The sequence below is a fragment of the Cydia pomonella genome, chromosome 4, assembly GCF_033807575.1.
Source record: "Cydia pomonella isolate Wapato2018A chromosome 4, ilCydPomo1, whole genome shotgun sequence".
Taxonomy (NCBI): domain Eukaryota; kingdom Metazoa; phylum Arthropoda; class Insecta; order Lepidoptera; family Tortricidae; genus Cydia; species Cydia pomonella.
Window position 1 is genome coordinate 12860104 of NC_084706.1, and position 144179 is coordinate 13004282.

At 35.9% G+C, this 144179-nt stretch overlaps 2 protein-coding genes across 2 annotated transcripts; one reads left to right on the plus strand and one right to left on the minus strand.

The window, feature by feature from the left end:
* The first annotated feature begins 35077 nt into the window (after positions 1-35077).
* On the plus strand, positions 35078-94674 carry LOC133517118 (uncharacterized). Its single transcript, XM_061850277.1, has 7 exons — positions 35078-35641; positions 78363-78568; positions 80193-80346; positions 84932-85049; positions 89322-89488; positions 89806-89865; positions 91341-94674. Exons 1-7 carry the CDS (start codon positions 35605-35607, stop codon positions 91415-91417), a joined length of 819 nt encoding a protein of 272 aa, XP_061706261.1. The 5' UTR covers positions 35078-35604; the 3' UTR covers positions 91418-94674.
* Positions 94675-103625: 8951 nt separating this feature from the next.
* Positions 103626-110107, minus strand: LOC133517119 (uncharacterized). Its single transcript, XM_061850279.1, has 2 exons — positions 109201-110107; positions 103626-109168 (listed from the first exon to the last, which is right to left on the minus strand). The coding sequence occupies exon 2, from the start codon at positions 108915-108917 to the stop codon at positions 103662-103664; it is 5256 nt and encodes a 1751-aa protein (XP_061706263.1). The 5' UTR covers positions 108918-109168; positions 109201-110107; the 3' UTR covers positions 103626-103661.
* Positions 110108-144179: the final 34072 nt, after the last annotated feature.

Sequence of the window (144179 nt, forward strand, 5' to 3'; positions counted from 1 at the left end):
CGAAAAAAGGCATAAAACACCCCAAAAGAACGCGCCCCGTCTTATTTAGATATAGGTATAATTTACGTGTGGACTGCCAAAATTGATATTTAACATGTTATGTTTTACGAAATGTACTCATTGTATGGCAGTGGTGTTATTGAAAAGTACCCTAAGTTTGAAGTGTATATGTATTAGCTGAACAGACTTGTCGGGGAACTAAATGCTGGTGATAAAATAATGTTCTAATAAAGTAGGTACCTACATATAAATACTCATATATGTAAAATCGATTTCATGGAGGGGAGTGGCCTAATCGATTAACAAAATCAGTGATCTCTCTTCAATTGTCTATTTATTACAAATCATAAGATAGGTACAGTCCTGTGACAGATTTAGACAGATGGACAAACAGACAAACATATGAACAACGAAGGCATAGTAATGGAGTTTGGTTTATCATCCTTTGGGTACGGAACCCTAAAAACAAATATGTGAAATGCGAGAAAATTTGCGCAAGCAACATCAGTAGTTCCAAACATCAATTTTGAAGCTGGCAACCGGTAATAGAACGGAAATGAGATCTTAGATCGCACAGATTGGTTATTTAAAAAGTAAATGTAAACTACCGGAGTACCTAGGTTCTATAATTATGCTACAAACGAAGATATGGAAACTGTGTCTGCATTTTTGGAGATCGGAATGTTTGTATACAGCCAAAACGTTCAAATTACACCCTAAAATGTGTGTATCATTTAAAGAAAATATACTATTCTAGTGTTACTTCCCGGGCTTCCTTTTTTACACGAGAGAGGTGAGGCTATAGAACCTCAAGCACCCCATAAATCTTAAAAGTGATTACATTATAATATCATAATTGGTACAGTAACTTTACACATAAGTGTTTGCGTCAAATCCAGTAGTTCTAATTTTTTGCATACTTGTTTATTATGTTAGCCCAATGAATAATATCAAAAACTAAACAGATTTGACGCAAACGAACCCTATTATAAAAGGCTACAAAGTTACTGGATTATCATACTATGGTCTTGTTTTTAGAGTAAATCCGATGCGAATGTAAAAAATTATATCAATTTGATCCTATTTTGATGCAACTCACCCATGACCTGAAGTCACGTAGAAGGCCATACATATGTCCAGCATATCGATAATGGTTTGTTGAAGCTAAATCACTAACTAATAGCCGCGAGCGAGTCGCCATCTTCGTTCAAATTTCAAATAAAGAAGAAGAATTAAAAGTGAGCACATCGACTGCGGCAAAAATTCGTGACTACAGTTTTTTCGCAAATTATTAGTGTATTCCTTATCTATTGAATCTTTATAGAAGTCAAAAACAAAATAATGTATTATTATTATTTATTAATCTAATCCCGCAAAGACGAACAAAGCGATGCGCAAGGGCACGACATACCTTTTCTCGAAGCGCTTCGTACGTTTTTTGGAACCCTCGTAACTTGTGTTTGGATAAACAACATTCTCGGGATATAATGTCAATGGTGGACTTATTAAGCACAAAAAAAAATTGCAAAGCTCTCATACTTTAGATTTTATTCATATCTAAAAAAACCCGATTTCATCACTGACTCATTCACTCACTCACTCACTGATCATCATCAAAACCATTAGGGTACTTACCTGAAGTCCGAGGAAACTGAAATTTGTTATGTAAGATAGTATTAGTACACAAACAACAACAAATTTAAAAACTTGATATTTGTAGCCCCTAAGGGTTGAAAAGGTGGGTGGAATTTTGTATGGGGAATCAATAACCACTGAACCGATTTTGTATGTAGATGTAGATGCTAAAATTTGGTATGTAGATAGTTTTTGTTCTGGGGAAAGATCTATTATTACATCTATTCTATCTATTATTTATATTATAAGTTTCAATCCCAAAATCACCCCGTAAGGGTAAAAAAAAGCAGATTGTATAAAAGATGCCACCAGATACGTATTTTATGATTTTTAATAGTAAATCTCCCCCAACCCTTTAAATAAGGAGATGGAAGATATAAGTAACTTACAAAAAGAAGTGAAATCCCATCAAAAACAGTTTCATGTATAATGTTGCCAAGACGAAACCATAAGGCTCGAACTGTCAAAAAGTTATAAGATCTCTTGTAGAGCCAAGTTTCTAACTCTACAAGCCCTAACTTCACAAACTCTTCACCTTAGACAAAATATATTTTAAAAGTTATGAGATCTCGTTTAGAACCAAGTTTCGAACTCTACAAGCACTAACTTCACAAACTCTTCGTTTAGTCAAAATCTATTAAAACGTTAATAAATAATAATATACTTCGTTCCAACCGAGTGTTTCACGACACCTGCACATTTTTTTTTTTCTAAAACACTAAGGTGATAATAACAAACTTTATATATGCCGAGAAAGTTGCTAAGCTTTATTCAAAGTTGTTGAAGTATCTCATTGGTTCTGATAGCTATGTCTAAGCTTCTCTTTTTAGTACGAGTAAAAGAGACACCAATAAAGTTATTATATATTATCCCAGACCCAATTGTAGGCGGGTCAAAGTAATTAAGAGTGCTGCTGCTTTATCCGAATTCATCCATTCAATTAACAAAATTATTCTAAAGCGATGATAAGATGAAACGATTTTATTATTAAAATTAAGATGAGTTTTAATCGTGTGCTTGAATCAGATCTCTATTCTTATTTATGGCAAAGAACTGTTTATTTTTATGCGCTTAGTTAATTGTACAAAAACATAAAAAAAGTTAAATGAGATATCTACACTACCGTCAAAAAGTTTAAGACCAAACACAGAATATGAAAATTTTAATGATTTTTTTACGAAAAATAAAGCGGTATAATAATAAAAAGGTTTTTTTCACAGTTTCTCATCGAAAAATCCTAGACGCTTTTCCACTACAGAGTAATCTTGACATTCTTTCTACAAGTTTGTGTAGTAGCGTTTCTTGGCTTATGGATTTCCACTCATATTGCAGTATCTCCCATAGAGTTTTTGCTGATGTCGGACATTGTTTTCGAACCCTACGGGTGAGTTCATCCCATGAAAGCTCGACCAGGTTAAGGTCTAGTGATTGTGGTGGACAAATCATGTTTTTTAGCACACCTTTCTGTTCTTTATTGGCTGTGTAGCCTCTACAGATCTTTACCGAATGTTTGAGATTATTGCCTTCTTGCAAAACAAATGGGTTACCGATCAAACGTGTTCTTGAAATGAAACTAAATATTGTGTTTGTTCTTAAACTTTTTGACAGTAGTATACTTACCTACATATATTTAAATACAAAAATAGCAATATAAACTCCATATAATGTCACTCGATATAACGATTCACGTCCTTTAACGATATTTGTTGGGTATATCTGGTTTACTTTAGTATTAATTTCTCTATATATAAACGCGGCAAAAAATGTCCGGTCCCTTGAGTGTCGCTATATAGATTTTACACTGTATTAAGAGTCTGACCAACGAAAAATTGCAGGAATTTCAGTACAACCCGCACCTGGCAATAAAATTACTATGAAATGAATGACAGCTTGAAACTGAGAGAAAAGTTGCCACATATAGTAAAGCAGTGCTATAACGCAGTGCACATATAGTGTCTGCAACGAGGGCTCGAGGGGGGGTAAGTGAAACTTTGGACACGAGGGTGATAATTCCCGACAGTCGCAGGCTGGAGGGAATTATAGATCCAAGTTTGAAATATTCTAACCCCGGAGTTATTCTTAAATACGGTGACATAAGTATAAAACATTTGTCCATTTTGTAATTTCTTGACAGGTTAGGCATCGAAGGCACAGGCCTATTCGACATTCAGCCACGATTGAAACAGTACATTGTGCAACGAGGGGAGTAAGTGAAATTTTGGATACGAGGGTGGTTAGTAAAGACAGAAAAGAAAGAATTAAAGACCCGAGTTTGCAATATTCTTAACCCCGGACTTACACACAATGTTTTTCATCACACTTCCGAAGAAATAACTAAATTTTAAACGAAATATTTCTTAAATACGGTGACATATCGAACATTCGTCCGCCATTTTGTAATTTCTTGACAGGTTAGCATCGAGGGCACGGACCTATTCGGCATTCAGCCACGATTGAAAATTATGTAAATATATTTTAAACTGCTCTTAAATTAATCAACTTATTTAATTTTAAACATAAACAAAAATATTAAATTATAAACGTCAGTATTTTAAAAGTAAAACTCATTTATGCTACTTGGTTTGTATGAATAAGTGACATAATAAAAAAAGTTATAACTCCCTATGGAGATATATCTTTTTTTTCACAATCCATAACTCCCGCGGGAATAATATAGGCCTTTGTCTTTCAGCACACCTGCATGAAATAAGATCTTTTTCGAGCAAGGGTGATGAAAAATAATTTAAAACAATAGCTTGTGACACGACTCGCTGGTCAGACTCTAAGAAATAGAGTAGCTTTTCACACTATTTTCATAATGCCCTATAAGTATTCATGGTACCATTTTCTAACAGACAATACTGGGATTCAAAACAGTATATTAAGGCTAAAATATACAGGATAAATTTAATTGTTTGAATGAAGTAACTACTCGGTCAAAAGAGTCTTCTTAATTAGGTACAATATATACTGCAGCCAGAGGTAGTTATTTTTCTTGGACGGTTCTTGGGTGTTTTATTTTTCTACAATGAAAGACCGGAGTGGGAGTTAAATATTTAACTAGTTATTTTATATTCAAGTTTTGACACAAGCTTTTCTATTTTAGATGTATAATCTTTTAAAAGGATTAAAGATATCTATTGGGAGCGTGCACGACTGTCACGCAACCTAGTGTCCGCAATTCAAGGGGAAAACGTCAATTCACTACATCTTATAAAACTACTCCAAAACTAAAAACTACTGAACGGATTTTCATACGACTTTCATCTATCAATAGAGTGATTCTTGAGGAAGGCTTAAGTATATAACTTGTTAAGGTTTTTTAGGTAAATTGTTTGAAATATAACGATGTTGTCGGAAAAAATCACGCTGGCTAGGAGCTTTAATCGAAAACGCTGCCTAATCCGTTTGAGCTATAACAACACAATGTATGGTGGGGTTGTTTCTCATTCATAGGTCTACAAAAAAGTCCGCGATGTGAAATGTCTATCTTTTAAGGATAACTTACTATATCCATTCTTAACTTCTAGAAAAAGATCACGTAATATGTGGCATTTGCAAAGCTATTTACATGGATACATTTTTTTTTTTTTTATAACGATAGGCAACCGTTTGACCACGATCTCACCTGATGGTAAGTGATGATGCGGTCTATGGTGGAGCACGCTTACCTATGAGATACCTATTTACCCTAGCCTTGAAGAGACCCAGATTGTACTCATGCGGAAACACAGACTCGGGCAGGGCATTCCACTCCAACAATTATCAAAATAAATACGTTAGTTATATTAAGCATTTCATACAGATTACAATGGTCCCTTACACCATACAATTTAAATGAATATTTCAGGAGTAATCGTAAATCAAAGTTTCATTTCGAGCCATATAATTGTACGAAATGTTAAAGACGCTATCCGCAGTTAGTTCAAATTTTTACCACCTTACGCGCTGGGATCGCTTTACTTACCCCCACCACGCACTTCGCACGGTCCCAGTTAGATATCAAAGATTGTTATAAAATGGTACTAAGAACAATCTTATTTTACTAGAAATCTACAGTTTTACCGAGAAATCAATCATGGCCATAGTTAATTAGTTGTCTGTATTGAAGTAGGCAATCAATCTGTAAAGGTATAATTTGCCATTTCAAAATAAAGGTGCAAAGCAAACAACACGACAAATTTAAACGTGTAACCAGATAAATCTTACGTCTTAGACTTAGGACTCGAATTCCTTTGTCTGAAGTGACTATTTTAATATGCAATTTATCAAGTAGGTAGTCGTCGCTGAAACGATGTGGTTTCAGCATTGAAAGCAAGAAAGTCGTTTCGCTTCCTTGTTTTTTTTTCAGTTTTGTTGGCGCCTTTAATTGAAAATGTAGGAGTTTGCGGTAGGTGCATATCTAGTTAAGTTAGATTGCACTCAATACACCTATTTATAACAATAATAGCGAATTAAAACGATACCAAAACAGTCATATCAGTGGCAGAGAATTAAAATATAAGTATATTAATATATATATATATTTTCTTTGGCAGAAAAAATATTTAGAACAATGAAACGTTCTTGTTAACTTTTTAAATAATTCCTAAGACGACAGTCAGGTCTAGTGGATAGTGGCCCTGCCTATGAAGCTGCTGGTCCTGGTTTCGAATTCCAGTAAAGACATTTATTTGTGTGAGGAACACAGATATTTGTTTCCAGGTCATAGGTTACATTTCGCCGCAATACTGCAGAAGTAACGCAGTTGCAGTCTGAATTTGGGTGTTATCTTTAAAGCTATAGAGTTTTATAAACTCCGGCTACAGGTCCGAGGTCGTATATTATTCGTTATTGTCCAATTAAAAGAAAAAAAATAAAATTACAATATTATGACCTAGAAAACCGCAAAAAAAAAAGGTTTTTTACATTATCAGGCGAAAACGATATCAGCCATATTAGTCTATCCTCGCGCCGCCCAATGTGCAATACATTGTATAAAGTGACACTTAGCATAACTGCCAAGACTTAAGAAATTAAATTCAGTGCTAAACGCCCAGTGTAAAATATGCTGTACATAGAAGTTTATCAGATGTCAGTTTTAAATTTTTTCGCGCTAAATTGAAATTCACCTAGAGGTCGTGAATGCTCGGTTCAGTGGCGACTATTTTGATAGCCGACGTTCAACAGATATTCATAGACAAGTGTTCTACTTCCGCAATTCGTTGTGAGAGTGACATAAAAATTATCTTAAAATTTAATATTTGTTTTATTGGAATATTTTATTATAGCCCTTTATTCTGAACATGATTATAATTTTTTTGATAGTAAGTTTGTTTTGAATTGTCATATGAAGTCTTTTAGTTCAGTGTGCCTGTCGGCAAAGGCCTCCTCCAACTCCTTCCAGTATCTCCTCTCTCTTGCCACCCTTGTCCAGTCCAGAGTGGTCCCACTGTTCGTATGATTTTATCTTCCCATCGTGTTAATTGAGGGCCTTGCGATCTTGATCCGTATGTAGGGTGCCACATGAGAATTCTTTGGCTCCACTTTTCTGTCTTACATCTTATAGTGTGACCTGCCCACCTCCATTTTTGCATATCTATGTGGGTGTGAATATCTGCTACTTTTGTTCTGGTTCTTATGTCAGAGCTGCGGTTTATATCCTGTAATTTTACACCAAGCTCCTCCATAGCTCTCTGGCACTTGCAAATTTATCTCTTTGTTTTTTAGTAAGAGACCAAGTTTCGCAGCCGTAAGTTAGACACAGACGAACACATGGGTTGAAAGTTTTGCTTTTTATCCGTATACCTAGGTTGTTTTTCATGATTTCTTTGAGTGACCAGTATTTGCTCCAGCCGGATGTTTGTATTTTTTGTATACAAACTAAATAACATCTACTCGACTTACTGACATTCAGTGGATTTTAAGGCCCTGCATCGAAAAATAACGGGATCTTTGAAGCGTGGCAGGGGCTAGCCCCGGAAACAAACAGACGTGATTTTCGGATATATGTATCTTGACTATATGATAAGAGATATGATACTAGTCGAAACAAAAAGGCTTAAAATTTTCTCGATAGAATATAAATCCAAAGTTACATCTACATTTTTAGTGTTTACCTCAGTGTAACTAGAAAACACATCTTCATCCAGCATAATCCACTTTAAAGTAAAGGTTTTCATCTCGTCTTAAACATCATTCAACTAAATATTAACTTATTATCTTATTCAAACGGATTTATTCTCGTTTTTGATTTTATGAATTCAACAGAAAATGCCCATTTTACGCAGTTCGGCTTCTCTTTCTGTCATGCGTCAAAGTCATAAATGCGTCCTTTATGCCAGTAATGTTAGATGGCCGTGGTGCCTCAAAGAGGTAAGACCTATGTCAAATCGCGCAGCGCTCCAAATTACGTAAAATCGACATATCCAATAAACGTTGAGTCGTAGCTCTATTAACTAGTAACGGAATCCGAGGTCTACTACGAATGGAGCTATCTTTACAGGCCTATACGTTACGAATGTGTGCGTGTTTGCTTGGCTACGTCAAATTCTAATACTCTTTGAACAATTACAACGGGTAAGGAAATTTCGACAGCTTCTGTAATGTATCGGTAGCTGTATGGTCGTGTAGACACCAAAGAAAAAATGCGAGACATCTATAGACCCATCGAATCTAATCGTAACTTTTTGTTTTCCTTTTTCGTTCCTATATAATATCTTTATTGCTTATTTTCTATTTTAATGTAAAAGTAAATCTTGTCTGTCTTATACAGAAATAAAGTTATTCTTTTAAATATGTGTATTAAAAACATATTTTAATGACACGAATAATTTTATTTTATTCATACCAATTTTTATATAGCCTAGGTAATCTTTATGTAAAACAAATATACTTATTACATAAAAAAACGAAAAAAATCAACACGTTTATTAGAAAAAAAAAACTCGTTTGCACGGGCCGGGGTTTGAACCAGCGACCTCTGATTTGTAATCCGCATGCCTTAAGAACAATTCACATAATTTATTTAACAGGATACTGTCAAAACGTCAATGACTATTATGACTTTTCAGCAAAGAGTAAAGTAAGTATGCTTTTCAGTTTGATTTTACTTGACAAGGACCAATAAGAAAAACGTACCGAATCGTCCCTTTCTTAAAATTGCCATTCAAAGAGAGAGATGGGCATTGTGATAAGAGAGGTATGAGCATTGTGAATTTCATCTCGCTTTGTGTGGTAGGGCACAGCCAGTGGATGTCATTCCAGATCTAGAGCAGAGCCCAACTGGGGAAGTACCTCCACCTTACAGAAAACCGCAGCCAAATAACACTAGACCCTACTCATAGTGTTGTGTTCCTGCCGGTGAGTAAGGTTGCCAGAGCTCAACGAGGGGGGGAGTTTAGCTTCGGCAACGCGCATGTAACTCCTCTAGGCGTACATAGGCTACGGAGACTGCTTACCATCAGGCGGGCCGTATGCTTATTTGCCACCGACGTAGTATTAAAAAAAAAGAAAATTCAGCTCGTGTGTGGTGCTATCTATAGTTTTTTTATATGGGTACGCTGACAGCTGTCGTTTCAATACGATTTTGCGAGATTTGGCGTTTTTAGGTTAAAAATTATATAGAGATAACACCTGTCACCCTACTCATCGAGTTTGAAAAATACTATAAATGTTAACATATACAGGATGGTTTTTGATAATGTACATCTTAGAACTTAAACTGTTTTTAATTTCTTTTTTTTTCAGATTTTAAAATTATACCGCTCTACTTTTATACCTTAATAATATATCTTAGTCTTGACAAAGACGATTAAAGTTTTATACTAAGCAAAATCGCTTACTAACAATGTCTTTACAAAATCGCTTTCCTGTAAGTTTAGGCAACTGCTATAGCAGATACCACCATTTAACAGCAGTATCAGTTCATTACACTTGGTTCCGTGCTTCAAGCTCTTATCTATCTGTCTGATAATTAAAGTAGTTCCTAATAGACGGCGTTGTGCAATTATGGATATCCCGATCAAACTTTTCATTTCAGAGGAACGCGATTCTGTGTTGATAATGTTAGCCTATACTTTATTTGTCCATGCTCTTGAAACCATTAGCCAACCAATTACCTTATGGCGGGCATTGAAGAGTCGTTCTTTGAAATCAGATTATTAAATATAATTTCAATATAAGCCCATCAATCGAATAGGCATACATTTTGGTCAATTTATTACCTATCAGGGGAATAATAAAATCGATAAAAAGAATGTAAAAGCGACGAGGGAATGAAAAAAACCAATAAGGGAATGACAAGGCATGACATAATGACAATGAATTTCGGAACAATTAGTTCCAAAATAATACACTGAATCATAGAACGCTCTTAGCAACTTAATGTTATTTTTAAGATCTATAGAACGAAGTACCAAACGTTGATTTAAGTTGAAACCCCAGTCCAAAGGCATGGAATGAGAACCAGGGGAAAATAAATAAGTATGTCTTTGATCAACTGTTATGATTACGATAATTTTTACTTAATTCATGAAAGTAAATAATCATTTGACTTGACATATGATTTAACATTGTGCATGCCCATGAAGAATACATTTTATATCAAAACACATGGGAATGAAAATCACAGTGAACCAAAGCCAGGGGAACGATATTATGAAATCGTTTATTTCAGGTGAAAGACCCATAATTACATCACAAACAAACGAAAATACAATACAAATTAACTTAAATTAAAAACGGTCAAAATAACAATCATGAATACATTACGTCAATTTTGTGTTACCTGTAAGAATAGCATATATTTTTAAGAAAATACGTAAACTAAATATCAATATACTTAGTAATTTACCTCTAGTTTTATGTCAACCTAATATCCTAAGAGCATTTATTAGAAACATATTAAGAAGTTCTAAATGTCACGGAACGTGTAGTGTGACTTCCTCGGATTTTATGATATTTTATTTTTCTTTGAAAGTGTTTTTGGAAGAATTTTATATCAAATGTTAACACTTACACCTATTCCACAATACGGTTTAAAAATTGTATGGATATATAACGACTTTATAACAATTTTAATAACATACATCTTATGATCAGTTTTCGTGTCACCGCCGCGCGTGGTAACATAAACATGCAGTACTCGGTAGAAAGTTACCTTTATACGTCTGGCAGCCTTTTTAACCCTTTTTTTTAGAACAGTAATACTGTGTTGGTGTCAGATTTGCAAATGGCTGAAGGGAGAAGTGTTGTCGAAAATTATTTTTTTGTGTTAATTAAAAAAAAAAGGTCAACCTTAACGCGTCACCGCCGTGTTTGAGTTTTAAAAGTCAGTACTCATTCCACGTTATTGTTTGTAACATAAGATATACCTAATACATTCGAGATCGAGCTAATTATTTAATATTTGCAAAGTCAAAGGAAATTTTTAGTAATACCGAACATGTTTCACATTGTCACGACTGTGGCCTCAAAGTTCTGTCCCCGCCACGGACTTTTGAGTCCACGTTCGTGACATATAGTCATGTGGTCGTGACATTCTCAATTCGTTTGATTAATTTAGAGGCATATTCACTCTTTAGAAATGGATTTTATTAGCTATAGATCATTTGTTATTATTACCCAACTGCCAAAGCAGAAAAATGGTTTCCGCGTGTATGTGGATGTATGATGTGTATCCGATTCTTTGTCACGCTCTACAGCGCTAGTTTGACGAATTTCAACGTATGAGCTGTCATTCGATGTGTCGTAGTCATGGGAGTAACTAAGGCTATATTAAAATTATTGTATAATTCAAAATAGTGGAGTTGGCCGCCAAAATGCCGAAACGTCACGACTGAGGGACACTTTGTGACAACCGTGATTATGTACTCATTTTATTTACCTTTCCTGAGGGTATTAAGCTTGACCATATGCATCAAAAAATGCTTTTTATACGTAACAGTATGTGAAAAATAAAAAGCTTTTATGAAAAAATATTTTTCTGGACACAATTTAAGAATCACGCTGATTGTTTGAGTAATTACTTAAAATTTATTAGTCGAATATTACATATTTCAGCGTAATAAAAATACTTACTTCACTTTTTTTTTGGTAGTTTTCGTTGTTACCATATTACTTACTTTTTTCTTTTTTATATGTAGGTAGTTACCACTGACAACTGTGACTCACTATCATCCGAAAAATTGGTCGTCGAAAAACGGCACCCTGTATTTCCTGCCTCAACAATATATTACTAAATAAAATATGATAACAACTAACAATGTAAGATACCGAATTTAAAAAGATAGGTACGTGTTATACTTACAATTAACTATACTATACTTACAATATACTATTAACATCTTCCAAAAACCAACAATAAAAATTGGCTATATTGTAGTCTCAGATTTATTACAATTTACAACAATATAATTTTTATTTTCGAGTAACAAGTAATAACGCCATCTTTTTTATTTTCTAAGAATTAAGTTTCTGGCCGACCGCGTATAATCGTAGTTAACTTTTGTAACGCTAGATGGAGCTTTCCCCTTCACGTGCGCCGCGGACTCCGCGGAGCGCTTCCATGTGTGCGTGCTAGCGGGGAGTGAGGAAGCTAGCGGGCGTGGCTTACGAACCGGTATTCACGGCTTTAGTAGGCCCTTAATGAATATTTTTAGTAAGGTAGGTGAGGCATATAAGGCCCGGCGAGTAACGAGGCCCAGAATTCAATAATAGCAGTTTCACTACTATGATTTGTTCAACACATCACGCACACATATGTAGAAGTAGCAGATATAATGAGCTGGCAACAACGATTGTCTTCGCACGGGCCGCTATTTTGTCAGTAGCATCCATACAGTCAGAAAGGGAGGTTGCGGCTTGCGGCTGCTGTGATGTATTTATTTTAAGAAAACAAAGTTTGTTTTTATCGAGTTTCTTGCTTTAATAATTTTTTTGCTTTAAAAAAGGGAAAATTAATAATTTTATATATATTCTTATATTAAATATTCCCTATTATTCTTGAACTTGTACTTGTTGCTAAGAAGGCCCACTGTCAGTGTGGGTAACAAGGCCCGGTCTGAGGCCTTATTGGACGGATAAGAAAAAAATAATAGATTTAAATATTATAAGATAATTTTGAGTTTTTTCGATCCCTTTGTAGCTTTTTGGAGTTTTGTTGGTTGATTTGCTACAATTGGGCATTTAAGAAAATTAACAAAAACATTAACTGTGCGATATACACGTTAGATACGATGCTTAAACCGAAGACTAACACTAACCTGAGAGCTGATGATGGAAGCTGGAGTCTTGGAGTCCACATGATCAAGGTTAACTGCAGCGTCTTCTTTCATGTTCCTCACACGGTTTATGAGAGTTTTGTATGCCGGCCGGCGAGAATAAACACTATGAAACACTAAATATCTCAATTTTAGACATTCTATTATAATTTACGTTTAGAGATACGCGATTTCGATGCGAACACGTTGAGATTTCAAAATGGAGTCGTCGAGAAGACTAAACTTCGGCGTGAGTTGTCTCGCTCGCGCACAGGTTGCGCGTTAATTTTGCATCTCTTTCTAAGTGGCCACAGACGCAGACCAACTATTTGCACTATCCTATCGGAAAGCATCTTGAATGTATTGATGGATCGAAAGTTTGAACATACTTATATTTAAAACGTGAACACCCTTAAAAAGGCAGATTTGATAAGTCATAAGTCATAAGTAAGTACTTACGGCATTGACATACATATATACTTCATATACTTCATGGGTGACAATAATTCTGGCGCAGGTCATGGCTCGGTGCATTATTGAATATGTACTTACAGGATTCAACTACTTTTTTCTTTTTTAATTTATTTTTGTAAAAATGGATCATATATATATATATATATATATATATATATCTGTTGTTATGCTGTAGGAACTTGTATGTGTAAATTAAGTTGGGAAAAACTTTTGATAATTTATTACAATTCTATAAGTGAGAACCTGTAATTGGCTCTGTAATTCTATTGTAAGTTTTAGATATATTTAGCGCTGTTGGTTTTCCATATACTAAAATAAAATAAAATATTTAAGGACGGGCCTTACGGGCAGTACAGCGGTGTCACGTACGCGCATTCGAGCCAATGAAATCATGAAATTTAACGCTACAACGCGATTGGTTGATGAGTTCGCATCTCGCGCGTGATTGTTCGCAACTAGTTGCGTTAGACTGCTTGTTTTTGAATGAAGGGTTAAATTCTCTTTAAAATGAACCTACACATTCATACTTTACCTTCAACAACATAAGGTTTATAACGGCATGAAACAAAAATCCGTGGGTGTGCGATTTCCGTGACGCCGTGTGTATGTCAATGACTTACGGACTTAAAAAGTATATTTTATACTCTTATAGAGTTTTTGAGACGTCTTGAGTTCAATAAAGACCAGAAAATTTACGTTAAGTAAAAATAATTAGCGATTTTTTTCGATAAAAGTTTATGTTAAAAGAACTGTAACGAATGAAGATTTAATTTTAGTTTTAGCCTACTATGTATTTTCGAGTAAACTAGACAATTTCTTATATCTTTAGGATAGTAAGGCCCAAAGCAAAATACTTCCCCTAATTCAAAATATCCCCCTGTTGCGCAGCGCAGATACCAAATATGGTTAAGTCTAAACTGAAAAATTAAAAAACAATTAAGATATGTTATTAATCTCAAAATGTTTTTTTTTTGCGAGTCTTAATACCCGCTAGTCTGAAATAGTACTTTTATAAAACGTCTATTTTCCAAGATTGGCGTAATAGTTTAATAACTATTTTGGTATATGGAGAAACTTAGGGTAAGTAAAGCGATCCCAACGCATAAGGTGGTAAAAATTAGAACTAACTGCGGAACGCGTCTTTAACATTTCGTACAAGTTATATGGCTCAAAATGAAACTTTAATTTACGATTACTTCTGAAATATTCATTTAAATTGTATGGTGTAACCATTGTAATCTGTATGAGATGCTTAATATAACTAACGCTCTAGGACGGCATGGCCTGCACTGCGAGTTGAGCGCTGGCCGTCTTTATAGGCATTCCTAGTCCGCCGCGCCTTCAGCACCGCACCGCCTCTCTTCCCGCGACTTTGGAGCCATCAGGCCTCTCCGCGGCTGACGGCAAAAGACCTGATGGCTGCACTCTCGTGCCATGGAGCCTGGGTCACCCCTTAGCGTGGGACGCCACCTGCGTCGATACGCTGGCCCCGTCCCACGTTGAGGGATCTGCTCGAAAGCCTGGGACGGCCGCGGACCAGGCACAGACACTCAAGCGCCGAAAGTATGCATTCTTAACGAACGAATACGAGTTTGCAGCGCTTGCATTGGAAACATTGGGTCCTTGGTCGACCGACACCAAAAAAATTTGTTAAGGAAGTGTCGGTTCGACTGGTAGGCGTCTCGGGTGACCCTAAGGCAGGCTCGTTCTTTGCCTAGAGGCTAGGCTTGGCTATTCAGAGGGGTAATGTCGCTAGCATTTTGGGAAGTTTTCCGGAGGCGGGTGATTTTGGGGAGGTTTTTTTATATTTAGTTTTTTTTTTTTTTTATTATTGAAATTGTATCTAGTTATTGCTTGTTTAATTTGATAGTTGGTTGTAGTTAGTTGTAAGTTTGATTTGTGTTTGTTCTTTTTAAAGTGTTCGTCTGTAAATTGTATTATGAAATAAAGATTGTGAATATAACTAACGTATTTAATTTCATAATTATTAATACTGTATCCGTGTAAATAGCTTTGCAAATGCCACATATTATATGACCTTTTTCTAGAAGTTAAGAATGGGTATAGTAAGTTATCCTTAAAAGATAGACATTCAACATCGCTTTTTTGTAAAGCATACATGGTGTTGTTAAAGCTGAAATGGATTAGACAGCGTTTTCGATTAAAACTCCTAGCCAGAGTCATTTTTTACGACAACATCGTTATATTTTAATCGATTGAGTTTTACATAATATCCAGATTATTTTTAAAAATATTTCATTTTAAATTAAGGTAGGCCTTATATGCCTCACTTACCTTATTCAATGATTTATATCAAACTATTTTTTATATCGATTCGTATATTTTTTTAGACTCTTCACGCAAATCTCTCTTCATGCGGCTCTTTACATATTAAAATTTAAAAGCACAGAATTACTCGAGAAAATTGGCGACTCAAGCGGAATAATTTATTCCCTACCTTTGCAACTTAAATCTGAAGACAACTCTCCGATTATTTCATATTTAACTCCTTTTCCTGGGCACGGAAGTCGCACGGCTTATAAATTATATTTGCTGTTGGTATGATTCAGAAAGCCAGATTAAACTTTAAAATTTTCAAATTGATTTGATATTGATCTGAATTTACGCAATACTTCTTGTCCATATCGATGTCAGAATATAAAAAAAAAACAAGCACGTTATATGATAAAGTCGATAAAGGAAATATGCATTTACTTCAAGAATGTTATCCTGAATTTTATTTGATCAATTAATCATTATATAAAATGATTAATTAACATATTAACTGTTGTTGTCATTAATTAATAATTCTGTCAAATGAGCGTTATTAAGACGACTGATATTATAAGAAAAATATTTATATCCATCGATACGCACCCCTTATATTATAATATTGTCTTTTACCGCTATATTAAATATAGTTTTCTAGAAATGTATGGAAACTAAGTTTGTACTACTTGGTTTGAAAAATAAGATGGATTGATAAGAAATCATCAAGTGAAATATTTTTAGAATAAGGCACTTTAGTGACTAAAGTCGCTGGATCGCTGAATTTTAAATTAATATACTGCCGTTGTCTGGCAATAAACTTGTCCGGCTTTTATGCAATTGTACGACTGCCTGTCAAGCTGTCTGACAGGTTATTGTTAAGTAAATGAGATTGCAGTCAGATTTCATTATACGTGGCGTGGTTCTTTAACCATGTTCTTCTGAATCGCCACAATTTTAATCTCAAAATTCTATAATGAATGAATCAAACAAAATACTTGTAAAAGTGTTTATAATTATTAGCTCTTGAAACCGGCTCTTACGATATCAATGAAATTTAATCGTGATAGGTTTCAGATCTAGTATTTAAAAAAAAAACTTTATTAAATTTAAGCCTATGTATAACTAGGGTTGCCATAATTATTTGGAACGGTTACGGGACAATTGGGTAGTAATGGCGTGCAAATACATATTCTCATAGTTTAAATACACCACATAGGTAAATGGTGGTGGTTAAACAAACATTGTGACCATTTATATACGTATTCTACGAGTACAAGGTTATTCATTTACGGGACAAAACCAGGACGAAAAATACGGGACGCGGTACTAAATACGGCGTATATACGTGTGTAGTGTACCTATATTTATGGGGATAAAACCATAGTGATCGTAATCTCATGAAAAGCGTACATATCGTGCCATTGACGAAAACGAAAAATAATGAAATTTAATATAAAGAGAGTTGGTTTTATAACACTACACATTATGGTACCTAATCTATTGACACGTGCACTGCTTGAAATGTAAAATAATGTAAAGGAATGTATTTAATAGTTTAAATATCAAAAATATGTGTTATCTATTATTTAGTTGAGTTATAATAAGATAACAGTTAGACGTTCGTTACTGATTGTCAAGTATCTGTATCATCGCCTAACTTGACAAATGATTGATTATACGCATGATGCCATTTTTCCGTCAACAGCATATCATGTACAGAAACGAGATAAATATTTAGCTCCCTATTCCATAAATAACGATACTTTTACCTAAGTTGTTAATGTACCCTCAAAAAATACTGTTAAAGTTTTTATTTAGTCATGTTTTTTTTTAATACACATGTATTTTACTTTCCTTGCATTTGAAATTAAAGGTAGACTGATTTACTTGGGTAAACAACACTACTAACTACCGTTGAGGTCCCTCACTGTTTTAATGCACTTACTCAAAAGTGCTTCTTTATGTTTTATGCGATTTTTAACCTATCTATAAAAATATACATCACAAGGCTGAACAATGGGAGTTTTTTTTATTAAAAAGTCCCATTATATTATTAAATAATGAGTTTATTTAATTGTAAAAATGATTAAATAAATGAATAAAAAAAGTAAGTCGCACGCATGATTCGAGCCCCGAGCGCTAGCGCGGCAAGCAGACGCGCAACCGACTAGGCTACTTCGCTGCAGCAGCGGCAAAAAACTTACTGGTATATAAGCTAAGTTTGAATTTTTGAACATAATTTTTTCCAAGTAGATTGAACGTTGCGCGTTACTGATGTAAGGGGTGAATACTCTAAAGGATTACAATTATTACACGGAGTCTCATCCCAAAATAAATTCCCAAGGTCGTGCCCTCTCCTTGTCAGTATCAGATTTAACATTGACATAGAGAATAAAGTGAAGTTTGTGAGGGGGCAGATGGATGGAGCCCCAATCAACGGTGTTTTAAATGAGAATACAGGTTGCAGGGAAGACGCAGTATTTATTTATTGGAAATAAAAAGTCACCATATGTGCCTTAAGATGCAGGTAATTTGGAAATGCTCTTGGTGACTCTCTCCTTCCTAGCGTTGTCCCGGGATATTGCCACGGGTCATGGGAGCCTGGAGTCCGCTTGACAACTAATCCCAAGATTTGGCGTAAGCACTAGTTTTTACGAAAGCGACTGCCATCTGACCTTCCAACCAAGAGGGTAAAACTAGGCCTTGTTGGGATTAGTCCGGTTTCCTCACGATGTTTTCCTTCACCGAAAAGCGACTGGTAAATATCAAATGATACCTATTTCGTACATAAGTTCCGAAAACTCATTGGTACAAGCCGAGGTTTGAACCCGCGACCTCCGGATTGCAAGTCGCACGCTCTTACCGCTAGGCCACCAGCGCTTCAAATGCTCTTGGTGACTATTATTTGTTATTACACTGCACTTTCAATCACAACACAACAATAAATATCAATTCCACAATGAGGTTCGAGGCGAGGATATAAATTACTTAAGTTTAGAAAACGATGTTGGAATAGAGACGTTTTTCGATCAAAGTGTAGGATCGAACTGAAAATTAAAACCAGTGAAAGAGATTCTAAGAAGGATTTGAATTCATAAAGGGAATTTAGAATTTTTATGTGATAGAAATAATAGAGAAGTTGAAAGTGTAACGTTTCCGTTACAAACTTAGAGTGCTGAGTCCATACATTGATAAAACCCCCCTCGTACTCGTATGTCTTAAGCGAGCTTTGCGAAAACTTATTTATAATGATTTAAACTCAATAAGTATGAAGTTTTAAGCGAGTTTCATCGTCACCTCCATGAACTATTTAACTACTAAAGTCCAAGTGAAATTTTCCTAGAAACAGCTAACTCTATCAAAGCTTTCAAAGTCAGTTCGAGTTCAGGTGGTGTCAACTATCCACCAAGCCATGCAATTTAGCTATAAGTTGCAAAAGCTCCGATACTCATCGAGGTAAACCTAGGTGTGCACTGACTAAATTTGAAATCTGGCCGGGCAGAGCAACCTAATCTTACTTAATCTACTTAAGCATTCATATGGGAATACTCAGAGGTATATTAGTAATAATTTGTAGTTATAGGATGTATTTTGATATTTAATATTATTTTGGACAAATTAAAAAACCGGCTTTGTGTCAGACCAGGCATAATGGAGGGTTCCGTACCCTTATACCTACATTATAAAAAAGCCATACAAGCGAAAGAGAGTATCTTCACGACGTTTGCGTCGTTTTAATAATCGGATATTTTGGAAAAAAAGGCATTAATGGCTCAATCGATCATAATCAAAAATAATTTTCGTAGAAGTTCTGTATTCTTTTCAAATAAGAAAAAAATCTGCAGCGGCAATGTTGGTGAAGTATGAATTCGAAGGGTGCCTTTAAAATAACCAGCTAAGTGCCCGGGTCGTAACCCGACTCGAAAAAATTAAAAAAATTCGAAAATTATTTGAAAGCATACCGTACCAATATTTCACCGATTTGTATTATTTGTTGTTATGCAATATATTTTTCTTTATTTACATATCGAGGTTGGGGTTGGTTCTTTTAAAATAGTATTTGTTTTATAGCGGCGATAGTAATAACATTATGTATAGTTTTCAGGTATCTATACATTAGTCCTTGAGATATAGCCCAGTGACAGACAAATGGACAACTGGAGGCTTAGGAATAAAAATCCGTTTGTCATCTTTCGTGTGTGTTAAATTTAGTGCAAAGTGCAATAGCAATTGTTTTTACAAAGTAGCCAATATGGACATGGTCGCTATAATAAATCACGATGCGTCGCCAATATAGCGAGTCCCCCCGAGTTAAAACCCTACAGTGATTCCTACAACAGATGTCGCGTCACCGATACGCGACAGATTTCCGATATCAGGTTCATACCTATAATCGGTACCGATTACACTGAAGCCTTATCTTTGATTAATATCCGAAATTACAAGCCCGATGATGCATTGCTTTTTTAACGAGTTTATGAACGGAAATGAAGGCAATCAGGGCGTCGGTTTGCGAAACTGAGTATTTTCAATCAGCTACACACAGAATACAGAACATTTTTTGGATAAGTATTTTATCTTACTCCCAATTTTTCGATCAACTTCTTTAAAATTTACACCTTTAGAGGTACTCAAAATGTTTTTAGTTAAACTTACCAGATCTAAAAGTATATAAATATAATGTTAGGCTATCAGTACTTATCAATCTTATGACACTAACTATGTAGGATTTGTTTTCCTTGGTTAATTTATCCACTTACCAGTATTAATAAATTAGGAGTAGTATTATTTAAACATGTGAGGGGGCGAAGCTTATACATACATTTATAAAAATTGTTATTCATAATGCTTATTGAAAATTGAAATAAATCGTAATGAGAAATACGTACGAATAGTTGCAGGATCATTTACGTACAGAGGCCATCAGATATGAAGGAGCAGTAACTCAAAAATATCTAAACATGTACTTAAACGTCTAGATAATAGAGGTTTTTTTCAGTCAGATATTTGTGAACACATTATCTAAATTAAAATGAAGTAAGCCTCCATTGGTTTACATTATTTACTCTTTTTTTTTCATCATTTCGTTCATCAAGTTTAGTAGCCGCACTCCACTCGGCCCTTTATGCTAATTCTTGGCCTTTACAGTTTACTTGATTCAAAACTTTCCATTTGGGTACAGTCAGCATCAATAGTAGCGGATGAAACAACGCGCCAAAAGTATCTGACATCCCAGATAACTTTTCTAAATAAAGATAAATTTCTAAAATTCACGTTCAATAATATATCTTTTACAGTCTTAGTTGTTATATATATTGAACACATCACTTTTTGTTAAACTGTTACAGAATGGTCGATACTTATGAAGCGTTGTTTGATGCGCTACTTTTGATGCTGACTATACAAATGCTTTTCCTATTAACACCAACGAGTCTGCGTGAGGTCTAAAACCTATTCAATTATACATTATGAGGAGCCTGAAGCCATACAGAGCAGCTCATGATGTATGATTACGGAGCATTCCATGAATTGTCTATCGTTGTTCCGTACAAACGTGAACTTTCTGAAGATTTGCAGGTATACGAGAGTTTCCTTTTCTATGACTAATGGTCAAAAATAATATATGCGCAGAAAAATAATCGCCTGCTTTAAATGCCGAAAAAAGTCGCAACACAGGAAATAAATGCATCCGTACGAAATAGCCCGTGGAATGCCAGTTAAGTGATTTAACAGTTACATGCCACTCTTTCTCAAAATAAACCTTCTCAACGTCGGGTACTGATTTCCGTACATTATCCTCGACTAGAGGACCGGCCACTGCCTAATGACTGACCGAGAAGCATTAGCAATTCCGGCAACGTGGGCTGCAAATAGACCAGTTTGGTAGCTACTCCAACTAACAGAGACATTGATGTTAACTAAAATTCAACAAGACCCGCATCTAGAGCCTTTACTTTAGATTTGCAGGTGAACTAATAAAATAAAGGAATAAGATAATTATTTTACATTTGCAAACCCTAATGAATCTTAGACTGCGTTAATATTTGCCTTCTTTTTGTAAAAATCTACTACCTCGTTGACTGGACTATAAGTAGGTCTCCGACAAATCTTCGATGCAGTTTGCGGTTCCGAAGTTCCGAACTGTAAATGTAAGCAAGTCAACAGAGTGCGACGGAATATTAAGCAGGCTATGTTATGAGACATTTTGAATTATAACTTAGCTATTGGAAATTGAATCTATAAAACACGTGGAAAGGATTCTGAATCACAGCTAGACAATTTCGAAAGTCTACCTACTTTGTTATGAATTATGCGACGGTTAATTATAACTATTAGACTTATTTGGTCAAAAAAAAATATATTTTTTATAATTCGGATAAATAAAATTCCACATAATGATTTAGTGTTCAATGTTGGCTTTTCTGTACCCAAAGATTAAAAATATAGATGATAGAAATTATTACATTTTTAATAGCCGCCTATTCCCAAAAACTACGTTGGAGCTGATTATGGGCGATCACAAGCAGGAATTGAGCACTTGTATCTTGGACTGTTAGGGACATTTTTAACTTTTCTATGTACTCTCCGATCAATGAACCCAATTAATACAAGGGATATTATTTTCCACTTCGTCTATGTGTATAATGTATTTTTTCAAATGGCAACAGTTAACGAAGCTAAATATACAATTTTAGAGTCTTGATAAATTTTAGATTTATTATACTGACAACATTTTTTGCTTAAACTTCATCTGTCAACAAGCATCAATGTGAAAGTCACAAGTAGAGAAAATATTGTAAAAAACGGTGTTTGTCGGTGTCCGAATGCATAACAAAAAACCAGGTAAGATAGTTTTGCTTACAGTTATGTAAAATTAAGTATATTTTTTATTGTTTAGCATACGAAATAATTTTTGAAACTATTGCTTTGTCGAATAACTGGTCAAAGTGGGAAACTAATTCTTTTTGTTCATTCCTGACGTCAAAAATATTACGTTTCAATTTCTTTCGTGAATGTTTCTAGTAAAATATACAACACAATTTCATATTTTCACGCTCATTTAAAAAAATATTACAGTTTTGTTGGAGTTTAGTTCTCACTTATTTTTTTTTTTACGCATGTACTGTTGTCTGTGAAATATTTTCACTACCTTTGACGTTAACACCATTGACGCATAAATGTTTCCGCACCTCAATGAAGTGCCGGCACTTCATTGCGTTTAGTACGTCTCCGACTACTGGCGAGATGCCACGCATGTAACTGTAACGAATAAAAAAAAAATGCCTTTGTGCGTAATGAAAATGTATTCTAATAATATCAAAAAACATAATAAAAGCTATATAATATAATAACAATTCACTGCGAAAAAAACTCTTCTTTTAAGCTCATTTAAGCTTCTTTTAAACACTCGCGGTGGTACGCCATTTTATTTGGCGCTTAGATTACATTTCGCACTCACAGATGTAACACGAAGGTATTAATGAATATCTACCTTATTGTTTGCAGAATATATATACACAATAATGATATATTATTCTTTATCTCGTAATTTTATGTAGTGTTTTTCTTATATTTAAAGAGTAGGTATATTATGTTATAAGCGCGATTTGATCAAATTTGCTAGTGATCAAGAGAGTCAAATAGAAAGAGTTGTATGCCTTTTTTTATAAATTTTAAGGTCTCCAGGGGTATATATGTAAAAAAATCAATACACTTATAAGGAAATAAATACATTTTACCTAGATTATTTTCAGTGTGTATGTAGGCAGAAAACTAACAGTTGTCATAACAGTTTCGCCTCTAGCTAGCTACACAGCTACGCTTATTCTTTAGCTTAGTGACAGTCGTTAAACGCTGAAGGACGCAATTTGTTCTCGATAGCCTGTGTCTAGTAGTGGTTAACACTGATGTTTGTTGACTGATGAAGAGTGTGTTGCCAGAAAATTAGATCCAATATTTACCAAAACTGTAATACTATATAGCAAGCTTTGTTAAGTGTTGTCATTAAAACAAATACTTTGATTTTATACAAATAGACGAAGTGGGAAATAATATCCCCTTGTACTAATAAGGGATAGGTACGTACTTTACAAAATGAATTGAAGATTCTACGAAAGTTAACGTTTTGTGTCTATATTACTATTATTATACTTTTTTCTTATTAATGTTCTTGTTTTATTTTTAACTCAATATAAAATACAATGAAAAATGAATCTAGATGCCAAACTTACCCCACCCCACCCCCACTTAGAATCGACCCCAGTGTTTCATTCGCAGAAAACTGATGCTCTCTGTCCTATTAAGGGTTAAACTAACTTAATTAAATCCATAAATAAACTTGTAATCATGGCGAAATCGCGTATAAGTACCTATGTTTACATATTTAACCGACAAAGACTCTTTGCAATCAAAACTCAGCTTTAAACTTCCCGCACGATGGTATAGAAGATAACATAATCCTCAATGAAAGTACAGGTGAATTATTGCAGCAGGGCTCTAAAACTGAAGAAAGCTTAAAAACAAACGCAAATGCCGAAGTAAATTAACACTCTAGAGAGCTACAGATGCCGACCAGTTCGATTGATACAAAAAATAATCGGACAGACAGACGGACATGACGAATCTATAAGGGTTCCCTTTTTTGCCATTTGGCTACGGAACCCTAATTAAGGAGCCTATGCACATAGTTCCAAATAAAAAGATTAATATAATTTCAAACGTGTTACTTTTCGATTACTTGAAGGCAAAAAAGTTACCAGAACTACCAAAACGACGAGGAAAGCGACAAGTAAGTACAAAAAATTCCGTTTGCTTTGACGTCCGATAGTTATGCGGAGTTAATAGAAGCAAAACAATTAAAAAAGAAAGAGGAAGAGGCTGCAAAGGAAGAAAGGAAGCAATTACGGTAAGAGAATAAAAAAACACAAAAAGAAAACATACCGAAGAAAATATTTAAAAAAGTTGTAAAGAACAAAAACGAAGCTTCTGCGTTTTCACCGCTAACGCAAAATGAAATGTCGGGACAAGCTACCAAAGTCAAAATATATAATGTTGCAATTCCTGTCTAAGTCCTATAACTAAGAAGGTTGAGTGCAGTCAGTTTGCTAAAACATACGATACCATATTCCATTAAAATATTTATTTATTCTATCATTGCCACGTTTGCTGTCGTTAACAGAAAAAATTAAAAATGACAAAAGTAAAACCGGCGCCCGCTATTTTCATTATATTTTCACTTAAAATTTAGTTGTAACGAAATAATCCAACTTTAAATTGCAACTGTGAGAATGTTTTTGTATGAAATGAGTTGTTGTGATTAATTTTTGTAATATCAAAAATCATCGCGGAACGTAGTGTATATTGCCGAAGAAACAATATCATTCAAGTTCAAGGGAAAATTCGTAACTGTAAGGCCTGTAAGTGTACTCCTGTAACCAATATTTATTATACATATAAAACAAGACACTAAGTACACCTACAACTCCAACGAGTGCCTGCACTCGTTTTGCGAGCAATGTATGCGCATGTAAGTTATTGAAACACTTCTATTGTAAGAATAAGGCGTTTAAAAAGACATGCGTTTATCAATTTTAAGAGTTCCGTAATTAAAATGGCAAATATGGAATCCTCAGTTTGTATTTTACAGCCATTTTTCTTAGTAAGACATATTAATGAAATTTGAACTTGAGTTATGCCGCTATTTATACTTTAGGCGCCGAGACAATTTTACAGTATGTAACGGTTTCACACGTGCTGTTTAGGGTCTGCAACTTGCATGTAACACCTCTGGAGTTGCAGGCGTCGATAGGCTACGGTGACTGCTAAACATCAGGCGGGCCGTATGCTTGTTTGCCACCGACGTGGTATTAAATAAAACATTACCGCTAGAGACCTAGTCCGAAAAACAACGCTGTCTGCTTCGGGCGTGGGGCTTGCAATAAGGCGTTTTATAATAATAATAAAAAAAAAATCGTTTATTTCAGACAGAATCCATAGAGTGAGTATTAATAATAATTACATAACACTTAAGCTACGACGAGCTTTATGCGTGTATTTTTTTTTCAATAAACGATCTCTATTTAATAGAGTCGAATAGCTGAGAAGTAGAATTTGCTCTTCGACTTTATTTTCAGACAAATTCAATCTAATATTAATAGGTATTTGTTTTGTATGGGCAGAACCGAGAAGCTCCGATTCCGATATAGTAAATGTATGGAAACCAAACATTCTAAGGTAAGCTGGAGTAAATAAAAACTACTGAACTACAAGCTGTACCTTAACTGCTTGTCACTTCCTGACAGGAAAAGACTGCTGGTCGGTTTGCACATAAAAAATAACTTTAAGTAGCTAAAATACGTAAATTACTTTACTCTAGTATAAAATTTCAAGTATTATTTAAAAGATTGCTACTCCAGCACTAGCCAACAGAACTGGTGTCAATAACATGCACCGAGCGACGTTCATGAAATCGATAGACAAACAAAATTACCGAGGAAAAACTGCTACCTAACTGAAAAATTTAAAAAGCAAACTTGCTTCGGCAACGATAAGGCCCGCATTCGATGCATCGAGTTGGCGAATGTCGTCAATCGAACGTTCACCTATCGATTGTTTCTGCTGGCCCTATTGATGCTTTTATTAAAAATGAAGTTGATTACATACGATGGTACGTGATGATATCGGATCGGTGGTTTTGTTATTGGGAAATTGTGAGAATGATAGACTTCGATATTAAAAGTATTAATTAACATTCAATGGTATCGAATATAATACGTATATAATTGTGTTAATGTTATTATAAGATATGTGTGTATAATGTCAGTTTAAGAAATAATAAGTATTTAAACTGTTAGTGCTCCGGACAAGACTTTGTTTACTGAACTTTGGTCTTACAATTGGTTAAAAAGGGTTTTTAGGGTTCTCAAAGGTTGGCAACGCATAAGTGGCTCCTCCGATGTTGCTTATGTCCATGGGCGGCGATGACTGCTTCCCATCAGGCGGCTCGTCTGCTCGTTTGCAACCTATTACATAAAAAAAAAAAAAAAAAAAAAAAAAAAAAAAAAAAAAAAAAAAAAAAAAAAAAAAAAAAAAAAAAAACTATCACCACTAACACTTTAAACAAGTCAAAACTGCTTATTTCTCATTCAAGACAGGTCGGCTGAACTTATTATTTCATTGTAAGAATCGTGTGGAGTGCTATTAAATTTTTTGTCAATATTAGACTTTAAGCTAATTTTACGTGCAGTAATTTTATTAAAAATGCATAATTTATATACAAGCATGTTCTCATCTGTCCCTGAGATTTTTACAAAAACTATAGCTATCAAACAGGAAGCTGAACAGACAATAAACAACTAACTGAACAGAGCATGGAGACGAAAGAAAAATTATGGGGTCGGAAGGGGGAAGGGAAGGCAACCTTATATCATTAATAATTTTACGTCTGCAGCCTGATTAGGGTTACTTAGGGACTCATACTCATAGCTTAGCTAATATTTTAAGTCTATAATGGTCAGCCTTTACTTTAAAATATAACCTTATTTAAATGATAATAAGTTTTAATTTTGAAAATGATGGGGACCGGAGGTGCCTGAGCCATGCCGGATCCAAAAGTTCCCATCACAGAAAGAATAACACTCACAGCTTTACCCCGCTGTATGGTGATGGAGACCTGTTGGAAAAGCCATGACTCAGAACGGGGGTCATTTCCTTTCTCCCTGAGTCGCTTGCCAAGCTCTCGGAAGCTTTCTAGTATTTTGAAAATTAAATGTTATTATTGCATAATTATTACACCAATATCGATTTCATAATTACATTCTTATTTAGTACAGCACTGAAAAACAAAGTAATTTACGTTATATATTTGTATATTTGACCTAGCTCTGTTCTAATATTAAATCGGCCGAGATGACGTTTTATTCTAGATCGTATATATTACTTGATATCGAACGATATGGCCTTCGAGCAACACCGGGATTCATACTATTTCCCCTCTGCCGAAGCATAGGTACAACAAAGAGATCGAGGTGTGCAAGATTTGTCTTTGACATGTGTCATTTTCTATGTATTTGTGTCGTCATTACAGATTGGATTTTGTATGTAGTGAGTGAGAAGTGCGACTGTGTGCACGTCCCTTGGTCCATGGGATCCGAGTGCCCTTAACCTGTTTAAGGAACTATCCAAAAGGATTACAGAGGTCACTGGTAACCGCAGAGCTGGCAGCTTCTTTGCTCAAAGAATTTGTCTTGCGATACAGCGAGGAAATGTTGCCAGCATCTACGGCACCATGCCGCAGGGGGGGTCGTTGTTAGTATTTTAAGATTACGAGTAGTATCATTTCTTATTAGATCTAGGTTTTAAGTTTTGTAGGTTAGTTATTGATAAAAAATGTGTAATGTTTTCTTTTAAAATTATAAGCAATATTTAATTTTAAACAAATATTTAATTTTGTAAATAAAATAAAAAAAATTGTTTTATTATTAACTTTTTATGGCATTTTCAAATGTCATGGTAATAACTTTCATAACTCTTTGTACCTATTTTTATTATGTTTTCTTAGATCACTATAGGTATATTTGCCTCAATAAAACAATAAAAATAAAGAGAATAACGTATATCAAATGGATTCCAAATTTCATCAATTAGAGAATGTAATCAAAAACCTTGTTTATTTTGCAGTTTCAGTGTAAATTTATTCGATAGCGTGACGCGACGTACGCGTTTGTGTTAATTTTATATGGGATTTACAAACAGCGCGCCAAGCGGAACGTTTTGGAAATTCAAAATCCCATACAAAATGAGATTTAACGCAAACGCGTACGTCACGTTTCGCTATCGAATAAATTTACACTAGGGGTACTGTACCCCTAGTGTAAATTTATTCGAACTGCTTTAATACTCTTTTGTTTTAGTTCATGCTAATCTCATCATCTTTTATGCTAAAAAAAATACTTAAATGCAACCGTTTAAGATAATGAAATACGCTCATAGGTCCAGTGGACCCAAATTTTTGACCCATACACACTTCAGACGTCCGTCACTCGTAAGTGTTTTTTTTTTGTTTATTCAGAAACCAAACAGTCATATAAATACATTCAAAGGTAATACAAAAGATGTACTGCAACAAAAGAACAAGGCCTGTGGCCAAAAGATGTACTGGAACAAAAAGACCTGGAGGTTCATAGTTATAAATAATGTTAACTGAAATAAGTGCTTAGGTACAAGTATATGTATTTAATGTATCAGATAGAAAATGAACTGCATACATGACTAATATAAGTACCTGGATACTAAAACAACTTACGTTTGAGTATATTTTTAAGACTAGCCAATGAACTTTGAAAGCAATCTACATCGTATAAATGTTTATTAGAGTAACTCTGAATTCGTCTGAAAAAAGTATGTCTGGAATAGTTCTTCACAGAGAAACTGACATGAAACAGCGACCGAGGGCATAAGGGGAGATGCAGACAACTGAAAGTAATTAAACCTTAGAGATTAGGACAATTAATAATACTTTTAAGCATTATAAACAAAAACATGACGTCTAAGTATATACTATGGTTATAAAAGGAAGGTACACCAAAATCGTAATCTCGTAATGGAATCTTGTAGGAGATTCAAACACGTACTGCTCGCCCTTTATAGCTTTTCAAAGGCGTAACCCAGCCTTGATTGCATATACTTTTAATAAGGCCTATTTCTGTATTTAGTATTAAACAGTTAAGTGGATTAGAAGAGAATTTCATTACGTGTATGTCGTTTTTCTGTCTTTTCTTTTGCTATGGAGCGATGTCAGAATGGCACAAAACTGAAATAGGCATAGGGATATCCGATCTAAAGGCAGCACTTTTCTGCGCCAACATATTGTAGCAGTAAAACCCTAAACCGTTTAACCGGGTTTGTTCCGCTTTCTTTAATCTGCACACGGCCGTTGCACCGAGATGTTTGTGCACATGCGGACAGTTTAACTAACTACAGTTGGAAGTTTTGCTGAACGTATTATACACACATTCTGTTTATTCTTTTTGTTTTTGGTAGTAGTGAGTTTGAAATTTATGAAAAGTGCTTTAAAATTATAATTTATCAAATTTTTTGAAGTAGGTAGGTAGATACATATCATCACTACTTTGAAAATATCTCGTATCTCACAATGCTACCTCAAAGTTGAAACGCTAACTCTATATTTTTTTATCCGATACATTACATAGTCACTACATTATATATTATATTATATTGTATATTTATTAGTGTATTAGATATTGTTTTAATACTTATATAAGTAGTAGTCTCCATATTTAGCTCCTTGCACTAGCTGTTGAATTTTGTATGAGTTCTAGATTTCCTGCTACCTAAAGGTTGTCTGGAACACAATTTATTTGTAGTTTTACATGTATGTAAAATGTATAATTGTTGGTGCAATAAAGAATATTTATTTACTTACTTACATTTTTATTTTCATTGACACAATAAGATACGAGTTTATTATGAAACCAATGGTCCCGGGTTCAAATCCTGGTAAGAGCATTTATTTGTGTGATGAGCACGGATATTTGTTCCTGAGTCTTGGGTGTTCTCTATGTATTTAAGTATTTATATATTATATATATCGTTGTCTGAGTACCCGCAACACACGCCTTCTTGAGCTTACTATGGGGCTTAGTCAATTTGTGTAATAATGTCCTATAATATTTATTATTTATTTATTTATTATATATGTCATGCTCAAACATGAAGGATACTCGAGCCCAATTACTATTTATGACTTATGTTATCTACAATCGGCCCCGACAGTTCTGGTATATTCTTAAGTTTTGGAAATAGAAAAGATAAATTAGAAAAACATGAAATCTATGTTTTATTAGGTATGGCCCTATATTAATACTGCAATTATTGGCATAACATTTGTATTTGTACATTTTTTAATACCTCTAAGTGTATCCCAACCAACATAGATGCTACAAAGAGCAGTGGTTGATGTCAAGTAGCGTGACTTGGACTGTTCCGCCCTGATTCACCACTTTTGTTGTTCTTTCTATATATGGTACGTTTGTAAGTACATATTTTCAAACAGAAACAAGAAATCGGTGTCAGAAAACACATCCTAGATTAAATATCAAATATTGGTAAAGGTAACATTCTAATTGCGACAGCATTACAGTGCAGTTTCCTATAGGAAATGTCCAAATTAATGTCCACGATAATCGACATATCCTGCAGCAATGAAGTTGGCAGCAATTTTGCACTGCCATGCTGTCGGAATGGGCTATTACACATTTTTCAAATAAAATTATAAATTTTCGTAGAGGTAGCTTCGATAGCCAATTGTACAATTATTTCATGAAAATAATATCGCTATATATGCAAAAGAAAATTGTTTAAAAATGAAACGATAAATTTTTGCGCTAAAAAAGGCAGCCGTCATAATAGCAGAAACAGAAAAGTTTTTACGACATTTTAGTATTTAAATATGATCACTATGATCAGATATACACGGTCAAAATCTTTCGAGTTCCTCGTCAGCATGTTGTATATATACACATACACGTGTAGAAGTATGTATATGTGAATTTTATTTTACGCCATTCAAATTCAAGCCGTAAGAATGTCATGCCAAATTGTCGTGCGTTTCATTATTTAAAGTTAAGCCAATTAAAGGGCACCTGTTTCTTTTTCACTCATATCGTTATATTATAAGTTTATCAGTCAATTCTGCTTCTAAAAAGCACAAAAGCTAAAGAGCCATATTCACTATCGGAATGCGTTTAATACGTGGTGTTCCGGCGGCGGACGTCCGGTTTCCGGGTGTCGCGGGACACCCCTACGCACTGGTCTGGAACGTGACCTGCTGGTTTTTGAATGGCCAGTGTTCACCGTGGATTCATTCTATGCTAATCGATATTCAAAAAAATATTGATCACAATAAAAAATTTTTTTCTCAAACTTGCTATGAAATGATGACATGACTTACGTCAAATTAGGTCCGGAAATACTACATATCTGGTGCGATGAGTGAAGATGAGATGTAAAGGAATTTCATACTGCCTTACACACCTAGGACTGTAAAGCAACCTTCTTTTATTTTTTAACGTCAAATTGTGACACAACGTCTTGGCATGCAATCATCAACTAGCTTCAGTTAGCTTGGTACGGTGATTTGTTGTGCATATTCGTTGCTAAGCAACAGCGGTCGCGCATCGCGCAGGCGCGCGGACTTACGCGCGTAAGGTTGTACACCGCTGGTGGAGTGGCGAGCCGAGTCGCCACGAAACAAATTGACTACAATTTTTTATTTTAATTGCAAGTTTGAGAAAAGCACTATACATATCTCGGCGAGAAACGGGGTTGCCGGCCGCGTATCTCTATCCGGCTTCGCTACGCTCAGCCGTATATATCTACTTGGCCTGCAACCCTACGTTTCCCGGCCTCTTTAGTAATATACTATTTTTTACTCGTCGACTGTAATGGTTGAATTAAGATTTCGTAATCATGTATGGACTCCCACCAAACTATAAGATTTTATTATGATACGCTGTAGTCAACTGTAAAAACATTTACCAATCACGTGCCGCCGCCGCGTTTACATAGAAAAGACTAAACCGGCGTGGGGCGTGGGACGTGGGGCATGGGACACGGGGCACGGGCCGGGAGTCGCGCGTTTATGTCTACATTTTTGTATACTGAGATACTTACCAATTTTCATTAATTATTTAGGTAGTATTATTTTAGATGACTCGTAGAAAAAGTATTGAATACAATAGTGATATGATCAAGCTTTTCAATCTCGTACCTTACTTAGGCAACTTAGTAAGCTTCGTTGCCTAAACACGATACTCGACTGAAAAGCTCTCTATTATATCACTATTGTATAAAATACTATATATGTATTTTCTGACTACACTATCGCTATTTGCTAAGGTAAGGTACCCTCATTATTGTATGACCAATAATAAAAACTCGCATTAAAGCTACTGCTGATGAAGTTTGTGGTAGAAAATAAATGTATGTTTGTTTAGTCAACGAAGGATATCATAAAGTTTTCAATACATTTTATATTATTTACTTTTTACACTTTAATGGGTTTCTGGTTCCTGGAATCTCGGGACTTTTGTACAAATTATTGTTTGTTATTATTTCTTTTGCTGTTGTCGAGCATACCCTATATTCTTTATATGTATGAGGTGTGGGAAAAAGCAGAGACAACGGTACCTAATGCTGAGGAAGAAGATTATGACATAGTTCAGTCAAAGAATTTAATTTCCTACCCATTTCGTACCTTGTCACAGTGACAATTGAATGAGGTCTCTAGCGAGTTTCATGTTGTTTGTCACTGTGACAAGGTACGAAATGGGTAGGAAATTAAATTCCTTGACCGTACAAAGAGTGGGGAAGTAGGTTATCTTCATACAAATGCACCGCGCGCGGGTTGTATGTGTGCGCCATAGTATCTATGCGTCGCCGCACGCACACTCAAACAAAAGCCCCGTCAGGCGCACTAAAAACGAGTCGAGATTTTGTTTGAGTGTGCGTGCGGAGACGCATAGATACTATGGCGCACACATACAAGCCGCGCGCGGTGCGTTTATATGAAGATAACCTACTTCCCTACTCTTTGAACTATGATTATGATATTAATGATGGTTATCAGAAAAAAATGCTGCATTAGTTATCAATAATTCTCAATGTATATCGTGCAGTTTCGACAATCTTAAAGATAGTGTCTATATCGCGCTCTAGGTGACGTTCAAATAGTAAATACAGCTGCATTACCTGTTGCGGCGTTATTGGTGCGGCCTTCACGCGGGCGCTGTATAGGTATTTTGTGTTGTTTTTGTATGTGTCATTCTATATTTTAATATAAGTAAACAAAGGAAACTACTCCTAAGTAAATCTAATTAAGGGATTCCGCTTTAAAACAAATAAAACCATTTTCTTAGGTATCATTATTAGTTACAATAGGCAACATTTATCTTTTGGCCTTTGGTATCTATTCATTTTTATAACACAATGTAATATTGTTTACTATGAATCTTAGTAGCATAAAGTGGACATTATCTACCCGTATGTTGTTTATTTAATAAAGGAATCAGTGCCGGACGCCGCAGCCATAAATATTAATTAAATGGAGAGCTATTCTTGCTCGCACGCGCCTTCATACTCGTATTCAACCTAGAGTTCCACAGAAAGCCGCATGTCTTAGCGTTTACATTTTTTATCAAAAGCAACATTTTATTTCTAAGCAATATGAGAACCGATTAACATATAGATGGGTCCATTTATTAAGCTATGTCCTACCTGTACCTTGATAATCAATGATAAAATAGGTGTGTAGGTGTTTAAGGAATAGGGTTTTATTTTGATTTATATTGTTGGTTCTTTTCTGTCTCTTAAATTAAATCACATTTTAATCTCAGTGTGAAATGATAAATAACATCGAATAATAAAAAGCAAACATGTGATAGATCAAACCATCTTGCCCTACCGTTGGAGTAAGACAAGGTAGCAGGGTACCTTCCTCTATAGACACAATGGGGCTCCATCCAAGGACTCACAGGAAGACTTTGTTCACAATGTGCACAAGTAAACGTTGTCACATGCGCGTTCGGATACTTTAAGTTTATCATGTTTTGTATTGTAGGTACGTGATGGAGCTCCTCCATTTTTTAGATCGGCTAAAAATGGGCACGTTTGTGCTTCTAAAGTTTTTGCTGTGACGTGTCAAAATACTTCTCTATTAATGTCCTTAGTCAAATATACAACATAGTCACAGTTAAAAGAAAAGAATCATAATGTATAGCAATCTCAAGATAGCAGTAAAACAACATATATAAATTACTTTTTATCCCTTTGTTTGTGTATCCATACGGCTTCCCCCCTCCCCACAACTCACAGTATATGCAAATTTGCGATGCGGCTCGCATATGGTATCGCGAATTATCCGGATACCTATCCCTGCTGCTTATTCTGCCAAGCTCGTATACTACTAAATATTCATTGTCAAATGAAACCTTAGTGTCCTTCGTATAAAGATCAAAGTTAAAATATATGCAATAATGATACGAGGAAGGAAAGTTATGAGCTAATTTGACAAAACACCGGATGGCGATACGAATTCCGGTATCGACTGAGTAATAGATATTGTAATACTGCCAGAATTTTGGTTTTAGATTGTTGTGGTGTGAATTTGAATTTATTTGATAAAGCATTTTCATGAGTGATTAATCATTGTTAGCTACCTACAAGGTACCTATATCTAAAATGGGAACACTGTTGTGTACTGTCAATTTTACCACAAGTTTTAACTAATTGATATTAATAAACTTGTCCTAGGTGCTTGTCTGTATTATTTAAAAATGAAAATCGCCTATATAACAACGCAAATATATTGCAGTGTTCTTAATAGTAAAACAGAACAACTTTATCCATATAATATGATATTAAAGTTCGTAGATAACACTGTATAAGCAAAATTTCTACAGTCTTCAATTCCTCAACATCAATTTTTGTCAATATCTCAACACCAATTTTTGACAAAAATTTAAATACTCTTTAAGTTATATTATCGATGGATTACTCAAACTATTGGAATAAATTAACCAATAAGTACACTATGCGGCGAGTCGCTTCCGATATGGTTGGCTAGCTACCGGACTCCGGACGCCAGTTGCTCGGCGGTTAGTCCCTGGCCCCGGTTCGACCCCCACACACGTCCAACTTACTTCAAACTTTAATTCAACGTGCATGTAAAATAACAACGTTCGAAAATTACTAAACGTTGGCGTAACCAGTTTTGGAATATTTGATAAAACATTTTCATTACAGTGTTGTTTCGAAATTTGAATTTAACGGTCAAGTTCGAAGTTAATAAACAGTTAAATTGTTGTGTTTATCGATAAAATAAGAATAATAAAAGTTAAGTGTAATTGTCATAATTATAGTGGATAGTAAAAACGTTTGGATCACGGTTTGGACTCGATTTTCAAGGATGTGGTGGTTGCTGAAGTTATCAATCGTTATGCAATGTAAGTAAAAAAATCGTGTTTGTTTTAGTTGTCTGTGTTATTTGATTTTAAGGTCGATTCAGTCTTTATAAATTTCACTTAATATCTTATTGTTACAGTAAAATAATTTAATTTTAGTACCATTTCGTACCCACTTTATGATTTATTACACTGATAATAGTGATAATCAATATGAAAGTCGATAGGGACCTCATACTATTGTCACTGTGACGAGGTACGAAATTGTGCTTAAAATAAATTCCTTAACCGTACCTATATGGCTATCTGTCTATCTGTTCCCCGTTTTTTGATATTTTGAATGTTGTTACTGTGTTAATACTGTACGGTGTCTTCATACAGTATTATGGTCATTAAACGTAACAGAACTGATTGCCGAGATAGAAAAATGTGAATATAATTTCACGTTTTCTCCATAGTAAATCTATGGAAAAGGTTTTATTTAATTTGTGGCTTTTTAGTACATTATCTTAAGTTGATCCCGATACGAATCGAATCGATTGGCATAAAAAATGCATGTGAAAAATAAGTTTTCATTTTCATACAAATTGTATGTGAAAAGAGTTCTTCCATTTGCGGCTTTTCTAGCCGTTTATTTCTTTAAGTCCGATACAAGCTTTTGATCCTGGATAGGAATGGGATAGATTGGCATAAAAAAAGGTTGTCAAAATTACCCTTTATTCGCAACCTGTATGTTCTTTCCAAAATCCGCGTAGCAGCACGGGATCTGGTAGCTGCCTCACTGAGTCACTGACCCATTATGAAATTGTATATCTTATACCTTTAAACGAGCAATTCTTGTATATATATATGTATATATATTTCCGGGATCTCGGAAACGGTTCTAACGATTTTGCTGAAATTTGGTATATGGGGGTTTTTGGGGCTAAACAATCGATCTAGATTAGTCTTATGTTTGGGAAAACGCGTGTTTACGAGTTTTCATGCGTTTTTCTTTCGACGCAGAATATAGTCGCTAATTTCGTATTGCCGGGCACTGTCCGTCTGGTCCAGCGGGTTAAGACGCGGACTGCTAAACGAGTGCTACGGGTTCGAATCTCGCCCGGTGACTAACTTTCTTTTTTAATATGTTCAAGTTTATATATAATTTTTTAATTTTTATTGTTTTAGACAAGTTTAATGTAGTAAAAAAATGTAGATAAGATTATCACCTATACACCACCATATTACAATAAATAGTTATAACCGAGCAATGCTCGGTCGCCCAGGTACTTGTTTCTAATACAACTTACTACCTACCTACTACCTATATCTACTTAACTGAAATATTTTCTTAATGTAACGTTATATATTCCTAGAAAAAATATTTCCAAACAAACTTCTTTTCGTGTTCCACTAGGGAATATTTGTTAGGACAGAAGTTGTAATTAAATGAAACTTATGTGAACTTACAGTTGTTGGCCACACATGAAAAGTTATTAGAATAGTTTTATTTCAACGACTATTCCTATGAGAATACAGCGAATCGTTTACCAACTTAAATTTGCAGGTAAGGTTGGCAACTTGGCACCACTGTATAAAAATATTTCGAAGCTCGTATGTTGGTTTAATAGTCGCGCTGTTTTATCACAAGGAAAATATAAATTTGTAGTTTTGTATGTACGGTCACACACTTTAATTGTTGATCCATCTAACTTTCAAGCTAATTTGGTTGTGAATACTAACGGTAGGATATGTCCAATATAAAGTAAACCCTAAATTTCCTTGACTGTACATATGAACATTTGTATTATCTATGTACTCACAATGAAGTAAAGTTTCTTGCTAATAATAACATACATCCCAAAGGTGGACGATTCAAAAATCGCTCCTAACGGAATGCGCAAACGTGGACTCACGGGACATGCTTAGCTTAGTGTGACCCACAAAATTTATGTAAATGTATCTGACTGATTTTAAAAATAATTACTTTACTTATAAGAGAACATTGTACGCGTAGGTAATGTTATTTAAAAAAAACATAAATGACGGTGTCAATCCTATTCGAGGTAAGTACTAAATTCATTGCGCTTACGAATGTCCATTCGTAATGTTATAATTGGGTACTTGATACATGTTGAATATTATAACAAACTATAGATGAATGGATAGAAAATTATAAAAAAAATTATAAAAAAAAATTTTTGTGTAAAAAAAGTTATAAAAAAAGTTTTTTTTTGTGTTTCAAAAACAGAAAAGAAAATGATACCATTCGATTCCTTACATTTTATTGAAAAATAAATTGTATAACAACTATACACATAAACGCAATATTTTAGGGTCAAAATGGCGATTCCCTTGATCTTCTATACATTTAGGACAAACTTATATAATGTGACGTCACATCATATTATCATTTTGTTAGAGGCGTTTTAATCGTCGAGTGCGAGCGTCAGACTTTAACTCTCATTTCTGACCTTTATGTTGCGTAAGTGCCATGAGTCCTATATAGACATTTGATCCTCAGGAAAATCAAGATCGATTGACATTATTTGCAAAAAACTGTCAAGTAGCCAATTGACTGTACGAGGTTATAAATACATAATGACCCAGAGGTATATCTGAAGTACTAATAAAATATCAATCCTAGTGCTTATCGCATCGAGTCTCGATAATTATGTTCTGCAACACATGTCACGTGCATCTACCTAGATGCTCTTATACTATGACATCCAAGTTGTTCGAGGTCGTATCATATAACAAATTATCATTTTCTAAATATTTAATAAGCTTCCCACACATTTTTGAATATGTAATGTCAAAATCAAAAGTAAAAAGTGTAAAATGCAACATTGACAAACCTACTTACAAATGTAACACATATTTTAATTAAAAAATAAAAGTAACCAATAAGAAAATAAAGCAAGTACTAACTTAGATATAAAATCAGCAGGAAATAAAATTCATATTACATTTTAATAGTATCGAATTGAGATTCATTAAGATTTTCCATTTCTGCCTTAGTATATGTTGAAATCATTTAATCTCATTTCATTACCATCATGATATTACCTGTGTGGGTAATTTCTTGATAAATAAATAAATATTATAGATCTCATTTAATATTCATATCACCATTGAAAACAGGATAGAAGATCAACGGTTTTTATAGTATTTTGTGCATCAGTTGTATAAGAAGGGTCAAAAAAGGCGAGTGGCGTGAGTTACAATGTGAGCCGGAGCCGAAGGCGTAGGCGAACATTGTAAAGGAATACGCCACGAAAATTTTTTGACCTGCTTATACAACGTTGCATACAATATTTTTCCTACGAGTCAACAAAAATAAATCTTAATTTAGGTAAACAAATTACAGCAAAAGTATATAGCCAAGATGCGCGAGCATACCTTGTTACGCGCCCGGCCCGCCCCGGGCCGCGGCCGGCCGGTCGGCGACACCTCCTCGTAATCGTAACTCATGAGGCCCTGGTACTTGCTACTTGCTAAATTAATTTTTTGGACAGTTTTTTTCTCAATTTTGGCCACCGTAGCCTACGGAGACTAACAAGCAACGCTAAGCGGTCTTCGTAGTCTATGGGTGTTGCTATATTACGGGTGTCACATGCGTGTTTCTGACTTATGAAGTAATTATTTTTACTATGCAACCAAATGAATATTTTGTAAGTTGGCAGCAATGCACTTAGTTTAAAACTGTATTCGTTTTGGTTTTGTTAGGTTGGTAGACATTAATCGCAGTAACGTTATAGCTTATAAAAGCACAAGAGCTTTTATGAGGAATAGACAATATAGACTTTTCTTGAAATCTTTTATGTATGTTCTTATATTCGTGTTAATGAATGCATAAATGACAGATAACAGTAGAGGAGTAGGAAAAAGCAATAAAGATACTGCTAAAAATATAACTTGTACAATCAGCATCAAAAATCATTCTGTAACAGCTTAACAAAAAGTGATGTCTTTAATATAGAACAACTAAGACTGTAAAATATATACTTTGGAACGAGAATTTTAGAAATGTATATATATTTGGAAAAGTTATCCGGATTGTCAGATACTTTTAGCGCGTTGTTTCATCCGCTACTATTGATCCTGACTGTACATACAACGCGAAAGAACTTTTCATTTTAATTCTCAGAGGTCACAAGTTCAATCGGGTTGCCTAAGTTGCGGGACATGATATAAACTCTATTTTTACATGTTCACGTGAATTTTAGTTGTTAGTTTATTTTTTAAATTAGAATTAGTTGGAGTGTTTTCTGTTTGGGTGTTTGGGGATAACTAGTTATTTAAAACCCTTGACAAAGTAGTTATTTCCATTCAGACTATTATAGACGAACAGTGAATTTAATTTGGCTTTGGCTAACTAATTATGGGCGATTGACTAGCAAATTAAGAGGCTGTCAATAGTCAATTAACGATATTTAACAAAAAAAAAAAAAACAGTTTTGAAATAGCAAGTAAAATACATAAGAATGATACTAATTGATCAATAAATTATCGAAACCGTGATTGTGTTGAATAAACAAATAGACAAAATTGAAATAAGAGACAATCATTCCAAAGTCAGGACTTCATTAGAAATTTTGAGTAATTTGTATCAATTTTTAGGGTTCCGTACCTCAAAAGGAAAAAAACGGAACCTTATAGCAACACTCGTGCGTCTATCTTTCCGTCTGTTACAGCCCATTTGCTCCGAATCTACCGGACATTAATGAGATAGACCATAGATGAGAGAACCGGGTAAATGAGAAAATTAAAAAACAAAGTTTTGCAAACTATAGCGTGTTATATGTCAAATGAAAGGGCATGTGAGAATTTCAAATACATTTTATCTGCCAAGATGAGTAAAGCGAGGCGAAAGGGCACTACCTACCTATTCTCGAAGCGCTTCATCGTTTTTTTGAACCCTCATAACTGGGGTTTGAATTATACCAGATAAACAAAACTCTCGGGATGTAATGTCAATAGTGGACTTATTAAGCATAAAACAATTCAATTACATAGCTATCATACCTTAGATTTTATTAATATCTAAAAAACCACGATTTCGTCACTGACTCACTCACTCACTGATGACCATCAAAACTCTTAGGGTACTTCCTGAAGTCCTAAGAAGCTGAAATTTGGTATGTATATTACTATATACACACCAAATAGTACACAATGAACAAAAAAAAACTTGATTTTTTTTACTCCTATGGGGGTGAAAAAGGGGGTGGAATTTTGTATGGGAAATCAATAACCGCTGAATCGATTTAGTTGAAATTTGGTATGTAGATAGTTTTTGTTATTGGGAAGGATATAGAATAGTTTTCAACCACAAAATCACCCCGGAAGGGGGAGAAAAAAGCCGTTAGGTAAAAAGGGGTTGAAGTTTCTATGGAGTCTCAGTAAAAAAAGGAGATTGTATAAAATTTGCCCCCAGATACGTATTTCAGTATTTTAATAGTAAATCACCCCTAACTCTTTAAATTAGGAGATGGCAGATTGTCATAAGCAACTACAGGGGGAGGGGACACATTTAATCACTTTGGAAGTGTCTCTCGCGCAAACTATTCAGTTTAGAAAAAAATTATATTAGAAACCTCAATATCATTTTTGAAGATCTATCCATAGATACCCCACACGTATGGGTTTGATGATATTTTTTTTTTTAGTTTTATGACGTATTAAAAAAAAATACTTACTAGATCTCGTTCAAACCAATTTTCGGTGGAAGTTTGCATGGTAATGTACATCATATATTTTTTAGGTTTATCATTCTCTTATTTTAGAAGTTACAGGGGGGGGGGGACACATATTTTACAACTTTGGAAGTATCTCTCGCGCAAACTATTTAGTTTAGAAAAAAATTATATTAGAAACCTCAATATCATTTTTGAAGACTATCCATAGATACCCCACACGTATGGGTTTGATGAAAAATGTTTTTTTGACTTTCAGTTCTAAGTATGGGGAACCCCCAAAATTTTATGTTTTTTTTTTCTATTTTTGTGTAAATATCTTAATGCGGTTCATAGAATACATCTACTTACCAAGTTTGAACAGTATAGTTCTTATATCTAGTTTCGGAAAAAAGTGGCTGTGACATAAACGGACAGACAGACGGACATGACGAATCTATAAGGGTTCCGTTTTTTGCCATTTGGCTACGGAACCCTAAAAAGGAAATAGGTACTAGTCTCATAAAACACTACTGGAAATCACAGGTTAAAAGCGGGAGAAGAATTTGTATACCTACTTTACACTTTTCTTTGACACGTAAATATACAAATATATCAGGATTGTTATTTAATTTTTTAGTGTGGTGTATTTGTAGTGTCCATTGTCTCAGTCGTGTTGACAAAATCTCCTAAATAAATCTACATAGATAAAAACAATAAGCTCCCTTTTTTTGCCAGTCGTGGAAAAAATAGCCGCATAAAAAATATCCTAAGCTTTTCATACTAGGATTATTCTGCAAACAGCGTCATTGAAGAATTGAATGAATATTCAAAATAAAAGTGTATTAAACTGGTCGTGGTAGTTTCATGGAAGAAAAATAAATAAATTAGAATAATGTTGATTACATCAATATAAATATAACTCTTATTTTGCGTCCGTTGTGCGACGATTTCACAATAATTAATATTTTAACACATGCTTAGCAACAACGACACTTAGTCAAACAATAAAAATCCGTCTGAATACGTATGTAAGTATGTTAGCATGAAACTATGCAAAAGTTGATTTTGAAACCGATTATGTAATCATGTTCTCATTACATACAATTTTTCACTTTAGAGTAATTATTCATTGTATCTTTACCTTGCAAAAGAAATTTGATTAGAACAATGGAAAAAAAAATGATTAATTGCGTACAAGGTTTTTAGTGAGCCGTTAGATTGAAAACTAGTGATTAGGTGATTCCCAAGGTCAGTTTTAATAGGTATCATGTACAAACTGAATAAATATCAAGCAAAACGCAGTACCGTCTCAGCATTAATTTGCACCTCTTTTTACTGAGAAGGGATAATTTTTTGCGAAAACTCTAAAACGGTTTAACCAAACATGCTCGCTATACTTTTTTATTTATTTAATGTCTAAATCTAATATTACTTTGCATTTCAGAGTTTTAAACATAATTTATAGATTTATTTAAATAATGACAAACTTAGAATAAAATGTAACCTAAAATTAAAACAACCTACAAAACTAAAATTAATACCCAAAAAAAAACAAAAACTAAACTAAACCTATGGGGCCTAAATTATATGTACAAATATCTCCTATGCCGCTGCCATTTGGTAGTGTGCCCACAAGACTGGCCGCGTTTCCTCGCTGGATTGCAATTCCAATGCACTGAGCGAGGAACGCACCAGCCCTGTGGTCACCAGTGGAGCGGATCAGAAGATATTTTATTTTTTGTAAAAGTTTTAAGGCCTCTGGCCCCCAAGGATCTAAGATTTCTACGGCAAACGCCGCAAATACGTAGCTGTCACCTAAAGACGCGTATTTGCGACGTTTTGCAGCTTCAGCAGTAGCGGCAGCACTGCCTGCTCTTAACGACGTCGTGCCGAGGTGGGATGGCGCGAGGGTGTCTACGCAAGTTGCGTCCCATATTAGAGGCCGTCCCTGTCCCCACGGCATGAGGGTCAACCCGTCGGGCCTTTTGCCGTCGTCACGAGCCGCTTAGCTGGCACGTTGACGCTGACTAAAGCCCGACGGATGATGTCGTTAAGGCAGGTATGGCGAGTCAGGCGATCGGCGCTTTTGGGGCATGCGAGTCCATGGTGACCCAGGCGATTGACTGTAGTTCCGCAGACGCACTGGTGAGGCTCGACGAGCTTGGCCCCGAGTCGTAGACCGACTGCTAAGCGAAAACTGTTCGGGTCTAGTAAATTTCCAATATACCTAGCAGGCGGGCATTCTCTAAACTTAACGGGCTGTTTTTCCCATCATGTACCATCCAGCAGATAGGTTCGTCCCAATGTTTTTGTATATTTGGGCTAGAGGGCAGATCTTTTCCGGGACATACCGTTCTCCAGGTGTCCCTGGCCTGGGACAAGCACGTTATCTCACAATCACAGAGTGAGGGTTGTAGAATGTTGCCTGTGAGGGCTAGCGTGCTATGTACGGAGGACAGGAACGCCGGTAGGGGGACACTCTCAATTGGCCTTATGGCTCCTCTTCACGATGGCCCAGCGCTGGCCCAGCGAGATGGCCATGCGATGGCTGACACGCCACTACACATTCAGTTGCGATCTATTCGTCTTCCAAGATGGACGTGGGAGCATTAGCCGCTGCAGCAATTTATTTATACGCCACGTACCAACCTTTTCTTAATCTGCACAATAATAAAGTAATTAAAAAGAAATGACGTAGAAGATTATGGTGGATGTTATCTATCCATCGCAATAAATAAATAAACTACTTATTATAGTTATTATGGGACAGTATTACACAAATTGACTAAGTCCCACGGAAAGCGCAATAAGGCTTGTGTTGTGGGTACTTAGACAACGATATACATATTATATACATTTTTATTTTTTATTTTATTTTTATACTACGTCGGTGGCAAACAAGCATACGGCCTGCCTGATGGTAAGCAGTCTCCGTAGCCTATATACACCTGCAACTCCAGAGGAGTTACATGCGCGTTGCCGACCCTAACCCCACCCCCCCCCTCGTTGAGCTCTAAACACATAGAACTAAAAAAAATACTTAAATACATATCTTATACCTTTAAACGAGCAATTTATATATATATATATATATATATATATATATATATATATATATATTTCTGTGATCTCGGAATCGGCTCTAACGATTTCGCTGAAATTTGGTATATGGGGGTTTTTGTGGGTATACAATCGATCTAGATTAGTCTTATGTTTGGGAAAACGCGTGTTTTCGAGTTTTCATGCGTTTTTCTTTCGTCACAGAATATGGTCGCTAATTTCGTGTTGCCGGCCACTGTCCGTCTGGTCTAGCGGGTTAAGACGCGGACTGCTAAACGAGTGTTACGGGTTCGAATCTCGCCCGATGGCTAACTTTTGTTTTTTTTTTATATGATCAAGTTTATAAATATTTTTTTAATTTTTATTGTTTTAGACAAGTTTAATTTAGCAAAAAAATGTAGTTAAGATTATCACCTATACACCACCATATTACAATAAATAGTTATAACCGAGCAAAGCTCGGTCGCCCAGGTACTAAATACTTAAATACATAGAAGACATCCATGACTCCGGAACGAATATCCATGCTCATCACACGAATAAATGTCCTTACCAGGATTTGAACCCGGGACCATCGGCTTCATTCATAGGCAGGGTCACTAACCACTAGGCCACACAGGTTGTCACCTAAGTCAATTTAAATTTGTGCAATAAACTCTTCAAAGCTTTGCAACCTTACTAAAAATCATTACTTGTCTCTTCCTTAATGTGCCGCTGTGTTGGTATATATTGCGCATATATATATATAATTTATGTATGTATATTTAGATATGTAGGTATCTAATATTAATTTCTTTTATTATTGGTATATTTATTTATTTAAATTGTGAATGTACTGTATATACAGATGTCTGCGTAATGTATAAGTAATTTTCCTAATCCTCTAACTAATTCGTGCACTATTTGTTATAAAAACTTGTTTTTTTAATATCCTGCTACCTTATTTCTATAGTTTTGGTCTTTATGTTTGGGGTTCCATGTTACGCTTTCTCCCCGATATAACTCTAAAAACTTTATTCTTTCGTGATGCGGCCACATACTCGTCATTTTTAATCAAAATAATACACAGCCTCCAGTCCTCACTCGACCGCGTTTGAGCACGCACTGAGGGATGGGCCACGTGTAGATGCGGACAGCCATCGCTGGTCCACTGCCTTTGATGTGCGGACGAAAAACCGACACCGCGGCCATCCCACCGCCATCCCGCGCGCCATAAGCCATCCGACACCACTACCCTCTCTACACGCTGGCCCAGCTTAGTGGACCACTATGATGGTCCATCGTGTAGAGGAGCCATTAGCCCTAGACCACCCAACCTAACTGGTAGAGATGCAATTAAAAACATCCTAGTGTCGATTTTGATATTGATAATTTTTTCAATCTGTATCCAAATTATACTGTCGATTTTTTCACAGAAATTTGGAAATTTACAGAAGGGGCACAACGTAGGTAAATTTTGGAACGAAGAGACAGTGTCGCAGAATAAATATGGCCATATGAGAATTAATTTTTAGCAGGCGATCCGAGAAAGTGTGGAAATGGTCAATATTTTTGATGATAAATTCTGGAATAGCGTCGTCGAAAACAGGTGCGCCTAGGAGGTAGAGAGAGTCTTTTTCTATGATTCGGATACCAGGGCAACAATTTTCGAACGTCCTTATTATTCCGTTTTTATTAGCGTCGTTTGGGTCTATATATAGTTCGTATTTATTAGGGTTGAGTTGTAGGCCGATGGAGTCGAATTTGGAGCTAACGGTGATGAAGTCTTTTAAGACTGAAGTAGACTCACCTCCCAATGTGCTATCGTCTCAATACCAGATATTGAAAGGCGAGGTGAGATCTGAGATGCTACGTTGTATGGCTAGGCTGAAGATGGCCGGTCCCAAGGGATCGCCGTGTTGGCAGCCAGTCAATGACAGTACGGTGTGGCTCCTGTACTTGAGGTGGGTGGGAGAACTGTAACACTGCCAAGGGTAAATATTGGGGGTATTTCTTAAAACTTCTGTTAAAATGGCCTGTCTATTTACTGAATTAAATGCGTTTTTAGGGTTCCGTACCTCAAAAAGGAAAAACGGAACCCTTATAGGATCACTCGTGCCTCCGTCTGTCCATATCCCCCCCCCCCCCTGTTTAATTGCAGATTTCTAGCCCTAAAACGGTCAGTATGCCGTGAATGGACAGACAGACTGACAGAAGGACATAGTGAAACTATAAGAGTTCCTAGGTACTACGGATTTATTTGTATGTTATATATATCGTTGTCTGAGTACCAGCCTTCTTATTTATTATTTATAATATTTATTTATTTTATTTAATATAAGCATAGTCGTTCGATTTGAAGCTGGCCCGCAGCGGCTAATCTTTTGTCTATTATTAACTAAAATCGCCTGCAAAAAAAGGGTCGTATAATTCTAATTGGCACCTGAGCGCGGGCTAGTCCAACGCTCAAAAAACCAGTGTAGGTGTGCTCTCCGATAACGCGCCTTTGTTACGCATATCGAGGACACATTTTAGACTGGATCGATAGCGTTCGACTCGCCGGCACTCAGTAACCGTATAGGGACCACACAAGAAATCGCAAATTATTTTTCCATTTGTTCATTTTGAATCTTATTTCAATGACTATAGGAGTTGTAATTAAATAACCGGTTAACGTGACCGGCCCCTTTTTTTGCAGGTAGTGGCACGCGCCGGTTTAGTTCACAATAGACAAAGGATAAGTCGTTGGGGGCCAGCTACAAATCTAACGACTATACCTACTTGTAAAAACATTACCCTCCTCCCTTTGGCAGTCGGGTAAAAACTTAGACTGTAAAAACACTACAAGTATACTGTTAACAAAATACGTATATAGTTACTGGAAATAAAATGAACATTGTATTCCACATTCTGAAACAGTTTCAACAACTGCAAATAAAAATGTAAAATATTTTGAAGCACACAACCCGCTCTTACTTTTCGAAGCTACTACATTGCAGTACAAATATATAACAAAGTATGGTTCATACAAGCATTTACGTGTTTCTTTGTCTCAAAGAATGTGCGTTGTACGTTTATTGTTCTTTCATCTGTTTAGTTTATAACTTATTATTTTCTATGACTTTCCCTTACATGAAACCGCCATGGTTTCTGGACATTTACAATGTATGAGTGAAGGCAAAGCCAACACGTAGAAGTCCTTTCGACAATTTAATGAAATTAAAGGCGTAAGTACACCGACCGCATGCTGCCACTGCCCGTGTCATGGTTTTTAACCTGTGTAAAGACTATTGAGGATTCAGGTTATATTCGGATTTCTACTGCAACAGCGTTACTGCTGCAATGTTGGGATGTGTATTGTTTACTATAATTTTGACGACCGGTTTGGCCTAATGGGTAGTGCCCTGCCTACGAAACTGATGATCCCGGGTTCAAATTCTAGTAAGGGCATTTATTCGTGTGATGAGCATGGATATTTGTTCCTGAGTCATGGGTGCTTTCTATGTATTTAAGTATTTATAAATGTTTATATATTATATATATAAGTACCCTCAACACAAGCCTTATTGAGCTTACTGTGGACTTAGTCAATTTGTGTAATAATGTCCTATAATATTTATTTATTTATAATTATAATAAAACTATCATAGTATGATGTGTATTATACTTGCTATAATGCCATTTCATATATTATCACTTGTTACAATGTTAGTATTATTATCAGTGATCAGCAAAGTCGGTGCCTCACCGCGGGATTTCAAGTAGAAATCTAAATAAGGACATGACTTAAATGCCGCGATCTCGGTTTAAAGACATTTATTCTCATAAGAACAGAACAGTTCACTTACATGAGATTACAATAAATTAACATTATGTAACATATTCCAACACATCTTAGTAAATATTATTATATATATATTCTTTCAGCTTAGTTTTAAACATTGTCTCTGAATGACTTTCTTTAACATCTTTTGGTAGGTTGTTATACATTTGTGCACCTTCAAATAAAATGGTTTTTTTTTCCATAATTAGTTCTATGTCTAAATAATTTAATTTTATTGGTATTTCTTAAATTATGTCTAAATTTTCGTTTTGTTAATAGTAACTGAGAGTGTATATTCTGTGTAAGTAACTTATCGATGAGTATGCAAGTACAGTATGTGTATAGTTGTTTTAGATTAAATAGTTTTGTTTTAGTATAAAGTGACTTTGATTTCGTGAGCTGAGGATATTGAAATAGAGTTCTTACTAGTTTATTTTGTGATCTCTGCAGAAATTGAAGATTTGTCTTAGCTGCGCATCCCCACACTTCAATTAGGTATTGTAAATGAGACTTTGCTAAAGAGTTATATATGAGTAGCCGAGCTTTATAAGGTATGCAGCCCGCACAATGTCTTAATGCTCCTGTCAGAGAAGATAGTTTGGATCTAATTTTATGTATATGACTTTTCCAGCTTAGTTTCTCATCCAGTATCAGGCCTAGATATTTTTCGCTAGTGGAGCGATGTATAGTATCGTTTTCTATCATTATAGTGGGAGGATGCTGAAGTTTTTTGTTTTTCGCAGCAAAGATCATGTAGGATGTTTTATTTGTATTTATTGTCAGCAAATTACTTTGACACCATTTGTTATACAGATGTAAGTCTGCGTGTGCTTTATCAACCAGCTCTGTTAGACTTCGGCCAAAGTAAAATAAACAAGTGTCGTCAGCATATAGAGTTACATGTGCTGACAGACCTATAGTACTAACGTTGTTGACATAAATGGAGAACAGCAGGGGACCTAGTATGGATCCCTGCGGTATTCCACATTGAACAAAAATTGGATCACTTCTGTAATCGCCTATTTTAACAATCTGAGTTCTGTTTGACAAGTATGATTTAAAAATATTGTATGCTGTACCTGTTATACCAAGATTTCCGAGCTTCTGCAATAGTATTGGGTGACTAACTGTATCGAAAGCCTTTTTTAGGTCGATAAAGATTCCGAGAGCTACATTTTTTTTATCTATATTCGTTTTTATTTTAGTCACAAGGTCCACGGTTGCTGATAATGTATTTGATTTTTTTCTAAATCCATATTGCTGTTCAATAAGAAAGTTTAGTTTAGTCAGGTGATTATCAAGTCTTCGATACAAAATTCTTTCAAAAACCTTCGATATAACAGGCAAAACAGATATTGGGCGATAGTTTCCAGGGTCAGTTCTAGACCCAGACTTGTAAATGGGTGTAACTCTGGCTACTTTTAGACTGTCGGGAAATATGCCAGAACTAAGACATTGATTAATACAATTTGTCAGACCAACCACTATTTGGTCTAATATACATTTAATTGATTTTGTGCTTATATTATCAACCCCGGTACTGGTGCTAGTGTCCAGTTTGCTAACGATTCTTACAACTTCATCTACAGTACAGGGTTTCATAATATCCATGGTTATTTCAGGGGTAGATTCTATGTAAGTTAATATGAACTTATTGCTATTAGATGATCTCGGAATTAAATTTGATAATTCAATGCCTACATCAGCGAAAAACTTGTTGAAAGTCTGACAAACTGCATATCCGTCGTTAATTACATTAGAGTCCATAACTAGTCTCGGTGGAGAAGACACATCCTTATATTTATTAGTAGCAAGTGAATTGATCAAATTCCACATTTTTTTTGAATTCTTATTGCAGTTTTTAAATTCTTTGAGATAATAGCTTTCTTTTGTAGATTTAATCAATGCACGTACTTTATTTCTTTCCATTTTAAATTCATTCCTTTTTTCTTCATTTTCCTTGTCTTTCTTTAGCTTCTTCCATAAAATGTTTCTTTTTGTTATTTCAGCTAAAATGTTTTTGTTTATCCAATCTTCCTTCGGTTTGTTTAGTATTTTTGTTTTCATAATTTGGTTTTTTTCTAAATGTAGCTTAATAAACGTTTCTAGTTCGTTATATGAACAGTTTTCGTTCCTAAAATTAGATTCACTTACACTTTTATATAATCCTGAGTAGTCTGTAGCATAATATTGTTGTTTTTCTTTAGATGTATGTTTTTCGTTGATTAATTCTACGTATATTTGTTTATGATCTGACAGCGGTGCGTCTATAATAGTCAGATTGTAGGTATTATCCATGACATTTGAGCACACATGATCTAGAAGCGTCTTGCTAGTAGAAGTTTCTCTGGTACAGTACTCGGGCTCTATTTTGTTCATAACGTAGTACCCAGTTTCTCGGAGGCACGTCATATATTTAATTACGTCACTATCCGTTGTTAACAAGTCGATGTTAAAATCTCCGAACACAATCGCTCTGTTCCATTTTTCTAATTGTTGTGTATATACTTTCAAAAAGGCGTCCGTGTTTTTTTTATCTGGTTTATAAATAGCTCCGACGTATAGTGCAAATTTATGTAACCGTATCCATAGGTAATGTATGCCATTGTCATACAGTTCTTCTACTATGTCATACTTTAAGCTATTATGGATGAAAATGGAAACGCCACCTCCCTTCTTGTCGGTCCTATAGTTATATATGTGTTTATAATTTTGTAGATAGAAAAAATTGGCTTCCGATTCATTTTTGATCCATGTTTCAGTAAGAACGATTACATGAGCTGTTTTAATTGATTTTAATATACATTTCAACTCATCAAACCTGCCTGCTTTTCGTAAACTTCGTACATTTGCATAAAATAATTTTAAGGAACAATCAGTAACAGGTATTTCATTGTAGTTATATTTAATTAAGTGGTAGTTGTTATCGGAGTCGCTTGGGTCGCCGCCTCGGAGTTTTTTGGCTGAATTCTAACGATTTTCGGTATGTTTTTAACGTATCGAATCGTAAGATCTTGTTCTCCGTTTTGTACGCGTCTTTTTAATTCGTCCCTGATATTTTGTAGGTATGTTTTTTGACTGGGTGTCTGGTCGGCAAAAGTTCAGATTTTATATTTGTTATTTCCTGACTAATTTCATTGTAATTTTGAGTTAATACATCTGTAGTACCTCTAAGAGTTCTGATTTCATTTTTGATTTCATTTAAATCTTGCCGAATTTGACTGATATCTTGTTTTTGAGCCTTGGCAAAATCCTTGAAAAAAGACATCATTTCTTTCCGAAATGCGTGAAGTTCAGTTGCCATATCAAATGAATCGGGAAGAGTTCTTTTTCTTTGCTGTGCAAACTTCTTACGACGACTTTCAGAGCTTGAGTCAGAATCTGACCCGGTCCCGCTACCGCTTGTGACGTGCGGCGAGTTCTGTCTACTCATATTGGTTGGCGGCCGCTGAGATCGGGATACGTACTATGCAGTGCGTGCAGCGCTCGGGAGTATTCGTGCAATGCTCGTGCGTGGCGAGCGAGTTAAAAATGCAAATGTACTGCTTACCGCGGGTTGAGGGGCGCCGCTGCTCAGAAGTCAAAAGTAACTTGTGCGTTTTTCTGTTAGATGTAATTAAGACTCTAGAAGATTACATGCAAGGTGCACGTTAGCTCGAGTAGTAATTTAAATTTTTCGTAAGTAATTAGTTTTAACCAAGTACACGTGTTAACGTATCGACGGTCGGGCGTATGACTCTCGGGCGTATCTTGATTATTTAAGTTTATTTGTTTATAGATAGACTATTAAACATTGCGTCAACGTGTAAATTGTATCATTATTCATTAAAACATTGACAGACTGAGCCAGATACCATCCTTTTCTAGTTAAATGATAAGAAGTTGGTTGAGAACCCATTTCTAGCAGAAAATATGTTTACTTATGTACCTCGAACCATTAAGTTCACACGTTGTGATGTAAAGTTAATTTGCGCAGTGTTTATTTCGACGACTTTGGCTTGGTTTTTGGAATTGGTTATTTTATTTAAATATGCTCATACAATTTTTTACTGTGTTGATAATAATGTTGTTATTTTACTATGTGTTGTTTTATGTTTAGATTATAATTATGTACCTATTTTAAATATGTTTTATTTAATTTATGGTAAAACCTTCACTCTTGCTCATTATTATTATTATTTTTTTTTTTTTTATACTACGTCGGTGGCAAACAAGCATACGGCCTGCCTGATGGCGGCCATGAGTTACATGCGCGTTGCCGACCCTAACCCCCTCCCACCCTCGTTGAGCTCTGGCAACCTTACTCACCGGCAGGAACACAACACTATGAGTAGGGTCTAGTGTTATTTGGCTGCGATTTTCTGTAAGGTGGAGGTACTTCCCCAGTTGGGCTCTGCTCTAAATCTGGAATGACATCCGCTGTGCTGTGCCCTACCACACAGAGCGAGATGACATTCACAATGCCCATACCTCTCTTGTGGACGTAGTTTAAGGACATACCCGGGTCCAAAATACGTTTATATTGTAATATACGTTTATATATATCATTGCCCTATTAAAATTAGAAAAAAAATTGACTTAGATTAAATTCTTATACAAAAAAAAAACCAAATTAATTAAAAATAAGTAACATAAATTAACCAAACATAAATCTATGTAACAAATAGTAGGAAATAATAGTCATTTTATTTTATTTATTTATTTATTATAATTGATATACCTAATTGCTATTTTTATATAATTTTTAACTAGTAAAAATACATATTTTATAATAGTTTTTGTTTTATTATATTTTAATATAACGTTATATTTTTTACAATCAAAAACATTATTTTTTAATTTATACGGGGTTGTGGTAATAACCCAATTTTCCTAGATATTCGTTTATGTGGAGTTACAGTTTTATTTAACCTAACCTAAGCCACTTTTCTGGGAGCCTTTTATTTCAAGTGAGGCCTACATGTAATTATATAGGTAATGTCACTAGTTATAAGATAGTACATTACGATACAAGTGCGAAAAATAGGAAATTCGAAACGAGTGGCGATAAATTAAAACACGACCGAAGGGAGTGTTTTAAATCGACACGAGTTGCGAATTACCTATTCGCACATGTATCGTACAACGTTTTACAGTACATATGGCCCTTTAAATGTTCGACACAGTAACGTAATATGCTACTTCTCGCACTAGTGCTATAAAGTAGCCCCATATGTACTGTAAAATATGTTTTAGAGTAAGTAATAATTACGGCAGTGTATATTAGAACGAAGTGTAAATATACCCTATAACCATTATATCAAGAATAACATTATGTATGTCGTTGATTAGGTAATATAGTATCATGCCTTTCGATGACGATATATCAAAGTATAATATAACACAAAAAAAAATTATAATAAAAAATGTAGTCCACCCGCAACGTTGCTATGCAGTATCGCTGCCGACTGCAACGCTGCAAAATATGTAAATTAAGTATCAACATTCATTTTGCACCCAATGCTACAGGCAGTGCTTTTTTTCAAATAACGAATAGAAACAGGAGCTTCTTTGCAGAAATTCATATTAATTAAAACACAAAATATTAATTTGCTAATCCACGTAAAGACAACGTGCTAGTCAATCAGTGCTAACCCGTTATAGTTACTTGCGTATTTTCACATGCAATTAATGTTCCCACCATAAATACGCAAATAAATATAACAAATTACCAACGAAAGTACAAAACTCGACATGTGTTTCGCCTCTTTACGAGGCATCCGCAGGAGATGTTGACGGTCCGAAGCCCGACGACTAAATGAGCTGTCTAGAATGGTCGGCCATATTTATACCTTGGCTTCTACTGTGCAAGCGCAAGTGAGATGAAAAAAATCGTATTAATGGCAACGACGCAACATTCAACTGTTCGTTAAGAATCATCCCCCTATAGTTATACTTAATGATTTCTAATTGGTCCAGAACACTTAAACGCAATCCTTTTTCCTTGGCGTCGCTTTTGTCGAGCCGGGCTCTTTTGCCTGCCGCGGTCTGGCCTTCCCCCTTTAGTGTTGCTGGCGCCGACTCTTCCACCGTGGGCTTGGCGATCGTATCGTTGGTTATGAAGCCCAGGCGAGACAGGACCGAGATGTATATTTTCCCAGCTTTCCATAGCCTATAGGCTTTCCTGTAGGCTGGGCAGTTGCGGTGATTTCCTGAGTGAGGCACCCTGCAATTTTTGCAGGTGGCCTTCATCGTGCGGGGTCTGGTGCATTGCTCTGCGCGGTGGAGTTCGGCGCAGCGGACGTAGGCTATTTGTCTATGGCAGCCGTGTGAGGAGTGATCGAAGCCCTGGCAGCGGTGACATTGCGCGGGCCCCTTCTTCCCGCGCCATGCCACCACCTTCACTCCTCTTATATGGAGAAGCTCTGACACTCTGTAGATGCTCGCGTGTTCCCGGGCGGTCCCCGCGAGCTGCACGAAGTAGATGGATCCTGGGCGTCCCACTCTCGTGAGATTTATTTTGCGTATTCCACGGGGTGTCCCAGCTTCTCCAAGGCGTTCATGATTTCGGTTGTCTGGAAGAGATCGCTTTTTAGCGATAAGACCGCCTGTTGTTTAGCTCTTCTTTATGTGTTGTATTATTTGTACTGTTTCTGTATTGAGGTGTGCAATAAAGAGTATTTGTATTGTATTGTATTGATTTCGTATAACGGCGTTTTCACAGGGAGGCCACTTCGCTTTTTTTTAAGCCGCTTCTCCATTTCCAGCCCGTAGATTTTGAAGAGCGGCTTAATGACGTCTATGGTCTCCCCTTTATTCTTTGCCCAGAGCATGCCCTTGTAGCCTGATATAGCCCGCCATCCACGCCTCCATGCCTGGAGACATGTTGCTAACTTGCCCCAGTCGAGCCACCAGGATGCGGTCACGATCCAGTTGCTCTAGAGAGGTAAGTCGGCACTGAGCTTCCCGCGGGATCGGCGAGAAGGTACGTTAGGGGACCGCGTCGGCCGAATGCCACGCCTTTAGGGAGCCGTCAGCGGGTGCAGTTATTACGGTGTCGATGAATTCGGCGATTTCGTCGTCGAATTCAGTGTCTGGCTGCGATGTAGCAGACATGGGTAGTTGCGAAAACCCACTTGCCGTACTATCTGCCATCCCCGCGAAGGCAGGGGGCTTCGGCTTTTCGTGCATCGTCGGTTTCAGTCGGGTGTGGAGGTCCTCTTGCGACGCATCACTGGCCGTGATCCAGGCTGCGGCTCCTCTCCCGGGGATTCCATTTTACTGGGGCCGGGGTCTGATTCCGCAGTTTGGGCGACCGATAATGGGCTTCTGTAGTCTGCAGGCTGTCTCTATCTGCAGGGCATTCCGATGAATTTTTCTCACAAGAAAATTGCCTGCGAAGTGCTGGTGCTGGTGCAGGTGTGGCAGGTGCGTCCGTACAAGTGGCTCCGGTGGCGATCCTCAAGCGAGAAAGGATTGCCTTTGAGTGTTCTGGAGTAGTTAGAAATAATTAGGTACAACAATAGGGGGATGATTCTTAACAAACCGTTGAATGTTGCGTCATCGCATTTTAAAGATCTTTCCATCTCACTCACGCTTGCGCAGGAGGGGGAGTAAATATGGCCAACGATTCTAGACAGCTCATTCAGTTGTCGGACTCCGGACCGTCAACATCTCTATTCTCCTGTGGGTGCCTCGTAGAAGGCAAAACACGTGTCGAGTTTTGTACTTTCCGTGGTGGGTTGTTATATTTATTTGCGTATTTATGTATGTAAAATTACGCTAGTAAATATGACGGGTTAACACTGATTGACTAGTACGTTATCTTTTCGCGGATTAGCAAAGCAATATTTTTTGTTTTAATTAATATGGATTTCCACAAAGTAACGCCTGATTTTATTCATCACCACCTGTTATTTTATTATTGTTTTTCAGCGGTGTAGTGGCAACATGCTATATGTCGTCATGTTAGTGAATAGCTAAATCCAACTGATCTATATACAACCAGTATAATTGGCGATTCTAGCATACTTATAACGAAATAGCAACGCCCAATATGCGGACATTGCGCTTGCAAGCATTTTCTCTATTAAATGTGCCTTATTGTGCCATGTGTATTTTTTATAATCAGATAACGCAGCGACGCTATATATTATAGCGAGTCTATTGATCACGCCAACCAATCTTTTCCAATACATTTCTCTAAGTTAATGAGAAAACAAACGACAAAAACAAAACCATCTAAGCATTATAAATCAATAAAGGCAACATTAATGCAGCTGAACATTAATATCAATGTCTCCCGCAGAACGCGCCACAAGTCGCGCCAGATGCCTCGACTTGCTGTTGCACGCCAAAACAGTTAATTCACTAGCTCAACAATCGCTCAAACTTGTTAAATGTCAAAAGTCTCAAGAATACGCAAAACATAACATGGTAAGTACGACGAAGATGAGAAAAATGTTTAGCAAACAATGAAAAACACACGCGAGTGCTACTCGGCGGTCGAGCTCCAATATAATAATATATAATCATTACTTGCAGGCAACAACCTTACGCCGTAAATGGACTGACCGATTTGGTAAGGGTCTTCAATAATCTATTAAAGATAATCAGTTCTACTGCAGGTACATACATACTAACTGGCAACCTCCTGTCCGTTTAACAGGGCACCGAAGAACACCGAAGATTAAGTTAAATTAAATTAAATTAAATATATTTATTTGCATTAAGTGTGGTAAACATTAATGGTCATCTTTACATATGTAAAATTAGATCACACACTTAGCTAATAATAAGCATGCAATTTTTTTTTATACACACTAACAACTATATTTAGTATACTTACAAACATGAAATGATTTAAAAATTAATACAACATTATACTACAAATTTCAATCATATTGTTCATGTTAAATAGCATAAGTAAATAAGGATTACATTTTATTTTTCATTACCAGATTCTAAAAATTCATTCATTGTATAAAAACATTTTTCTTTTAACTATGTAAATAGATGCCGCCTAAACTGGGTTATCGATGGTTGTTGTCTTATTACGAGAGGTAAATTGTTAAATATTTTTATTGACATAGAGTGACAATTTTTCCTCTGTAACGCGCTTCTACATCTCGGCATAACTAATTTTGTAGGATCTCTTGGTCGGAGCTTAGGGTGTGTACTAACCGTTGTATATATGTGAGAATTTGTGTATACAAATATTGCGATTTCAAAAATGTATAGTCCAGTGAGGGTCAAAAGGTTAAATTTTTTAAACAATGGCCTACATGGTTCCAGACGTCCTTTCCCACTTATGGCTCTCACACATTTCTTTTGAACTAAGAACACTTGCCCTATATAGCTCGCATTACCCCAAATTATTAGACCATACCGTTATTGAGATGCAACATAACCATGGTATGCTGTTAGGGCAACTTTTTCACCAGCAACCCGGTTTAGTTGTCTTAAGGCATATGTAAATTTTTCTAATTTGGTGCAAATGTTGTCTATATGGTACCTCCAATTACAATGACTGTCCACCAAAATACCTAAGAATTTGGTGACATTAACCTCTTCAATAATTTCATCTCTACATTTAATATTTAACTTCTTAGTTTGTGTTCGTATATTACAGAACTGAATGTATTTCGTGTTATTTATGTTTACTAACAAATTATTGTGTCCCAACCAATTACATATAGAATCAATAGCAAGATTTATATTATTCATAAAAGCAATGTCATTAATGTCATTAGAAATTACGATTGAAATGTCATCTGCAACTAAGACTGTCTTATGATTACATACTCTTGGAAGGTCATTTATATATAGTAAAAATAGCAGCGGGCCTAATACACTGCCTTGTGGCACACCTGACTCATTAATTTTTTGTGATGACCTGTTTTGAATTACTTCATTATTGTCGTCTATTCTGCTTAACTCTACACACTGTTCTCGTTGTGAAAGATAACTTTTAAGCCATTCTAAGGCATTTCCTCTTAGTCCATATTTTTCACACTTAGCCAACAAGATATGATGATTCACAAAATCAAACGCTTTGCTCATGTCGAAGAATAATTTTACAATAGATAGAACAATTTAATAAGATATAATTTTAGCTGAAATATTTACATATTGTACTAAATTTAAAGAATTTGACCAATTACCTGCCATTTGTTGCCTGCGTTTGCTTTATAAAAGCATTCTTATAATATGTTTTGTCTATAGAAACACTTTTTAAGAGCGTTAAAAAGCTCACAAAACGCACTGTTTCGTGTGATATGTGGCGTCAGTTAGCACAGTCGAATGAGCAGCGAACGCATTTTGTGCTTCGGTGGCTGACGCTGGAGGGGAACTCGCATGATCTATTGTAAACGGATCTTTGTCTCGCAAATAAATCTGCGCAACATAAATATACCAATAAAAATGAATTCTAGAGATGTCACTTTCTTCTTCGTTCAAATTCTCGTAGAGAGCCAAGTCGAGTCGAGAGGTACAAATTTTGGCCTGTTCATGAAATAACTGTGATGGTCACGAAATAAATAAATGTTGTCGCGTTATTTACAGTTAAGGTATTTACACTTATGAAATAACATTGGGGCTTATTTATTTGAGGGCTTAAATAATAGTAAATAATAGGTAAAAATATAAACCTTCGTAAATTAACGTACCGTTTATTTACAACAATACACTGACACTCAAACAACGAGATCTCGTCGCGTGACGCGGGATCCTTGAGCTGTTTACGCATGAACAACTTTAATATCCCGAATGCATATGCAACGGTATTTCAATGCAACGTTATGTCTTAGATCGACTTAAACAATAGAGTATGTATTCATAACGTTAAAGTACGAGTACGTAGTAAATTTGGTCTTAAGTATTTTTTATATTTACGAATTTATCGAATAGTTATGTAGGTATTGATTTGTCGCGGTTTAAATAAACATAGGTAATCACTAACAAACTAAGATATGTCTAGCTTTATTTACTTATATTTTATGCTTATTTTTTATTTATTGAATCTACAATATAGTGCATAAAATAATCTTTACAGTACATATGGGGCTACTTTATAGCACTAGTGCGAGAAGTAGCATATTATGTTACTGTGTCGAACATTTAAAGGGCCATATGTACTGTAAAACGTTGTACGATACATGTGCGAATAGGTAATTCGCAACTCGTGTCGATTTAAAACACTCCCTTCGGTCGTGTTTTAATTTATCGCCACTCGTTTCGAATTTACTATTTTTCGCACTTGTATCGTAATGTACTATTAAAATTTTGATAGTGATTACAGAGAACGTCTGAGGTACTTTCTAGTTTATTTTATACACGATTAAGCCAAGTTTTAGTAAATAAGGCAGAACGGTTTTAACTTTATCTTTTTTTTAGGGTTCCGTAGCCAAATGGCAAAAAACGGAACCCTTATAGATTCGTCATGTCCGTCTGTCTGTCCGATTCTGTCACAGCCACTTTTTTCCGAAACTATAAGAGCTATACTGTTCAAACTTAGTAAGTGGATGTATTCTATGAACCGCATTAAGATGTTCACACAAAAATAGAAAAAAAAACAATAAATTTTGGGGGTTCCCCATACTTAGAACTGAAACTCAAAAAATATTTTTTCATCAAACCCATACGTGTGGGGTATCTATGGATAGTTCTTCAAAAATGATATTGAGGTTTCTAATATCATTTTTTTCTAAAATGAATAGTTTGCGCGAGAGACACTTCCAAAGTGGTAAAATGTGTGTCCCCCCCCCCCCCCCCCCGTAACTTCTAAAATAACAGAATGAAAAAACTAAAAAAAATATATGATATACATTGTCATGCAAACTTCCACCGAAAATTGGTTTGAACGAGATCTAGTAAGTAGTTTTCTTTTAACACGTCATAAAATTAAAAAAAAAAATTCATCAAACCCATACGTGTGGGGTATCTATGGATAGGTCTTCAAAAATGATATTTAGGTTTCTAATATCATTTTTTTCTAAACTGAATAGTTTGCGCGAGAGACACTTCCAAAGTGAAAAAATGTGTGTCCAAAGTGGTAAAATGTTGAACAAGATCTAGCAAGTAGATTTTTTTTATACGTCTCAAATGGTACGGAACCCTTCATGTGCGAGTCCGACTCGCACTTGGCCGCTTTTATTTCTTTTACAACGTATGCCAAATAAATGGATAGATATATTAAAAGAGTCAAAATATTAAAATAATCGATGTGTATGCGCCAATTTTATTAAGCCCACCGTCGTCATTTTATTGCCTAGTTATATGTATTGTCACTCCTCTGATCGGCAATTCATTCGTTTCACAGCTTTATCTTTTGAAAAGTCATAGGATTCACGACTTCCTATTACACATAAGGCTTTTTAAGTTAAGCGTAAAGTTGTGAAAAATTCCTGGAAGAAATCGTCGGGTATTATGTTAATGTAAAGATAAGTTTTGAGATCTCGGCCCCAAATGCACAATGATCGAAAACCTTGTGTCGTAAGATTTTTACTAACATAACAATACACGGTGTTTGTTTTAAACACCGTTAACTTCGGGATATGGCTAAGTAACGGGATTGTTAATTTTATTAAATTTTATTTTTTTAACGAAACGGGTAAGCCACATATTTTGACTAAGGTGTAAAGTTTGTGAAATTAGGGTTTGTAACGTTAGAAGCTTGGCTCTACAAGAGATCTGATAACTTTTTGACAGTGCGAGCCTTATGGTTTCATCTTGGCAACCTTTTTTCATGAAAAAGTTTTTGATGGAATTTCACTTCTTTTTGTAAGTTGCTTATGATAATCTTCCATCCCTTCATTCAAAGGGAGGGGATGGGGGGTGATTTACTAAAAATTCTGAAATATGTATTTTATTATTTATAACAAGGACTTTACTAGCACTATACATCAATTTTTAGACCTTTAGCATCGAAATTTGCGGAAACTTCATACAGAATTTTTTTTGTTGGTTTTGAATTTCAGCTTTCTAGTATTTCAAGAATCACCCTAAGAGTGTTGATGATCATCAGTTAATGAGTGAGTCAGTGACGAAGTCGAGGTTTTTTTAGATATCAATAAAATTTTAAGTATAAAAGCTATGAAATTGAAACTTTTCATGTTTAATAGGTCCACTATTAACATCATATCTCGAAAATTTTGGTTATATGAGACACAGACCAATTCTTATCCTATGGGAGTTTGAGGTTTCAAGAAAACGTCGAAGCGCTTCGAGAAAAGGTAGATTGATTGGTAGGCTGTACGTAAATACCCTTTAAAACTTCGATAAGTGATAACCAAGCCAATAAATTATTAAGAAATATTCTTATTAAAGTCAGTTGGCTTTATCTGACCTTACTCACATTACGTCTATTACTGCCATCCAAAAAACAAATAAATAAATTGAATACGAAGCAAGGTTCGTATGTTTAATAATAAACGTACTATTTTTTTATAAACTGCTTCGTTAGATACATCCAACAAAATACCAATACATTTACAAGAAAGCAAGTGTTTAAAACAAAGCTTTTATACTGATTTAATTTAAAACAAAACAAACAAAGTCTGAAAAAGTACGCGTTCTTAAACTTCAAGAAATTCAGGATAACCCTAATGTAGAAAACTTTTAACTTACTCTAACACTCGCCTTAAAAATTCAGAAGCAAAAGTGACATGCGCCTGAACTGAACTTACTTATTAACATCCGTCGAGTCACTTTCAAGATCGCTCCCAACTTTGAATTATTCTTTGCAAGTTTGACATTGGAGATTCCTTTTAGGTATTCATTAGGAAGGAAAGAGTTCTGTACTAAGAGTGTAGGAGTGTGTAAAATATTTTGAGAAACGAATACTTCCAGGAGTTTGCGAAATGAATGTTATAAAATGAATTAATTCATATAAACTTTCGTGTTCACTTTTTTATTTAACACCAATGTATCAGCCTTTGTTATAAATGATATTCGTAGATGCCTATTTATTTTGCCAGATATCTAAACGAAACAATGTTTTAATAAGAACTAAATTACACACACACACACATACCTAGTCTAGCTATAAGTTATGTTACTGGCAATTGACAATGATTTAAAGAAAAATCATAGTTCGTATTTCGAATGTTGTGTTTTGACGTAAATGTTTGAATTTTTCTGTCGCCATTAATATACAATTAAACATTAAAATATATAAATTAATAATGGAGTGGGGTTTCAAAGAAAATAGAATTGCTGTGATTGCTCTGCATAAGTGTAAGGCCTGAGTGGACGCTCATGTTGGGCGTACAGCGGCGCGGGGCGTGCGGCGTGCATGGTAAACAAATGAAACTCATACTGGTGTCCTGAGTCGACGCTGCACAAAGCGAATGCCGAGCGGGCAATGCAGCGTCGAACGGGGCGTCGCGGAGAATTTCAAACCTGTTTGTGATTTGCAGCGGCGATAAGAGCGTGCAGTCAGATCTTGCGAACAAATAATTATTGAAATACAAAATAAACCAGCACTTTGCTATCATCTCACACTTTATACAAAAATAGACTGTATAAAAATAAAATATGGAAAGAATTAGCAAGAAAACTGGATATGGGCGGTATAATTAAGTATTTATGTTCACTTTTACTCCATTTTATTAGGTATACTTTCTTACAATTAAATTTTACAAATCCATCTTGTTGTTCCAAAAATAGTCAGAAAACCGTTCACGCACACGTCTTGATACTAGGGAAGAACTGTTATTTCTCCTATTTGGGCGATTTGACCGATTCACACGAGCCGTGAGCGTGCACTGAGGCCACTCGCTGGACGCTCTTTTTTCACGCTCGCCCGCCCCGCTACACGCCCCGCCGAACGCTCCGCTCAGAGCGTCCACTCAGACCTTACACTAAGGTAGGAATGGAGCCGTCTCACATTTTTGAGGCATTAAAAAAGTTAGAGATAAGTCGAATGTTTTTTATCGTACCATCCAATGGTAAACCAAAACGTCCTCTGTCGATGATAGTAAAAGATCTGGACGACCACGTTCTGTTCGAACAAAACAAGCCATTAATGCTGTAAGGACCAGAACTCGCCGAAACCCCATAAGAAAACAGAAGATCCTTTCTAGGGAAACGAAAATACCGCCTAGACCACTTTTAGGTATAATCAAAGAATACTTGAGTCTTGGAGCTTACCGAAGATATACAGGACATACTTTGAATCAGTCACTAAAATGCAGGAGAGTTTAGAGATCAAAACGCCTGTTATCTCGATACGCAGATGAAAAACGATAAAGTGTACGCACACGACTCTCCTGAAGCTAAAAAGATAGTAAGGAGGGTTCAGCGAGGTCATCGGATGATGACGATGATGATCGGATGGACGTAAGCTGGATAGCTTACGTTATGGTTTGGTGGGGCGTGTCGTACCAAGGGGTTTCTGAGATCCATTTTTGCGAGAAAGGAGTGAAAATTTCGGTAAAAGTATATCTAGATATAGTTTTAGAAACTGTAGTTAAACCACTCAACGACACTATGTTCAAAAATATACACTGGACCTTTCAGCAGGACTCGGTCCCGGGTCATATAGCTTGCACCACCCAGATTTGGCTGGAAAGGAATGTTCATCAGGTCAGATGACTGGCCTTCCTCAAGCCCCGACTTAAATCCCCTGGACTATAAATTGTGGTCAGTGTTAGAGGACGTGGCCTGCTCTAAACGCCATGCCAATATCGATTCCCTAAAAAAATCTTTGAAGGCAGCCGTAGCAAATTTCCTAATGGAGACAGTGCGTAAGTCTATAGACGAACGGCCAGGCCGTTTGAAGGCATGAATTAAAGCTAAAGGCGGTCATTTTGGATAAACTATATTAACTTACCTATAAGTTAACATTTAAATATTGTAATTAAATTACATAATTTTAAAAATATGTTTTATTTTCATTTGTAACAGAAATTATGGCTGGGCTAGGTATATATATATATATATAAATAATTTCCGAATTGGTGATTATGAAGCGCGAGTACGTACATACCTACTTACCTATTGTATTGTTAGTAAGTTAGTTGTTAACTTTTCAAAAGAGAGGTAGATCTTAAATTCCTATTCTCAAATAGGAAATTCAATTTTCACATGAAAAGTTAGTAAAGACATATTGTGCGTAAAATTATCTGAGGCAGTCACCATGACGTGGCATTAGATAGCTTGTTTGGAAAGTATGAGTAGTTAGTATTCCCACGAGACAGTTCTGCAATTCAAATAGTATTTTTTCTACTCGTCGACTGTAATGGTTGAATTAAGATTACGTATACCAAACTGTTATTGGGTTCTTTTTATGTATGGGATCCCAACTCAACTATAATATTCATTTCGAAACGGTTTAGTCAACTATAATGAAATTTACCAATCATAGCTCGCCGCGGTCAAGAGGACGAAACAAAACCATAGCTAAAATTATTTATTTATTTTGGGTTGTATAGTAGAAACAATTGCTTCATAAGTCATAAATGCACATGTGACACCCTTAATATAGCAACATTCATATACTATGAAAACCGCTTAGCGTTGCTTGTTAGTCTCCATAAGCTACAGTGGCCAAAATCAGGAAAAAACTGTCTTAAAATTTTATTTAGCAAGGAGCAAGTACCAGGGCCTCATGAGTTACGACAAAGGGTTGTTGACTAACCCGCCGGGCCCCGGCGACCGAGGTGCGTACGAGTATGAAGGTATCGCGGCTGCTCGTGTATCTTAAATAGTACTTTTGGTTTGTTTACCATTATGGTTCTATTAGTGTAAAGTATTATTTTTGTTGACTCGTGGAAAAAGTATTGCATACAATAGTGAAATAATCAAGCTTTTCAATCTTGTACCTTACTTAGGCAACTCAGTAAGCTTCGTTGCCTAGACTCGGTACTCGACTGAAAAGCTATCTATTATATCACGATTGTACAAAATACTATTGTGCAACAGGCAGGTACATAATAAGGGTTCTTGAAATTCAAGGGCCAAAGTTACAAAAGGAGGCGAAATGGAGTTATGTAAATATATGCCCAAAAATTTTGAGACCTAATTATGTACCGTTGCACACAATTTTTTGTCTTAGACAGCAGAAAACACCTATAATAAAAAAAATATAAGATTAGGAAATATTGGTTTGTACATCTTTGCCTAGAAGTCAGCATTTTTTTTACAACAGTTGCATAATATTGTAAATACGAGTACATTCCTAACAACACTGCTGTTAGGATCCTAAAGATAAGGGCGCGCGTCGCGCTTCTTTTGAAGTTAATTTAGATATTCAGTTATTTTATCGACAAATAAAAGTGCAGTAGGGCTAAGATGGTCGGCTCTTTATGATTTGTCACCATACCTGTCACGTTCTAACAAGTATGTAAGTGCGAAAGTGACGCGTGACATGACAGGTGACAAAAATGCTACCATGATACCGCTGCTGGAGTAGAAAAATTATCGTTTTTTACATACAGACGGGCTGATGGACGGACGGGCATGACGAAAGAATAAGGGTTCCGTTTTTGCCATATTGGCTACGGAACCTAAGAAAGAATATTATAGAGTTTCGTATATAGTTTCGTCCGTGAGTAAGTAAGTTAGTATAGTATCCAATTGCGATTAAAATGACACAATGCAATTAAATCATGTATGTTGCCTTCGCGAGAATTTAAAACCAGTTGTAGGGCAAAGGAATGTCAATACATGTGTCATGTGGTTTTGTGCCATACACAAAAAATGACGTTACGTTACTGCACACCTGCGCCTGCGCTTGAACGGCAACAGCAGGGGCGGTTCACGCTCCGATACGCTGCGCAGGAGACGCTCGGTGCGCTATCGCTACTGCAGGGGAAGGGATAACTGTGTTGTGGTATGAAAACAAATTTACTTTGACATAATTAGGCATGCTGTACCCAATCTAGCAATACATTCTATACATCGTTAATTGTATGAATTAAAACTTATTGGAATTTTACATATTAAATCATTAAAAAAGGACAAATCGCTGACTCCTTAAAATGCATGCATAACGGCAAGTGATGATAACATCATTATAATCATTAGGCATTTGTTATTAACTAGTATCTTTATTTAGTATATGAAACTCAGTTAAATTACTTCAAAATCATAGTCTGCAGGGAAAGGCATTCAATAAATTAGTCCTTCTGGAGATTTCATAATGAAAGATTTTATAGGTAAGTCCTTTACATTTTCGTAACCATTGAGGTTCAGATCAGATATCTAATAAATGTTTTTGTCAAATATTTTAATCGACATCACACGTTCTTGTCAAAATGGAAGAGGTTATAATTCAAATTAAATCATCTCTTCTTAGTCGGTAAAAGTTTATAATATTTATAGGAAATTTTACCTTTTAGTCGGAGTCGGTACTCCAAGTCACGTATTGATGGACGGGCTATTAAGGAACTTGCATGTGGCAGTTTTTGTTTTAGAAATAATACAGTTTGCAGACATATTTTTTGTCATATGGATCATACCTGTAAATAGGGGACAAAAAGCATTGCTGCATAGTAGTTATTCAGTTACATCATGCATTCTGCATTTCAATCATTAAATACCTATATGTATATCGATTCTAGAAAAATATAGAAGTGGTTCCACGTACACAATGAGCAGCCATTTAGCCTTTCTATTTATGAGAGCAACTTGCATTCACAAAGTTTACTCGTTAGTAAACTATTTTAACTAGCCAGATAACTTGAACAAAGTTTCACGATCATTACTAACTTAATAATCATATTACGCAAGTCGAAAGAAAAACAAAGGAAAACAAACGGAAGTCTTCAAACCAAACCTTATGAAAAAGAGTTGTGTACCTAATTTTTTTTTCAGGAATATAAACAGGTAAATAAAAGGCAATCCACCGGTCGCATTTGGTGTACTTTCACCCGGAAATATCATATTATCGTCGTAAAAATACCTTCGAACATTTTTTGATGAATTTAACTTTCTTTGAGCATGGCCAAACAGTCAATATGCTTTAAAATTTGTGTAGATTTGGGGACTCGTCACAAGGTTTGGAACTTTTAAAGTCGGTGTTTAGATTTGGGCCCATGAAAGCAGACACTAGAGCGGCAAATAAAAAAAAACAGCGTATTGCTAGATTTGCTACACCAACTATAAGGCTATAAAAGAATCCCACCAAAAACGATATAAAAAATATAATATAATATGTAAAATATTGCCTAGACGAAACGATAATGCTCGCACTGCCCAGCCGCATATTTTGACAAACGTTTAGAGTTAGAACCTTGGCTCTACAAGAGATCTGATAACTTTTTGACAGTGTGAGCCTTATGGTTTCGTCTTGGCAATATATTACATAAATATGTTTTTGGTGGGATTTCACTTCTTTTTGTAAATTGCTTATGACAATCTTCCATCCCCTAATTTAAAGAGTTCGGGTTGATTAACTAAAAATCTTTTAAAGGACAATCTCCTTTTTTACTGATTCCCATACAAACTTCAACCCCCTTTTTCACCTACCGGGTGATTTTGGGGTCGTTAACTGTTCTTTATCCTTCCCTATAACAAAAACTATCTACATGCCAAATTTCAACTAAATCGGTGCAACGGTTAATGATTCCTCATACAAAATTGCACCCCCCAATTGAGGTGCAATTTTACCCCCCCCCCTTTCTCACCCTCTTAGGGGCAAAAAATTTCAAGTAATAGATTTTTTTGTTGTTTATGTACTAATACCCTCTTACATACCAAATTTCAGCTTCTTAGGACTTCAGGAAGTACCCTAAGAGTTTTGATGATCATCGTCAGTGAGCAGTGAGTGAGTCAGTGACGAAGTCGGGGTTTTTATATGAGTAAAATCTAAAGTAAAAATGCAATTGAAAATGATATGCTTAGTAAGTCCGCTATTGACATCATGTCCAAATCTTTTTTATCAGGTATAATCCAAACCCAAGTTATGAGGGTTATAAAAACGTACGAAGCGCTTCTAGAAAAGGTAGGTAGTGCCCTTGCGCTTCGCTTTGCTCGAATTTGCCGTGCCCCCAGATAACGAAAAGTACTTGAACATTTTCTTGCGTTTATTTCGATACACAATAAATATGCGAATTTGACTCTTTTTTGTCTGCAATGTTTTCATGGCTAAGCCGATTTTGATGAAAAAATATATTCGAACAAAAATGTATTCAAGACTTTTACTGTATTCCCAAGGTTTATCATGTACTCTTTACGAGTGTCATGTGACATCGTACGTATACTCTCTACAAGTACAAACTCCATATTAGTTGCAAAAAAGGAACATTTCTCATAATTTTCATGCATTTCTGCCAAATGTGTACCTCTAGCAGCAAGCAATTTTCTCTCAAAGAACAAATCAAATGTTCTCAAATGTTTGTGTTGTTTAAAACATGTTGTTCGCTAGACTAATTTCGAGAAACAGTGACAGTGATTGGCACCCAAATTCCCCAAAATTTGCAGCTCCATTTCTGTAGAGCTATCTAAAATTACGTGTCTATGATAACAAGCTGATGAAAATTAAACAGTTAAAACCGACCATCCGATACAAGTTTACTAAGATCCGCCCTAAAATGTGCGAAAATATACTGAAAATTGCGATGATAAGAGCTCACATTTGCCTGCTGTTAGTGATGGACATATGTCAGACATTATATTCCGTATGTATTTGCCAACCCTGAATAATATATTTTAAAAAGTTTAAACTTAATATGGCTAAAATTAAAAAATATATGTATATTTCTTATGTGCCCAGCCAGTATAATGTACGTATGTTCATCTGTTTCCTCAAAAACTTCTGAAATAATCAAGCTGATCTAATAATGGAGACAGAGGAGGTGGCCATTAGATCTTTGTGATATAATAGGCCTACAACGCAACCTGTCTCGATAAGTATTTTACAAAAGTACGGTTAGCGATAAAAACTTGTAAAAAAAAATGTTTGATTAAAAAATATATTTTCAAGTAGACATTTGACAATGCTCATCAGAAGCTTAGAGCCGGCGTAGCTTTATTTGACGTTCAAAATAAAGCTACGCCGGCTCTAAGCTTCTCTCTCTCTTTTTCTCTCTAATATATGTACCGTGGATTGGGGTTACTTTGATTCCTGGGTTTACTTTGACAAAAACTTTACCTCAGGTTCAAACTCAAATATTACGCTTTCTGAACGCTTCCTTTGGATATTTTTTTTACGGTTGGCAAGATTGAACGTCACTGCCAGTTTGTGATTTATGCTAGAGGGATAAACCACGTTGATCAATGAGAAAAAAAATTAAAATATGTAAGTATTAGTTTTGTGTACTTTTAATAGCCTGTATAACTTCTAATGTACTGTTCTACACAACATGTTCTATGGTGTTGTCGATTACATATTGTTGGTAAAGTTTGATAACTTTTTATTGTTCAAAAATTATGCTTCTAAACATAAAATAACTAAAATACGAATATGACACTGTTTTGAAATAAAGTTTATTTTTCTTAAACTATCGTTGTTTTTCTTTGTCAAAGTAACCCCAAATATACAAAAATCCTTATAAATCCTAAACCTGTGAACGGATTTTTTTTAATGTTTTGAAGTTGTACTCTCTATAGGGGTTACTATTGCATTCCGTCGAAAAAAGGGAGGTATCAAAGTAACCCCAAGTTCAGTTTAAAGTTGATCACCACTTTTTTATTTTATTTCAAGCGATACATAAAAAATAAAAATTATATTATTAGTGAAATCGACAGAGAAGCAAAAACCTTTAAATTTTTTTTAGATTCCATATTCGGGGAGATAATTAAATATTAAATTTAAACTGATTATAATATGACTAATGAGGTGTCATTCGAAACGTCTTTATTGTAAGTAAGTATCTAATGCGTCATTGAATAATTTTTGCCCTCAAGATATCGTAAGTCTGCCTTGAATAAGAAAATTAAGTCTGACCAAGATAGCTCCAAGATAGTATGGAATTTATTAAAGAAAATATGATGTTTAAGTACCGTCAACACAAGCCTTATTGAGCTTACTGTGGAACTTAGTCAATTTGTGTAATAATGTCCTATAATATTTATTTTATTTTTATTTAATGACACTTCCACTCTTTTCCAACCACGGGCCGCTGGCATACAGCTACTTCTTGGCCCCATATGCTACAAAGTCGAACAGCCCGCTGCGAGCGCTCCTGTCCTGGGGCGCCCTCGTACTGGTAAGGGCGGGCGGGCTTCGTGAGGCCGCGCTGCGGGTTCTGTGGTACCAGGCTCCTTCAGTTCACTCATACAAAAAGAGTCGGGCAAACTATAATGAACAATGCACGGCGCCTTCGACGCCCTAACACAAGAAAAAAACAGAAATCGTAACGTGGTGCGCGCGCTTTAGTGCTTGAAGCGCCCTTGACCCTCGGACTGATAAGCCTGACGTACGAGGCGCGCTGCGTTCAGGCCAGTGTCGGGCGCCTACGGTGTTCTCATACTAAAAGAGGTGGGCGAAGGCCGACGTAAAGTCCTGGGCACCGAAGACGCCCTCATATTAACGGGGCAACTTACATCAGGGCGTACTGCTCGAGATCCAATCCAATGCCCTTGTAGTAGGTAACTAATATAGTCGGGCGACGCCTGATATACGTACATGGCGTAGATTTTTTTGTAGTCGGGTTTTAGTTAGGTATATTAAATATTTTGTGTGGTTTACAGTTTGCAGAGTCACCATTCAAAAATCGTGTGATGTGCAGAACCCTTGGAACGCGAGTTTAACTCGCACTTGGCCGGTTTTTTTAGCATTATTTTCGACTTTCTCAAAAGTATTCACTTTGGTAGTAGAGTTGTAAGCAGCCCTACGAAGCATTACAGTGTGAATTTTTAATGCATAATATGTGGCGTTTTCAATAATAAGAACAGTTTTCTAATAGTTGTTATTGTTAAACATGGTAGTAGTATAATGGTTTTGTTGAAAGAATGCTGATTTTATACATTAAATCCTTAGAGATTTTATTTAGAGACTTATTTGTAAATAATTGTTTATTTTCCTTATAACCCATTTGGTACATCCTGCGCGAGACTATTAACTATAAATAGATTTTAATTTTAAAAGCACCTTTTGGTATAACATACAAGGCCCTGAGTACCATATTCTCAAAAGCATAATTCATCTAATGTTTTAAGTAAAGCACCAAGTTGTGACGATATGCGAACCGGTCGGGGACCCGGCCATTTCACAATTACCCTATGCTTTTGGGAAAGTCATATCAGCGAAACTATTAATATACCACCGCCACGGCCCATGATCATGAGACATGTGAACGTGGGTAGGAGAGCGCAATTCCTGCCTGTTATACTCGTAAAAACACCTTTGTATGTAGCTATCTACGTCTTGGGCGCACTAGGGCGTAAAGCTAACCAGCTTATATTTGATATGTGCAGGCGATTATAAACATTATGTCAATGTGATAAAAAATTTGCGAAGGTGTTGATAAGTTTGTAAATTTGTTCGTTTAGTCACGTGCTTGATATGAAACTGGTTTGAAAGACTGGTAGAATAGTAGTTACATTAGGTTAATTACCCCGAAGGTAAGGTATTCTTAATGCCATATGACATCATGACGCGTGCCAACGACGAAATGCTATTTTTTTTCTTTTCAATATTTTTATTTTTATTTTCTTTACTGACCAAGATGATGATATGTTCCATTATTTCTCTGTTGGTTTTTTTTCCTTAGAAACCAAGAACGATCGCCTTACAGTATTTATTAAAGAATTAGCTGCTGTCACTCGCTTTGCTTGAGAGTTGTTAAGCTAAGCAGATTTCTGTAACTTGATCATATTTACCTACTTATTGTTGTATTGGACTACACACCTTATATAGTATTTTTTATACCTGTATCATTATTATATTTTTTGTTACTTAAATTTATGTAATTTTATTTCCTTGTTTTAATACTAACTTATATGTCCATCAACACCAATCACTACACCCAATAAAACAAAGTCCCTCGTCGCGCCGGTCTGTCCGTATGTCTGTATATTCGCGATAAACTCAAAAACTTCCGAGCGGATTTCCTTGCGGTTTTCATCTATCAATAGAGTGATTTTTAAGAAAGGTTCAGGTGTATAATTTGTTAAGGTTTTGTATAACCCGCGCGAAGCCAGGGCGGGTCGCTAATATACTCGTACTATATGATATTAAAATTGAAGTAATTTTAGTTCACCCTAAGATGCTTTGTTGAACGCCATACTATCGCACCACTTTATCGTTAGGTGCAGTCTGCAGAACGTGGACGGTGCGCACGCGTCGTTCCGCTACAACGCTCTGATACACATGCTAATTGCTTAGGTTTGGACTCATTGGAGGGGTTCCGTTTAAATATAAATTTAACCTCAAAGTATTGAGTACCTTCGAGTTTTCTTTTAGTTAGTTGACTAGGCTAGTAAATAGGCACTCAACTTATTATTTAGTGTCCAGGTTTAAAAATTAATTTAAATTGACGAGTATACAAAAAAGTAAATGAAGACTGTATCGTTTATTATCTAACTGTTGACTTGTTTATTTTTTTGTATTACTATGTTCTTAGGGTATGATCTGAGGGTATTTTTACGCCATATCTGATATAAGAAGGTTTTATATTTTATTTTTTAGGTATTTCATGATGCTTTCAAAATCGTCTAGCAAAAATATTTCGGACAAGCCTATATCGAGCTTAATTTGAGACTATTTACCGACTCCTTGGTACGATTTAAAGAAACAAAAGGTTAATATGCTGCCAAAACATGTTATCAAGTGTCCTCTTCATGATTGCTCAATTGAGCATCTGTAGAATAAATGTGGTGAATTTTTATTTTTACATGAGAACAGTTTTTCACGCAACATTTTTGATTCCCGACAATTTCTGATGCAAGCGAAATGAGGGAGACAGTTAAAAGAATCAGCTAAAAACCAAAGCCTATCGGACATTCATGGCGTTGAACCATCGCTAGAGCGGGTCGATAGAAATGCTCTATTATAGTTATATTGGATGTCAAAGTCGGAGTTGTCGTAAGTAACATGCCATTTTCTCTGAAAGGCCACATTGCACAAATCCAAAACTTTTTTTAAACTAAAACATATGATTTTGTATGGTATTTACAAAACAACAGCGCAGTTGTCCTTTCATCACTTCCTCCCTCGTCGTCGACCTTTGAGTAGTCGTCCTTTGAGTAGATTGCAACCCGTCATGCCGATGAAATATAACGGAATGTGTTGTTTAGAAATGTCCTTAAATAGCGGCCTACGACAAATAGCTCTGGAAAAAATATCAGATTAGTTGGAAACTAATTTCGACGTTCTCTCAACAATATCGCAAATATTTATTTATATACCCCCTTAGTCATAAACGTGTGCTAAAGTTGACAAGCCGGTAACAATCGTTTGTTCCTTTCCATCATACCAATACGTCGGAAAAGGACAAACGATTATTAGCGGCTTGTCAACTTTAGCACACGATTATGGATAAGGGGGTTAAACTTTATTGCATTAAAAGACTTAATCTTTTTTTTTTTTTCACCTCACAAAGGATTCATTTAACAATTACTATTATATAGAGCAAAGGAAAATTCGATTTATACCCTTTGTGAGAGACTGGAGCCTGAACTAGGCGTAAACCTGTAATACAGTACCCCTAGTGTAAATATTTTCGACAGCGAAACGTGACGTACGCGTTTGCGGTAAGTGTCATTTTGTATGAGATTTTGACTTTCCAAAACGTCCCGCTTGGTGCGCTGTTCAAAACCCATACAAAATGAGACTTAACGCAAACGCGTACGTCACGTTTCGCTGTCGAAAATATTTACACTAGGGGTACTGATCTCCAGGCCCTCACCCTGGAAACTAGTAGTAAGATTTAAGATAATGTACAAAAGGCGAACTTAATGCCATGAGACATTCTTACATTCTCAACCTTAGGGACAGCAGAAAAGACAGAAAAGCAGAAAAGATTGGACCAGTGCAAAAGGTATGAAAAAATGTTAGAATATGCTGTAAGTAATGGTTAGTTCCATAATGATTTATGGATTTCCAATTCCATATAAGTGAATTAAAGTAATACACAATTACAAATTCTGCTTTAAACGCCAACAATTTTTATTTTTTATTGTTATTGTGAATAAATCCGTGAGTACATTTTAATTTATCGACAAATTGGTTACCAGTTTAGTCAATAAATAAACTAGTTTTGTCAATAAATTAAAATGTACACACGGAACTCCAAAAACACGTTTCTTCCTTTAACCTGAATAATTCACAACTTAAACAGCTGTCTGCCTCACTTTACTCTATCAGAGGTGTTTAAGAATTTACGACACATGCCAGGAAGTGTGTCGAGCCTAAATTATCGTGCCTTCGGATGTAATTGATAAATGATATGATGATTATTTTATAATGTGCGCGTAAGTAGTTAGTTTCGGCTTAAAAGGGTAACAATTAAAAATATATCCTCGTATTTTATTCGACCATAAAAACAAATTTATTTGTAAAATAAGTAGAGGTTTGTATACACACGTTTTACGTTACGGCCAGCGTAGTTGTACAGCTTGTAGATTTTATACCTATATTTTGTTAAACCTAGGAATGAATTTCCACAGCCGTAACATTTGTTTAACGGAAAACAAAAAATATAAAACCACCCTAATATTACAACGTCATCTAGCTGAATCGAGTGTATACTGTATTTGCCAAAAATCGTTTTTTCTAAGTAGCGATTAATACCATTCGCAAATTTTCCCACTTTGTTTTTTCTCGTTAGCATCCTTTCCCGATATCATTTGTAACCATTCGCATAATTTCCCATTATATTTCTTTTTCAATAGCTTACTTTCCTGACAAGCGTTTTTTGTCGCATTTGCGGAGGGCACCTACAGAATGGAAAGAACATTTCTTGTTCTGTAAGGGTAATCTTTTTTTTTATGTAAAAAACGATTTTTTTTTATTTTTTTTTAACGTAATGCTATACTGTTTATTTTGTGGCATACACACTACACAGCACATCACTTCATTCGTGTTGTGGCTGAAACGCCAAAGATTACTATGAGATTCATAGGAATGATAAGTAAGTGCATATCGATCTCCTAATAGATTTTATTGTATTCGGTTCTATCTCTTAATATGCTTTAAAACAAAACTAACCAGGCAATAACGTATTTTCTATTTATTATAACTTAAATAAAATAAAACCACGCTTGTGCATAAACTTAATCATACTGACGACTTTGTCAAACAAACGATGAACACATGAACTTGAACGATTACTATAAACTTACTCGTAATTTAATTATTACGAAAATGTAGGTACAGTCAGCGTCATACGGCGTCGTATTCTGGATGTTTTCAACTATTTGGTAAACGTGACACTGAATGTACTTGGTTTGGTAAAAATATGGCTTTTATTTGTTAATTATACTTTAAGTATGACAAAAGCGAAATAGTTTTTTTTAGTATCGTATTTTCCTTCTAAATAATTATTAACAACTTTGTCTATTTTTGTATCCATATCAACATACTTCTTTGACCTTTTGCGAAATACATCGGTACGAACATCATTTTGAAGCACCCTGAAATCAACTGATTGTGCCTCGTCCTTTAGTTCAAACAGAACTAATAATATATTAGAATGTTTTCTAATAATATTGTAATTTTTTTTGTGCCAACTCTCAGTCACATTATTAGTGCGGTGCCTGTGCTGAAAGCACGATACAATATAATTTCAATCTGTATTTCAATCAATATAACGATATAATTTCAATCTGTATCCATTGCGATGACATATATGCATTAAAGTTTTCAATGCCTGGAATGTTTGGTGCCTCTGCAGAAATTTCGAACCAACCTTAGTATATTTTAAGGGCCTCCAAATGTGCAAGAGCAGCACATTTAGCAGCATAGCTGCGTCCATCGCGACTGCTTAGAATACCCCATGTTTCGGCATTATTGTACACCGCCTGGCTAAAATGAAAGTAACACCCTTTAATTTCAACCTGCGGGTACCTACGTTATGCGAAATGCGTTTATTGCCGCTTTCTCGAAGTCAACTTTTAATTGCTCTGGTTGGAAACTAGGAATGTTTTGCTTGAAAGATTGAAACATTTTTTTCATATGTGACTTGGCATTTATCGAGTTCCTAATAGGGCATAAATGCATGGCTGTACTCTTGTTTATTTGGCATCAGACCTGATATCCGCGTGAAAGGTGTACAAATGGTTTAGGAACCACTTTGAAAGTACCATCAGCAAAAAACTTTGTGCAGTTTGTGAGCCAATTTTTGGCCTGTGCAGTAACAAATACCAGAAAATCATGTTCCTTAACACAAAGCCAGTCCTGGGCTAAACCCTCTGGTAACAAAACATCGTCGCAGCATTCAATTCATTCTTCACCGTGGCGGGCTCCATATAGACAATCTTTTTTGTTGCGTAGAATCGGCAGTTTGTCTACGTACCTTTTTGTCTTATATTGTTTCATCTCTTCATCAAACAAGAAAGGAATTGCCTTATATGACGTAGTGACCTTTTTTTTTTATTGAATATTACTGCGCTCTATATCAATACTTTCATCGTCGGGTATACAGCGATGTTGGCGCTCTCGCTTTATCTGAGTTTCCTCAGGATTTAGCAGTAAGGAGCCATTGCATACACCGATCTTCTCGCAAATCCATACAGAAGTTCCCGACTTACGATTATCTCTTTTTAAATAATTCCGGCGAGCTCCCTTAATGAGAATTCTACCCTTGTGACTGCTTTCAATGAAACTAAACGCTAGATCATGTTCGTTTTTTTCTTCCGAATCCATTTAAAAGCGATGACCACAACTTTTATTAAAATAATTATATTTTAAGAAGACAATTATGTTGTCACTACGACTCGACTTTAAATTATGTCACGTATGACAAAGTCACGGACATTGAAGTGTATGCATGATGATTGTCTAGTATCTATGAGTACTGAAACCTTTATGCGATATCTTAAGACTAACGTCTTAGGCGGATGCTACACGCTCGATATTTATTGTGATATTTGGATCGTAATCCAGTTATCGAGTTTGTAGTATAGGCGTATCAATATTTTTCTTTATATTGTAATAGGAAACCTACGAGTGTACTCAATGAAATTTACAATGTTCTATATAGTAAATACATAAATTTGATGTAATTGATTGAATCCAGCATGTATCATCGTACATCAATACTTGTCGAAAATCATAATCATGGCGACCATTTGTATTTTTTCGGTTTTTATGGCATGTGGTGTTTATCCCCTATAAGGGTTTACTTTGGTCACTGATCAATGGCTCCTCGCGTTTTTTTTTTTATTTACTCAAACGGTACATACTTAAAGAAAAAATGTATAATATCGCCAAACTGTAACCAGTTTGTTGGCGAATGAAATATAGTTTTTTCTAGATTATTAAGATAATTCATGGTTTCTTAACTGATTTTTGATTTAGAATAATGCATCGAACATATAAAAATCGATTAGGTTTCCGAACATATCGGAACAACTCTGAAAAAGTTTTAAACCGGGCTGTGACAGAAGTGGTCGAAGGCAGCTGTTGATACACCAGGCACTTGAGCATTAGTTGTTGATTACATATTGTTGGTAAAGTTTGTTAGCTTTTTATTGTTCAATTACGCTTCTAAACATAAATAACTAAAATATGACACAGTTATGAAATGAATTTGTTTGTTCTCAAACTATCCATGTTTTTCTTTGTCAAAGTAACCCCAAATGAACAAAAATCCTTATAAATCCTAAACCTGCGAATGGTTTTTTTTAATGTTTTAAAGTTTTACTCTCTATAGGAGTTACTATAAAATTCCGTCGAATAAGAGGGGTATCAAAGTAATCCCAAGTTCAGTTTAAAGTTGATCACCACTTTAATATTATATTTCAAGAGATACATTAAAAATAAAATTAAAATATTATTAGTGAAATCAATAGAAGCGCAAAAATCGATAATGTAATTTTTTTTAGAATACATTATTTCTGAAAATGATCAAAGTCCCCAATCCAGGGTACATAATTTTCAATAGTGGCTGAATGACGAATGTGTCTGTGCATTCGATGCCTAACCTGTCAAGAAATAACAATATTTATATATATATATGTTTCACAAAATCGATGTTGATTCCCGATTTTTTGATCTTTGCGGCAGCACTGCAGTCGACAGCAAGATCGCACCACAATAATGTAGTAGTAATGCTAGTGTACCTAGTCTGAATCCGAACGGTACCTTTAAGGAGACTTTTGACTATGGTTTTTATTAATTTTATTTCATACTGAAAGAAGTATTTTTTCCTAGGTGTCAACTCCGTACGGATAACGCACATGCGTGTACCAGAAGTCATTCAGTACGGCACCAAGGACTCCATCACGCTGGACTGCGACTACGTGACCAGTAACGTGACGGGGCTGGTAGTTAAGTGGTTCTTCAATTACCGGGAGCAGCCCGTATACCAATGGATACCCCCGCAGAAGCCGCAAGCATTGGGGATATTAAAAGACAAAGTAAGGTTTTGATAATAATTATGGATAGATGAACGGCAACCATGGTAAATTGCTGCGTTCTAGTCGCTGAAAATAGCCGGTAGAAAATGGCAAATGATAGCTAACAGTTCGCCAGATTTAGATAACATAAATAATAAGATTTTGAAAGCTATCACCACAGTGATTGCGGAACCACTTGTTACAATATGGAATGACTTGGAAAGCAGCAGCAGTTGTACCGATACATAAAGGAAATGCGAAAAACACACCTTGTAACAATAGGCCGATATCTCTATTAGGATTTATTTTAATGATTTTAGAGCGTATCGTTGATTAAAGATTAGTGGCTTATATCGAAACAAATTCACTCCTAACAAGTAGACAATTAGGCTTTCGTAAAGGTTTATCGACAGAAGATGTGGTACCGACTCTTAAAAAACAATTTCAAAGCATTTGGATGAGGGGCGGGTCTGTGTCCGAGTCTTTCTTGATTTAGCAAAGGCTTTCGACACGGTTTCCATTCCCATCCTGCTGAAGAAACTGGAAGCATACGGTATTCGAGGTAAAATATTGCATTGGTTCAATAGCTACCTGACAAATAGAACTCAATGTAGCAAATACCTTAGTGACACTAAACCAACATAGTTCGGTGTACCACAGGGCAGCATTTTAGGACCTTCTCTATTTCTCTTTTATATAAACGATATCTCGCTTGTATCAACGACCGCCGACGACACTGTTATAGTTTTCCACGGGCCTTTTTGGGAGGCTGTCCAAGATACCGCTGAACCTCGCTACTTTCAAAGTGGCCGAAGCAGAATCTTTTCACCTTGAACACATCAAAAACTAAGTTTCTTTGTTTCCAGAAAACTTCTGCTTCATCCCCAAGACCTCTAAGTAATCTTAACATCCATAGCCCTAATTGTTCTACCCCTTAACTTACACCCACACAAGCATAACTTTTATTCTATCCTTATATTTTATTTTGTCAAGTTAATAAGACTCAACAACTTTATTTTACTTAGTCTTTATTTCTCTCTTCTTTCACTATGTTAAATATATAGCGTCTAGCTTTATAGTTTAGACTTCCTGTAATAACGAATGTACCCATTGTTCAATTCTCTACTAATACCTTATGTAATAATTTCATTTAAACTTGCTATTTAGGATTATCAATCTCTCCTCCAAGGGACAGGCATAGCATAGTGCTGTCAGTAAAAACGTGTATCGAAGTCAATATTTTTCGGAAATAAAAGAATTTTATTTATTTATTACTTAATTTGATATTATTCCTATATCCCTGAGGTTTCTCACCGCCTATCCCGCTGCCGATGGATCTATCAATCGCTAGGCAAGGACGCATTGAACTGAAAAAACCTAGATCACGCTTATATATGACGACATGGGGTTGCTGATTACTACAAAAAATGCAAAATTAATGTTAATTGATAAAATGACCTTCGTTACTGCAATGCAGCCTGCAGCCTGCAGCATTGCTGTCCATTGCATGCTAGTAAACCGAATGTAATTTTATGGTAAAAAAATGGAGGAAGATCAGGTAAAAATGATCCTCTGTGTCTAGTTAAGGGTTTGTTGGATAGTACAATAATTTTCGTAAATTAACAACAACTGTCTTGTGTTTCAGCTCGATCTCAACTACAGGGTATCCCACAATGCGTACACGCAGCATCGAGCGCTGCGGATCCTGTCTCCTAGCACAGATCTTACGGGGAACTACACATGTGTCGTCTCCACATTCTTGGCTGAAGACGACAAGACCAGACCGATGACCATATTTGGTATGGATTCCAATGAAATCATAGATTTACTTTATATTATCGACCAAGTATGACTCGTTATAAAGTATTAGTAATTTATTTTACGTTCTCATATAAGTATGTAACAGGAAATACTTAACTATACTATGGCAGGTTTGTCAGTGGAATAAGGCGGCAAAATTGGAAAATGTAGGTGCAAAGGAATTTTACTGAAAAAGTTTGTTTGCCTTGTGCTTAAGTCCGTTCTTGTAGTGAAACCAGCACTGACAGTCAACTATAGTAGTTTATGTGACTGCTACATAATAAAAGACATTAAAATACACGAGTGTGGGTTTACGAAACGAACGTAGTGAGTCTTAAAAAGATCACACGAGTGTTTTAATGCCTACACAGTACAGTTACATACACTATATTTTATCTACACACATAAACTTTCTATTAAATATTCACTAACCCAAATTACAGCCTCCGTTGGGGCATGCCGGAACTCGCGGATATATGGTGGCGTCACCGAATTATTTTTATCGCTTATTTTACACGAAACTTTTGATATACTTAGGTACCTTAAAAACAACAAAACATATTCATTTTATACTTAAAACTAATTAAAATATAAACTGTACGAATGATGCCCCAACGCCGGCCGTAACATGCGGTTCCGGAATATAGTATAGAGAGCTTATAATAATTATGTGTTTAAAATATTTTATAAGATAATCTGATTTATTCCCTAGTTGTATTAAGAGCTTGCTTGTATTCAATAATATTAATATTGTATTCAATAATTAGCATCCTGTTCGAAACAAAATGTCTTAATTCACGTCAATCACTAAATAATCTCTTGACGCCCCTAGTTCATTACTAATAAGGGTTATGTTCATGTGCAGCTGTTGCTTAAACCATATCGTTGCAGCTTTGTGAGCTGAGACGGTCCGGAAATTACGCCGAGTAACTTTATCCATTTGTGCGAGTGCACTATTCTGTGTTACGTTTACCACATAAGTATTAGGTACCTGCTTACGGAGGGATGTGGTCCTTGCTCTCATATGCTACATTACTATTTTATTGCTTTTCAGCAGCAAAATTAAGTCACTGGGAATATATTATGTTTCTGTCAATAACTTAATAACGCCTCCAAAGCATGAAGGCCCCCGTAAGCGTGAGCGAGACGGCTGTGCGTGACAACGATCGCGGATGTGTTCGTTTTTTTTAAAGAATTAATCCATTCAGCGCTAATCACGACACGTTGCCTCTAAGAAGTATTTTCGCTACGTACCGGGAAACCTATGTTATCCGGCTACGATACGACCGTAACTCAGCGGTGAATGTGTTAACAGAAAAAAGTAATCGATGAGTTCGATCAAAAATAAAATTGCACATTTACATATAGCAATAGCTTTTGTGCAAAAATTATTACATATTTTTAAAGTGTGTTTTAGACCTATGTGCGTGATTTTTTTTCTATCTAGCGAAAGCCAGGAAATCAGGTTTCGTATCCATGAAGAAATGCTTCAAGATTGCAAATATTTTTTTTGGCAGCCGTATTGTAATCTAAAAGAACGCTATGTTGTTGATGAATGTATGCACCTTGAGATCAAATTAGAATTGTGACTTGATGCAGTGTTCCAACTGCCGGAAACAGGCGAATGCCACCGTCAATCTCCCCGAAAAAACGATGACGGGGTTAAGAGGCTGTCAATACCTAAAGCGCGCACACTGTCTATTTCTATCGGAGTAAATGAGATAGCACTGTCGCATGTTACTGGGCCTGGGCAAGGGAATAATAAGAAAAATATTTAAATAAAAAAAAGTGGATTATTAGTGTAATATTTTACTCAACCACGGTTTAGATATAAATGTTTTGAAATTGTGATTTTAATTGCAGACCCATAAGTCAAAACAATAAAGACATAGAACCGTTTAATTGTGATTTTAAGACCAATCTTCGCAATTATTTTCTATCGAGCCGATTTCGTTCAATCATGTATCGAGTACAACCACGGGCTTTGAAATATAATTAATATGAACATATATTTTCCTTACTTGACTAAAACAAATAGTCTTTCTTAAAAAACTGTTTAAGTAACATCAATTTCAAGGACATTGGGTGTTGACAGCCTCTTAAACGTTTTCAGTGCCGTTCCGCCGCGCCATTCGCAGCAATGAGACGAAGACAATCCAAATTGACAACAACAGCCCCGATTCCTACTGCTGCAACGCTGCCGCAGTAACGATGTAGCAACAACAAGGATGCAATCACAATCCAAAGTCAAGCGAATCATTTGAGCCCAAATTCTAATCGTGTACATACTAGTATAGCTTCTGTAGCGTAGCATATTATTATAGGTATACACATTACAAAAATCCCCCTTTTGAATGATGAAATTCCTTTTGTGCAATAAAGATGAAATAATCTAATAAAACACTTGATAAGACAATGAGAAGATAATGTAGAGGTTATAGTTGACTTCAAAAATTGTATTTGGTACCGTCAACCGGGGTATATAGGGTTAAAACTGGGAACGACATAAGTGTCGTAAGTGTATGTATGTACCTATGTAGTTTTTAAGAAATTAAATAAGATAAGTCTTATAATTTCTTAAGAAACTACATACGTACATAAACGATATCATGTCAATTTTTTTGAGAAATTATCAGGCAAATGTAATTTCCGATTTTTATCCCTATTCACCCCGCAATCCTTATTCATCCCGGTTGACAGTACATTGTTCAGATTTGTTAGTCATTTAGTGAAGTTTAAAATTGGACTATACTCATATTTTTTAAATACTAACGTCTAATTTTTTCTGTGGTGCAATGAAAATACATGTTAAATTTAATGTCGAGCTCCAAACAAATTTCCATTAATAAAGACATAGTGACATTTTAGAAATGATAGCAGCAGTATTTATATACCTACTTGACTTGATATTCAGTACTATTAAATTTAAAAGCGTGTAATTCACGAGGCTGGGCATCGCCCTAATAATATACCAAACCGCCATTCAGGCGACAAACTAAACCAATTTTGGCTTAATGCTCCACTAATGCCCCATTAATAGAAAATGGAACAAACTTCAAACAAAATAACTGAACAAAATATTAAGGATCCTTTTTGGAACGCTAAGTAAACAAGTCGAAATTAATCTAGCTTATGATCAGAAAACCAGCAGCAGGCTAAACTAATGGAATACAAATTGCCATCTTGCATACGATAAAATCCATCAATATTTCAAACCATCGACATTAAGGTAAAGCGAAGTTTTCAAAAGCATAGTTAAAGTACTCATTATGTACTTGGTAGTAAATCTCAGAAAAAAAGTTATGGTACAGGTTATGTTGTGAGGGCTAGGGTTCAGAAAACCCATCAAAATTTTTTTTTTTGAGGCCTGATTTCTGGCTGTAATAATTTTTAAGAAAAAAAAACGAATTCAATTAGGGAGACCTGTGAAAGAAAGATTATTGTTGATTTTGGATTCCATGTAATGAAATTAAATAAAAACAGCGTCCTATTTTTTGTCACTGCACCCTCCTTGACACATTTCAGATTTGCCCTATGGTTGGCTGGTGAGATACCCACCTGCAATAGGATATTTGACTATATTTAAAAAAACGTAAATGCTTGATTTGTTATAGATAATAGTAAAATCACTACATGTATGCCTTTAACATTTGAGGAGTTTCCTCAATTCCTCATAAATTCTACCATCAGATCTCGAGCTTGACAAAAATTTGCCTAAAACGAAGACGACAAATCGCCAAGTGGGAACTATGCGTCGTTGAAGAGTTCCATTCTAATCAGCATCAGCAGTTCCTTATCATTCAATGTCACTTTTTAAAATTGTTAATGCTTGATTTGTTGATAACAATGCAAAAATCAATAGTTAAATAAAGATGTATGCCTTTCACATTTCAAAAGCTCTCTCGATTCCTCATGGATCCCATCATCAGCACTGAGTTTTGACAAAAACGAGACCAATCTGTATATATATAATAAATTCGATCAAAAACTTATTTTTAAAAATCTTGATAGAAAGAAGAAGAGAAGAATATTTTACTGAATAAAATATTCTTTTAGCTTTTCAGCCTTAGTAATGACGTCATACTACACTTACGACTGTTTGGAATTCGCCCATTATCGCGTGGTGTCAAAAATAACATACTTATGCTACCAGTAGGTATCATACGCAGATGCGTCTGCAGGAATGCGATAAAATACAACGCTCTTCTAGATACTTAATTCTTTACATATTCATCATGTTATCCAATACAGTTTGCGTGATCATAGACCGTTGGATGTAGGTACCTAAGGCATGCTTCGATCGAAATACTTCGAGTTAATGACATCCATATAAAAGGGCATGCAACATAAATTCAAATAAAAAATAAACTAGTAATGTTGGTATCGATATGTTAATTTCATGTGGGCGAGCTTTGTCTGTTCATTTCAGGATATTATTTAGAGAAAGCCACTTAAGTACCTACATACTTTGGTAAACGTTACCTAGTCCTAAAAGTAAATGTTATTATCAAATCTAAAAAAATTTAAATTGTCTTCTTGAAATACAATTTCAGACTTTTATAATATACTACCATTTTGTTTTAGTGCCAGAAACACGCTTCGACATGATACAAGATAGGCTGGACGACGGATACCTCAACATCATTTGTTCAGCAGAAGGAGTGTTTCCGAAGCCGGAGCTCATTATCTTAGCAGGAAATAGGTAAGTACGATTCGTAGCCAGGATCAATTTTAAAACTAGTTATTGCAATCAGAATACACCTCCAGTTGTATTACTTATACTCCTGGGCAGAAAGTGCACTGCGGGGAGTGGGTTCCTTGTGACCTATAGTTAAACCTTTTTTCCGCCTTGAACCAATGAAGTAATTTCTGTGCATTGCTCCCTATTTTTAAATAATTCTTTAACCAAGTATATGCATTGACTCTAAATTCACATTTTTCTAATTTGTATAGAAGGTTTTCATAAAAAACAAGGTCGAAAGCCTTAGTCATGTCTAAAAATAATACAGCAATGGGGATTTTGTCATTGAAAATCTAGGTTATTAATTTTATAATATAAGTGTGAATGAATCTAATGAAGTAGAGCTGTTCTTTCGAAAACCATACTGAGCAGTGCTTAATAAATGAATTCTTCAATGACTATAAAGTAATTGAAGAAAAATAAATAAATTAATTCTTCAATTACTATAAAGTAATTGAAGAATTCATTTATTTTTATCAGCATAACCTTTTCAAAAAGTTTTGATAAAACTGGTATTAGCGTGATAGGTCTATAATTATCTAAAACTGGAAACGTAAAACTGGTGGTGGAATATGGCGGTAGGTAGACAGTATTTTTCTGGTGAATTCTTCGGAGATGGGTGTCAAGTATATGACGTACTTGTGGTGACATTTTATTGAGCTTCCTATTGACAAGATTATTCCTATTATTGAGAAGAGCCCTTGAGCTCTTGTCGGTGCAGCTTGATGAAATTTTCTCCACCTTGGTCGATCCGATGCCAGCCCTTTAGTGTCCTGGTACGACACGGCTACTACCGACTTGAGTACTTTTTTTCCCTGCACCGTCCACGAATAAATCATTAAATATGGTGCAAATGTCACTTGGATTATCATAAATTATACCATTGACAATAATTGTGTCCATACAGCTTTTTTATTATTATTAAGAGCTCACTGTGTTCCACTGCTGCTGGGCAAAGGCCTCCCCCCTCTTTTTCCATTTGTCTCTGTTTAGTGCTTTATCTGGTCAGCCTCTCAAAAAGGAGTCCAAGTTATCCCGCCATCGCCAACGAGGTCTACCGACTCCTCGGTTAGACTTGTGGGACTCCTACTCAGTGGTTGTCTTGGCCCACAAGTCGTCCGGCATTCGGCAGACATGACCAGCCCATAGACCGCGAACGATGAACCCTCGTGGACGTCAGCTGCCGCTCCGTTGGTGGGTTGAGGAACGGCAGCCAACGAAACAAAAAAAAATATCATCGCCTGCCGTTTGATACTTTATCAAATGATAGTTCAAATGCTGTTATTAACTTAAAAAAAAACGTTCGCCGATTATATCGCGGTGGTAAGAACATCAGCTGGTCGCATGAACATGTAAAAAATAAGCGCTATGCTATACCTTTTATGATAGTAATAACAAATCATGAAACTTTGCATGTAGCATTTCATCTGAAAAGCATAAACGGATTACGCAATTTTCACAATACGCATACTTTTCCGCACATAAAGTGGTAAGATGACGATCATTCCACCGCGATAGAACCGGCTGACGGTTTTTTTTAGTTTAAAACAGCATCTAAACTATCATCTGACAAAGTATCAGCCGGGAGGCGATGACTGACGAAATATGCTCCTGGCCCGTGGTCTACCTGTCCCATTTCAGCTTAGCCGCTTTCCAAGCTACGTCTATTATTTGAGTCTTAGAGCGCAGCTAGTGTTTTGGACTCGATCTCTTAATTTAAACACCTAATATGCTGCACTCCATAGCTTTCTGGCAAACCCCGAGTTTGGACTTCTGATCTTCCGTCAAAGACCAGGTCTGAGCACTATCTAAAACTAATTAAATATTCACAATCACAATCAAAGTCAACTGTCAGCAGACACATTTGTTGTGAGATGAGACGCTTGAGCGAAACTGGCCTAGCGCGCAGGCGTAGTTTGGCGTTTCCCGTGGAAACGTAGCCGATCGGCCAATAGAACAATCAGAAATCTTGTTGCTACTGGATACTTAAATAAACATCAATGATGTGTTGTGACTTGTGGCGATGGCGATCTTTCAAATTATATATTTCAGCTGCTCGACGCTATCTTATGAGCCACCCACACTCACAGGGCTGCATTATTGATTTGTATGTATTTCGGGCTAATTATTTGTCTTTTAAATGGATATAAACTATTTGAAAATGTAAATTGCCGGGAGACATCAAATGTCAGTGATATTGAATGATGACGATACAAGTTAGTTAATCTATTACTGGTTTTACTAACCGTATTCATATTGCACCTCAAAAAATATGTAAGAAGTTTATACATATAGTATAATGAGTATTCCTTAATATGTATAACAGTGCCTCGGTCACTTCAACATGCATTGCCCCGCAACGTGAACAATTAAATGTCACAGGAGACCTCAATTTCATTATGCGAGCACCGAGATTTCCGTCACTCAATAAATATAGATTGATTCTAATAGTTGGTAGAAATCCGCTGGAATTCAATTTCTCTCGTGCTGCGTTTGACAAAAGGTTACTTACTAATTGCGTAACATTTAGAAGTTAATATGTAAATGGATATTTAAGAATATGTGGTAGTACTATTTACATCAATTCGATGTTAAAATCGTCAAATAATTAAAGCTGCTACGTGTTAAAAGGATATTTTTATTTATATTGTTACATGTCTATTAACCGATGTGGTGTATTCCCATTTGTTCCCGCCGGGCACAGATGGGATAGGTGTTTTCATGTAAATCATTCCCATTTGTTCCTGACTCATGTATGGCAGCGGTCACTTGGGATGGGGACAAATGGGAATACACCAATGATAGACATCGTAGTTAACCTAAACAATGTAACAAGAGATCAATGCGATTTGTTAGAACGGTTGACTATAGCTACTTGTTTTACTCGTAATAATTGTCTCTGTCTCTTTGTCGAATCGCATTGTCACATTTGCGTTCATAGTTAGGTACTATATTACTATAATTCCACAGTTTCCATATAAACGGAAGGACGGAACTTTCCAATGCAGTACAATGGGAATCTGATTCGCATAATCGATTCAAACAGTAGGTACGCGAGGGCAACAAACTTCCAAATCGCTGCCGAATAACGTAGAACACTCACTTGGACGTTGGTTATAGTGGAAACATAAGGGAAGGGATTCGAGCCGTTTATAATAATGACAAAAAGCATATTCAGGATAAGAAAATTATAATTATTAGCTAAGATGAAAACATACATGGTAGACGTTTATAATTTAAAAATATCATACCAACTGGATATTATTATTATAGAAACGATTAAATCTAAACTGTACTGTTATTTAAAAAGTCGGAAAGTAATTTTAATTACTTATTTTTAGTACAATAAATAATACGTTAGAATTACAATTACAACATACTAATTTTTTTAAATATACATATATATTACTTTCTTCGTATTCGAAATGAGAAATAGAGTGTTTAACTCGGAAGAAAGGCATGATTTCAGCCTCTGACTATTAACTAACTACCTCGGCAGAAATGGGTGCCTTTCATCCCTTGGTTAACAATCTACTACTTATTACGGTATAGCGGTTTCTGTCAAACTAAGAGTCCATAAATTCCAAACTCAGTTTAGGCTAAATAATTCGGATTCCTAATGAAAGTTAGTCGAACCTGCGTACCGCGAATGCCAGGCGTGCCGGATTTCCTACCATTGGCATTTTCCCGAACCCGGCCAAAGGGACCAAAAGGGATACAAATTTAATATCTTTGGGCTATCATAATATTACAAGGGGATTAACTTTTCTTGAAAGTGGCCATCTTACGTGACCGGGTATTTAGATATTGGCATATAACAACGGCTGCATCGGTTAGTGTAATTGATCTGGAATAACATTTCAAGAGATGTTCGAATGGGACTGTGACTTTAAAAGTGTTCTCATACATATCATATCATACTTCTTACAATGAAAAGGTACCTACGGAATGAGCCAGCGATAGCAGAAACAGAAGTATATAAATATTATATATAGTTTCTTTTTTCGTTTTTTTTTTCTGGCATCATCATATCATCTGAACTAATTATCAATTCTTTCTTAAATTATTGGTCATAAAATTTTTAAAACTATTTCATTTATTATTTTAGGATATTTAACTGTTGTAACGTAGTAAAGTAAGAAAAAATATAAACTTCGGCAAAAATATTGCATCGTACTCATCCCTGTAATAGTTGATCTTGAACACTTATTTTTTGAAAATGTAACTTCGCAGGCCTTTGAACGCGAAGACCACCATCAAACTGCTGGAAGGCCGGTATACTGCGCTCACCAGCGCCGTGGTCAGGGTCGACGCTTTGCCCCCGACTGTGGAGATTCTCTGCGACATGCAAGTGCCGCTCGCCAACTACTTTAGTAGGAAACGGGATATATTTTATAGAGGTGACATACATTTTCAACCTCCTCAAAAACTAATTTAAAAAAATTGATTTTTTTTTTCATGTGTAAAATACGTTGAACCAATGATTAAATTGTTTCAGTTACACACACACAGATCATAAACATAAATTCTCCATTTTATACCTTTAAAAACTGCAAATTATGGACAACATAAGGAGTGAAAATGTTATTATTCGGCAATAACAATGTCGATATCTATGAGCTCGTTTTATAAACCCAAATTCGTAATTGAATGCCTTTCATTGTGTAGCCAGCAGTCACATAAAACGACGGTAAATAATCTTTTATTGTTTTTATAGATCCACCTGTTACGCCTCCTGAATCATCAAATTCAATGCATACGTCTGCACCAGATAGTGGTAAGTTTATATTCGCGATATATTGTTTTTATAAAACATCCCCCGCAAACTTTGGTGTCGCTTAAATAGGCTGAGAACTGGGCATGGCCGTTGTAATTCCCTAACATATAAATGGGGTTGGAAAGATTCTCCTCTCTGCGAGTGCGGCGAGGAAGAGCAGACCACTGACCATATCTTCCAACACTGTCCCCTTCACTCGTATTCTGGATCAGCTGAAGATCTGGAGTCAGTCACGCCTGAGTTGGTAACCTGGCTTAGCGACCTCAAGGATACTCTGATTGCCTTCTTTATGCATGCCATACGATTAATAATAATATAAAACATCCGATTAGAACAATGCTTATACGAAGTCACAACTTTACGATACCGATCTATCAGAGTCAAAAGTGACGTTTTTGGTTGAAGAAATGTCACTTTTCATACTGAGAGATTGGTTTCTTACCGCTGTGACTTCTTATAGTCTTCCGGTTCGAGCGACGCCTCGTGATTAATTCCTTTGTTTTTTGCGCCTTAATATTGTTTAAAGTGTAATATCAATTGCTTTTTATTATGCAGTAAACTAAATGTGGAAGTGTGCAGTGAATGGATAATCAACCTTGAAACGCATTTAACCACCATTTTGGAGTCAACGGCCGGTAGTCCACGGGCTACTTGTAAAGTCCAGATATTCCTTTACAAAAGCTGATAAAATCACCGTACACTATCTTGTACTAACCATACAATTTTTTTCGTATTTAAAGCTCCTAATACCTTGATACTGGCGAAATAGTCCCACTGGACTGAAGCCATAATTTTAAAAGAATGAACGAATGAATGTGACTTCTTATAAGCAGGGATCGGAACCGGTTTTTTGGAAAAACTCTGAAATAAACATATATTTCGGTTTATTTTATACTCCAAATATAGGACTCGGGTGTGTTTTTAGATAACGACTTTGTATTATTAGATTGCCCAATTAGAAATGAAATAATTAACAAAGAACGAAAAACTACCGTTTTCGTTCCCATACAAAAAATACCGGTTTCCGATCCCTGCTTATAAGTATTGTACGAATAGGGTCGATTGCTTAGATATTAATACTTATTCAGTTATTGTAATACAAGTCAAGTGGACATTGTATAAATTCCTTACACGAACTACTAAGGAGGACAAACGATTTGATTACATAAGAGTAACATATGAAGGAGGCAAAAGGTTATTTATAGTTAGACTGGTAAAAGTCGTAGACTGTGTTTACATGTAGCAATGCCACTATTGGCATATGAATTTAGCGTGGTAAAATATAAATGTGGTAATGGAGAATGAAAGAGTGAGTGCAAAAGCGTGACAGGAGGCAAAACACGAAATGAAAAAGCGTTGTAGAGACGAGCACTTGCTTATTTTATACTTACAATCGTAGTAACTTCAGTCCTAATGCGAAGCAAATACTACACTTTACTCGATGACTACTAAAACTTTTTCTTTTATTGTTTCAGGTATTAATGTTGCTCCATATTGGATCGTCATGGTCTCATTAATATCTGTACATTTTATAACTATACCAAATTCATGATTTATTTGCTATTAATAATAAGGCCTAGCCTAGTAAACAAATCTGTAACATATTCGTTGTAGATAAGGAGCAAGCTGTAAGATAAATGACGATGTTATTAATTCTTATAAAGAATGTATATATATTTGTAGTTAGTTTTACTCAAGATAATTTCGTCAGAATATTTGTGAATAAGCCAAAGATTCTTGTATGTTAGGAGGCAAGACAGACATAATTTATCCAAAGAAATCAGAGTCATTTTGAAACCCTTTAATTTAAATAACTATATTACTACGTGATTTCTACGTCTACTCAATCAATATGAGTTTTACAGATAAAATAGGTTTCTAATGTCAGTCTCAGTTTGTAATGAGTTTCATGTCATTTATATTTCTGCCTAAGAAACTAACAATCGAATGGGGACTAATATGTTTGGTTGACTTTAAGAAAATGAGATGTGAATTTAGAAAATTAATGTTTCACTGTATTATTTTACCATGGAAGCTGATAAGTCTGATACGATATGTGGGGATTCGAATTGTCAATATTATAATAATATTAATATCATAAACTATTATTTACAATATTTGGATTTGCAATATACGCCGTGTTTTTATTGAATTCCGTTAACTTTGGGGTATCGGTAAGGACGTTTAAGGAAACTTAATGGAATAGTTAATAAAAAAAAGGAAATAAATGTTGCATATATAGCGTTGTTGTAACATGGGCATTACATTCAACTCAACCAAACAATTGAAAACGGTGACATATCATTGTCATTTCGAACATCGATCGTCCGAGATAGCACTTACGTTTAGTAGCACTCGTACTAAACATTAATCAATATGTAAACAGGCCCTAAGGCTAGTGTACACGCTCGTAAAGGCCTTATAAGATAAAAAATAATTATTGATTATCTCTGAAATGGAGTTAATTAGAATACCGGTGTTTTTAAGAAAGTAATTTAAGCTCAGGGATGCACCCTTGAAATTAACGGAAATAAAAAAAAACACGGTGTATATACGTAGTGCAGTTGAGACTACCTTTCTTTAAGAGCTTTCTAAAATTAGATATGTCTCTGCATACAATATGAAGGGGGAAAGTGGCACCGAGGAGCCAGGTTTTAAGAGATATTTGCATTATTTCGGTAGTTTCGGAGCGTATTCAAATGCGTTTAAAGTTTGTAGGAGACGGTAAAATAGTGTACTTAGTAAGAATAAAAAAAGCGGCCAAGTGCGAGTCGGACTCGCCCATGAAGGGTTCCGTACCATTTATGACGTATTTAAAAAACTACTTACTACTCGTAGATCTCGTTCAAACCAATTTTCGGTGGAAGTTTTCATGGTAATGTACATCATATATTTTTTTTAGTTCATTCTGTTATTTTAGAAGTTACAGGGGGGGGGGGGGCACACATTTTACCACTTTGGAAGTGTCTCTCACGCAAACTATTCAGTTTAGAAAAAATGATATTAGAAACCTCAATATCATTTTTGAAGACCTATCTATAGATACGAGTACCCCACACGTATGGGTTTGATGAAAAAAAAAATGTTTGAGTTTCAGTTCTAAGTATGGGGGACCCCCAAAATGTATTGTATTTTTTTTCTATTTTTGTGTGAAAATCTTAATGCGGTTCACATAATACATCTACTTACCAAGTTTCAATAGTATAGTTTTTATAGTTTCGGAAAAAAGTGGCTGTGACATAACGGGCGGACAGACAGACAGACATGACGAATCCATAAGGGTTCCGTTTTTTGCCATTTGGCTACGGAACCTTAAAAAATTAAAGTTACTACAAAGTTCGTTCTCAAACTACTGAAATAAATGCAAAAAGTGGCTCTTTCAAAACCGGGTTCCTTCTATCCTGGTTGTTATATTCACTATACTACACATATTGATACCGCGTGTATTTTTGATATAACCACAAACTTAAACGAGATGTAGGTTTTAGTAGTATGAAATGATTCTGAAGGAAATTTTTAATTTACTGTTAACCACAACCGCATAATTAATTTTGTTATTTTTTTTTCGAGCAACAATGTATTTCGTACATCGTGATTACTTGTGATTGTGACAGTTGTGACGTCGCGTCATTAATGCGACGATTTGAGTTAGCACAAAATAGTGATACATTGCTGGCTATATTATTAAAATAAAATAAATAAATAAATAAATATTATAGGACATTATTACACAAATTGACTAAGTCCCACAGTAAGCTCAATAAGGCTTGTGTTGAGGGTACTTAGACAACGATATATATAATATATAAATATTTATAAATACTTAAATACATAGAAAACACCCATGACTCGGGAACAAATATCCATGCTATTCACATGAATAAATGCCCTTACCAGGATTTGAACCCGGGACCATCGGCTTCATAGGCAGGGTCACTACCCACGAGGCCAGACCGGTCGTCAAAAAATAAAAGTAAAATAAAAGTCAAATATGAAAAAATAAAAGTCGTCCATTTTTTATAAAACCTAATGAAAGTGTGTTCATTAAAGGCTTAACTAACTACCATTTGATTATATGGTCGTATCAAAAATACACGCTGTATACATATACCGAGTGTGGCCTGTAACCCGAGCAAAAAATTTAAATGTAGGCTGTACTCCTCAAACTAACCAACATTAAATTTGTTCAGTGACTTTTAAAAATTATGAAGTGTTTTGTCTTCCTATTTTTCATACAAAATAAATATTACCTTCAATGTACACTGTCATCAGTGTAATTGACGTTTCTTGTCACCCTTTAAACATAACAAAATTCGCAATACATTGCGTCTTAGAATAAACTTTAAAACGTTCTAAAAATCAATATACAAGTTACTTAAAAAGTTGCTGAGCAAATGTTGTTTAATTTGAGGAGTACACCCGGTATTTATGATACATGTATTATACTGGTTGTAACTGTTTACTCGTATGGTATCTGGTGAAACGCCATAACTTACTCTATTTCTCTTCCCGAATGAATCAAGCTAATTAAAGATATTATTATAAGAATAAATCAAGATATGAATCAAGATAACTAAAGATCCTTTATCATTATCAATTTCGAACCTGCCAATCTGGTCCCTTTATTATTTCATCGCCCAATTTTACGGTACCTACTTCGACATTTTTCCATTAGTTTGAACACAATTATATAAGCTACTTATAAAAATAAATTTAACTTCAGTAAAAGGAACTATTTCAGAACATTCCGAATGAAATTTAATTACTTCGCTCTAGTCGGAATCGAGAATAAAACTATTTCTTTAAGAATTCGTTTCATTTCGCATCCATTCCTTTAAAAGCAGTATATTAAGCCAAGATTCGTAATAAATTAACAAACGGACTGTACTTATTCAAGTATGCAGTTGGTAGAATTTTCTTTATTTGGTTAAATAATATTGCAATACATCTGGTAATATTTATCCTTTTTTCAATTCAAACGAAATAACAGTTTTCAAGTTGTCTTACCCTTCATTATATCATAATTATTATTATGGACTAAAATGTTATGAAATGGAAATTATACTTGTTATCATTTCAGTTTCTATACCATACCAAGCCACTCTTAACCTGTTAAAAAATGTAACAAAATGCACCAAAGCTCATCCAGGTACACCGACTAATTCACCATCGCCGCTCAAAAAGATTGGATAGGACACAGGACGTTAGTTTAAAAAATGACCTACACCGTGGATAAAAGCGTTCATGCGGGCCTGCGTACTGATCGGGGCTTTTTATTTAGGGACGTTTTTTAAAGTGTCATCTACGGTAAACCGGTACCTACCAATAAACACAAACAGTTGCGGTATTGTGTATAGTAATTATGTTTTCGAGAAAGTGTGTCGCAGGTAAATTGTAAGATTCCGCATTTTACTAACGGTGCCGTCATTTTACAAACGTGAAACGTTATGAAAATTGACATAGGCCAATTGTAAAAAGTCTGCATCTTGTATTTGGCCGCGACATTTTAGTCGATCGCGTGGCCCTGCACATCAAAACAATGAATGAACTAAAATGAAAAACGCAGGCGTATCCATAAAATCTAAAGTTCGTCGGACTTATGTGGAGCGCGGGGGCGGGCGAGGCTTTTGGACCTGGGTGCATGGCTTTGGCTCCGACGCTGCGGAAGAACCGCCTTTCCGCCCTTGCGTGACGAATCACTGTCACTACACTGGGCTCCATAGCTTCGGCTTGATGGTCACCTACGCAATTGCTCTCTAGGGGTAGAACAGACAGGACCACGTGGATAGTAGGGTGCTCTGATTCGGTTTTGGGTAACCTTGATATTTTGATAGCCTTTAGGATGATGGTGTGGTAAAGTTAATATAAATTGATAAAACCCCAAACCATGGTCACCCTTAGACAACCATCACGTTTACGTTGACACTGTTGACGTTGTGTACACTAACAATTTGCTTTCGGCAATTTGCATAACGTTTCACGTTTGTAAAATGATGACGCCGTTTGTAAAAGGCCGAATCTTACAACTTTACAATTTGACTGCGACGTTTTCTTAATGGTATGTAAAAGTATAGAGAGGGGATAGTATATTTTTCAAAATTGCGGGTAACAATTTTGTTGTGTGCTTGTTTTCATCTTTTTATTTTGCCACGAATAAATGCTTTCTATTCTATTCTTAGCCGGCGTCTTTTCTGTGGACATTATAAGTTAAGATATTATTACTTTTAAAAGTAGAAGGTTTTAATATGCCTATTAGGATCGCTAAGAAAATTGGGCTTTAATAAAGTCGGTTTATTTTAGTCAAAAAATAAACTAACCGTCGGTTAGGTATCCAATAGTTATTATTTACCTATTGCTTATTGACGACCTGTCTGGCCCTGTGGGTATCACTACCCATGAAGCCGATGGTCCTGGGTTCAAATCCCGGTAAGGGCATTTATTTGTGTGATGAGTCATGGGTGTTTTCTATGGGTTAAAGCATTTATTTATTATATATATTGTTGTCTAAGTAGCCACAACACTTGAGCTTACAGTGGGACTTAGTCAATTTGTGTAATTATATCCTATAATATTTATTTATGCAGCACATCTCAAGCTTAAACGCTCTTAAAACAAAAATAGAAATAAGAAAATAAATCCAACCAGGGACTGGAAGTGCATTTCCTGCAGGAAAGAACTCCAGTGTGTTTCTTCTTATACATTCATTTAAAACAAATTAATGCTCTCGACAAAGCAGACATTTCCAACCGCAATGAGGAAACGTTCTAGATTTAAATTTTTATAATAGGAAGAATCCCTCTGGCGCTTGGAAATGAGCTATTTATAAAAAGTACATAAGTAGACTCACCACAGCTCGGTATATAAACTATCCGTGACATGGCGATAATCTACCATTAATTATAATTCACTTTCATTACTAACTCTATGGAACTAGATATCGACTTTGTAAATACTTAATAAAACTTACCTTATTATGTTTATTTCAGTCAGATCAAAGAAAAACATTTTACTAAGTAGGTATTTCTATAAAAAACAGAGAAAGCTCTAAAAACGGGTGGCGGTAGTCTGCTAATACGGTCTAATGGTCTGCCGTTTAACATTCGAATTCAATTGATCGAAATATTACCAACCTGCGTCAGATTATTAACCATACCTTTTACCATTGATAAATATAGGCACGACCACATGAAACTGAAAAGAGCGTATTTTTAAAATAATTCGGATCATCTAGCGTCCCGGTTGTCCCGGCCGAAGTAAAATACGCGTCTCTTGGGAAATTTATTTGCGGCCGTCGTCCTAAGCTGTTATAATGTGCCTTCGATGTCCCAGACTTAGTTATTGGGAAACGGCATATCTTTCCCAACTACTTGCGAATTTTTGTAGCGAATCGAGATAAAATTGAAAAATAAATTATAACATTTTCTTCGCCGCTAATAAACGATTTAGTACCTTTTTATGTTTCCATTGTTTTAGGCTCACATAGTAAATCAAAAAGTATTCGCCATCTTATATTTTTACTCCCTAAAATTGTGTAGGTAAGGTACCTATGTCAGGATAACAAAGTGTTTCTCTAATCGAGATACTATTAATTAATTTTAACCCTTCGCTAGCAGCTGGCGCCCGGAATGCGTTATTTCCACAAGTTTCTTTCCAAGTTACAAAACAACCCTTATTGACTAGGGGAAATTAAAAGGGAAAATTAATGACCAGTCTGTTAGTAGTCTTGTATTTTAATACTAAATTGGCTTTCTTAATTTATGGAGGTCTACACGACGTGTGAAAATCCAAGAAGACAAATAGAAACTCACGTTATTTATCACCGAATGTCGTTCTGGTTAAGTTAGCTATCGTTTGAAAAAGTAACCACAGATTTCAAATGGATATCTGTTCTTAATAAGAATGTTTTCACCTAAAATTTAACTGAGGAAGGTACGAGGTAAGTATGAGTAGTTAATCTGGACCGAAACACACGTATGATTCACTGCGTGCATTTCAGTGTTCTGCCGTCCTCTAAATCAGAACAAATTGAGATATACGGCTCTGTCACTGGAAACTAACTGCCTAACTTAGAATGACACGGATGATAACTCGCGCTTGTGATAGAATTTAATTTAATGCAACAAAGTTGTTTGCCATCTAGTGGTTGGCAAAAGTTAGGTACTTGAAAAGAAGTTGGTAGAAAGTCTCGGAAGTGTAAAAGAATAATTAAGCAAGTAATTAAATAAGTTAATAGTAAAGTTTGATATATGATTTTAATTTCTAGTAAAGTGAAAATGACAAATAACGTCACTAATAAAATATTGAAATCATCGGAGAAGTGTTTGCAGAGTGGATACGACATGAAGATAGTGTTCTGTTGTATTCTTTGAAATTTAAAATATGTTTATTCTTATAATACTCATGCCCATTCAGTGAAGGCGATGACTTTGTTCAAATATGTAAGAAGTAAAATTATATTATGTATGGTTTCCTATTTGGAGTTTTCATAGGAGGAACTAGGAAATGTGCTTTTTTCTACTTTTCGATTCGAAATTACAAAATAACCGTAAATGCCAAGTACATCATATGTTAGGCAGATTTGTAGAAAATTTCAAGGAGTACTGTTATATATTAACCATGTACCTCTCCCCTTGATCGACATCAACCTCTCCATTTTCTCCTAATATGCTACTATTGGGACAGTTTTGCTCCTAAGTGTATTGTCTTAAATAAACCTGTCCTTTCCAATTTTCCCCCAAGAAGCCCGATCAGCTGTTCTCTTTCTCCAGTGGGCATGCTAAAACAAACAGCTTAATTTTTTTTTAATGCAATTTTTTTAAAATATCGACTATCCTTCTAACTGGAGGTCTACGATACAGTTTTTTAGAACGACACCTACATGCTATGACACGCTTGCTCCACCTCCTATTATCTCCGTCACATACGTATTTGGCCCAGGTTCATTTCAGAATAGCAATCCGTCGACCGATGTCTACTACTTTAGTCGATTTTGTCGACTTTTGGATATGTATGTGAATTATGCCTACATGCTCCAAAATTTGATTTAAATTTTATATCATGATATTTGTTGATTGATCTTTCCGGCCGATTTCAACCATGGCGACCACTTTGACTCCTAGTTAGCTCGGCGCTCATGCGCCCGAAGATAGCTGACGTAGACGATCTTTGAGATGAACCCCCATGCACATTCGTATTTCATATGTATCTCTCTCACTTTCTTAAAGGTTAGCTGGAAGAGATCCCTTAAGGAGATGAGTTCACCTTCGTACACATCTACTGCATTCTTTCTGTGTTATGTACTTGTTTTGTGCAATAAAGTGTTTACTACTACTACTACTACTACATTGAAGGCACGTGTGACACCAGCTACGTAGTGGTAGTGAATTGACGCAGGCTGGCGTGTTTTTCAGCTCGTCCCGTTTAGCGTCGAGGTCAACTTTAAGTTGCTCCACGAAATCGCGGATATTGCCCTGCACCAGCCAGCGCCAATCAGGACGATGTGCTGCCAAACCTTCCCACTGAGAGGGCTCGATGTTGCATCATTTTATGTGTCGTTTCTGAACATCTTTGTATCGGAGGAGTTGTCCGCCAAGTTTTCGCTTACCCTCCTCTAGTTCAGAATAAAAGATGCGCTTCGCCACTCTCTCCTTCGCCATATGCGATACGTGACCGCACCGAACAGTCACCGAAGCTGTCGACACATAAGATAAGCCTCTATTCCACATTGGCTCGTCGCAGAACTTCGGTATTTCGTACTCGGCCAGACCATCTGATGTTCATGATCTTACGTAAGCGTATTAGGTGCAACCGGTCTAAGGGCGAATGTGATGACGGTACACGCACCACGTCTCGGAGGAGTATAAAAGGTTTGGCAGCACGATCGCCATGTATACAGAAATGTTGGTGGCCAGGTTTAGATCGTGCGAACAGAAGACCTTGGAACATAGTTTCCCAAACGCTGCAGCTGCAGCACCGATCCTGCTGCTGACCTCAGCGTCAAGGTCACAGTTAGATGTTATAGTGTTGCCCAGATAACGGAATTGGTCGACCTGCTTCAGCACGCTACCAAGCTGTACGGCTAGTGTCTCGGGACCATATGAGTCCAAAGACATCGCCTTCGGCTCGTAGGTTGCCTGTCCTGCTCGCTCCTAAATGCCGGCTCGCGAAGTCGCGAAAGTCGCTCAATATCATGGGACCAACAATTTATAACTCAGTACCGACTGACATATAGGAATCAAAAAGAACATGCTTATTATTCAATTGACGAATTTATATTATCTATGCAAAACAACTATTGAATCAACACAACTGAATGGGGTCCTAGTTCTAACTTATAATATAGCATTCGTGGTAGTAGATACTTTCCCCCAAACAGCACCAACATCATCCCTAACACTAATTCGCAGAAGTCTCTCGGACAAGGCTTTGTGATATTTTTCCACCACTTGGTGATCTTTTAGCCTGTCTACGTTCAAAGACGCAGGCTTTTTCACTATAGATCTACGCGGGTGACGTAGACGGACGGACGGATTTACTCAGTACCGCAATGCTGCAAGAGTACAGACTGCATTGCTGCAAGAAAAGTCAAATTACATACTACTAATAGTCTTGAACACATTACATTTTTTAAATTTCGTGCAGCAACAGTGAAAACCAGTTAGGTACTTTGATGGGTAACTTAATATTTCGGAGAAATTAAATGGATCATTGCGAGGGTGAGCCACTAATGACTCAACCGAATTGTTGATAATTGATAGGTAGTAATCGGCCCGTTTCGTCCACTTTTAATGTGTTTCGTGTGTTCAGATCAAAAAGCTTTCGCCCTTACTCTTTGCATTGTCTATTAGGTTGAAATTATTTAAGTGGATTGTTCTGTTTAATGTTTCAAAACACAACACGCTGAATTAATACGCACTAACAAGCGGACGGCATAATATATTTTTATAAAACAAAATGAAAGATTGATTTTATAAAAATTCGATCCAACGGAGCGATCTGATATTCCATTAATTAGCGTCATCTCACATCTTTGTTGCCACTTGTTTGATATTTTTCAATTTTGCTTTGGGATAACTCTTAAAGTGATAAGTAGGTGCTCTGATGGTTATGACATTTGAAGCATACTTTTATTTACAGGTCGCACCTATGCGGTGGAATATCCATTTATGATATCGTATACCTTTAAGCGGGGCTATAAAAGGTGACAAAATACAATAAAATAAAGTTGAATTGAAATTAGTAAGTATGTATTGTTGCCTAAAATTGAACTTCATTGATTAATTTATACACATATTTTGGGAGGTTCAGTTGTAAATCAAAACTAAATTTTCAGATAAGTTTAAACATGAGCACCCAATTACCTCATAAACTTTTTAAGAATCGATGAACAAAAGATGATTCGTATTCATCAAAACCACAGTTAATGTCAATATCGTGAAAATTTCTTTGGGATTCAATTTTTTCTTCATATTTTACAGCATGACCAAAAGTGATAAATTAGACTACACAAACAAAATAATATTGTAAAAAAATAAATTGATTATGACGACTTAGTAGTAATAATTATTGTGATAATAATTAAGTCATTCATGAAGTTAATGTTAAAAAGAAATGAATTAAATTTCATCATGTATGAGAGTGACTAATGAGTTATACGAGCACAGAGCCGCGGGCGTTGATATTGTTTAATTATTTTTATGCTATTGCATTAAATCTAACGCATTTACGGAGAACACGCCGCGCCGACATGCCACAAGATATCTATCTGTATTGAACATAAATTTCAAAATAGATATTATAGTAGGGAAACAACTCAATCAGGTCAATTCGAACGTGCACCTGACATCAAACCGATATTTTTATCATTTTGGAATCGTATCAGTAAGCTGTCATTGGCGCGTTCCGTACATCTATTAGAGCGAGCGAGGCGCCCACGCAAATAACACCTAGCTGGATATGATTCCAATACTCTTTTCAATATCGTTTTAATATCAGGTGCACGTTCGAATAGGCCTGACAGTCAGTGTAGAAAAGTTATATAATATTTGTAATACTGAATATTTGTTAAGCATTCATGAGTTTCAGAATAATTGTCCCTGGAGGCAATTTATTTAAATAGTGATATTTACAAAATGTATAGCCTGATTTTGAAAATAATTTTAAAGATAATTTTTGTAAAGTGCATTGTGGTTTCACCCACTATAGGTGTACCTAACCACACCTAAATAATAATAAAGAGATATCTCTTTATTCGTTTTCCATCTTAGATTAGGGTTTTTACAATATGCCTATAAAAGTAAAATATAAAAATACGTACAAAACAATACAAAATTTATAAACACATTATACATAAAAAACCTAACATAGAGTACAGTGCCGCCAGCAGCAGCGGGGCAGGGCCCAAGCTGCCGGTGGTCAGGTCAGGGCCGCAGAGTAAGGACCGGTAAAGGCGCCGTGTCCAAGATTACCGCCATTTATATTTTTTTTATTATAATTACTATAACTATAATATTATCTCTTGACGCTTAAATCGCTGAACTCATTACGATGAAATATGGTATGGACTGGAGATAGTTTAAGTCCCAAGGGTTTATATATGTAGGTATATGTTAATATATTGTATGCATTTTATGTATTTTATGTTTCAGCATGTATATGTTATATTTTTTTAAGCTTTTTGTTTTCTATTCGCTAGTAGTAATCGTTAGTAGCACTGCCCATAATCTCTTTGTTTTGCCTTAAGGTTGACTGGTAGAGAAATTTTGGCATTAAGTCCGCCTTGTATACGACAAGTTTAAATCAAATTAAATAAATTAATAAAGAAAGGACATAGAATAGTGTTTATCTCGGAATTTAATCCTTAACAGGGTGAAGGGAGATGAACAACTGTTTCGAGAACGACTGGGTACTTTTCTGAGCGAGGGATTTGAAACTTCATAGAAGGGTATTATGATAAACAAGAACGTCCATGATACACAAAAACTTCCATCCCATCATTAAAGTTCCATTCGTGATATTTCAGTAGGCTTTGTCGATCACTCTTTAATTATTCGACACAACTAACAGATACATATAAGTAAGACACATACGAACAGAGCCCTTTAATATACCTGTACAGTATTTAAACCGACAAAAAATATTTTCTATATCTTTCTTTTCAATTGATCAATTTTATTTATCAGGTTATTATATATGTAGATACCTTTTGTGCAGAGTTAGCTTAGACGGACTCTAAGTCTTTTGTTAGTACAAAGTACTAGGTTATCTATATCTATAATATTTGATTTTGAAGTAAGTGTGTGAATAACGCCGGGTGAACAATATCAACAACACGGACAAAACGCAACGACATTTAAATATGAAACATGTTTGCGTTCAGCGTACACAATGAAGATAATAAAACAACCTCAATCAATAAACATGAATGAGCTTTTTGGAAACTTTTCGACAAATCTCTGCAAAAATACGGGCATAAAATATTTCTGTACGGTCAGCAGCGCTGTCACCTGTGTAAGGTTATTAGTTACCGGTTATTGATGTGTTTTTCTTTCCACACTTTGCCAACACCCATAACTTTTGGCAAAGCTGTATCCACGTGTATTTCTACAATTATAGTTGTCCACGCATGTAGGGGTGGACGAGAAGATCACTAATTGTAAGCAGACGGGCACAACCGTCCGTCGCAAGAATGCTGAGAGAATAATGGCCGCTGCCGGCCCCACTTCTCCGCGCCTCGCACCATCCATATATATTGCGTCGGCGACGGCTCCCGAAGATGCCCGAACAAAGACGAGGCGTTAACATCCTCCGCGGCGTTGAAAGCATACTGCTTTCAAGGGATCAGATGCTGAAGACTGATTGTAGGGATCGATCTGATCATCCTGTGACATGTTGTCCTCGTCCTTGGGGTCAGGATCAGTTGGCAGAAGACACATCTTGTTTACGGCCCTTTTGATTGGACCTTTCTCCGTCAATATATGAGCGACCCGACAAACGCCGTCAGGGCCATTGTAGAGATGAATGACGCGCCCCATGCGCCATTGTAACGGCATCAGATTGTCTTCTTTGAGCAGAACGAGATCTCCAATTTGGATTCCTCTCTGATTGGTTTTCCATTTTACGCGCTGTTGAAGCTCAGCCATAAATTCACGACGCCATCTTTCCCAAAACTGCTGCCGGAGTAGCTCGATGCGCTTGTATCTGGTAGCTGGATTGCCCGTGACGGGTAGAGAGGGCACAGACGAAGTCAGTGGCCGAGTAATCAAAAAATGCCCTGGGGTAAGGGGACTCATGTCGTTGGGGTCTGATGAAAGAGGAGTAATTGGACGAGAATTTAGGATAGCTTCTATTTGCACAAAAAGAGTAGTCAGCTCCTCAAACGTCAGGTTTGCGTTACTAGCAATACGTTTTAAATGAAACTTGGCTGCTCGGACGCCAGCCTCCCATATGCCGCCAAAGTTAGGCGCGTACGCGGGAATGAATTTAAAGTCAATCGACTCGTTAGCTGCGTAATCCGAAACTGGATGACGGCTGGACCGTAAAATTCTACCTAGCTCATTGTGCGCGCCTACAAAGTTTTTCCCGTTATCACAGTAAATTACATCGGGCTTGCCACGACGCGATACGAACCTGCGCAGACACAGTATAAAAGCTTCAGTGGATAAATCGCTTACCACATCGAGGTGAACCGCCTTAGAGGCGAGGCAAACAAAGACACATAGGTAGGCTTTAGTATTACGGCTACCGCGTCCCTTCTTATTAGCTATCATGAAAGGACCGGCGAAGTCAATCCCAGTAGAATGGAAAGCGGAACTTGATTCTAGTCTTACGCTCGGTAAATCACCCATTATAGGCTGAACTGTTTTGCCTCGTTGCCTAACACAGTCAACACACCTTTGAGATATACTTCGAGCTAAATTCCTACCCCCTACTGGCCAGAACTCTTCACGTAGTGATGATAAAATCAACTGAGCACCTGCGTGATATAATCGTAAGTGCTCGTATCTCATAATAAGCTTTGTAAAGTAATGCTTAGCATCTAACAAAATTGGGTGTTTTTTATTAAAATGATAGTTAGAATTACTTATTCTCCCTCCTACACGTAAAATACCACTGGGATCTACGAAAGGGTTGAGAGATAAAAGTCTACTTCGGTTATGAAGTGGTTTACCCTGGCTTAAATTTTGGATGTCTTTCTGAAACGACTGCGCTTGACATTTTTTGACTAAAAACGCCAATGAGTCTTTAAGCTCCTGAACTGATAAAGGTCCCTTAAGTTTGGCATTTGATTTTTTACAATTATGTATAAACCGGAAGACGTAAGCATAAATCCTTTTCAAACGTACGTAACTCGAATACTTATCGAATATTACGACAGGATCACCAGAGCTTAAGGTATCGTCTTTAACATTTAATAACGCCTTAACCTCAGGTAAGTCTGATGGTGTTTGAGGCTGTGAGGGCCACTCTATAAAATTATTTTTTAGGAACGAAGGACCTTCCCACCAGAAAGATAAAGAAGGCAGATGCTGCGGATCGACGCCCCGCGACGCTAGGTCTGCCGGATTTAAGTCCGTAGGTACGTGTCTCCACTCGTGACCTTGAGTCAACTCATTAATTTTATTAACTCGATTGCGTACGAAAGTTTGCAAAGTTTTAGACTGCGTTTTAAGCCAACCGAGAACGACCATACTATCGGTCCACATTACATATTTGACAATTTTCGTTTTTATAGACTGAGCTACTTTCGTGCACAATTGAGCGCCCAACAAACTGGCACATAGTTCAAGCTTTGGGATACTTAAAAGCTTAATTGGGGCCACTCGGGCTTTAGCGCAAAGCAATCTAACTGTGACCTGATTATTGTTATCAATCGACCGCAAATAAACACATGCTCCATAAGCCTCTTGGGACGCATCAACAAAACAATGTATCTCTGTGCGCTCAGTATTAGGTAGATCACAAAGAACATATCTATTTAAATTAATTTTTGACAAGTGATTCAAATTGTGTACAAACTTCAACCACCTTTTTTCGAAATCGGAAGGTACTGGAGTGTCCCAGTCCAATTTAGCAGACCACAAATTCTGAAGAAGAATCTTAGGTTTAACAATACAGCAACATAGAAGCCCCAATGGGTCAAACAATTTGCAAGTTGTAGATATGATAGTTCGTTTTGTTATTTTGTTTGGCGGTGCAAAATCTATGGGAAAATGCAACGTATCCGCCTGAGGAGACCATTTCAGGCCTAAAACGGAAGTATCATTATTAAAGTCAAGGCAATTCGTAGACCCTGACTGGTCTTCTAAAATCTGTGGACAATTCGTGCGAAACTTGCGCAAGGGAAAGCATGCAGAATTTACAACTTTGACAACATTTTCGTAAATGTATTTCAATTCTTCTATTGTTGACGACCCTGTGTTAAGATCGTCAATGTAGAAATCATTTTTAATGACATTAGAAGTGACTTTATCTTGACATTCGAGAGCTAATTGCTTGAGACACCTTGTTGTAATAAAAGGTGCCGAAGCCATCCCATACGTAACAGTATTAAGCTGAAAAATCTTGACAGGCTGATCGGCCTGGTCTCTCCACAGAATGAGCTGCAGATGGCGCTGTTGTTCGCTGAGAGATACCTGCCTGTACATTTTTTCTATGTCAGCTGTCAGAACGAACCTATTAGTACGGAAACGCAAAAGTATTGAAAGTAGGTCACTTTGCACGACTGGACCTATCGCCTGAATGTCATTCAGAGACTTGCCTGAGCTCGTAGGCGCTGACGCATCATAAACGACTCTAAGCTTAGTAGTCTCTTTTTGCTCACGAATAACACAGTGGTGGGGCAAATAGCACCCGAAACTTGGCCGCTTAACTTCGGTCATGTGTCCTAAATCAGCATACTCCTGCAAGAAATCACGATACTGATCTTTAACGTTGGGATTTTTATCTAACTTCTTTTCCAAGTTAAGAAAACGTCTCATAGCTATAGGATATGAGTTTCCGAGAGTTTCTTCGGGGTTTTCCTTGAATGGCATCTGCACAGAGAATCGACCATCAGGTAGACGAGTAGTAGTCTCAACATAATGAGTTTCACAAAACTCTTCGTCAACAGACAAAGACTTACAATTAGAAGGCAAATCTTCCACCTCCCAAAAACGTTTTAGAGAATCATCGACATCTTGTAGTGACGTCTTGTGCCTTGAAGTGGCTAAATTACAATGAACATTAAATCGGTTGTAGCTTTCGCCTGTGCGACCAGCTACTAACCATCCTAACTTAGTATCTTGTAGGATAGGCTTTCCTTCTCCTAGATCTATCTGATCCGGCTTAAGAACTTGAAAAAATTTGTCTCCTGACAACAAAATATCAATCTGATCCGGTTTATAGAACAACGGATCAGCTAACTCAACATGCGGCAAATTCAATTTTTCGACATCGATTGCCACACTTGGCACATCATCAGAGATTGTGGGAATCACCCAACAATCAGCATCTAATTCATACGAACTAACGCGAGACTTGACCTTTAGTTGGATACGTTCGGTTATCTCCGTTTTCTGTTTATTGATCCCAGTAATATTAAACGGTTCAATTTTATTTATGGGTAGTTTTAACTTTTTCTTAAAATTTTCTGTAACGAAACACGATTGACTGCCATTGTCCAAGAGCGCACGAGCGAGATAAGTAGTGTTACTTTTAGGATAATATACTTCGACTTGTGCCGTGCACAACATAACCTGACCCGATGCGCCAGTCGACATGTGAACAGAAGAGTTTACATTTTTTACAGTGTCGGTAGTTGCAACATTATTACTGCTGACGCTGTCGCAGTGCAAGAGCGAATTGTGTTTTTTCTTGCAACTACGACAGGAACCCTTCAAAGTGCATTGAGAACCATCATGTCCCGCGCGGAGACAATTATTACAAAGTTTATGTTTTGAAACTTCAACAAGCCTGTCTTCCAGACCCATTGACTTAAAATTGGTGCACTGATAAACATGATGGTTCTGGCCGCATATCAGACACGTTTTAATTCGTGGTCCCTCGCCAGATGAAACAAAAGATTTATTATTTTTATTTTCCTTCAAAACAGGTTTATTTTCATTTGACCGACTGCAAAACATCGTTTCTAACACATTAGCCCGATTACGTAAAAACTCTTTAAAATGCTCTAAAGTGGGCACTTCAGAAATTTTATTTAAATCACTCGAGGGTAGGCATGAAAAACCTCCTTTATACTCCTCCCACTTTCCATTTGTTTTGGGATCTAACTTCGCCGAGACCAAAAAAATCACTAACGGGTCCCAACCCTGAGTTGAAATACCTAACGTATCCAATGAACTTAAATTTTTTGACACAGTATCAATTAAATACCTTAAAGCCTTAAAAGACTCCTTTTGTATAGGGTTAATATTTACGATCGCACTCAAATGGTTATTTATTAATATATTTTTATTATCGTATCTTTCACATAACGTCTTCCACGCAAGCTCGTATCCGCTGGCAGAAAAATCTATTGACCTTATTACTAAACTAGCACTTCCTTGTAATGAATTCCTTAAATAGTGGAATTTATTTACCGGCGCAATTGACTCGTTGTTGTTGATCAATGACTCAAATAAATCTTTAAACTCTAACCAACGCGTATAATTTCCATCAAACGTCGGCAAATTTATTACTGGTAGACGAACTGACAAATGTTTTTCATGACACGAACTTGATTTAGTTGAATCACTGTCCCCACTATTTTTGGCCGAAAACGAATCAATTATATCTTGCGCTAATGCAATTTGCGAATAGAAAAGACTTTCAGTTTGAGTTCTTTCTGCTATTTGTTCGTCGAAATTAGCGGAAATATCTTCAAGTTGAACTTGCACGGCGTCATAATCAACCATTAATTTACGAAGTCCATCTAATCGCAAACTCAACTCTTTTATTAATAATGACGTGTGCTCAGACCCTTGTACAGTTTTTACAAAGTCTTTAAAAACGGTCAACTGACTTTTAAGTCCACCGCGCCTTCTGGTTAATTTTTTAATTAATTCCTCAGCCATTTTAAACAATAAACAATGAGCTAAGTAAATAAAATGGTGCAATCAAACCGGTAACACGATCCAGCCGTCAAGTCCAGCACCGCTGCCGCCGAGCCCGCCAGCAGCATCGGCCGCGTCAGGCGAACCCTTCCCCACAGCGCCCGTACTCGCGAATAGCCCGGAAACCGCGTAGCAACAGGGTCCCGGTCACAGCGCGCAGCGATGATTATACTGGAATTTACCACAATGGACTTTGAACCATAGGAATGCACCTCAATGGACTTTAAACCCTATAGGAATTTACCTCAATGGACTTTAAACCCTGTATCGTAATTACCTATTAAATGCAAGTAAATACTTATAAACAACTAAAATGCACCTTTAACGAGTCAATGCAAATAGAATGTATTAATCTTTATGCATAAAAAAGAAGGCGAAAAGAAATTATCGCATAGAAGTAGCAAGCGTGGCATAGAACAAAACTGACGGTAGGTATTTATAACGGCAGGTACAATGTACACTTTTATAACATTAACTTACTGCGATTTATTTTAAAATAATAATTACTAGCGTATTGTTATTGCATACAACTTAAAAGACGGCCCACTTATTGAATTATACAGAAATCATTTATGACGAAGCGCTAATACTGAAATAACGGTGCATAAAAAAGCCGGCAAGCATTATTGAGCTAATTACCGAATATAAACAACTTCTCTTTGCAATTTTAAATGCATTGATCTATACGGAAATCAAGCAAATTATAACTTAGTGCTCAAAATAGTGCAAATTGGCTAGTACGCATAAAGCTAGATACATAACCTGACGTTTGCAAGTAGGCTAGCACAAATTATAGCAAATAGTAGTTTTAAAAAATTAGGGAACAAAAGGAACGGGCTTACTTCACATCGGCATTGACTTTCGTGTCTTTTTCAACTTGTAGTGTTGCAGAATCCAAAGCGCCACGGCAGCAGTTCCAATTTCTTTGTTCTTGCGTAGTCCGTTATTTCTCGACAGTCGCCATTACAGTTGCACGAACTTCAACGGTCGCCTCATGACCGTTTAACTTGAAGAAGTCACGGTCGCCAAATGTCCACGCATGTAGGGGTGGACGAGAAGATCACTAATTGTAAGCAGACGGGCACAACCGTCCGTCGCAAGAATGCTGAGAGAATAATGGCCGCTGCCGGCCCCACTTCTCCGCGCCTCGCACCATCCATATATATTGCGTCGGCGACGGCTCCCGAAGATGCCCGAACAAAGACGAGGCGTTAACAATAGTGATAAAGAAGCATATTGTTACCAGAAGGGAATGCCTTCATAGAGTGTCGTCTTCGTCAATAGCGAGTCGCTATTAGCGACTATTGAATCTTTTTGGCAATTATTAATTTTTAAAGGAAGTAATATGTAACTATTATGTATTGATTATTTTAAGCGAAAATATTTTTTATTTTAGGCAAATTTGAGTTTTAATTAGGATTTCTGAGAATTTGAGGGAAATTATTAAATCCACCTCGGGTGGCAGATAACTGGCTATCGGCTCATCAGCGAAAAGAAATAGTACATTGTGCAACGAGGGCAATGGGGTTAAGTGAAATTTTGGAAACGAGGCTGGTAATTAAAGACCCAAGTTTGCAATATTCTTACCTCCGGAGTTAGACACTATGTTTTTCATCACACTTGTGAAGAAAAAAACTAAATTTTAAGCGAAATAATTCTTAAATAGGGTGACGGTAGTTTTTTTTTATGCCAGATATTGTTAGTAATATTATGACCGTAACTATCCTTGTATGGTCACTGGTGTTTGTTGTTGTTAAACAATAAATTTGGTACTATTGGCCGGGTGCAGACGGCTTGGCGGGAAAACAAAAACGATCGCAGCACTTGATGTGGTCAAAGTTGGCGAAAAATCTCGCGGTGTATGGGTACTTCTCAGTTAGTATGTTCGTGATAAACTCAAAAACTACTGAACGGATTTTCATGTGATTTTCACTTATCAATGGAAGGAGGTCTTGAAAGAAACTCTAGAGGAAGGTTTAGGTGTATAATTTGTTAAGGTTTTGTGTAAATTGGTTGAAATATGACGATGTTTGCTAAACATGTCGGAAAAAATCACGCTGTCTAGGAGCTTGATTCGAAAACGCTACCTAATGCGTTTGAGATATATTATAACAACACAATGTATGGTGGGATTGTCTCTCGTTGATTGGTCTACAAAAATGTCCGCGAGGGTATATAATTATCTATTTTTTAAGGATAACTTACAATAACCATTCTTTACTTCTAAAAAATGATCACATACTTATAATCTGGTATTTGCAAAGCTATTTGTACGAATATAATATTAATCATTAAGAAATTAAATACGTTAGTTACTTTGAGTATTTCATACAGATTTTATATAAATTGGATCGAAATATGTTTAAAATAATTTTAATATGTTCGAGTCTTAATACTTTAATACCTCGAGGAATCGCAACCATCTTGGAAAATGTGTACCATCCCGGAGAAATTCGCGTTTTACTCAAAATCTTCCGATTTTTATGAATATATGTGTAAGGCAACATTAAAGCTTATTAAATTCTACACTAAAAAGTCCTTGATATCTTTGCGGAAAAAATACTTGTTATAGATAATACTTGCTGAATTTATATTTAGCGCTTATACACTTCCAGGGGATATTCTCATCAGTAGATCCATAATCAGTACACGAGAGCTATGCAATACATAGTTACTAAAATTACCGGAGGAAAACTTTTTAGGGCTAAATTATGTGATTGCAAAAACAGATTTTAGGTCTTAAATGGGGTCCAAACATTAGTGACAATAATCAAATTTGACACCTACAATTTCTGGCATCCCTGTTTGCGTGTCTTAATATTTGAGCTTCGGGGACCACGAGGATCAGGTGGCACAGGAAAAAAGTATCCGACTTTTTTGTTTTTTCTTTTATCTCTATAGCCAGCATATTAAATATGAATATTGTGTAAGGCGAAAAGAAAGCTTATTCAATTCCACACAAAAAATGTTTACAACACTATGTCCCTAAAACGAAGCCATCTCATAGAAATAAGGCTCAGAAGTCAAAAAGTTGTACTACTGACGTTTTATTCAAATACAACTCAGAAAAAATAAATATTTGTACCTTTTATTAACTTGTTACTAGGTACAACGAAGCTCAAATTTTAAGACACGTTAACAGGGATTCCAGAAATTGTAGGTGTCAAATTTGATTACTGTCACTATTTTTTGAACCCCATTTAAGAACTAAAATCTATTTTTACAGTACATATGGGGCTACTTTATAGCACTAGTGCGAGAAGTAGCATATTACGTTACTGTGTCGAACATTTAAAGGGCCATATGTACTGTAAAACGTTGTACGATACATGTGCGAATAGGTAATTCGCAACTCGTGTCGATTTAAAACACTCCCTTCGGTCGTGTTTTAATTTATCGCCACTCGTTTCGAATTTCCTATTTTTCGCACTTGTATCGTAATGTACTATTGCAATCACATTAGTTAGCCCTAAACTTTTTTCTTCGGTTAATTTTAGTAATTTTGTACTGCGTAGCACTCGTGTACTAATTGCAGATCTACTGATGTCTATTTTATTGAAATCCGCCCAATAGTTTAGGCGCTAGCACAAAAAATCTACCGATACGTCATTTAAAAAAATCGATCCTGTATTCTACGGGGTGTACTGAATCATAAGTACTTAAACCCATAACCCTACTTTCTGGTTAAGTTGCAGTCAAGTAAAATATTGATATTGGGATAGATCATGTACAAATGTATAGTTAAAGCATAGTTCATATAGAATTGGTACGCACTAGAAGATTGTTATTTTTTTAAGTAAATAAAAAAGAAAGTTACGAATGGTAAATTTTAAATAGTATTGTACAACTCAGATATGTATAAATTGGGGCTTTCAAATATGTATAAATTAAAGAAAAATCTCTGTTATGTAAATAATTACGAACTGTTTTCATAATGGACCCGCCTCATCTTCTGCACAACACTTTTGTCGACATTTCTGGCATGTTGATTTCGTGTAGATCGCAATGAATTGATACCCTGGACAATTTGACTAGTCATGTTTAAATTTTTTTTCATGAATGCCCAGTACTTTTTGAAGGTTAAATTGGGGACAATTTGGAGGATTCATCTCGCGGGGTACATATATAATTGGCCTGATTATTAGCACACCATGCCAAAACTTTTTTTGAGTAGTGGCAGCTGGCTAAATCTGGCCAATATAAAGGTCCGACTTCATTGTTGACTATGATATAAAACTTTTCGTCTTGTAGCCGCAATTATAAATTCCTTGCCATATCATATGTTTTTTTTGCGAACTTATCAAGTTTCATGAGCTTATATTTTTCGGGTACATTACTTCTATAATTGGCCATATAAAACTTAGAACCGAGTAGTTGATTATAATCGAGTTTTACGTACGTCTTGTCGTCCAACAACAAGCAACCTTCGAATTTTGTCTGGGTCGTACAATAGTCGAGCTAGTATTTTAGCTTGTCGGATCTGTTGAACAGTCCGATTTGGCTGTTTTATTGCTCGATAGCTCTTATAGCCACCTCTGAGGTGAATCATTTTTATCTTTCTAGAAGTTTTTTTGAATTTTTGAGATAAATCGTAATTAGACTGTCCTGAATTTTGTTTGAGTGACCTTGGGAATTTTTTCCCAAAATCTTGTTATTTGTCCCTGACCTTCGATCAATTTGTATTTTCCTGTCGGCTGATAGAGTCTCCTTGTAACGTTTTATGGCCCTACAAATACTAGCTTTTAGCATCTTAAGCGCCTTAGCTGTCATCGTCCGGGATCGATAAGAATTTTCGAAGTATTTGTGCACGATCAATCTCCTTTTCTTAATTTTGATGGTCGAAAACTTTAAAATGCATAAAGCTTTTGGACCCGGGTATGTCCTTAAACTACGTCCAAAAGAGAGGTATGGGCAATGTGAATGTCATCTCGCCTTGTGTGGTAGGGCACAGCACAGCAGATGTCATTCCAGATCTAGAGCAGAGCCCAACTGGGGAAGTACCTCCACCTTACAGAAAACCGCAGCCAATAACACTTGACCCTACTCATAGTGTTGTGTTCCTGCCGGTGAGTAAGGTTGCCAGAGCTCAACGAGGGGGGTGGGGTTAGGGTCGGCAACGAGCATGTAACTCCTCTGGAGTTGCAGGTGTACATAGGCTACGGAGACTGCTTACCATCAGGCAGGCCGTATGCTTGTTTGCCACCGACGTAGTATAAAAAAGCTAGAAAAATAATATTTTCACCATTAATACTTTGAAGGTTGGTGATTGAACTGTAATTGTCAATTTTTTCCCTTCTATATGAACTTTACTAAGATTTAAAAGTTTTCATATTCTTCCAATTTTCCTATTAAGAGAATATCCCCTAAAAGGGTATATAAGCGCTAAATCTGGGCTCAGCAAGTAATTTTTATCGCAAAATGTATTTTTTCCGCAAAGATATTTAGGACTATTTTGTGTAGAATTTAATAAGCTTGAATGTTGCCTTACACGATATGTTCGTAAATCTACGTTAGATTTTGAGTAAAACGCGAATTTCTCCTAGATGGTACACATTTTCCAAGATGGCTGCGATTCCTCGAGGTCCCCAAATGTCAAATGGTGTGGGCATGAAAAAGGGGCCTTTAATTTATATACATTCCAAATTTCATGACTGTTCCAGAGATTTCGAGGTTGATCCTAATACGATTGTGCTATTACGGGAATAAAAAAAAACGTAGCGGCTAAACATTTTATCTAGTTTATGTCAACACATATTTAATGCTTGCTTGTTAATACAATAGTATGACAGTATACTAACATTAGGTGGCTGTAATAATAGTTATAATGTTAGTTATTTAAAGACCGTCAAAAGAATACTTTTGGCGCTTAGGGCGTCTGGCCCTAATAGAGCATAGAGTTAGACAAAGCTAAGTTGGCAGCGATTATGATAGCGCAGACTGTGCAAGTGTTATTTTCAACGTCAATCTTCTGTGAGATTCTCAATACCGTAATTCGTATCCGTCATCAATATTTCATACAGAATAGCCTCGCACCACCCCTCTCTGCGTGATTACCTCATACTTAGGCGGAAGATTCACTTCAGATTGACAGAATCTGAGTTCGATTAACAACGGGACGATGGAAAGATCTATATGCCGATGTATGTGCTACCGCATGGCTTCTTTTCAATTTTAGAAAATAACAACTTTTCTTGTGCCTCGTTGTCATGGTTAAATATACTTAATGGTACGTAATTTAAATTCCTCTTAACTGAAACTAATTTCGTACTAGTATAAATAGCTTGTTTACGTCATCGTTATGATATTATATAGTTAGTAGGTACATATAAACTCATGGCAAGTGTTACGTTCATGTATCTGCTCCAAGCTCTATCTATTACAGAGACAAATAGAGAAATATTTATAATCTAAAGCCTCGTATTATTATCAGTTACTTATATAGCTGTGCTAACAGAACTCTCCTCTCTCCATTCATATCCTTGCAAACAAAGGGCAAAGCAGATAAATATAAAGTCTGGCATTATGTGCCGCAAGCACATTATATTCTAAGAAAACACAAAGAACCGTACATTTTCTCCGTCAAAAACTGTTATAATAGAATTGTGTTCTATTTTGCGGGCTTCTCTAATGCATCGTCCGAATAAAGCTAATGCATTCTTTTGGACCCGTCTGCGTTATGCCAAATTTTTCGGGAAGAAATATTTTAGGTATCCATTATACTCTATGTGTTTGTTTTGTTATCTGATTCTTTACTTTGTTCTACTGTTTGGGTTTTATGTAGCGTATTACATAAAGAATATGAACCAATAGCACCAATACATGTCCTGACAAGTACGAGCAAAATACCCGGTAAATGAATGACGTCACATAATAAAATCGCTACGTGAGATGATTTTTCTTTAGCAACCATTATTATAGACAGACGAGGCTCAGTAATATGCTTCTGTTTGTCACTTTTCTGCTCATAATTTGGACAACTCCTTGCATTATTGTAAATACAGGGTGTTTATTTAGTCACCTGACATAATTTACGGGATGAATATATAGGTCATACTGAGCAACTTAGCACTTTACTATGGGACCAACCCCGACATCTTGGGTTGGACTGACATCAAATGACTTGTAAATTATCAGGTCAATTCGAACGTAAAAAAAAAATTTATTGACATATACTACTATTGATACCTACTACCCGAATCTGTAATAATTAAATAATGTAATCTGTAACTATAAACTGTAATAATAACTGCAGATTATTGCATATCTTATGTTAATCAAATTGTGACGTGTAATATGTAATAATATTGTAAATAAATAATGAGTTAGGCCGTTGACATTACCAACACCTATTAAAAATAAATGCACCATGTTTTTTGCCGTTACGACAACAAGTAAAAAATATTTTATATTACGGGGATCCTCCACAGTTACCTAGGCGTGTTTTAGTAGGTACTTATAATAGGTATATTTTTTTGGTTCCGTACCCAAAGGGTAAAACGAAACGGGACCCTATTACTAAGACTCCGCTATCCGTCGTCTGTCTGTCCGTCTGTCACCAGGCTGTACCTCATGAACCGTGATAGCCGCTATAACAACAAATACTAAAAAGTACGGAACTCGGTGGGCGAGTCTGACTCGCACTTGTCCGGTTTTATTTTAGTTTTTTCAAAGGTTAAACATACAAATATGTCACTCAAGACGGTTTTTAAAACATTATTTTATATTCATGCCTTTTTGAATTTATTTCTACGAAAAATATCCTAAATAGGTTAATATTTTCAAGCGGATGTCAGTTACTGGAAATAAACATATTGTTTGAATGGCAAATATTTGACTAAAGGCCCAATTAGAAAAATGTTTGTAACATGTCACAATAATACGATACCGATCTGGCAGTGTCAAAAGTGACATTTCATCAACCAAAAACGTCACTTTTGACACTGATAGATCGGTATCCTGTCGTTGTGATATCTTATAAGCATTGTTCGTATTGGGCCGTAAGGTTTATTACCAACAGTTTACTACTATCAGGCCAATTCAAACGTACAGTGCATGGACAAGTTATGAATGAAATTACATAGAGTATTACTTTGTCAGTTAGTATGAAATTAAAAATGAAACAACTATATAAAATATTCATTTACAGAAAAGAAAACATTGGTAATTTTTTTTTAATTAACCTCTTAAATACATTGACATCAGAATGATATCTAAATGATGTAATTTGTTTATCGTGCGTCTCGCTTGCGCCAATAGGTACATGTACGGACAAAAACGAGTGAAATTGACGATAACTAAATGACGTTATTAAAGATACGAGTATTATTCTGATGTCAGTGTACGTTCGAATTGCCCTGCGCTACTAATTACTACTGGGTAATACGAACACAGTACTTTTCCTAAGATAATCGTATATTTTTTATGTATCTTATATTATGAAAAATACTGCACGAACTTTTTCAAAATCCTAAATAACACTTTAATCATATCAGAAGATTAAAATCTGACCGTTGACTGCAATGACAAAGACTCAAAGGGCACGTGCACGGCCAACTGCACGCGATGGGATATTGGAATAAAGCAAATAAAGTCAAAGCCGGCTCTATATGCATGTAAATCTGCCTCGAGCCTCGATACCGAACGCAGATTGAAACGAACGGAGCTTAACATTTTTATTACATACTAGCTGTACCCGTGGCTCCATGCGAAGTTGCAACAAGGGCCTTGTTTATCACGAGACATTTTCAAGACTTATTCTTTTTCATTTCCGTCCATAATTTCTAAAATGAAACACGCAACCAGAGTACGCTTGCTTATATCAACTAGTCCCTATTTTTTTGTATAATCGTGTTTAATTTTTAATACCGGGATGCAACGTTACGGAAGCCGGTGTTGCTTGAAGGAAAAAACTGTTCAAGAAGATATACCCATACGATATGATTCGATACGATAAGTTACGACTTCAAATATAAGGTCTAGATACGATATGGATCGGATATGGCAATGTCAAAAGTGACGTTTTTGTTTGAAGAAAGCCTCTAACGGGTCGGTTTCCCGCGATCTTAACCAGATCGTCAATCTACTCATCACATACCTACATCAAAATAGTATTCAGAAGAACAGCAACGCATCAGACCATGCGTTGTTGTTCTTCTGAACACTATTTTGAATGATTAAGATGTTTTACGGTTACCATAATTGTATTTTTTTATAATGTAGCAATATATATTTTTATTTATTGAAGAATACGATTTTATTCTTATGTCTGCTTTCTATGAGATATTTGGACACAAAATGTCGACCCATATTGTCATTGTATAGTGTACAGTATATACGTCAAACATATTGACACGCTCGATTCCGATATAAACCATACCTACTTGTAGAAAAAAGTGTGATCCTAAAGAGGTCCCAGCTCTGTGTTTTAGAAGCGTTGAAACATAATTGCATGTAACGACCAACAATAGAGATTATTTTTTATATATATTACTTAGCTTTTGTTGCAGGTAAGTAAATCTGGTAAGCAATCTCCTAAACACTCGTGAAGTATACGAAAACTAAGATCTACAACAGTAAGCTGTTTCTGAACCGATAAAAAGGAAGGAAACGTGTCGAATGGAGAACAAGCTTTTAAAGCGGGTGAAGTGATGCCTCGGGCAGTCCAGGAAATACGGGTTTTCTGCCACTAAATCTGTAGCGGGATAAAAGAAAAGAAATAAGCGTGACATTTATTGCTAAGAATACTGAGATATTATAGTAAGAAATACTATTGTTAAAAAATTACATTCCTTCAGAAAATCAAGTAAAAGGCGAACGAATAGGTGCGTAGAAATAAATAATATGTAGATAAATATTTAGATTCGGCCGTATAAGAGTAGAATTTGATCGTGATTCGATCTACAAATTAATATTATCATATTTAATATAATAAATGTAGCCACCATATCCAAATAACAAAAGTCAAAAGCTGTGACAGTATTTATAAATTTTGTTTGTCTTAAATAATTCGAACTATTTAGTGGGCATTCAATTACAATATAGTAGGTATTAAGGTGCAAAATTTATGAAACAACACCGCGATCAGACCGCCTTTTGTTTATCTCTTCTTAATGTGCTGTATTATTTGTATTTTTTTGTGTCAATCGACTGCCTATTTACTTGTATAATTGTTTTGTATTGTTATTAAGGTTACATATAGATATCTATCATGATAAACGTACAGATGTGTTCGTCATATCTGTACGTATATTTTTATTTATCTCTAGCTAATATTATGAACGTTTGTACCGTAATCCCACAAAGCCATCCGAAACGTATCATTCCACGCGTTCCTGCTAACATGAGCTCAACGAGGGGGGGGGGGGGCGGGTTTAGTGTCGGCAACGCGCATGTAACATCTCTGAAGTTGCAGGCGTACATAGGTTACGGAGACTGCTTAATTAATACTTTAATTGATATTATATTTCATCACAAGCTTAAAGGAAGTTATTACACGCAGGTATAAAGGGCAGCAATGGCTCTAAGTTGGATAATGGCGACGGAGTTGTGTTTTTTAGGGTTCCGTACACAAAGAGGCGCTATCCGTCCGTCTGTCTGTCTGTCTATCCGTCTATCACCAGGCCGTATCTCATGAACAGTTTCACTTGTCCGGTTTTTTGTTCTTGATTTGTAAGCGATGTGAAATACAGAGGTCACCCACAGGGTAGTCGCTCTTCGGTCATTTTTATTCGTCAAGCTATAAATTAATATTTTCCTGCCCACATGTCAAAACTTCCCAAGATAAATAATTGCAATTTTGAACTGTCAAAATATAATGGAATGGAAGACCTTTTCGTAGGTCTTTGGGCGGCTAGAGGTCATGATTACCTTTATTTGCAAATAATTATTTTGTGTAATATAACTTGGAGAGTAAGATTACTACTAATTTAAGTAAAACGAGGGCTTTGAGTACGGGATTTATGGGATAAAAAACACATGCCTTCAAGTATCAAATACTAAAATTAATTCCCAACGACAGACTCGTAAAGCATCTTTCACCAGCATAAGTCTGATATAGTGATATAGTATGTGAAAGGCAATACGGATATCAAAAAAGTAAAGGCACTAGCGATGCAATTGGTATATTTATCGAAGACGTAGTTGATAAAATGAATGCCAAGAAAAAAGTGGCAGGGGTTCTACCAGATTTGAGCTCAGCTTTCGACAGTGTAAGTCACGCCACACTATTAGGTAACTTAGAACATTAGCTCTTTTTCAATTATTCTTAATGAATAGGAAACAATTTGTACGGATAAGTTGTACGCAAGTTATTCATGAAAAAACCTACAGATCGAGTGTAGCCAGCATACACAAAGCCCAATTTTCTTCATCCTGTTTTATAATGACATTTATATAGTCATATGGCATATTTTACAAAATAGGCAATTACATAATAGATACAATTTTGCAGTTTTACAGTAGTATTAATGACATGATTCCATTCTTGTGCAACAATGTACCCGACAGTAAACTTGTCGTCTTTGCTGATGACACTAACGCTGTCATATCGGTAGATAACATTTCAGAGCTGAACACAAACGTAAATTATGCTCTTGACCCTTTCCAGTTCTGGTTAAAGATAAATAATCTCGACTTTAATTGCAGTAAAACTAATGTACTTCTCTTCAAATCCTTAACAAGAGTTTGCGATTCTCTGCAGATAAATCTTGAAGGTGAACCAGTAAAACAAGTCGAAACGGGAAGGTTTCTGGGCGTTAATGTCGATTGTATGCTCAATTGGAAACCACAAGTTTTGGCAATTGTTAATTCATTTAATTCACCGTGCTATGCTCTCAGAAGTCTTCGGGATGAACTGCGCTTAGCTGAATTAAAAATGGTATACTATGCACTGGTTGAATCTAAGTATCGTTACAGTATTACATTTTGGAGCAACTGTTGTTACAAGTATATCCAGGCTGCATTTTTTGTGCAAAAAAACAGCAATCCGCATTATTGCCAGAATTCCGCAACCAACATTTTGTAAACCCTGCTTAGTTCTAACAGATTTGGTTAAAAATATCAAGTATATTGAAACACAAGAACAGAAGGAAAGACATCTTGCATCTAGGAGAAAAGATTTTCCACAACCTATTGTGACCAAAACAGTGGTCAAACAATCCGCAAATTATCAAGCGATTAGACTGTTCAATCAGATACCCATTGCCATGAAGTCAATCTATAATAATAGTTCTCTATTTAGAAATAAGTTAAATGCTTTCTTGTTGGAAAAAATGTTACTACTCTTTGGAGGAATATTTGAATAAAAATTAAGATTTTGTAATAACGATGTGTCTTTATAAATGAAATATTATTATTATTTATTTCATTTAACTTTCCCTCTTAATGAAATTTAATCTCAATATTTATTATTCATGACATTAGATTTTTCAGTTTATTTATTATTATTTCTTAAATTATATTTAGTTTTACTTTATGTTATGTTTTATAAGGATTTTATAAGATTCGTTTTTTGTGTGTCTTAGATAGGAAAATTTAATATTTTATAAAATGTGTTTGTCTATATTAGATAAGAAAATTTATATGTAAATTAATTTCAAACACAATGTAAATTGTTTATGAATAAAATATGACTATGACTAATTAGCAATAAATACATTTGTTAAACCGGCGGTTAAATATAATATTTTCCAAATTACATACATTTGATATCCCTTAAATTGTCAATAGTTACTCTTTAAATAGATCCTGGCGAGTGCTGTTTCTGCATGAGGCAACAACACGGGTAAGGGAATTATCTGCTCGGTGTAGGTGTAGTATACAACTTAACTTACTTGCGTATTTTTGCATGCAATTAATGTTGCCAGCTTCCCACCGCAAAATATAAATATGCAAATAAATAAATAAATAAATAATAAATAAATAAATAAATATTATAGGACATTATTACACAAGTTGACTAAGTCCCACAGTAAGCTCAATAAGGCTTGTGTTGAGGGTACTTAGACAACGATATATATAATATATAAATATTTATAAATACTTAAATACATAGAAAACACCCATGACTCAGGAACAAATATCCATGCTCATCACACGAATAAATGCCCTTACCAGGATTTGAACCCGGGACCATCAGCTTCGTAGGCAGGGTCACTACCCACTAGGCCAAACCGGTCGTCAAAAAACACTCGATATAAGTATAACAAACCACCACCAAAAGTACGAAACTCGATACGTGTTTTGCCTCTTTACGAGACAACCTCTTTTTGATTTGGCCAATGATTATTAATTATAAATAAACAAAGCGTCTCAAATGGGCTAAGCTAGAGCAGTAATTGAGTTTCAATTTATAATATTTCTCAGTAGATGACACAAACAAAACTTTTGCCTTTGCCGGCTGGCGATGGCGCTGACAACACACGGATTTAAATCACGGATTTTCACGTAAGCGCTTTCCAGTTGCTTTCTCAAGGATCACGGGTTTGGCCTTGCTACCATGACAATAATTTGTCGCAAGTTCTTACAATTTTTGTGGAAGCAGCCTCCATCAGACCTTCCAAACCAAACTGAAACTGCGGCTAACTTAGTACTATATTGACCTTACTAACTGTTAGTCTTAGGTAGGTTTGTTAGGATACTATTTTATCGAATGACTGAGAAAGCGGCCACCCGATTTAATTGTTTGCGGCGTGCTTTATATTTTAGGAAAGTAATCACAGTGACAACAAGTCGTCGGACCTCTTGTAGTCGTCAATCATCATATCAACCGCCTTCGGTCCACTAGGTACAGTCAAGGGCATAAATATATGTACGTTCCCAGAGCTTCTAATATTTATGTACTATTTTTTAGCCAAAAATTTCTCTACAACAATTAGATCCAAGATATATGCACAATGATCGACTCATTGAAATGCGTACTAATACCGTTCATTAATATCAATACAATGACAGACAAAAATATGACGACAAACAGGCAGCCACAAATATCTAGGCAGTTGTTTCTCAAATACATGTGAACAAAGCAGGCGTCGAAAATATCAACACAAGCATGTCATAAACAAGTGAACATAACAGAGGTCTAATATATCAATACACAAAACAGTTACGTACAGTCGAGTTCATAAATATCTGAGCAGCTAAATGCAAAATATGTAAACTTTTGCACCTTATTGTCAATGTCATAAGAGTGTACATATATTTTTGAACCCTCGGATCTGCTCATATATTAATGAACTTGACTGTACATATATTTATGAGCTGTAAATATATGTAAGCATGCAATGATCACAAAAATCCGCACTAAAAGCCTTTGTTCTAATTTCAAAAATTGACGTTCATCGAAAAGAGTGCAGAAATGTCACGCGATACATCCGTCTCTTAATTTTGGACCTGACGTCATCAAGCCTTCATTTGTTATTGGGAATCGCTTTTTATACGTTTTTAGGGTTCCGTAGCCAAATGGCAAAAAACGGAACCCTTATAGATTCGTCATGTCCGTCTGTCTGTCCGATTCTGTCACAGCCACTTTTTTCCGAAACTATAAGAGCTATACTGTTCAAACTTAGTAAGTGGATGTATTCTATGAACCGCATTAAGATGTTCACACAAAAATAGAAAAAAAACAATAAATTTTGGGGGTTCCCCATACTTAGAACTGAAACTCAAAAAATCTTTTTTCTTCAAATCCATACGTGTGGGGTATTTATGGATAGGTCTTCAAAAATGATATTTAGGTTCCTAATATCATTTTTTTCTAAACTGAATAGTTTGCGCGAGAGACACTTCCAAGTGGTAAAATGTGTGTCCAAAGTGGTAAAATGTTGAACAAGATCTAGCAAGTAGATTTTTTTTAATACGTCTCAAATGGTACGGAACCCTACATGCGCGAGTCCGACTCGCACTTGGCCGCTTTTTGTATATTTAGATTTCACTACCAATTATAGAGTAAATTGTAACAGACAGTTCAATGTAAAAAGCAAAAAAAAAATGTTATGGAATATCGACGTCTGAGTACATATTCAGATAACGTGATGAGACTGATGAGAATCGTCGTTTACGCTAGTTTACCTTAAATTAAGATATTCGCATTAATCTTCATACGTGATAAATTATAAATAGATAAAACGAGTGCATTAAGGTTCGAGTCAATTCGAATCAAAATGCTATAATGGAGTCCTAAAGTTGCCACCATTCGCACTCAGTAAAAGAAACAAACTTATTTTTGGAATGAATAAATGTGTTTCTAAGTTAAAAAAAATTAATTGATTTTATTACTCACTCTATTTTAAGCTATGTTTGATTATAGAACAACGTTGTCCAGTACATGTGCAGAATCTTACAAATTAGTTGGGTCCTTTAAGAGTCTACCAAATGCAAATAATTATAAATGTACGTGTACAAACTAGCCTGCAGTAAACATGACGCTGTTACCAATTTTCAGTCAACATTTTCATGTTTATTCTGAAAATATACTTTAGGAGTTGAGCCCTTTGGAATCTATAACTAAAATTTCGTGAGGCACTTAACCTTTTTGCAGCCACGTCAAGAAACATCGTTCGTGTCACACACGCCAAGTCATTTAACAAGCACGGAAAAGTAAACCTTATGTGACAGTACGTGCGTGTGGGGCATGAAATTATCGCCCTTAGTCCCATTCCCATCTCGTAGCCAGATTTGATAGCTAGACTTGAGTGTTCTGTCGATACCCCCCGTCAGGGGGGTATGAGGGGCCGCTACCGCACAATGGCTGCGGCGGCTGTAGCTGGTCGCTTCCCCACCGACTGGTGGGGTGGTCGAATGGCCGTCTTTTTGGGGACGGTGTGGGCAGCTGGTGTAGGCCAGCTCTTCGCTACCGATCGTTATCCAACCCCACGGCCCCTAACCTGGTGATACCGTTTGAGCGGGGCCAGGTTATGGAGCCGCGGAGAAGGCGACCGGCAGCTTAGCTGGCGTGTGTGGCGTGTTGTATCCGATTTTGATAGCTAGCTACCGAATCTGGTTACGAGATGGGAAAATTGTTCCCATTTAGTAGCTAGGTACAAAATGGGAAAACACGTTTCTCATTTCATAGCTAGCTACTAAATCTGGCTACGAGATGGGACTAAAGGAATTATTGGACCTAATATCAAGTCATTAGCGATCAAAGAGTTAAATATGTCGGGGCGTGTAAAAAGTAGTTTTTGGAGTAGGAATGAGAAATCAAATTATGTTCCAAATTCGCCTTTTTTTATTGGCAATCTTATCATAAAATCAATGTATGCATGTTACCGGACTTCATCTTATTAATAACAAATAAAAATAAAACATTTTATTCCTCTTACAAAAAGAAAAACTTAATAACTTGCTCCACTTAAGCAACTTATAATTTACCCCTAATATTTAGTATATCCTCCGTCTGCATCTTTCACCGCTTGCAAACGGTCTTTCATTGACCGGACCATGTTTTCACATACGTTAGTGCCTCTGAATCCCTCCCAAATTTCGTGAACGTGTGCTCTTAAGCTGTTAGTTGTACGAGCTTTAGTTGCATCCCAGTCTTGTACCATTAAACCCCATAGATTTTCTATGGGGTTTAAATCTGGGCTTCGTGGGGGCATTTTTATTAAATTTAAACTATCTTCATTGTCTATCCATGCTTGGACGTGTCTCGCATTATGAATTGCGGAATTATCTTGTATGAATTCAATCACGTAATCATCAGGATAAACTATTCTAGCACTAGGCAGAAATACATCCCGCAATAAATCTAAGTATCCATGACTGTTTAATCGACCACTAATTTCACATAGCTCTACCATTTCATATATTTCTATAGGTCCACCAGCATTCATAAAACCCCAAAACCCAATAGAAATTCGACCACTACGTCGGTCTGTTTGTACGTTTTGTTCTTCGTATCTCGTTTTTGGAGTCCGCCAAAGGGATACTCTTCCATCAGCAGAGGACACAAACACTTTCTCGTCCATAAATGAAACATTTTCAAAGTCGTAATTTAAATACCGATTGGCGAATGCTAAACGCATTTCTTTGTGTCTTTGAGTCAACAAAGGCTTTCTTGCTGGTGTATGATGTCTAAGGCCAGCCTCACATAATCTTCGTCGCACTGTATGGGTTGATACTCCAAGAGGAACTGCCAAGTTTGCAGTGGAAATGAAACGCTGATTTCTTACAACGTCGATTAATTGGCCATCTTGAAGAGCCGTTGTTTTCCGCGGTCGTCCTTTAGATACATGATTCTTAACATTACCATATCCTAAAAACCTTTTCACCCATAGGTATACAGTGCTCCTCTAAAACAATTAAACAGGAATCGTAAATCAATGAGCTCTACCAGCAAGCAATAGAAAATATATTTCGAACAATTCAGGTCACTTACCTGTACGCCCAATTCTTCGGCGATTTGTGTAATAGGGACTGCATCTTCCCACATAAAAATAATACGATGTTTTATATAGTCAGAAACCCTGTACATCGTCGTAATTATTTTTGGTTTATCGTGAAATAGTTTTTACCAAAGAAATCAACATTGACGGATATCTACAGCAAACTTCAAATTACAATGAATTATTTGAATTAAGAATGTACGAATAAGTGGCCAGTAGTATTTATAAACGAGTGCTGATAAAACACTTAAAAAGTTTACATCGAAGGACATGTTTTAACTGTTTAAGTATATAAAACAATATTCAAGATGCGATAACAATGAATACTTATCACACAGTTCGACCTAAGCACAAACTAAAGCATAATTCTGTGGCCCTAGTGAAAAAGGGTACAAGTCTCTGGCAGCGCAGGTGTAAAGGGGTGTATGTTCCACGTAACACTTATGCCCTTATACACCTAAACTGCCAGAGACTTGTACCCTTTTTCACTAGGGCCACAGAATTGTACCTATGGATATATACTAGTCGACGATATACATACATATACATAGATACATATTTAGAACTCAGAAAAAAATCGTGATCATCATACAAATATTTAAACTTACTAGGAGCGCTACTACGAAAGATACTAAGTTAAAGAAGCCGTCAAATCATAATATAATAATTGTAAGGAATTATTATATTATGATTTGACGGCTTCTGAATTTTTAAAAGACGTTCTCTGGCACGCATTACAAAGGAAAAGGTTGCGGGCAAGCATATATAAAATAAAAATAAAATGCATTTATTTCAGACGAATACAGCTCATAAATATATGTACAGTCGAGTTCATTAATATATGAGCAGATCCGAGGGTACAAAAATATATGTACACTCTTATGACATTGACAATAAGGTGCAAAAGTTTGCATATTTTGCATTTAGCTGCTCAGATATTTATGAACTCGACTGTACGTAACTGTTTTGTGTATTGATATATTAGACCTCTGTTATGTTCACTTGTTTATGACATGCTTGTGTTGATATTTTCGACGCCTGCTTTGTTCACATGTATTTGAGAAACAACTGCCTAGATATTTGTGGCTGCCTGTTTGTCGTCATATTTTTGTCTGTCATTGTATTGATATTAATGAACGGTATTAGTACGCATTTCAATGAGTCGATCATTGTGCATATATCTTGGATCTAATTGTTATAGAGAAATTTTTGGCTAAAAAATAGTACATAAATATTTGAAGCTCTGGGAACGTACATATATTTATGCCCTTGACTGTACTAGTCATAAGCTTTCAAAGATCACGACGACTGCTTGACTGCTGCTCTTGCTGTTGATCTAAGGGTTCCCTGCAATAATAATTAGATCGTCAGTCAACCTTCTATCGATTAGAGTCCGCACTATCCGCAGCAAGCTCGGCCGAATCTCACCTTCCCATACAAACGGAGTTACGTTCTCATTTTAAAATCATTTGCAAATAAAATGACACGAGGTATGTATATGCATGTAATTAGCTACAGCTTATAAAACAAACGGAGTAGAGAAAAAACAAGTTTGTATGAAAAACTTAAATTCGCTGTATTTTTTACTATATTACTACTTTTAAGTATAAACTAATTACAGGGATCCTCCGGAACCTTATCCTATTGTAATTACAAAGTGTCAGAGCAATCTAGTCGTTTTAAAATGAGAGCGTAACTAGTAACTACGTTTGTATGGAAAACCGAGCTTGCTGCTGACTCCCTCGATTCACTGTGATCACTAAAGCTTTCTACGCTAATATTTAGTTCATTTTGTGAAAGGAATTCAGCGTATGAGATCAGATTTATGTTCTAGTTAACATTCTATTGAAACTTTGTCAATCATCAATAACCCATAAACTAAAAAAAAAAAACAATTCGTTTGTGAGTCTGGACAAAAGGAAATAAACTTATTCCAGAGACCGGGTAGTACGGTTGTGAATAGAAAATCGAGTGTTTCCGTAGCAAAACTTGCAACTCGCGACTGAAGTCTATATCGCCGCAAACAGATGCAAGTTTAATGCCCGCCACCTCACAATTGCGTTTCTTGGCAACGTATATAATATTGCATCTATTTTAATGTAAACTTTCTTAATATACTAAACATAAATTACTCATAGTTATATTTAACATTAGTCGAAATTTTGCGCGTAGAAGTTAGAGCTCGATAAGAATAAGTGTTTTATACAAGTGTACAGTGATTGTCCCAAATTTAAATAAAGCGTTTGGACTCCCTGGTTCCAATGACCTTCAATCTGAATCCCTTAGTTTTTAATGTTTTTTGTAGCTTATTATCATATTAAGAGCAACGACTTTAATAAAGCATCCCATATTTACTTGAAAGTTCAATATCTTCGAGATATTTGGCATCAACTTTGAATAATTTTAGGCCAAAAAATTGGTTTTCGGGCCATAACTAGTTTTAAATTAAAAAAAATATATGACCTGAGTAAGATCCTTCATCGCCATCGAGTAACGAAAAAAGTGTTTTTTTAGACAATGCTTAAACAAATCATAAAAAAATAAGTATTAATTTCTTTCAAAATCCAGCAGACCAGAATGGAGATAAAAGATTAAAGAACCGATAACTGCTTGTCTTAGAATTCTGTCTGTCGTGAAATGTATTAGTAATAACTCAAAACTTGTCAAAAATCTATGAGAACCGCAAGAAGCCGCTTAAAGACTAGAATGACGCGAAGAGGACGTGGGTCGGTGCTAAATTTAATATAATCTATGTGTGAATATTTTGTATTATTTTATTGTTTGTCTTTGAGAGCATTCTGAAATTTTATCAACAGTATATCTCTTTAGTAAGAGAGTTAAATTCATATTCTTTATTCACATTATTTATAATATTACATGTCATATTTACATTAATAGGTTGTATAAGTAATTCAAAATAAGTAATAATAATAATAGTTTGGCCCGCAGGGCAGCTTGTGGCGAGCTGCTGGGGAGTAACGACCCCACGGACCCGAGTACTCCCGAGAGTCAGTCAGGGTCTCCGTCTCCGGCGTGTCTTCGTCGGTCGGAGTGGACCCCAAGGGGACCCGCAGGACTCTCAGCTCTGGCTTGCCTTGATTGGCCATCCAGAGAGGAGTCGTTAGAGCTAAATGCTCCAGGTGTGGAAGTGAAACTTTGCATAAGACGCGAGTTAGCACAGTGGCTGTTATCAGCCATTGGGTAGAAAGCGGCGTACACCTCTCGACACCCCTGAGCCGCTCACACCGGTGTTGCTCCTGGTCGTCTTCACGACGGCAGTTTCAGGGGCCCATCTAGTGGGCGGCAAGTCACCGCCTGCCTCGATAACTAGTGAAAACATTGTTATGGCAGGTGTCCGGACGTCTTTGCAATAACCCAGTCTCATTGTCCACCCAAATTTCAATCCATAGACCGTTTTACTGTTCACTTTTTCTACAATAGTCCCAATGCCTGCTGCGACCGGTTCATGGGTATCTATTGTTGCACCTGTGAACGAGTTCCAGCAGGCGTTCTACATGACATTAAATCTCTCCAAGGCGCCTCTACGTGTTGGATCTATATCCCCACGCAAGCCTATGAAAAGACCGGGATTTATAAGCCCGTGAAATCCAAGGAGATATAAATAATAATAGTTTGTATATAAGTGTACATTCGTAAAAGATCAACAACAAATAAGTAACTAAAGCTCAACATTCAAAAATTCGTCATAACTGTAGAATAACTGTTTATGTTATAATATTAAATTTATATTCGGAGTCCTTTTTACCGTTAGCCGAGGTTGTCTGACGGGAAGGTATTCGTGCAGCCCGGAGATTCTTTGCACCCCTGGTTCTGAATGATTTCCGCCTACCGTTCGTACCGGAGTCACCCAAATCACCAAACTCTAGGGACCATTTCTTTATGTGTATTCATTTTTAGAGGGAGTTAGACGGTTAAATGACTGTTTGTTTTTTTTTATTAACCTACCGCGCCCGTCCAATGCGCGTTGGCAGGTTAGCAGTGAGACTACTAATTTGGCTCCTGGGCGCCACCGTTTTCCTAATCACTAACTTTTTAGGTTGCATTTTTAAATGCATATACAACTCTTATTTTTTATAATTTTAGAGAAATAATAAATATAACTTGGAAAATAGTAAGCATATTTGTTACTCAGCTATTCAAAATTAACGGATTTGACGATTTTTCTTATATTTTTATAGATCGAAGTGCCTCGTGTGAACTGCAACTCGTATTTAAAAAATTGACGGATTTTAGAATGACTATAGTCTCAAAATTTGCTTGACAAAGTCACATGTAGTGCTAAATTTGAATAGATTGTTCATTTGCTCATGACACCTGATCATATCAGTTTCAAAATTTGAAATAGTTTACGTAACATGAAGGCCAGTTACACTTACCACGTAGCTACACTTACCCATATTGACCTTATATGAATCTACTCTATATATATGAAAACGGTGAAATGCAATTGGTAATCTAATCAGGATCGCCATTTTTTTTAATTCAGTCATCGATGGTAATCACAATGAGGTATGTACCACCCTACCAATGGTTTAGTCTAAAGAGTTTATAAACCTCTTTTCATAAAAAGAGTAAAGCTTTATGAGCAAAAATTTGTCAATTATTCATTGTCAAATTTGTTAAAATCCCCTGCCAAAGCCAAAGCCATGGCACTTTACGTACCTAGTCCTAATTCCGTCCAATAAAAGTAGGGTGTCCATGTATTGGATTGAAATACCTACACTTCGTAATGAGAAAACTTAGCAAAATACAAATACAATTATTTATTCTGACTACTTTCTAAACATGCAAAATAAGAACTGTTTTACGGCGAGGGCAGTCGCGTAGACGAAGATATTTGAATAGCAAGATGTGGTATAATTCATGAGAAATCGTCTGTAACCGCCTTGTCTAGTTTATCTGTCTTTTAAATGTTTTTATTTAAATTGTTTAAGCTAAAATATGCACGAATTTTTATGATAAACAAGAGTCTGGCACTCTTAATAATCTACTTGTATTAGATTATGGCAAAATGTTAAGAATTCTAATAACAACAAGCCACAACATAAATCAAGTGGTCTGGTTTCGGAATCATGTCTAAAAACGCCGAATGGGTGAAAGGACTAAAACAAGTCCAGTAGCTTAAAAGTTTGTTTTAAGTAATGTGAAACATAGTGATTTTTCATCACACTTACTCAAAAAAGATCTTATTTCATGCAAGTGTAGTGAAGGACAAAGGCATATATTGTTCCAGTGGGAGTTATAGATTGGGAAAAAAAGCTATCGCTTTAAAAAAATTATTATGTCACTAATTCATACAAACTAAGTAGCTTAAGTGAGTTTTACTTTTGAAATACTGACGTTTATCGTTTAATATTTTGGTTATGTTTAAAAATCTAATAATCTAATTTTATGTATTTTATAGCCGATTCAATCTTTTTCATAATTTTCAATCGTGGCTGAATGCTGAATAGGTCTGTGCCTTCGATGCCTAACCTGTCAAGAAATGACAACATGGCGGACGAATGTTTGATATGTAAGAATTATTTCCCTTAAAAAAATTCTTTTTTTTCTTCGCAAGTGTGATGAAAAACATTGTGTGTAACTCCGGGGGTAAGAATATTGCAAGCTCGGGTCTTTGATTCCACCACCATCATTCCATTACCACTCTCACTTCCAAAATTTCCCTTACCCTCCTTGCGTAGGGTTGCCATCCTTCCGGGTTTCCCCGGATTTGTCCTAGTTTAGAGGGCATCCGGGGAGCGTCCGGGGGGGGGGGGCTTCATTTGTAATCCGGGTTTCAAAATTTAGTCTTAGGCCGCCCGCGACACACGCACAATCTGTTTAAAAAAACCTGTTGACATGTCCGGGTTCTGGGCTCTAAAATCCGGGGTTTTTACGTGTCTTGTCCTGGTTTCCAAATTTTAGAGATGGCAACCCTATCCTTGCGCAACGTACTTTTAAAAGTCGGGACAATTATATTTGACACTTTGTCACTGCAAAACATGTGCAAAATTAACTAGAACGAGGTTTGAGGCCGCGGACTGTACGCAAGCGGAGCGCGGCGCGGCGTGCGGCAAATCAAGGCCGTTCACACATTTGATTGGCCGCAACGTATGCATGGTCTTTACACGACGTTTTTTACATTGACTTAAAAATTTTGTAAAGGTAACAATCCCAGAAAAGGTCATCAAATTTGATGTTGTCTGCATTGCATTACAGTCTGCACATTTTTGCAGAAAATGTCAATTTCAATTTCAATGTCTTCAATCATTGTATTTTTTTTGCAGCAACACTCGCTGCCTTTGACTGCACACTGGTGCAGCAATACTCGCTGCCATTCTGTCACATTATATATACACATACAAATAAGGACGTGATACGATATAATTTGGCCACTTGGGCCGTCACTATCTATTTAAATAAATAAATAAAATAATTAATAATATATATCATATCATTTGATGCTGATCGTTCCTTCAAGAGGAAATACATACCGCTCCACCACGCATAACAACCTTGTTACATATGATTTTACGTCCAATTTTTAACTTGTTGTATTAAGTAGAAAGTCATTAATACCTAATTAATGTCTAAAATAATACCTTTCATTTCTTTTCAACAAATCTGTCCCAACTAAAACCGTGATAAAAAGTGGTTATCCTCTATGAATACTTTTAAAATGTCAGTCACTGAATATTAAAAGTAAACAATACAATTTCATAACGGGAAAAGAAATGTAAGTAACTTGGAATTTATTAAATTCGTTTTTGCACACTACACATAATTCAACAGTAGGTCCAGGATTTTTTTTGTTAAATTGCAAGCCTAAGTAGGACCCTAAAAGTAAAAAGCTACCTACCTATGTTTTATAGTACCTAGGTAGTTATCCTATATTGTCCAATAAGGAAGTTATGGACGAAATTGTTCACGAGAGTCAATACGAGTAGAAACACGAAGAGCGTCTTTGTTTACAACATTCATATCTCATATATCGTTTCATACACAGTGTTTTTACAGTATATATGGTGCTACTTTACCGCCCTAGTGCGGTAACTAGCTCTATACGTGTGTATGTCGAAAATTTAAAGAGCCATATTATTTATGTACTGTAAAACGTTGTACAATACACGTGCGAAAAGGTAATTCGCAACTCGTGTCAATTTAAAACACTCCCTTCAGTTGTGTTTTAAAATCGCTCCGAAATAATAAAATAATGGCTCCGAAAGAAAAAAAAAATACGATATATATATTGTTATGAACAAAACATAGCTTAATTAGCATTCGAACGATGCAGTAGGTAAAGGCAAGGAAATTTATAGCAATGATTACTTATACAAAGGCTTTTTATAAATACAACACTGATAAGTAAGCGCATCGCTGTACGAAGTTTCATTATGAAATTCAGGCTGAGGTTGAGTTGGTGGTGATGTGGTGCCAAGTTGATAATTATGTGAGCAATGAGAATTACCCTCCCAGAGTCGCCCTTCTGTGCCTTACCCAACCGGTAATCCAAGCTACGTGACCGCCCCGAGGTCGCGGGTTTCGAACCCATTAACCTTGTCCTACCATGATTTAGGAGGCGAAATACGAATTTCCCTATATTTATGCCCTTTCACCTTTTTGTGTGGAACAGATTTTTCATGAATTAAGTGTAATGTCTGACACCCGTAATGAAGAGAGTTAGGCGGTTTCTAAATGTTCAAGAGCTTCTGGCACTTAATCACGTGATACCGTTTTATGACGGACAGATTAGGTTCTTTATTTTATGTAATATACGTACTCGTAAGCGAAATTTCACCGTACTGTTTAAAAAATCTTCCACTAAGTTACGAAAAAGTATGGTATTTTCGTAACTCAACAGAAAAATGAATACACTTTTTTTCGGGACTAATTGATTCAATTCAATTTATTTATTTCGGACCATGTCCATAGTGTTAGTGTACATTCCCTTAATCATATGTTAGTTAACTACTATACTAAATTATAATAAATTATACACTAAGGTTCTGGATCCCATATGAACATCCTCCCAGTGTTTCCAGAAGGCGAAAGCAGGCGACTGTAACACTAGGTGCAAGAGGCCGTTGGCACTGTCACGCACGCGACGTATCAGGGAGGCAGTTCTTTTGCGTATTACTGCATCAAAGCAGTCAGTGCGCGCCTCCGCGAACATATTACCTGACGCGCTGCAACAACGAAGCAGTCCCAACAGCATCCTGAACCCATTGTTGTACTGGACGCGCAGAGCATTGAGGGCCCTTTTAGTATGTTTTGTATTTTCATCCAAATTTAACGAATACAAAATTAAACACAAAATTTTACAACATAATAAAAATCGCCCCATATATGCAGCTGATGCATTGACTTGCCGATGATATGGCATTTTCGAGTCTGATATCGGTAGGTAAGTATGGTGTGAATTGGCTTGTAATAAGGTAGAAGTACTAGTGCTCGACGCTGCACTAGTCACCGACATGGGCACTTTATTTCATGGAAATATACCTATAGGTTAAATTTGAACAACGAAGATTTTTCTGTATTCGAACTTAATCCTTGTCACTTTGACATAAAGTGCCCATATCGAGTACTAGTGCAGCGTCGAGTACTTCTACCTTAATTTACGTAAGTAAATCTTACATGAACATTGCAAGTGTTATTTACCGTAAATGTATTTAGGTGTAAACGCAGTCGTAAGCTACTTACATAAGTCTTAAGTTAGCAACTTGAAAGTTTAAATCCAACCTTACGTATATTTTACAAAATCTATTACCCTTATTTGTGGCTTTTACCGCAGTCTGCTAATAAAAAAATGTCCTTAAATTTGCTAGAGGCATTACTTGTGCGCACTGTTGTTTCTCGGAAGCTTCCTATTTACAACCTTGTCTCTTCCGCAGGAATGGTTAAGGCAGGCAGTCGTAAGTTATAAGCGGTGTAAGTAAATTATAATCAGCGCTCAAAAGCAATCAGGAGTCGTATAAAAATTGGAGCCATTCCCCGTTTTGTGTATCCATTGAATCATTGAAAATCTCAATAAATATTTTATTACAAAGCTAGATTTTATTAGGTACCTACTTTCTTATTGATTACCAACTTTTAAATTCAAGTTAGGCTAGATTTAAGGTATTTTATATCTTTACCGACAACTTTCCATGTCGTATGGGTCCTTAGTGACAAAAAGAAGTCAAACCTCACTTTTCTTGAATAAACCATAAAACTTGGCACGGTTATTCCTTATATCAAAGTTAGTCGATTTAGATCGTGAGCCCTCGGGAGCCTCCACTCTGGGGCGCGAGAGGGAGGATTAAAGTACCGCTCCGCCCGGCTTCATTCAAAAAATTCTATCAAGGCCTGTGTAGCTAATAGGTCATGTTTGCTATCAATTTCGGTAAAATGAATAATATCATTCCCGGTATAAAATAAAAGCGGCCAAGTGCGAGTCGGACTCGCGCATGAAGGGTTCCGTACAATTTATGACGTATTAAAAAAAATCTTCTTACTAGATCTTGTTCAACATTTTACCACTTTGGACACACATTTTACCACTTTGGAAGTGTCTCTCGCGCAAACTATTCAGTTTAGAAAAAAATGATATTAGAAACCTAAATATCATTTTTGAAGACCTATCCATAGATACCCCACACGTATATGTTTGATGAAAAATTTTTTTTTAAATTTTATGACGTATTAAAAAAAAACTACTCACTAGATCTCGTTCAAACCAATTTTCAGTGGAAGTTTGCATGGTAATGTATATCATATATTTTTTTTAGATTTTTCATTCTGTTATTTTAGAAGTTACAGGGGGGGGGACACACTTTTTTTCACTTTGGAAGGTTCGCTCGCGCAAACTATTTAGTTTAGAAAAAAATGATATTAGAAACCTTAATATCATTTTTGAAGACCTATCCATAGATATCCCACACGTATGGGTATGATGAAAAAAAAAAATTTTTTTTAAATTTCATGACGTATTAAAAAAAACTACTTACTAGATCTCGTTCAAACCAATTTTCGCTGAAAGTTTACATGGCAATGTATATCATATATTTTTTTTAGATTTTTCATTCTGTTATTTTAGAAGTTACGGGGGGGGGGGGGGGGACACACATTTTACCACTTTGGAAGTGTCTCTCGCGCAAACTATTCATTTTAGAAAAAAATGATATTAGAAACCTCAATATTATTTTTGAAGACCTATCCATAGATACCCCACACGTATGGGTTTGGTGAAAAAAGATTTTTTGAGTTTCAGTTCTAAGTATGGGGAACCCCCAAAATTTATTGTTTTTTTTTCTATTTTTGTGTGAAAATCTTAATGCGGTTCATAGAATACATCCACTTACTAAGTTTGAACAGTACAGCTCTTATAGTTTCGGAAAAAAGTGGCTGTGACAGAATCGGACAGACAGACGGACATGACGAATCTATAAGGGTTCCGTTTTTTGCCATTGGCTACGGAACCCTAAAAACGTCATTTTGTTACAAAAAAATCAATTTTTTCGACTAGGTATTCGATTAGTATGGTATGCAGTCCAATTATGTGCTTCTTGCTTCCATATCCAAGAAGGCGGACTATGCTAGGTTTCAAGAGGAACCAACTGACCCCAAACACGAATTCTTCAGTACACAACGCGCAATAGGTATATGCTGATATAGGGTAGGTATACATTGTGGCATTTATTAAATACTGAGCACGACTTCTAGCAAACTTTTGAGGAGTGCTTTTGGCTACTGCTATTGCTCCATATTGTAGGATCTTGAATAATCCTAAGTGGTAGTGGCCAGGCTGAACAGGTTCCACAATTCGAACGCACTTTTTCTGCCCCTTCCATTGATTCCATGAAACAGGGGTAAGATTTCCGCTCTTTTAGGGTAAATAAAAGAGTTTAGTTAGTTTACAGAATAGATAAAATAATTTGGCGCTTGAAAATATAATTCTCTGGCCTATTCTCGATGCAATTGTAGTAAGGTATTAATCGGTACGCATGATACTGCTATGACTACATTTGCTTTTCTACAGTATCAGCCATTTGAGCCATCATAAGTTAATTTGAATGGTGGCACATTGCACGGCATCATAATATGACATTCAGAATCTTACAAGGAACGTAACTTTAAGATCACTGATTGGTTTGTGACATTCATTACATTTATAACTTAAAAAATATTATCTGGTTAAAGATGTGAAAAGGATTCGCAAAATAGAAATAAAAATAAAGGGATGGATACACGTTTTAGAGTCGCTCGTTAGCACGGTTACGTTCCCCTTGGACAAATTTTAACGCCCCGATTTTATAATATTCAAATGTACCAAAATTGCTTTTGTGTTATAGTGTAGCCATTTCTAAAACCGGCCATTTACTTAACTATGCACATTAGTTGAACGTGATACAACATTCCATTAAAAAAAGTTGATAGAATAACATCACAAAAAAGTATATCCACCCAGAGACTCACAAAGGAACCTACTCGTACATTACATTATTCGAACCATTAAAAAATTAAAATTGTATTCGCAACAAAAAAAAATGTTTCTGAAAACATCAATAAAATCACGCTGTTATTGAAAAATTACGATTTTTAGCGATGATCATTGCATTATTAGCTACTCTTAATAATTTAAAACTAATTATTTATTACGAATGCTTTATTACAATGCACGATAAAAAGCGTCCACCTAGCCTAGTCGGAAGTGGCCAACAAAGCACCAGGTCCCCGGTTCAAATCCAAGGTGCGTTTTTTTTGTATATTTATCACAGATATTTGTTCCTGAGTTATAGATGTTGTATATTTGTTTCAATATTTACCTATATGTACTATACTAATTGAACACCCACAACACTAGCGGCCCGATTCGAACTTTAAGATACGTCAAATATTAGATCTACGTTTCTTCAAACAAAAACGTCACTCTTGACACTGACATAACAATATATCGGATCCATATCGTATCTAGAGCTAATATTTGACATATCTTAAAGTTCGAATCGGGCCGTAGCTTTATTGAGCATACTATATACTGTCGATCTGTGTAAGATTATCCAATAATATTTATTTAACATTTTATTTTCTTTGCTAACTCTCGCAGGATACAAAAAACAATAAGGTCATTGTCACATCACGATCTATCGATAACTGTAAAAAGCTACCTAAAAGCTACGAAGTACAGATGTGGAAACAAGTTTGATACGACGAGTTGTTACCTACATCGTCTAATACAAACAGTAAACACAAACAGAAACATTTAGACAAATATTCAGTAGGTAGTAACATTAAACCACGTTGGCAACATAAATCCTTTTAACACACAATGGAAGTTTAAAAGGATAATAAGTGCGACCTAGATTCAAACCGCTCACAATGTACCAACGGCACTATAACACCTTGTCTAAATAACAATCGTGTGCTGCTGCTACTCCCGGTACTCTTTCGTCATTAACCACAGTAATCGGCCCTTTATTTCGACAGACTGTAAGTTAATGTGCAAGTAACATAGACAAATTCGTTCGATTGTTCACCTTATAACACAAATAATAAGGTATACAACTGAATGGGTTATCAAATGTAGTTGCTACAGATATGCTTAGCGCAATTGAATGGAGGTCCGTCGACGTAGAAAAATGGCCGCCCTTAAGTTGAATGCTCTGCGTCGTTGTTAAAATGTTCGCTGAATTGTAATTTAATGATAGGCTTTTGGAACTAATTATCGGTTGGTTGATTTCTGACTTTGCAGAATTATTTAAATTATTTTTCTAAATATTTACAATTATTACTGCTGCAGTATTGCAGCGCGCCATTACTGCCTACTGCAATGGCTGCCGCAAATGTCAAAATTAATCCACCAGTCATCAGCAGCTGCAGGAAGCGTCAAATTAATATAAATTTCTCTCTAAAATGTCCTTTTTGACATATCCTGCAGTAATGCAGTCCGTGCAGTCGACTGCAATGTCACGCTATTATTACAGCAGGTAATGCTGGTGCGATCTGAATCCGAACGTCACCGTAAGCCTTTGCTTCTTTGCTGTGTGCCAGACCGTCTGTATTGTCAGGTCACGCGCAACTTTTGTTACAACACTTTACCTTACACCTTGTTTGTTTGTTTGTTTTGTGTATCCTTGTTGTTTTTAGAACTCGGTTAATTTAAAGGATGCAATCCTGAGCTTAAATGAAGTTACTTTCTCAAACACACGGGTATTCTAATTAACTCCATTTTGCATCTTTACACATTGCTTAGTGTTTAGTATATATTTATACATTTATTACTAAACGCAAGTACTACCTCGGACGATCGATGTTCTATATGACATTGATATGTATATAGTTCTCAATTGTTTGGTTGAGTAAAATATAATGCCCGTGGTACAACAACACTATATGCAGCATTTAATTACTTTTTTATGAATAATAAAGAAAAACAACAAATAAAGACAAATTTCCGAAAATTAACTATGCCATTTAGTTTCCTTTAATGTACTTAACCATACCCCGAAATTAACGGAATTCAATAAATACACCGTGTATATTTGTTTCCGGATAATTTTTAGTTAGCTTAAAGTTTTTAAAAAAAAAAAAATTTCACCCCCACTTTACGTGTAGGGGAGGTACCCTAAAAAAAATTAAATTTTTAGATTTTATTGTACGACTTTGTCGGCTTTATTGATTTATATATCCATGCCAAATTTCAGCTTTCTAGCACTAACGACCACGGAGCAAAGCCTCGGACAGACAGACAGACAGACAGACAGACAGACAGACAGACAGACAGACAGACAGACAGACGGACATGGCGAAACTATAAGGGTTCCGTTTTATGCCATTTGGCTACGGAACCCTAAAAAGGCTGGCATATATTTCTTTCAGTGAGTTCCTTTGATATTTTAAGAGAACTAATGTGAATTCGTCATAATTTCATGGTATTTAGTAATTCATTTTGTTGATACAAATTTTGCTTGAAATATTATAAAAATTATGGACAGACAATTTTATACATAACACATATTTCACCAGCATCTGGAATGCAAAAAAGTTAAAAACTCCCTAGTGGCAGTTTTTACAATTGTGATTTATGGATTGTAAGTATGTTGTTTTGCTTGTCTTTACATTTAAGTTGTTATTGTGCATCCATCTTACAATTGTAGGGATAGTGTTGTTAATGTATTTTTTTTACTTTTTAATATTTTTTTAATACGTAATATAATCACTTAAAAGCTAAATAAATGTTTGATTAAATTCACAAAAGTTTATTTAAACTAATAAAATGTCATTATTATATTTATTTATGTCAGATAACGCAAAGCATACATTCAAAAAGATGATGTGAAGGTGATGTATAGATTGTCAGCAAAAAGTATGCAGTCAAATTTTGTTATATCAGGATGGTCATTTATGTACAATAAAAAGTGCAGGGGCCCTGAAACACTTCCCTGAGTTATTCCAACTCGGTTATGTAACATTTATGTTACATCACGTAACATAAATCTATGGAGTCTACATTTGATTTTACTAAAACCACGTCGGTGGCAATCGCGCATACGGTCCATCTGGTTTACCACCAGTCACCGTAGCCTATGGACTCTTGAATTACCAGGGATGTCACCTTTACGTTTTCTTTCTACTAACGGAAATGGCTTGACAGACTATACAAGTTTTAACAATTACTTCCACACACAATATTGTAGAGAATTTTATCGAGGATATACTTCTCCTAGACATTTTTATTGTACATTTCAGTTTTCAGGAAAATGTATAAATACTAAAAATGGTGATAGGTATAAAAGTAGGAGAGAGGAAGGTATTTGTACTTCAATTTATTCTTATAAACGTAAAAACTATATGCCTGCCAAATTTAGTACCTTCTGCAGAATGGGACCATAGTTGAGGCTAAGGAGTCGCAGTAGAACAAGATTAAGAAGTTTCAGAATTTCTAATGTCGTTAATCGCGTGACATTTTGTCCAAAGTAATTAAGTAGCTTTTTTAACCGACTTCAAAAAAGGAGGACTTTTTTTATGTGTATGTTACTCAATATCTCCGAGAATCGTGAACCGATTTTCAAATATTTTTTTTAATCGAACGAGTATAACCCCGAGTTAGTCCCGTTGGTACCAAGTCGGGGTCTGATGATGGGATCTTGGAGAAATCGAGGGAACTCTTCAAATGTTATAGGTACATGTATGGCGCTTTTGGTAATACATATTTGAAGTCGGTTTTATTTTTTGTTAAAAAGTTTTATTATCTACCGTAAAGACACGTAGGTAGGTATACAAAATTGAACGGGGGTCACAAAAAAGGAGCCTAGGTTTTTTTATGTCTATTGTTTTAAATAAATAAAGATAAAATTGGTTTCTATGCCTTCACTTTTTAGTAGACCTTTTTGAATGTATGCTTTGCTTAATAACTAATACTTAAGTAGGTATTTATAATATCGATTTATTCAGAAAACAATCAAATGGCACTCTCACACTTGATCTTTTTGTAATTGATGTAACGGTGCAATCGACCACAAATCAGGCGGGTTTAATAAATGATACACTCGGCCCGTTCATTCATCTAGCGTTAATTACGATTGCCTTAACGTGAAACTTAACGCTTGGTTACATGTGTGAGTAGGGTGAAATTAATGTGGGACGAAATTGAAACGTTTTTTTTGCGGTTGCGTTTCTGATACTTATTGCGGTTGATTAGTTTTTTATGCAGTTAAAAAATTAGTTACTTATGCCATATTTACATCTATGATTGAGCAAGCAAAAATTAGCAAAACTTCTAATTCTAAACAAAGAAATTTAAAATATCATATATTCATTACACAATGATCATTGGACGAACAAGCATAAATCGACCTAGTCCCAAAGTAAGCTGGAGCTGGACAAGACTTATGTGGTAAGTACTACGACGAAATAATTATATTAGAAAACATCCATAACTTAAAAGCAAAACATGTATCCGTAATAATCACACAAATGAATACCCTTGCCAGGATTTGAATTGAGGATCTCCGGCTTCGTAGGCAGTGTCACTACTTCACTTGCAAAAATGTAAAAACAGAGGCCGGAGAGGTACACCTGCCGTACGATTTTCGGCTTCGGTTTCATTAAACCTTAATTTCGTTATAAGTACGGTCACGTCTGAAAATACAAACACGGACGATAATGTGCCAAAAATATGTATACACCTTAATATATACATATTTTTGGGATTTTGTTCGTATCGATATTTTCAGACGTGACTGTACCCATTAAACAAAATTCTCAGATCTCAAGACAGAATAGTGTCATTAACGGCTGAATCCCAGAATTCTCAAAACACCACGTACTCAAAATGCTCTTAAACTTCATTGTCACAACACCTAAAACTCAAATTACCTATAATAATGAATGTTGTGTTATTCTACATAACCTATAAGTATTTAGTTAAAAAGTAGCTAATATATAAACAAGGTGGATTGGTTCCATTTCAGACATTATCACAAAAATAATAGCAAATAATGACAGATAACTACAGCTGCTCTGACGCGTGGAACACCTCCCCTTGCACATATTGCAAATATCAATAATCATTTATCACATTAACCTCCGTAATTGACGGGAGTCCACGGGTAAGTGGCACAATATGCCGGATCATGCGTTATAGGTCAAATCCCTGCAGAGGTGCCATTTATGCCCTCCCTCGTAAGAGCAATCATCATTAATCTGGACAGAGTGGTCGGTCCGCTGAGATTCACTATATATTTTTAGTTTATGGACGAGTTGAACTTTACTGTCGAAAAAGTAAAATACGAGTAGCTACATTTATTGAATTTGCTTTAGTTTCATTGCACCTAAGTTTCATTACACCCATACCGAAATTCCTAAATGTCGAAACGGCATTGTTTCAAAATGTTTGAATTTCAGAATGACAATTTTTTTTTTCTAAAAATACCACATTCTCAAAATGTTTAAACATTAAACTGACGTAATGTCACAATACTTACAAGTCTTACAACTCAAATTACTACATTAATGACTGCTGTTTTATCCCATATTATTGTCCTCAATTCCAGCAGACTATTAAAAACTGGTCAAGAGCATGTCGGGCCATGCTCAGTGTAGGGTTGCGTAGTTACCAGTCTGTCCCAATATGCCTTAAGAGGAAACAGGACGGCCGATTCTCCATACAAACGTAGTCCCCATTTTCCTCTCTGGATATTGACATTTTGGAAAATATTTTTACATAATTTGATGTTTATTAACCCTAGCTATGGTTAACCATAACGTAGGGGACGTTTGACTTTTTTCGATTTTTGTATCATTATAAAAATTTAGCGCCCCTGCATAAAAATATGTGCGCAGAGATGCTGAGCTAATAGTTTTGCTGACTGTACATAACAAGCAAAAAGGAGTACTTCCGTAGCGCTTTGTACGTCTTTTTATTAAGAAGGGAAGTTTTTTGCGATAGCTCAAAAACGGCTTAGTTGATAATGATCGCTACAGTTTTCATAAAATGTCTTCATTAACTTCTACTTTAAGGCGCGGTGTATAGTAAAATGCGCTCTTTTTAAATCGATATTTACAGGCTTGTACAAGGATTTCATCGATTATTTTCTAGTATGTATAACTTCAGTCTTTGAACTAGCCGTATGCTTGTCAGAAACACGATGGCTCATCTTTTTCTCGATAGATTTTTGCTTTGAAAACATGCTTAAAACTGTATTTATTTCGATATTTTAGAAGTACTATGATGAATATCAATATGAAATTTACTTCATTCAATAGCTTTTAATTAACTCTAACATTTTGCTTGTCAGTTTATCGATGCGTTAAATTTTTCATTCATAATTATGAATTCAACATTTTGTCTACTAAA

Excerpts from the sequence above, each read along its gene's own strand:
- LOC133517118 (XM_061850277.1), top strand. The coding sequence starts at position 35,605 with ATGTGGTGGTTGCTGAAGTTATCAATCGTTATGCAAT. Across the intron at positions 78,569-80,192 it reads TGGGGATATTAAAAGACAAA|CTCGATCTCAACTACAGGGT; the intron begins GTAAGGTTTTGA and ends CTTGTGTTTCAG. Across the intron at positions 80,347-84,931 it reads CAGACCGATGACCATATTTG|TGCCAGAAACACGCTTCGAC; the intron begins GTATGGATTCCA and ends ATTTTGTTTTAG.
- LOC133517119 (XM_061850279.1), bottom strand. The coding sequence starts at position 108,917 with ATGGCTGAGGAATTAATTAAAAAATTAACCAGAAGGCGCGGTGGACTT.